This window comes from Xenia sp. Carnegie-2017, unplaced genomic scaffold (assembly GCF_021976095.1).
Source record: "Xenia sp. Carnegie-2017 unplaced genomic scaffold, XeniaSp_v1 HiC_scaffold_16, whole genome shotgun sequence".
Classification (NCBI taxonomy): Eukaryota; Metazoa; Cnidaria; class Anthozoa; order Malacalcyonacea; family Xeniidae; genus Xenia; species Xenia sp. Carnegie-2017.
Window position 1 is genome coordinate 11020485 of NW_025813469.1, and position 133524 is coordinate 11154008.

The window sequence follows — 133524 nt, forward strand, 5'->3', positions numbered from 1 at the left end:
CTGTTGCCTGAACGTCGTTAAGGATGCCAGAATGTGTCAACATAACGAACACATTTTTTGTCGTTATTGTATTGAAGAACATCTAAGAGTTAATGCACAAAGATGTCCTCAACGTCAAGAGAGATTGACTGTATCCAAACTTCTTCCTGCGCGTTTTTTAAACAACTTGATTTAAAAGTTTAAGATAAGCTGCGACCACGCTAATCGTGGTTGTCTTGAATTTATAAATGTCGCAGATCTTGAAAGACATGTTGAAAATGTGGCTTTGCTCCAGCGTTGTGTTCTAATGAACATTTGAGAAATGTTTCAACTAAGTTTTGTTCATGTTGACAAAGTGAAAATGCAGATGAATGAAATAAATGGGAAAATGGATCAAAAGTTTATTGATGTGTGTGGTGAAGGCATGGATAGCAAGTAGAAAATTATTCAACCGACAGCGTATGAAAAGCAAAGAACGTGTGCACATTGTACGTATGTTTTAAAATATTGTTTATGTCTTTTGTAGATCTGCTTCATTGCACTATTTTCTTTTATCTTTTGTGTTTACTTTGCTTTACATAAATATGTTAAAACATAAAACTAGGCGTTGTTATTCTTCGCTTTTAACTTCCGTGTTTATCAAACGTCGACTGCAAATTTTTAACGTATTTTCTATCTTCAACTTGTTGCGATAAACAAATAATTTCGTCTAATCTGGCATTAATTTTGATCGTGAATTATATGTAAAGATATATGAAATGGCTTGTCGTCCTAATAATTACGATTCATATGGATATGATGAATCAAGATTTGAAAGCCCTGTCAACGATAATTTTTATTGCCCAATATGTCTCAATGTCATAAAAGATGCCAGAATGTGCCACAATGAACACATCTTTTGTCGTAAATGTATAGAAGAACATCTACGAGTTAATGCACAAAGATGTCCTCAATGTCAAGAGAGATTGACTGTATCCAAACTTCTTCCAGCGCGTTTTGTAAACAACTTGATTTCAAAGTTTAAGATCAGCTGCGACCACGCTAATCGTGGTTGTCCTGAATTTGTAAACGTTGAAGATCTTGAAAGACATGTTGAAAATTGTGGTTTTGCTCCAGTGTTGTGTTCTAATGAACGTTGTGACAAGGAGATAAACAAACGAGACAAGATTAAACATGAAACTGAGTTATGTGAATACAGAAAGATTCTTTCTCACGACTTTGAAGAGATTAGAGAAATGTTTCAAAAAAGTTTTGATCAAGTGAAAATGCTGATGGTTAAAATAAATGAAAAAATGGATCAAGATAGAACTGAAATAAATAAAAAAATTAATGATGTATCTGGTCAGTCTACAAAAGAAATAATGGAATTAAAGAAAGAAATGATGGAATCAAAGAAAGAAATGATGGAATCAAGGAAAGAAATAAAAGATGTTCAACAAAATCTTTCTACAGTGACCAAAGAAATGAAAGAAATGAAAGCCATGATGTTTCAAATATTGGAAAAGATGAATATAAATGAACAACATGTTCAAACATTGGCAACATCAATTGAAATGTTGATGAACTCAGTAAAAGGTGATATTTTGGTTGCTGGAGGTGACTCATGTGTTTGGACCGCAAAAAGTGTTGAAGTATTTTCATGTAAGGAGAAGAAATGGTTTGAGATTGCATCAATGGAAAATGGACACAGTTGGGCTTCATCATTTATTTATAAGGATAAGTTATTTGTTGTTGGAGGATTTAACTGCAAGTCAATGGAGACATTGAATGTAAAAAAGTTACCTTTGACATGGAGGAATTTTCCTACAGAGCTTCCTTATATATATTGGAGTCATCAAACTGTTGTTTGTAATCAACAAATCTTTCACATTGGAGGACTTATTAAGAACAAAGGACCATCAGATTTGATCAGTGAAATAAAGATTACAGGTACAACATCTTATATTTTGAAAGAGTTGTGTCATATGCCTGAACCACGATTTGACCATGGGGCTGTTGTTGTTGATGATAAAGTTCTTATTTTTGGAGGACGGGGAAAAGATCATGAAGCTTTGTCCAGTGTTTTGAAGTTTGATCCAATGACTCTTACATTTAAGGAAATGCCTCCATTACCTCATCCATTGACTGACATGGCAACAGTTCAATGGAGAGATCAAGTTGTTCTTCTTGGAGGTTCTGATGAAGGAAGAAAAGCGTTGAACAGTGTTATCATGTATGACAGTAATACAGGAAAGATTACAGTCTTACCATCCATGTTGGAAAAGAGACAGTGGTGTTGTGCAGTTATAACTGGTGATACAATTGTTGTCATGGGAGGTAAGAGTGGTACTCCTAACTATCTTAAATCAGTGGAGTGTTTTAAAATGGGAATCAGTTCTTCATGGACATATCTTCCTTCAATGAATAAACCACGATTTGTAGTCATTGCTGAAATTTTACCATTTGGACAAAAGTATTTATAAGCACAGAATTATTCTCTAAATAATCAGAACATTATAACTCAGTAAAATTTGTTTATATTAAAGCTAAACACTACTAAAATATGAATATGTAAATTTACAATGTTCATATAACCTTTGATTATTATAATAAATTACTGGAGAAATAAATGTTTTTAGTATTTTACTAATGACAGAGACAAAAGAAAATTTATTGCTTTAGTATTTGTTCAGAATGTTCAAACTTACAACTGTGTATGAGTTTGACCAGTGGTGTTGTCGATCATAGAGATTATAAACAATACTAGAGGTGGCATCGTAATATAATCAGTGAATATAATCTATACTCCAAAATACGGCACACATTTTTGGAGGGCAAAATCGATTCCCTGATGTTACGATACAGTGGGCAACTATGATTTTTTGACTTTTTTGTTTTTATTATACGCAAATACAATAGTAAATATTGTCACAATCGATTCCTTGAACTATTTTTTTCTTTTCATCGTAATTTTGGAGGATACCTAATAAGGATACGAAATTGGAGCTCCGAGTCAAAGATCTCGCTATTTAAAACAAATTGCCGAATTCTTTTTTCACGAATTTGCAACGCGTTTGAAATATTAAAAATTTGTTTGTCTAAATTCCATAGCGCTAAAAAATAAAAAAAATTTACCTTGTGAAACAAAAAACATCTTTTTGCGTTGCTTCCGTCAAGTAATCCACTCCTCTTTTGGTTTACAGGTCTTCAACTCCTTTTTATTTTAACTTTTCATTTATTTTAAAACCAAGAAATGCAATGCAGCACTTAATTACTGCAAAATATGAGTCGATCTTTAGCAGTGCTCACTCTTTATCGCGCCCCAACTTCATTCTAAAGCCTGTTTTCCACTAGCCACGTATCGTAACGTATCGTAGCAAAACATAACAGGGCGCATGCGTGCTTATGAATTTGATGGTCAATAGGCGCAAGCACGCATGCGCCATGTTACGTTTTTCTGCCACCATACGTTGCGAATTTTCGTTTCCATCATGCTTACATTGCGTGCGAAGACTGGGCTCTACTGGCATAAAAATTTCCACAGACGTAGACTTTCAATTTTTTGGTTCACTGGCACAGTACAGGAAATATACATGAGGTCCAGTTCGCTGTGCAACTTTCTGTTTAATTTAATTAATGGCTGTCCTTAGTCATTTCATAATTCCTATTGTGTCATTATGGTAATCACATGCGTAATAATATATGCGGGACATGAAAAAATTCAATAGAATGGCTGTACTGTATATTTAGTATACTGTCTCAATGGTTTAACATAATAAAAGGCTTGAGATCTATTGGCCAAATTTCGATTTTTTTACCCTACTAAAAAAACACGTATCATCTTCGGTTCGCTACATATCACTTCATGTTTACTTTTTACATAAAGCTACTTTTTTATCATTTCCTGGGTTCTACCTGGTAGTTACTATATGATACCAAATTATAATGTATATAAGTTCGTTTGTATAATTGTACTTTGGTTATCTCTTTTTAAAATATGCAATTTACAAATAATACAATTTTATCTTAGTAATACCGTTGAACTAAAATACATGCAACGCTGCCAGCAGCAAGAAATATTTGTCGTTAACAGTCTGTGAAACACTGTTAACGATAAACATTTGTTCACTCAAGGAAGAACACTCAAAACCAAGAAAGAAAAACACGTAACGATTAAACATGCTCGCTAAAAAAACAAGCAAAATTGTAAGTAAAAGATTTTTTACGAAGACATTGAACATTTGTTTGGCTGACAGTATAACAAGAAAAACATATCAAACATATAAATGCTGTTGTAGTTTCGTATTTTAATAAAAACTATACCCCCGAAACACCTTCTGTTTTTTGATTTTTAAACTTTTTTGAACCAACACCGGTTGCTTTGTAATTTTCTCTGCAAAAAAGCAGCAGTTAAGGTGGTCACCCCCTCTATAGCAACTTTTTTTTATTTTTTTAATTTTTAAAGTGAAAATAACATTTTCTGAATGAGTAAGGTGATAGAAAATGATGTGCACAAAAAAAAATTCAGGAAGTTGCTAATTACACTAATTATCCATTATGGCGGCCATTAATTAGCCCGTAATTAATTAACAGCATTAACATGATATCTCAAGAACAAGACATCACAATGAAACAAATAATACATTTTTGAAAAGCCAATAATCTGAGCTAGAGAATGATTTTTCAATTTTCTTCAAATTTTTTTATAAAAATTTAACAGCCGATTTATTGAATTGTCAGATATTTTGGGTTTTAATCCACCATTTTTTCGGAAAAAAGTGCAGAAATAATTCATCTATGAGGAAAATTTTAAAATTTGAAAATGTCAGTTTCTAGATTATATTGTACTAAATAAATATACAAAATATCAAGCTTCTACAATAAATATTTACAAAATTACAGTGTCACAAGTATTGGTGACACACAAAAATAACGAAATGGAGAAAAGTCAAGTTAAAGTTATAGTAAAGTTTTCATATCATTATACAGGGTTTAAAAGCTACCTGACTCATATGTAACTCCTTCATTGTCCTCAGCCTTGTCTAAATACTTTTTTCTATAATATCTTAGGGATTTTCTTTGTCCCTTCACCTTCTCAGTGCTCTTTTTTGCTGAAAGCTTTATTCGAGCTTGGTCACAAATGTACCTTGGCAAGTGAAGAAACCTGGTGTTATGTCCAAATCTTCAAATATCTTTAGGAAGGAAATGTCTCCATCATTAAATTTCAAAACAGCTAAATAAGTGGCAAGAGCCACAGTTTCATGTTCAACATAGATTGTCTTCGGACATCTATCCCAAATAAGTCCATTCAAACATTCATTTGGATTTTGTGTCAAACCATGCGTACATTTGTTTAATAATGTAGTGTCAGCCAAATCCTCAAAAATAGGCTCTAACAAATCAACAATGGACTTTGGAAGGCCATTCTTGTGGTTATAACCATCCTTTTCACGTTGATATCCACACCAACTGTCCACTCCTTTTGGACAAAGGTGATGCTGTGGATTCTCCTTTGTTGATGCCACATGAAAAAGTGATGCCTTCACAGCCTTTGCCATTTCCTCAACACTGTGAAGGTTTTCTCTGATTGCCAGACCATAATAATTTTGGAGCACATCTATTTTGCCATCAGTTAGTCTACCTTTACCTGACATACCCTTCCCATCAGCGAGCTTTCTTCCTTTACTACTACTTTTGAGTCTTCGCAACCTACTTCCCACTCTTTTCTGCACATGCCCAATGCACTCCAATTTATTTGGTAGACAATCTTCTCCATATGGTTTGCTTGCTAGAATTGCATTATATGTAGATGAATCACCATCCCCAAGCATATGTTTATACTTCAGCCCTCTTGTAGCAATGGACCTTTCAAACATCCTCAGTGCACCTGCCGTTTCCATGCTGCCAGAACTCCCAGTATGATTTATTTTACAAACATGAGTTGCCTCCCATTCTTTAAATCTAGCATCACTTTGTTTCTTCCTCCACTTGATACACTGCTGACACTTGTCAGAAAGCACTTCTACGTCAAGGCACTTCTTGGTATCAAGGGAAATTACCGTGACAACACCATTGTGTGAAGAGTATCCTCGCTTCTGCCAGGTGCCATCAATGGAAATCCCACATTCTCCAGCATCATTTACAGTCAAGTCCTTAACATGCATAGCATTATTCATCATGCTGTCAATTGCACACTGTTTCACAACTGGCAAAAGTTTTTTGTTTTGAATTTTGCTAAAGTTGTCACGCCTTGGTGGAGGAGGCATGTTTAGAACTTTAGTAAATGTCGTCATAGCAGTGTGACCTTTACCAATTTCTCTAAAAGCTAGCACTGCTCGTACATTAATTTCATGGGATTGCCCTTCTTTTTTTGAAGAATTAAAACAATGCTTCCAATCGCATCCCACACATTGCAGTACAATGTAATGAGCAAAGCCATGCTTCTTCCTCATGTCAACATGACACCTCACATCATCAGCACAGTCGGGACATTTCAGAAGGTTTTCGAATACGCCAAACAAGATCATTAAATCAATGAATATGGTACCTTCTCTTATAGTGTCAAAATTCCCCGAGAAAGGAACATTTTTTGCACTCTCGGTGCCAATTTTTGCAGATGAAGGCCCAGCTGTTTGATCACTAGGTGCGCCATCTTTTAATCTCTTCGTCGTATTCTTAGGAGAAATTCTAGGCCGTTTTCTCTTTCTGTTTTTAAGATTTCCCATTTATTTTTGAAAATACAATAAAAAAAAAAACAAATAGAATTTATATAGAAACTAAAACAGCTCTTTCTTAACGCGAAATGTAAGAGAAAACTAAGATTTTCGTAGATGGCTTTGAGAAGCGTGTATATGCGAACTATACATGGCAGACAAAGTCATAGCGTTGTCAAGGCCAACCAAGGCTAGCAAAAGCAACCAATCACGGAGCAACATTCATCAAAAGACTTGAAATTACATACGCCAAAAGGACAAACCAAAAAATAATGGTTAAAAATGGATTTTGGTCGAAATTTTTCACGATTTTGGTACCTAAATGCGTTGCTAAGGCGTTGCTAAGGGTTAATTTCTTTGATAAGGTATGTTTGAGGGGATTTTTCTCACGGAGTATTATTTTTTAAAGAAAATCAACACTGCAGACTTAAACTACAATACTTAAAGTGCCAAAAATGACCAAAAAAAATTTTTGGAAAAATTTTTAAAAATTCATCTGACAAGAGGGGGTGACCACCTTAAAACAATTCACTCGCCCAGACAGAATCGTTAAACAGTAAAGACGCGCGTCTGGGATAAAATCTCGCGTGTTTGGATAAATATTAATTTCGTTTGGTTATTAGGAATTTGTACTACAGCTAGTGTTTCATGTATCATAGTTCAACGAGTAAAACGCAGGCATATTATCTAGAATATTAATAATATCGTCAACAGGTTTGGTTCAGTCCCATTAAGATTTAAACTTTCGTAAAGCAGATGTACATTCAGTACCGACCTCGAGTAACATGACTTGACTCGCGAGTCAATTGCGAGTCACTCGAGAGGGACGAGTTGCGATTGAGCGAGTCACTCGCGATGCAGTTGCGAGTCACTCTCGAGTATGAGAAGTTTGCGAGGGAATAAGTGACTCGCTGTTTCCGAGTGAATAAATAACTCGCAAGAATTTCTTTCTCCAGTATTTGAAATCGACAAACATAATCTTAAGTGTAGTGACAAGTAAAATTCGTTCAACATTTTGAAGCCAACGGTTTTATATCTTTTTATGAAACATGGGAGCAAAACGACTATTCATTTGAAGCAATAACTCGGGACCTAATGACGTTAAAATCTTTTGAATTTTTTTACAAAAGCATTTTAATAACTTTACATTTTTCATGGCACAAAGCCACAAACGTTATTCGTAAAGCGGTAGAGACCATAGAGAAATGTAAAGTAAACGGCACGCAATAAATGAGTAAATCTAAATAGCGCTCAATTATTTTCTTCTAACAGTCTTAGATTATGGACACATATAATCTTAGAAAAGAATGCATTAAAAAAACGAATATTCTTTAAAGCCAAATATTTAAGGAATGTAGCTATGCACGACAAGTGTAGGTATAATCTTTTGAATTCGATTCTGAAAGAACTTCGTTGACCTGGAGTTTTGGATGTAGTCGCTATTGATATGAAGGCCTTACTATACACGTTGTTTTACTATACACGTAGTTTTATATCGTTCTTGCTATTAAATGTTTATGGCCTTTGTCATCAGGTCCCGAGATATTGCTTCAAATGAATAGTCGTTTTGCTCTCATGTTTCATAAAAAGATATAAAACCGTTGCCTTCAAAATGTTGAACAAATTTTACTTGTCACTACACTTAAAGTGCTACTGAAGTGAAATTTTCATATTTCGTTTTTCGATACAAACGTTTTCTCTGTATTTTACTGATCATTTTGAGCTATCGCCCACTGAATTTAATCGATGGGAACGCATCGAACTTTGTGTTCAAACATGGCATATTTGCTTGTTTTGATGCGAATTTTACTTTGAGTGCATGACGTCATATAAAGGACGGAAGTTCAATTTTAAAGCTCTTAGTATATAAAAATTATATACGAACAAGCATATTTCCACCTGGAATTTTACATATTTTATAACTTCTTCGCAAAATTGCGTATATTTAGTGACAAATGAGCAACACGCATAGGTAAGCAACATTTACAATCGATTAGAGTTTTATAAACTTCTTGAATTAACTTATATTTCTCAATAAACTGGGTGCCGCATCCTTGACGAAGTCTGCGGTTTTAACACACACGCAATGTTATCAGAAACTAACTGTAACGCGCTTATTTCCAATCATCCAATGTATACTACTTTTATAAACTTCTGGATTAGACTTATCATTCTTATCAGATGGGTGTCGCATCCTTGACGTAGTCTGTGGTTTTAAAACCCATGCAATATTATCACAACGCACATAATATAAGGAGAATAATTTTTTATTAAGTTAGTCAAACGTAACGATACACCGCAAGTTAAAATATGGCGAGTAGGCAAAATTCTGCAAAAAATCGTCGAGGAGGACAATATTGTGTTGCTGGTTGGCCCAACGGAAAAAGTTGTACAAACAGTCAACACACAAGGGTGTCTCAGTACATCGTTTCCCCATGAATGACAAGGAGAGGCTGAATAAATGGACGAAATTTGTTAGGAGACATAGGCCAAAATTCGTTCCTCAGCAGTACTCTGTGCTATGTTCAATGCATTTCGCAGATTGGTACATATTGCAGGTAACTTGTAATCACTGTTCTCTATCTGCCAAGCCTTTTTTACTTGTTCCTAGTCAAGAAAAAAAATTACATAATAAATGGTTTGTTCTGTTTAGGCACGTACTGGCAGTACTTCATTTCAATGAAAACCTTCACAGACAGCCAAAAAAAAACAAAAAATGGAACACCATATTATTCTGTGACATACCCAAAATTTAAATCAGGGGATGAAGTAGTAAGAACTGTTTCTTCAGCACCATCATATTGTAAGTTTAGCATGTATGCATTGGTACTCTTGACTTACACATCTAACCACTTGTCATTTTTCCAGACAATGTTAATGAAATCAAAAATGTCATGGTTCTTAGTTGTGAGGAATCCATGGACAACATATTTAAGAAGTATAAGGAAAAAGTCCCAGAAGCCTTAAACAAAACTTTCTCAGATCGAATTTCCAAAACTGAGGCAATCCAACGGCATTTGGATAGGAAACAACTATCTTCAACACCATTGTTTCCCACATGTAAGTTGTTCATGCTACCATGTATAATAGGTATGGCCAGTGCATTCTAAAAGTAAACAAATTAAATTGTTATTTATAGATCAAGAGCAAGATGTACTGCAAACAAAAGGTTTAGACAAAGAAAAACAAGCTGCTTCAACAGGTCCTTCAGATCCAAAAAAAATGTGCTTATGCAAAAATTGTGGACAGCCAATGAAAGGACATCCAAAAGGTCATTGTCCACAAGAATTACTTGACAAATATTCTTAGCAGGCCAACTTTAAAGTTAGTTATAAAATAATATACTATGCTACAAAAAATGTTCTTATTTGATTAATTATTTTGACTTCACACAACAAAATTGTGAAGCATCACAGCACAATAATGAACCACATAAAGGTAAAAAGTAGAGATACATGGCAAGATATTAATTATCGTTACAAAACAAAATTAGAAATCAAAATGTACTAACTCATTTTCATATTCTTGGTCATACGCTTGTATGACCTTCCATCTTGGTCTCTTAGAAGTGAGCCAACATTCTTCCAACATTGTTCAAGACTGTAGCATGTGTCATAATCGTGTACTCTTCGTGAAGAGTAACACAGCTAATTTTTTTCAATGCTAACATCGAATACCAGTTTATGTAAAGTAGGCCCAACCTATTGACAACAACGGTATTCAATGGCATCTGTCAGCAGTTGAGTACGACCCAAGCTACATGCACACCTATAAAAAAAGTGGTTTGTTATCATATTTATGCACCACGACATAAGGACAAAATAACATGTTTAATTCATGGTTTAATTTCTTCTAGAGTTCTAGTAACATTTATCAACTTACCACTTATCTAACTGAAAGGTTCCTTCGAACCTCGCTTCCAATGTTCGAGGGTCTAAGCCATCTGCGTCTTCTTCGACCGACACAAAATTCTCTCCGACTGCGTTCGCAAGAGGTTCATTTTCGTAAGGATTTACCACTGAATTAGCCACAATTGTATCCTCATCGCCGGAATTTGAAAGTAAATTTTCATTTGCCATATCTGAGTTTTCAGTATCCGAACTGCGTTCGCTTTCACTGCTTGAAGAACTCATATTTTATTGTGTATATGTGTTAAAATCTAACAAAATACTAGTAAATCAATGCTCTACTTCGACTTCCGTCCTTTTATTACGTCACATCCGTATAATATTTCAGTGGTAAAATTCGCACGCGTAACCCAACTTTGAAAAATTTATTGATGATCCGTGCTTCAATATGCATAAAAATTATACCAAAGTGATCAGGAAAGGTAGAACTATTTGATTATAGAAAAAAATCGATACCCAAAATTTCACTTCAGTAGCACTTTAAGACTATGTTTGTCGAAATTTTTGCGAGTTATTTTATTCATATGAATGTTTTATGCAGTGGTGTTTGAATTAATGAGATATGATTCGGCATCATAATTTGTTGTCGTACCATTAGGGATCGAAATAGGTGATTTCAATATTCGGTATGGTGTAGTAAGCTTGACATATGAACATTGGTGAGAAATTAACATAGTTGTGAATGATAGTGGTAAGCTTTGATATGATTCGACTTTACGATTGGTTTAGTTAAAACAAATTAGACCTGAAAATCAGGTGACTCAACGGGATTCGAACCCATGACCCTGCGGAGCCGGTGCAGTGCCTTGACCACTGAGCCATGAAGTCACACAGTGAATCCCGTTGAGTCACCTGATTTTTTCTGAGTCCGAGACGATTGCTTAAATTGTCCAGCTAAGTGCGAAGATCATATCTCATTTAATTTCAAAACACCGCACTGCATAAAACATTCATATCACATTCATTTCACGAGAAAACATGAGCCCAACAATATTGACCTGCTCACCACTGTGTGACTTCATAGCTCAGTGGTCAAGAGCACTGCACCGGCACCGCAGAGGTCATGGGTTCGAATCCCGTTGAGTCACCTGATTTTTTCAGGTCCTGAGACGATTGCTTAAGTTGTCCAGCTAAGTGCGAAGATCATATCTCATTTAATTTATTTTATTCAGTCGCAAACAGCGAGTCAAGTCATGTTACTCAAGGTCGGTACTGTAGATTCTTAACGATTCTTTCGGCAAAACCATTGTACCAGTAACCTCTATAACCTACATCTATAGATTATGACATTTACTTTGTTTTACCTTGATTTGACAAATATCGAAACGTCGGTAATCAGCTGTTGGTATAACGAAAATCAATATAATCAGACGCTTTCCAACCAAATTTGTCGTTGATCTCATTCTTCAAAGAATCTTCATCATTTTTTCTCTCCTTTACTACAGTCACATACAAACGTGGTTCTGGGTTGAATGTTATCCCGCAATATCCATTTATCCAAGAAAATCTACAAAACAATAATTCCTTATTTAAACATACATCAAGTAGGAAAGACATTTATTTCGGTAAAACTGTGTGACTTTTACTAAAATATAGCGTTGTATAACAATTGAAATTTAATATTCGCATGTTTTTAAAAGCAAAAAACTTAATAAAAAAACGTTTTTCGGAACAATTAAACACGCGTCAGTCACTGCTTTAAATCATAAGTGCGAGAAATGGTTGAATTCATTCTATATTTTACAGAAAACGTTTGTCGTGCCTAATACGAGCTATACTTCACGACTTTTTAAATGTAAATACAACTTATAATTGAATGTATCTTATGCTTGACAGAAACCTTTGCAAGCATTTTAAAAGTTATTTACAAGTCTCAAGTGGATTTTTACTTACTGTTTTAATTTTTCAGTCACGTCTTTGCGAATACGGTAAAAGTCGTCAAGAAATCCTCTGGTGAAATTGTTATCAAAATCATCTTCATCAGAATCTTCATCATCAGAATATATTTTGGACATATCGTTCTCACTCATCATTTCAGGAACATCTGAAAGACAAAATTGTTATTAAAACACAATTTATACGCCTGTGATAACGTCTGTGATTGGTGCAGTAACCTGCGCCTGAAAAAACGAACTTACCTCAGAAAAAATTATACTTTGTACGTAAATATACTTATTTCTGTGATATTGGCCCAGTACCATATTTTTGCAATTATCATGCAAAAACGATGACTTTACATTTTTTAACCATTTTATTAAAGAACTTAAAAACTTAAACAAAGCAAGAAAATCACACTCTTTTTTTAACTTATTGTTACATTTAAAACCAATTTTTTACTAATTACATTACAAATTATCGTGAAGTAATTAAATGCACCTGTAACTCTGTGTACATATCTAACAGGATGGTTGTAGCTACATGTCATTCTAATTATGATTTGAAATAAAGCAAAATAAAACAATAGCAGTATTGTATCTTGTTCATTAAAACATATTTGTGCCAGATAATTACTAATAAAAATAAAATATAAGAAATACCTTCTTTCATCTTTATAACACCAGCTAAAGATGAATCACTTCGTTCAAATGATTAAACCATTTCAGTATTTGTAAGGCCTTATCCAAACATGGGGGAGTATAAATGTTTCAAAATTGAGCCCGGTGATTTTTACGCTTTTGTTATGATGAGCAACATTCCTAATTGGTCAATCAGGCCATCTAAACAAATGAAAACCATTTAGTTGTAGTTTTATAAAATAAAAAAAAAAACAAGAGGATAGTGTTGCAAGTATTATATAATTAACTGGAATTATGAAAGCTAAATTTACCCAAATAACATTGTAAAATTTTCCCAAACACATGAATGTGTGAAGTTTTGTCAACAACAGAGCCAAAATATTGGCAAAACTTCTTTCTCTAATACCCATATGTTGCATAATGTATCAAACAGTATATTCTGCTCATATATATTTTGTATTATTTCTAAAATGATGGCTTGTATCGTTGAATGATTACAGATTTACATTTTGTCTCTCATTGGGCCATATAGCAGAATAATGATACAGTGATGTTTGGCAGATTGTCACTTTAAAGGGGCAAACATTCTTTGCTATAAAAATTAATATTCATTCATGATGATACTTGTTCTGAATATATCCAAATGTAGTTTTCCTTTTATGTACATTAAAACCAGTGATAGCAAGTTGAAAAGCTAGCCATAATAAATAATGCAAGTCTCCAGCTGTCCATGATCTTTCATCAAAGAGAATACCTCTTCATGGTGATGTGAGAAGTTGTGGATCTTACAAACATTCTTGTTTTAAGACTGAACGTTTTAAAAATGTCTTTTTAACACTAAATATGAATTGAACCAGGGGCGGATCCAGCGATTTTTGTGACTAATGCACCACTGCGAGCGCCAAAGGCCCTAGCTCTGTAGGGGGTCTGGGAGGATGCCCCCCGGAAAATTTTGCGTTTTGACAACAGAATTTAAAAAACTTGGCTTTACTTAGTTTGTAAACTTTTCGCGAATTTCAATAAATTTCAAAGTATGAATTGAAGTAGGTAGATACCAGTTGAAATTGTTTTATTGGTAGTATGAATTAAGGAATAGCTATGTAATATTGTTTGTATAAAAATATGTACTTATAGTATTAGTTATATGGTTTTCATTAGTTAGAACCTTTGTAATTTAACCATATCTGTTACAAAAAGAGTTCACGGTTGCTGAAACTTCCAAAAGCAATAAAAAGGAAAGAATTCTTCATCCATTATAGCCAATACAGACTGTTTCATATGCAATTTCTCGCAAATTTCTGTGCGAATGTTTTGATCATTTATTTATGTTTTTTCATCCCTAATCGCAACAGAAATAAAATGTTTCACAACATAGATGAAAGAAATGCAATTATACAATTGATTTCAAAACGAATAACCTGAGCAAAATATGAAATGTTCCACATAAAATTGCTTAGCAATGACGAAGTCTAAGAAATTAGTAAATTGAAATTATATCGGTGACGTTACAGCCTGATAATAATTAAATTCATCATATTTGTCTCACCCCACCCCACAATCCCCTGCTGGAATTGCCCACTGTCTTTTGTCTTTATTTTGCTTAAAGGGGAACTCCACCCAAAAATAATGTTGGTCTTAAAACTTTGTCTGTCCCGTGAAAATAAATATGCGGCAATTTTTTTGTTTGTTTGATTCAATATTTTCACAAAAAATGAGTTGAAATGCTGCAGCTAGGGCATCCGGTGCGTGGGAGCAGAAATATGTCAGCGGCTTGTATTGACGTCATATCGTCAATTGCTCCTCAAAGCTTTATGTAAAGTCATTGCACAGTCATAATAAACTTGCGTCAAAATGCTTCTCCTAATCACAAAATGTTTCTTTTCGAAACGTCAGAATTTTTATTCGTAGGTATATACACAAGCAACTTTATAGCTTACATGCAAGTATTGAGCTGGTTGTTTGTATTCTGTTTTAATAGAACGGTTTCACATCCATAAAGGCCATTACGCACAGTTTCCGCACTACATATAGAACTTGAATGTCGATTAATATTATTTTTTAAAAATACGAAGGTTTCTTTGTGTGGAAACTGTGCGTAATGCCGTTTGCTTGTCCTCCGAATTCAACCTTAACAACAGTTTCCACTGATGTGAAACCAATCTATTGCCCTTAATAAACATTGAATAATAATAAACATGGTTGTGTAACTCATTACGGTTAGAAAATAATCCTACATAAAACCATTGTAAAAATAGCCTTTCGTGCATAGAATTAAGTTGTAGTTTCCTTGACGCAAAGTATGAACTTATAGTTTCCTAATTATTGTACATAATTGTATAATAATGTATTGCTAGAATACGGAGAGAAAATCTACCTCCTCTGCAATACTGTTACGTTTGCAGCGAGCACTTTGCTCCCGATTGTTTTGAATCGGACCTAAGACAGAAACTTACACCATGGCAACCTTTAAAAAGGCGACTGAAGCGGGATGCAGTACAATCGATCTTTTCATTTGGCCCTGAACCCAGTAAAAAGCGTCTGTCTAGCGAGCATCGTACAGAGAAACGTCAGGCTGACCAAGACAAGGAGGAAGTTAGTAAAAGCATTTCTTGTTAAATTTTAATCAAGAAAAAGTTATAGCCTAAAGTATATTCTAAATATTTCTATTTTTTCTATTTTCAGCTTTCAAATATTTTAGAACAATGTTCCTCCACAAGTACAAATGTTTTCTCAGTGGTTGAGCCAGAAGCAAATAACAGTTGTGATTTGGGTGCGTCTGACAGTCCTGAAGCATTGCCAACTAATTATTGCAAGCCACAAACAAAGATGCATCAACACAGTGTTCATTTGTTGTGAGGAGTTTACATGCCATGGAAGTCCAAACTACACTGTCGATGCTGAATACTGTGGATGCAGAGGTTGGAAAACAAACACCCTCATATTGATCACCAATATGATGTGTGGCATTTGTCTAAATCTGTCACAAAAAAACTAACAAAGAAGGCTAACATTAAGGGAAATGATGACTTGACCCATTGGATTAAGTCCATTTCTAATCATCTTTGGTGGTGCTCTGCAAGTTGTAACAAGAATGCAGAAGAATTGGTGGAAAAATGGAAGTCTGTCCTTAACCACATTTCCAACAAGCATTTCTGGAAGGGGAACACATATTTTCATCAATGTTGCCACCAACAATTAACAGAAAAAGAAACAAAGCAGAAGAAGTGGTTATCTCCTACTTCACAAGCATATATCGCTGCAGAGAAGGTGATATGTGACAAGAGGCTTCTAAAAGACCTGCCCAAAGCGAGAGCATTTTTCATTTCCTGGGATGGTAGCACGCACTCAGTTAGCAGCATTAGATCACAACAACAATATTAAACGTGATAAAGCAGTCATTAAGTCAGGGACAAACAAAGGGCAAGACCGTTACAAAATGTTTTTTTGCTAAAACACAGAAGCAATGGGTTGTAAAAGCAATGAAAGAAAAGAAAGAGTACCAGTACATTGATAAACTACTTGCGGAGGTTGTGAATGCATGCAAAACTGAGGAGATTGAACTTGTACATCATGGCGAGAATCTTCCAAAGAACATTTCTAAATCATGTCCACCCAGGAAAGAAGTACTTGTAAAGGAACATCAGTCTAGATTTGCATAAAATGTCAGTGGTGATGTTAGCTATGGCAATAGGTTTTGCCATACCCATATAATATGATGTTGAATCAGTGAAGACAACTTTTGTACTACTTAAAAAATGTTCATTCTTAAATATTAACATAGCAAAACCTTTTGCTATAGCTAGTTTCACCACTGCATTACACAAACTATTCATGTAATTAATTATAGTTATATTATAACCAGTGTAATAGCCAAGCCACATTTATAATCATTTCTTTGTAAATCTGTTTTTTTTTGTAATAAATTAATAATAATAAATGTGCATAGCATGACCTATAAATGAGCTGGCTATGCCACTTTAATATTGACATACAAAGTAATTGTAATGGTATATACCTATATCATAATAAAATACTTCATTCATCAACATAGTGAAAGCCTTCAAATTGAAATTCCTCTGCAAGGCCAGGTGGAGGAAATGTTTCTCTAATGCGAGTAACTGCACATGATGGCAAGATGACTCTCACTTCTCTACCCAAGACACCCCAGCACCATCTTGCCAACTGTCTATATGCAATATGGCGGTACAGTTTGTCCTCGGGCCCATCATATGCTACCTCATATTGCTGCTTGTACTGGTACCAAGCTGTTTGTAAAACCCACCTGTTAAGACAAACAGGCTCAAAACCAGGATGTTGTGTAATGCACAAAGGGACTTCGGTGGTCTCATTCGTTTCTACTGCCTCTAAATTTTGTCACAAATATTGGAAATCTCTTTGCAGCATAAACATTCCTCGTTATTATCCATTATTTGGCAGTTACCACATTGACACCTGAATATGTTAAAAGAAAGGATCTTGAAAAGTAAATGTCAAAACTTCAATAAAATTGTATCTTACAATAAAACTTTAAAATCTAAAGTATTATGTGTGTGTGGACGTGGTCAACTTCAAAAACTGAAAACGTACTTTTGAGATAGAAACAATGGTCTAGAATAATATAACATTTTACTACCCACCATTCAAGATTGTCGCGCCGAGATTCATCGTCAATATACAAAAATTCCTGTTCTTCGTTATCCTCAAACTGGTGAGCTTCTTCGTGTTCATCAGCCGGCCATTCGGGCTCAAACTGATATGGCCGAATATTGTTTGTTGGATTGTCTTCCATTTCACTATCGATTGGTGAATTAGGCCGAGGTTCTTCCAAAAAAGCCATTGTAAGCGATTGTTTTGTTTTTGTGCTAGGCTGTGCGTTATTATTTACTTTGTTGTAAACTCAACTCCAAATCGGTTTGACGATATGACGTCAAAATAATTTCCGTTGACGCTTTCTGTGCCCACGCTGCTAAGCCTCAAAACAGCTCAAATAGCGCACTTGAAGACGCGATTTTGTCAAAAATAAAATAGCTGATGTAAAAATTTCAAAAATATAGTAACCTTTGCATAAAAATGGAACTTTTAAGACCAACATTATTTTTGGGTGGAGTTCCCCTTTAACATAAATATGAATACGAAACTAGGGGTTGTTCATCTTTGCCTTTAACGTCCGTGTTTGTCAAATGTCGACTGCAAATTATTAAATATTCTCTATCTTCTACTTGTAGCGATAAACGAATAATTTCGTCAAATCTTGGATTAATTTTAACACTGAATTATATGTAAATATTTATGAAATGGCTTGTCGTCCTAAAGATTATGAAAGTGGATATGATGAATCGAGATTTAAGAATGCTGTTGATGAAAATTTTCGCTGTGCAATTTGTCTCAACGTTATAAAAGATGCCAGAATGTGCCACAAAGAACACATCTTTTGTCGTAAATGTATCGAAGAACATCTACGAGTTAATGCACAAAGATGTCCTCAATGTCAAGATAATTTGACTGTAGCTACACTTCTTCCAGCGCGTGTTATAAATAATATGATTTCAAAGTTAAAGATCAACTGCGACTACGCTAGTCGCGGTTGTCCTGAATTTATAAACGTTGAAGATCTTGAAAGACATGTTGAAAATTGTGGGTTTGCTCCAGTGTTGTGTTCTAATGAACGTTGTGACAAGGAGATAAACAAACGAGACAAGATTAAACATGAAACTGAATTATGTGAGTACAGAAAGATTGCTTCTCACGACTTTGAAGAGATTAGAGAAATGTTTCAAAAAAGTTTTGATCAAGTGAAAATGCGGATGGTTAAAATAAATGAAAAAATGGATCAAGATAGAATTGAAATAAATAAAAAAATTGATGTTGTATCTGGTCAGTCTACGAAAGAAATAATGGAATTAAAGAAAGAAATGATGGAATCAAAGAAAGAAATAAAAAATATTAAACAAAATCTTTCTACAGTGACCAATGAAATAATGGAATCAAGGAAAGAAATAAAAGATGTTCAACAAAATCTTTCTACAGTGACCAAAGAAATGAAAGAAATGAAATTCATGATGTTTCAAATGTTGGAAAAGATGAAGGTAAATGAACAACATGTTCAAACATCAACATCATCAGTTGAAATGTTGATGAACTCTGTAAGAAGTGATATTTTGGTTGCTGGAGGTGACCAACATTCCTTTAAGAATGTTGAAATATTTTCATTTGAAGGAGGAGAAATGGTTTAACATAGCATCAATGGAAAATGAACACAGCAGTGCTTCATCATTTACTTATAATGATAATTTATTTGTTGTTGGAGGTGATGAATGCGCGTCAATTGAGACATTGAATTTTAAACAGTTTCCTTTGACATGGAAGACATTTCCCGCAAAGTTTCCTTATGAATGTGATGATCATCAAACTGTTGTTTGTAAACAACAAATCCTTCACATTGGAGGATATGATTATGATAAACATACAAGAGTGGATCAAATTAGTGAAATACAGATTACAGGTACAACATCTTATGTTTTGAAAGAGTTGTGTCATATGCCTGAGCCACGGGATGGCCATGGAGCTGTTGTTGTTGATGATAAAGTTCTTATTTTTGGAGGATGGGGAAAAGATGGCAATAATTTGTCCAGTGTTTTGGAGTTTAATCCAAGGACTCTTACATTTAAGGAAATGCCTCCATTACCTCATCCAATGTGTAGAATGGCAACAGTTCAATGGAGAGATCAAGTTGTTCTTCTTGGAGGTCATGATAGAAGAGAAAGGCAGAACAGTATTGTCATGTATGACTGTAATACAGGAAAGATTACAGTCTTACCATCCATGTTGGAAAAGAGAAAGTGGTGTTGTGCAGTTATAACTGCTGATACAATTGTTGTCATTGGAGGTGAGAATGATAAACGTGAACACCTTAAAACAGCAGAGTGTTTTAAAATGGGAAGCAGTTCTTCATGGACATATCTTCCTTCAATGAATAAACCACGATGTGGAGCCGTTGCTATAATTTTACCATTTGGACATAAGTATTTATAAGCACAGAATTATTCTCTAAATAATCAGAACATTATAACTCAGTAAAATTTGTTTATATTAAAGCTAAACACTACTTAAAATTTAATATGTAAACTTACAATGTTCATATAACCTTCGATTATTATAATAAATTACTGGAGAAATAAATGGTTTTAGTATTTTACTAATGACAGAGACAAAAAGAAAACTTATTGCTTTAGTATTTGTTCAGAATCTTCAAACTTACAACTGTGTATGAGTTTGACCAGTGGTGTTGTCGATCATAGAGATTATAAACAATACTAGAGGTGGCATCGTAATATAATCAGTGAATATAATCTATACTCCAAAATACGGCACACATTTTTGAGGGCAAAATCGATTCCTGATGTTACGATACAGTGGGCAACTATGATTTTTGACTTTTTGTTTTATTATACGCAAATACAATAGTAAATATTGTCACAATCGATTTCTTGAACTATTTTTTCTTTTCATCGTAATTTTGGAGGATACCTAATAAGGATACGAAATTGAGCCTGAGTCAAAGATCTCGCTATTTAAAACAAATTGCCGAATTCTTTTTTCACGAATTTGCAACGCGTTTGAAATATTAAAAATTTGTTTGTCTAAATTCCATAGCGCTAAAAAATAAAAAAAATTTACCTTGTGAAACAAAAAACATCTTTTTGCGTTGCTTCCGTCAAGTAATCCACTCCTCTTTTGGTTTACAGGTCTTCAACTCCTTTTTATTTTAACTTTTCATTTATTTTAAAACCAAGAAATGCAATGCAGCACTTAATTACTGCAAAATATGAGTCGATCTTTAGCAGTGCTCACTCTTTTATCGCGCCCCCCAACTTCATTCTAAAGCCTGTTTTCCACTAGCCACGTATCGTAACGTATCGTAGCAAAACATAACAGGGCGCATGCGTGCTTATGAATTTGATGGTCAATAGGCGCAAGCACGCATGCGCCATGTTACGTTTTTCTGCCACCATACGTTGCGAATTTTCGTTTCCATCATGCTTACATTGCGTGCGAAGACTGGGCTCTACTGGCATAAAAATTTCCACAGACGTAGACTTTCAATTTTTTGGTTCACTGGCACAGTACAGGAAATATACATGAGGTCCAGTTCGCTGTGCAACTTTCTGTTTAATTTAATTAATGGCTGTCCTTAGTCATTTCATAATTCCTATTGTGTCATTATGGTAATCACATGCGTAATAATATATGCGTTGCTTCCGTCAAGTAATCCACTCCTCTTTTGTTTCACAAGTCTTCAACTCCTTTTTATTTTAACTTTTCATTTATTTTAAAACCAAGAAATGCAATGCAACACTGCAGCAGGTGCAACCCTCGAACTTCGGTCTTAGGCTTGCACAGAACTGCTCTCGAGTTCTCCCAAAGATCTCCTCGGTTTGTATAAGCCTGTGTAAACACAGTAAACATCTTTTAATTCCCTAAATGTCATGAGTGATCATTCAATTTTAGTATCTACTGTATGACGTTGTTTATGCCTCATATCTATTCAGACTCCAGACGTTTAAAATCATACAGAAACATACAGAAGTTCCGAAAGGTTCTACTTTATTGTGATTGTGCGCTCCCCCTCATTCCGTAAAAATTCCCCTGCAATTGTTAACAGACAGACACAAATCGAGATTTCACCATATAGGTCGCGTGGGGGAATGGGTCGAGTCATGTCAAACATTACTTTAGGGGGGAGCTTGACAATAATTTAGATGTATTTTTAGCTTTGGCCAGTCATGGGACAAAACTATACAAGTTATCGTTCCAGATGTATTTTAGTTCAATATCTCAATCACTGTGTCAAAGTGATGAGTATCTCCATGTTTTGCGTATCCCAGTACTTAAATCATTTGGGGTTTAAGCGTCCCCAGCAAATATGGCTCCCGTGTTTTAAGTATCCCTACCCGACCACCCAACGTTCACAAATCACTAGTGATAAAGGTTTCCCTATGTTTGTTACATTACTACGTTGGTTTCAGAGGTTTCCCTACAGTGGATTTCCCTTGATCTAGACGAAACAACATTAGAATTTTTTTACACGTCATACAACATTGAGTAAAACTGAGTAATATCCCCGTACTTAAATCACAAAACCTCTAGTGATTTAAGTACGGGGATACCCAAATCACGGGTTTACTAATATCACTGTCATAACTGTTACCTCAATATGAGCCGGCGATTTAGCGGTTTCATATGGCTGTATTCATCATTTTATCTGGTTTGCTGTTTCCACTCTTTTTGACGTTCCTAAAAAGAGAAAGAGAATAGGAACACTTACGGATGATTCGTGCATTTATTGAAAAAAGCACACATTATCCATTACTACTCACATTTTTTCGTTCGATTCTCAATTTCCTTGCAACTTCCTACCGCGACTTTCTTCAAAAAATGATTTCGAATTTGGATTCCGAAGAACCCTTTTAAAAAAGAAAGTTGATTAAGTGATTACATTTTAAAATATGCAATATGTATGGTTTAGTTCAGGGAGGACGATATAAGACAACAGCGCACTTCTTGCTGTATTAAGAGCACTATAACCAATACCAGTCTGGAACAATTCTGACAAAAAATTCACTCCATTTTCTATAGTTGCCGAAATTGTATGAGCTTGCTTTTCACCGGAGTATAGGTGCCATCGTTTGATATACGGGTCGTATTGCTTTTGTGTACTTTTTCTTCAAGACTGCAGGACCAATTGGGCATTTGAGGTAATTTTGGTGATCTAGGGAGATAGGTACCGAGTAATAGGCATCAACTGAAACCATATAATAATGTGGTTTCATTATGCTAATGGAAGATTGCAAAGTATCCATTTTGAAATGATGGTAAGTGAAACAACTTTAGGTTAAGAATCATACGATACGATCCATCTTTCTTAGAAGTAAGGAAGATGGGTGAAATAAACTCCCTAGACTCAGAAATGGAAGGGACAATAACACGTTTAGCAAGTAGAATGTTGACTTCAGAATTGATACGAATTCTATCATTGCAGCTAAATAGTTGCTCTCTAGGCGATTTTGTTTGCACAGGGAGCGAGGAGAATTCTATATGTGCTTCTGACACCATGTCTAAATTAAATTCATCTGAGGTTAGCAATTTCCATTTCTCCACATAAGAAGCCAGTCTACCGGCCTTAAATTCAGTAACTTTAAGTCGGAAAAATTTTAAAAGACCAGGTATAAAGGAGGCAAAATCCTTTACCTGTAATGTACTTAAGCTTTTGACCAAATCTTGTGTACTCAAGGTTTTGTCTTTTTCCATTGTTTCTTGAATTGGGCTCCAAGGCCTTACCTTCTCCATGGGGAACGGTCCGGCCTCCCACGTCTTTTCCCCCCAAAAAGAACTTTGTTCATTTTCGGATGGATGTTTCCAAGACTCTTTGCTTTTAATAGGCTGTCCTGAAGACCGTGGTGAGACCATTGCTTTTCCAATTTTATTGGATGCTTTGATGTTGTTAATTTGTGACTGGAGCTCTTCCCCAAATAGAAACTCAGTGACTGGTCCCTGCGGTGAGCAAATAGATGCTAATTCTTTATTTAAACAAGGTTTTACAGCTTGTCTTCGATGCATAGACAATTGATGGGTAGCATGACCAAGCAATGCCAGAGCATCAGTATTTATAGTTAGCAGTTTACCTGTATTCAAATCAGCTGTACCAGAATTGGGTTTGAACAACAACTCAGCTGAATGTGCGAGGGCTGTGCTTGCTTGTGGATAGCGCTCGCTCTCACGTGACTCATTAGCGAGCGATAACCAATTATGAAGAAGAATCTTGTGGGGACTCGATCATCACGCCTCTTGATACAACACTTTAAAATTTCAATACAATAATACAAATGTTTAGGTCATCAGGTCATATATAGATTGCTATGTTGCAGAGACACTTGAGAAAGCAGGCATTGACTCAAAATTTTTGTAATGTCAAATAGATAACAGACGATTTCTGAGCTCGTAAAATTGAAGTTGTAGTCGGAATCGCCAGCTGGTAGGGAGAGTCGACGAAGAAGAGCCAAAACTATCAACAAAAAATTTGTATACATGATAGATCTACAGTGTTTAACCTGTAGAAAATTGTGAAAAAACTTTCTAGAAAAGGTCAAAGAACTAAGGGATGATCGAATGGGAGAAAAAGTAAGAATGAATTTCTCGGGGACAGGGGGTGCATACATCTCCTAGTAAATGCTGAAAAACACGCAGGAGGGCGCCGATTTGCTTTAAGAAAGCAATCATGGATTCAAAGATAGATGCGGAATGAAAAAATGGTTCGGTTTCTAAGTTGCTGTGCTAGATAACACAGTGAATGACAGTTGTAAGTGGATACGTATGGAAACTTTGCCTCGAGAATAGTTCTCTTCATAAGTAACACCGCATTGACACAGTGTTCCGTTAGAAATAATAAGTAAAGACCATTATAGTAAAGGATTTTTGTTGCAAGAAAAGGCAGTGAAATTGTTCAACGTTAGAAACACAATCAAATAGACTTAATCTATCAACTTAATAAGTTTTTACTCCGAAAAATTTCCCTTCAAAGAAAATGAAGATGTCGTGATGAGCGAATCCGGTATGGTGTAAAGGCCTTCTTTAGTGCATAGTTATAAAATATCTTACATAATATCTTTTTTCCCATTACCTTTAGTATGTCTCCCTCTGGTCAAGTGAATGAACTATTCCAGTTCACAACATACGTCAATCTGTCAAAGTTGGTTTCTCTCCAAGTTTTTGTCAGTGCTCAAGCAGTAAATAATTTGAGGAAAATGAGGTAAAATTATTTTGCAAATCTTCAACTGAATTATGTGATAAATGATCAAGTATTGGCGTTGATGGATTGTTCAAACTGGTACAAAAAATCTTTACATTAAGCTTTTCGACAGTATTGAAAAAACATCATAACTCTTGCAGAGCCATTGTAATGCGAGGACTTCGAAAATGCGTTTGATTGTCAAATATGTAAGAAGTTCGATCTCATATTAATTTTTATAAATTTTGTGTTTAAGTTATGACAAGAAAATTAAGGTTTATGTTATTAAAACATCATTTTTAAGAATTTTCGTTTCCAACATGCTTACATTGTGTGCGAAGACTGGGCTCTAGTGGAATGAAAATGTCCACAAACGTAGACTTTCACATTTTTGGTTCACTGGCACAGTACAGGAAATATACAGTAGGTCCAGTTCGCTGTGCAACTTTCTGTTTATCTAATTAGATTACTGGCTGTCGTTAGTCATTTCATAATTCCTATGGTGTGATTATGGTAATCACATGCGTAATAATATATTCGCCACACAAAGAAATTCAATAGAAAGGCTGTACTTATATTTAGTATACTGTCTCAATGGTTTAACATAATAAAAGGCTTGAGATCCATTGGCCAAATTTCATTTTTTTTACCCTACTAAAAAAACACGTATCTTCTTCGGTTCGCTACATATCACTTCATGTTTCCTTTTTACATAAAGCTACTTTTTTATCATTTCCAGGGTTCTACCTGGTAGTTACTATATGATACCAAATTATAATTTATATAATTTCGTTTGTATAATTGTACTTTGGTTATCTCTTTTTAAAATATGCAATTTACAAATAATACAATTTTATCTTAGTAATACCGTTGAACTAAAATACATGCAACGCTGCCAACAGCAAGAAATATTTGTCGTTAACAATCTGTGAAACACTGTTAACGATAAAAATTTGTTCACTCAAGGAAGAACACTCAAAACCAAGAAAGAAAAACACGTAAACGATTAAACATGCTCGCTAAAAAAACAAGCAAAATTGTATGTAAAAGATTTTTTACGAAGACATTGAACATTTGTTTGGCTGACAGTATAACAAGAAATACACATCAAACATATAAATGCTTTTGTAGTTTCGTATTTTAATAAAAACTATACCCCCGAAACACCTTCTTTTTTTGTTTTTCATACTTTTTTTAATCAACACCGGTTGCTTTGTAATTTTCTCTACAAAAAAGCAGCCGTTAAAACAATTCACTCGCCGAGACAGAATCGTTAAACAGTAAAGACGCGCGTCTGGGATAAAATCTCGCGTGTTTGGATGTAAAATTTAACTTCGTTTGGTAATTAGGATTATCTACTACAGCTAGTGTTTCATGTATCATAGTTCAACGAGTAAAACGCAGGTATTTTATCTAGGATATTAATAATATCGTCAACAGGTTTGGTTCAGTCCCATTAAGATTTAAACTCTCGTAAAGCAGATGTACATTCAGTACCGACCTCGAGTAACATGACTTGACTCGCGAGTATCGAATGGCGAGTGGGCAAGTGACTCGCGAGTCAATTCCGAGTCCCTCGAGAGGAACGAGTTGCGATTGAGCGAGTCACTCGCGATGCAGTTGCGAGTCCCTCTCGAGTGTGAGAAGTTTGCGAGTGAATAAGTGACTCGCTGTTTGCGACTGAATAAAATAACTCGCAAAAATTTCTTTTTCCAGGTTCTTAAGTGTAGTGACAAGTAAAATTCGTTCAACATTTCGAAGGCAGCGGTTATATATTTTTTTATGAAACATGGGAGCAAAACTACTATTCATTTGAAGCAATAACTCACTCTCGAGTCACTCGCCCACTCGCCATTCGATACTCGCGAGTCAAGTCATGTTACTCGAGGTCGGTACTGTACATTCTTAACGATTCTTTCTGCAAACCATTGTCACTGTACCAAAGTAACCTTCATAACCTACATTCATAGGATTATGACATTTACTTTGTTTTACCTTGATTTGACAAATATCGAAACGTCGGTAATCAGCTGTTGGTATAACGAAAATCAATATAATCAGACGCTTTCCATCCAAATTTGTCGTTGATCTCATTCTTCAAAGAATCTTCATCATTTTTTCTCTCCTTTACTACAGTCACATACAAACGTGGTTATGGGTTGAATGTTATCACGCAATATCCATTTATCCAAGAAAATCTACAAAACAATAATTCCTTATTTAGAACATACATCAAGTAGGAAAAGACATTTATTTTCGGTAAACTGTGTGATTTTTACTAAAATATAGCGTAGTATAACAATTGAAATTTCATAATCACATGTTTTTAAAAGCAATAAATTGAATAAAAAAACGTTCTTCAGAACAATTAAACACGCGTCAGTCACTGCTTTGAATCATAAGTGCGGGAAATGGTTGAATTCATTCTATATTTTACAGAAAACGTTTGTCGTGCTTAATTACGTAGCTATACTTCACGACTTTTTAAATGTAAATACAACTTATAATTGAATGTATCTTATGCTTGGACAAGAAACCTTTGCAAGCATTTTTAAAAATTATTTACAAGTCTCAAGTGGATTTTTACTTACTGTTTTAATTTTTCAGTGACGTCTTTGCGAATACGGTAAAAGTCGTCAAATCCTCTTGTAAATTTGGTATCAAAATCATCTTCATCAGAATCTTCATCATCGGAATATATTTTGGACATATCATTCTCACTCGACATTTCAGGAACATCTGAAAGACAAAATTGTTATTAAAACACAATTTATACGCCTGTGATAACATCTGTGATTGGTGCAGTAACCTGCGCCTGAAAAAACGAACTTGCCTCAGAAAAAATTATACTTTGTACGTAAATATACTTATTTCTGTGATATTGGCCCAGTACCATATTTTTGCCATTATCATGCAAAAACGATGACTTAACAATTTTTAACCATTTTATTAAAAAACTTAAAAACCTAAACAAAGCAAGAAAATCACACTCTTTTTTTAACTTATTGTTACATTTGAAACTGATTTTTTACGAATTACATTACAAATTATCTTGAAGTAATTAAATGCACCTGTAACTCTGTGTACATATCTAACAGGATGGTTGTAGCTACATGTCATTCTAACTGATTATGATTTGAAATAAAGCAAAATAAGATGATAGCAGTATTGTATCTTGTATAAGAAATACCTTCTTTTGTCTTTATAACACCAGCTAAAGATGTGATGCATTCAGCATCAGGAGCTTCACATGACAGCATTTCTACAATTTATATTTTAAAAAGTGTCAGTAAGACAAGCTTCATAGAACAAGACGCCAGCTAAGGCGTACACTTTGCTCAAGTGATTAAACCATTTCAGTATTTGTATGGCCTTATCCAAACATGGGGGAGCATGAATGTTTCAAAATTGAGCCATGTGATTTTTACGCTTTTGTTATGATGAGCAACATTCCTAATTGGTCAATCAAGCCATCTAAACAAATGAAAACCATTTAGTAGTAGTTTTATAAGATAAAAAAAACAGAGGATAGTGTTGCAAGTATTATATAAATAAGGAGAAGTATGAAACCTAAATTCATATAAATAACATTCCTAAATTTTCCCAAATCCATGAATATGTAAAGTTTTGACAATAACAGAAGCAAAATATTCGCGAAACGTCTTCCTGTAATACCTATATGTTGCATAATGTATCAAGCATAATCTTTTGCGCATATGTATTTTGTATTATTTCTAAAATGATGGCTTGTATCATTGAATGAATACAGATTTACATTTTATCTCTCCTTACAGTGGCCATATAGCAGAATAATGATGCAGTGATATTTGGCAGCTCGTCACTAAAAAGGGGAAAACATTTTTTGCTTTAAAAATCAATATTCATTCATGATGATACTTGTTCTAAATATATACAAATGTAGTCTTCCTTTTATGCACATTAAAACCAGTGATAGCAAATTGAAAAGCTAGCCACAATAAATAATGCAAGTCTACATGCTGTCCATGATCTTTCATCAAAGAGAATACCTCTTCATGGTGATATGAGAAGTTGTGGATCTTACAAACATTCTTGTTTTAAGACTGAACGTTTTAAAAATGTCTTTTTAACAATAAATAATGTCTTTAAAATAAAGATAATAATAATAATAATAATAATAATGTCTTTTTAAGTATGAATTGAAGTAAGTAAGTAGATACCAGTTTAAATTGTTTTATTGGTAGTATAAATTAAGGAATAGCTATGTAATATTGTTTGTATAAAAATATATACTTATAGTATTAGTTATATGGTTTTTCATTAGTTAGAACCTTTGTAATTTAACAATATCTGTTACAAAAAAAGAGTTCACGTTTTATAAATACAAATATAAATTCAAATTCAAGTCCAATTATTGATGTCTATACCATCAAAGCTTTTGTTCACATGTTATTTAATGTTATTTTAAAGAACTTAGCGTTTTTACTTCGGTAAATATCCTTATTAATTAAAATTTAGAGGTATAAAATACTCATTTTATATGTTCAGCCAACCCTGAAAAGAAATAATCTACAATTGAAGCATACAATCGAACATTCGCTAAAATGCTCAATGTCGATAATAAATGCTTAGAATTCATCTGTAGGCATGACTACACTGATAAGAACTTCATTCTACATATTTCACTGTAAAAATCGTTGATGTTTACGTGCAAAAAGTTTCAAACACAATTAGTAAAGCATGGAAAACATTTCCTTCAACTTGTTCCAAACCGAAAGCACAATTTGATACATCAAACTTCTACGTTAAATAAAAACATAAAAACAGAACGATTTGCTGGAATTTCCAAGAGCAATAAAGGGAGAAGGATTCTTCATCCAATATAGCCAATATAGACTGTTTCATATGCAATTTCTTGCGAATTTCTGTGTGAATGTTTTGATCATTTATTTAGGTTTTTCATCCCTAATCGCAACAGAAATATAAAAGTAGGTTTTAGCATAACATAGATGAAAAGCAATGCAATGACATACCAGATTTCAAGCGAATAACATGAGCAAAATATGAAATAATCCACACAAAATTGCTTAGGAATGGCAAAGTCTAAGAATTTAGTAGATTGAAATTATAATCGGTGACGTTCAACATGATAATTATTAAATTCATCATGTTTGTCTCCCCCCCCCCTGTTAGAATATTTATAATTTTATCTTTTTTGTCTTTATTTTGCTTCACATATAAATGAATACAAAACTAAGGGTTGTTAATCTTTGCCTCTTCCGTGTTTATCAAATGTCGACTGCAAATTTAAACATATTCTCTGTCTTCAACTTGCAGTGATGAACGAATAATTTTGTCAAATCTTTGATTAATTTTGATCCTGAATTATATGTAAAGATATATGAAATGGCTTGTCGTCCTAAAGATTATGAAAGTGGATAGGAAGAGTCAAGATTTAAGAATACTGTTGTTGAAACTTTTTACTGTTCAATTTGCCTGAACGTCGTTAAGGATGCCATAATGTGTGAACATAACGAACACATTTTTTGTCGTTACTGTATCGAAGAACATCTACGAGTTAATGCACAAAGATGTCCTCAATATCAAGATAATTTGATTGTAGATAAATACACTTCTTCCAGCAAGTCTTATAAATAACTTGATTTTTAAGTTCAAGATCAGTTGAAACCACGCAAATCGTGGTTGTCTTGAATTTATCAACGTCGAAGATCTTGAAAGACATGTTGAAAATTGAGGCTTTGCTCCAGTGTTGTGCTCAAATGTACGTTGTGGTAAGGATATAAACAAACAAGACAAAATTAAACATGAAACTGGGTTATGTGAGTACAGAAAGATTGCTGCTCACGACTTTGAAGAGATTTGAGAAATGTTTCAACTAAGTTTTGTTCATGTTGACAAAGTGAAAATGCAGATGAATGAAATAAATGGAAAAATGGATCAAAAGTTTATTGACGTCAGGGGCGGATCCAGCAATTTTCGTGACTGATGCACCACTGGGAGCGCCAAAGGCGCTAGCTCTGTAGGGAGGTCTGGGAGGATGCCCCCCGGAAAATTTTATATTTTAGACCGTCGGAAATGCGATTTCCTGCGTTTTGACAACAGAATTTAAAAAAAACTTGGCTTTACTTAGTTTGTAAACTTTTCGCAAATTTCAATGATATAAAATCTAAAATTCCACTAACCTTTAAACATTTTCATTACTACTATCAGATTTATCAAGTTTCATACCTTCGCCAAAACTTACAATCAGGAAGGTATCATTCCAATCCACGAGTGATTTTGAAAAGGTAGAAGCTTGGCATATTTTTTGTCGTGAAACGCAAAGAAGCCTTTTATATCTCACAAATGAAGCACAAGTTTTTGACCATTAATCACACTTCATACCACTGGTCCAACAACAGCAGAAAAAGATACGTAGACATAGCAAAGAAATGTTCATGCAGTTACCGTCACCTCTAGTTCTACACAAGCAATAAAAATTAGAAAGTCTATTGAATAAAATCACTATTGACTCTATGTTGATAAAGAAAAGCCTTTTAGGGGAACATTCATCAAGCCTTAAAGTGTAACTTTTTGGGTTGCCTTTAACAATCCATAAATATTTTTTTAGATAATTGAATCTAAGCATGGTAATGTCAGTGCTATACTTTCCCAACCAAATTCATGACACCAGCTTTCAAGGGGAGTATAAGTACGTACCTAATAGCTAATACTATGTGCCCTCCTAGCTTTAATCAAATAGCAATGGTGAGGACTTCTATACATAAGGATCAGGATACACATATGCACATATGCAAAAATAAAATATGGTGATGTAATATACAATGAAATATGTTAAAGAATTACAATATAGAACTGTTGCTCTAGTATCTTTATGTATAGTGGGTAATTTTGAGATAATAATAATCATGTAAAGACAATACAGTAACATCAAATCTATGTAAATGAAATGCTTTGCTATGTACCCACCCTTTTGTGATCATAATGTTTTATGGTAAATTTAGAAATTTGTCACACTGTGCATGATTGTAAATGAGAGCATACACTCAAAAAAACATCATCTTGTAAACTCAAGATTCCAGTTATAACAGCAACAGAGAAGATTCAAAGCAATATTTCAACTTCATATGAAAGTCATTATCAAGCTAGGTGTGGAAGAAATAATAAGGAATTGTTGTGGCTGAAATAATATGTAATTACAGTTTGCTTTGCTAAATTTCAGGGAATTGACAATATTAGGCATGCAATTTGAAAATGAAAAACTCTAATGAATAACATGGTTGGTCCAGCATAGCTCTTACATTCAACACATTGCATAGCTCAGAAAGTTAGTATTTATATACAAGCAAAATGTATGAAAAATGTGCCCTCTCTGTCTGTCACATTGAGCACATATTACAACATATTACATGGAATATTTAAATATCTATGAAATATCCTGAAGTAATGTAATATTAAATTATTAGCTCTTAAATTTTTATGTATATTAAGTAACTTTGAAATCACAATATCCATGTGTTCAGAATTACAGTGGTGATTTCTCCAGGAAGTACGTAGAGACTTCTACCAGTGACTTTATTCCGAAGAATATAAATATGCAGGAATACCCAAATATAAATATGCAGGAATACCCAAATTCAAACATATAGTTGTGACTAAAATGTTTTGTGATCTTATGTTATATGACACTTTCTAAACTTGGCACAACAACATGCATAATTATGTGCACACTAGTTATGGCATAAATCCAAAGCATTGCATTATACTACTGGCTAAATTTCATTGAGCCAACAATATTGGACATGGAGTTTGAAAATTGACATTGTAAAATAGAATACAGTAAATTTCGATTTAATAGGTTAATGCAGGTCAGGATGCTTTGAAATTTAAATAAATTCAACAGGGAATAAACACCCCATGTGCCCCTTCCCATCATATTCCTAACATTAAAGAGAGTAAGCCATGAGCATTACATAAGTACAAGTATAGACCTATAGCTATGCATTACAATGTCAAGCATAGTAAGCAGTAAGCACTTCAAGCTACTTACTTTAAAGCCCGCCAATTATCTCCCATATGGTTAGGGATAATCAACTCTGCGTTAAGATCTCTCGCCAGCTTTCCTTTTCGAAACAGGTCTGTTTTAGTCGGAATGGCAGCAGAGACTTTTGCTTCATAATCCTTTCTTACAGAAGAAATCTCGCTGGTTTAACTGTCTTGAATCAATGAGCCAAAATCGTATATTGCCTACTTTCAGCCATGATGACTTCAAGATATAAATAAGCCAAATGCGATAGTCATGTAATTATAATTTTGAAGGTTTGAAGATTTATAACGCTGGCTCAAGTGCACCAGTCAGAATGAAATTTTGGTGTTCGTGGGCTTAAGTGCAACAGTCAGCAGCGATTTCCCACCGTGACGTAGGCTAAAAAACAATGAAATTCGTGACGTTTAGGTGGTTCACTCGGCCAAAGAGACTCGGGACTGTTGCACCAACTGGTGCACTTTTTCCCCACCGTGACGTAGTGATTCACTATCTAGCCACCGTGACGTAGTAATACAAATTCAGCTCAGTGTAGCTGGATGATGAAACAAATTTTTCGCTAAAAATTTCGACACATAAAAACGCCATATTTAGCGACGCATTTTTTAATAATGCGGCTGTAATCAAAATGATACTCACATGTAAACAATCGACGAAGGTTTTAACAATATTTCTCAATCATCAATGTACATTTGTTGTCAATATATTGTCAGTGTTAAGGTATTTAAAGCATTTAGAAACTATAAACGTTCCAATCTGATATATTTCTTGCATTTTGCTCGTATTGATTGTAAGTTATAATATGTTGTGAAAGATTAACTATTCAATTTTATGACTGATGCACTCGCATCAGTTGCACCAGCCTGGATCCGCCCCTGATTGAGGTGTGTGGTGAAGGCATGGATAGCAAGTAGAAAATTATTCAACCGACAGCGTATGAAAAGCAAAGCACGTGTGCGCAATGTACGTATGTTTTAAAATATTGTTTATGTCTTTTGTAGATCTGCTTCATTGCACTATTTTCTTTTATCTTTCGTTTTCCTTTGCTTTACATAAATATGTTAAAATTAAAACAAGGCGTTGTTATTCTTCGCTTTTAACTTCCGTGTTTATCAAACGTCGACGGAGAATTTCAACGTATTTTCTATCTTCAACTTGTTGCGATAAACAAATAATTTCGTCACTTCTTAAATTCATCTTAACACTGAATTATACGGGAAAACGAATGAAATGGCTTATCGTCCTAATGATTATGAATGTGGTTATGATGAATCGAGATTTAAGAATGCTGTTGATGAAAATTTTCGCTGTGCAATTTGTCTCAACGTCGTTAAAGACGCAAGAATGTGTCAGCATAACGAACACATCTTTTGTCGTGAATGTATTGAAGAACATCTACGAGTTAATGCACAAAGATGTCCTCAATGTCAAGATGATTTAACTGTAGCTACACTTCTTCCAGCGCGTGTTATAAATAACTTGATTTCTAAGTTAAACATCAACTGCCACTTCGTTAGTCGTGGTTGTCCGGAATTTATAAACGTCGAAGATCTTGAAAGACATGTTGAAAGTTGTGGCTTTGCTCCAGTGTTGTGTTCTAATGAACGTTGTGACAAGGAGATAAACAAACGAGACAAGATTAAACATGAAACTGAGTTATGTGAATACAGAAAGATTCCTTCTCACTATATTGAAGAGATTAGAGAAATGTTTCAAAAAAGTTTTGATCCAGTGAAAATGCAGATGGTTAAAATAAATGAAAAAATGGATCAAGATAGAATTGAAATAAATAAAAAAATTAATGATGTATCTGGTCGGTCTACGAAGGAAATAATGGAATTAAAGAAAGAAATGATGGAATCAAGACAAGAAATAAAAGATGTTGAACAAAATCCTTTTACCGTGACCCAGGAAATAAAAGATGTTCAACAAAACCTTTCTACAGTGACCAAAGAAATGAAAGAAATGAAAGCCATGATGTTTCAAATGTTTGAAAAGATGAATATAAATGAACAACATGTTCAAACATCGACATCATCAGTTGAAATGTTGATGAACTCAGTAAAATTTGATATTTTGGTTGCTGGAGGTTATCCATATGATTTCTCAAAAATGGTTGAAATATTTTCCTGCAATGAGAAGAAATGGTTTAACATTGCATCAATGGAAAATGAACACAGTTATGCTTCATCATTTATTTATAATGATAATTTATTTGTTGTTGGAGGATTTGATTGCAAGTCAATAGAGACAATGAATATAAAAAAGTTACCTTTGACATGGAAGACATTTCCCACAAAGTTTCCTTATAAATGTTGCCAGCACCAAACTGTTGTTTGTAAAAAACAAATCTTTCACATTGGAGGATATGATTATGATAAAAATACAACATTGGATGAAGTTAGTGAAATACATATTACAAGTACAACATCTTATGTTTTGAAAGAGTTGTGTCATATGCCTGAACCACGGGATGCCCATGGAGCTGTTGTTGTTGATGATAAAGTTCTTATTTTTGGAGGATATGGAAAAGATGGAAAAGTTTTGTCCAGTGTTTTGGAATTTAATCCAAGGACTCTTACATGTAAGGAAATGCCTCCATTACCTAATGCATTGTATGGAATGGCAACAGTTCATTGGAGAGATCAAGTTGTTCTTCTTGGAGGTCGTGATGGAAAAGAAAATTTGAACAGTGTTATCATGTATAACAGCAAAACAGGAAAGATTACAGTCTTACCATCCATGTTGGAAAAGAGATATAAGTGTTGTGCAGTTATAACTGGTGATACAATTGTTGTCATGGGAGGTGAGAATGATAAAGGTGAAGATCTTAAATCAGTGGAGTGTTTTAAAATGGGAAGCAGTTCTTCATGGACATATCTTCCTTCAATGAATGAACCACGACGTGGAGCCATTGCTGAAATTTTACCTTCTGGACCAAAGTATTTGTAAGCACTGAATTATTCTCTAAATAATCAGAACATTAAAACTCAGTAAAATTTGTTTATATTGAAGCTAAACACTACTTAAAATTGAATATGTAAACTTACAATGTTCATATAACCTTTGATTATTATAATAAATTACTGGAGAAATAAATGGTTTTAGTATTTTACTAATGACAGAGACAAAAAGAAAATTTATTGCTTTAGTATTTGTTCAGAATCTTCAAACTTACAACTGTGTATGAGTTTGACCAGTGGTGTTGTCGATCATAGAGATTATAAATAATACTAGAGGTGGCATCGTAATATAATCAGTGAATATAATCTATACTCCAAAATACGGCACACATTTTTGGAGGGCAAAATTGATTCCCTCATGTTACAATACAGTGGCCAACTATGATTTTTTGACTTTTTTGTTTTTGTTATACGCAAATACAATAGTAAATATTGTCACAATCGATTCCTTGAACTATTTTTTTCTTTTCATCGTAATTTTGGAGGATACCTAATTAGGATACGAAATTGGAGCTCCGAGTCAAAGATCTGGCTATTTAAAACAAATTGCCAAATTCTTTTTTCACGAATTTGCAACGTGTTTGTAATATTAAAAATTCGCTTGTCTAAATTCCATAGCGCTAAAAAGTAAAAAAAATTTACCTTGTGAAACGAACAACATCTTTTTGCGTTGCTTCCGTCAAGCAATCCACTTCTTTTTTGGTTTACATATCTTCAACTCCTTTTTATTTTAACTTTTCATTTATTTTAAAACGAAGAAATGCAATGCAGCATTGCAGTATTCTGGCTGTCTTAGAATTGATTATTTATATCTTAGCTATTGGTAACTAATTACTGCAAAATATGAGTCGATCTTTTGCAGTGCTCACTCTTTCATTGCGCCCCCCAACATCATTCTAGAGCCTGTTTTCCACTAGCCACGTATCGTAACCATTGAGTTCTATAAGACCTGGAGGGGAGAAGGGGCCTGGACCCCGCGGTCAAAAACATGGTGGTAATGGCGGATTTTGGTGGTCAAAACTTCCACTTTAAAATTTTTTTTCAATATTCACTCCCTCCTGATTTCTTATATGAACGATAACAAGTGAGAAAAAACAATTACGATACCGACAGCATATCATGTGAAAATAATGCTTCAGCATTGCGTGAAAAACACAGTATACACACACATCAAAATAAAGAAAATCGACGGTAGAGAAACGCATATTGGGGATCACCTGGAATCGTACCAAGTATGGATTTGTTGAGATGAGACAATATGTTTATTTTTTCATGCATAATAATGATATTATCATAAGCTACTGTAGAACAAAAATTTCAAGGTAGAAACAAATCTCAGCACATTGTTCAACACAGTACTTTTATCTTGGTTTTGAAGTAGTAACCTGTTTACTATAACAATAAATACTTCATTTACAGAAATGCTAAGTAGTACTTTAAAACTGTTTGCATAAATCCAACTTTCCAAACCCATTATAATTGTCTACACTATACAGTCAGTCAAATTGAGCAGGCAAGCAATTTAATAGTTATTTTTATTATACGTCATATACCATAGTTCTCATTCACTTTGCATGGCACTGCATTCGATCTCAACAATACTGTGTTGTAAATTTTCCCTTCATCTTTAAAAAAAATATGAACAAATTCTGCCCCATTTTTGGGAGGTAAACTCGATTCAAATCACGAGAGTTTAGCTTGATCATGATACAAGATGGATGCAAAACTCGATAAAAATTGGCTGCTTTGCCTCGTCTGGCGAGCGGTAGAGTGAAGGACAAACAAGACTGGACCAAAATAACTTTAAATTAAAACTTAGTAGTAGAAACACTCTTCAAATATCGTGTTAAAAACAAAATAGTAAAACTACTATTGTGCTACTTACCGGAGTCATGAAATGTTTCCTATTCTGTCGCTATTTCAGCATCCGCAAACTACGGAAGCTTGCAGATTGTTTAATAAATAAAATTTTAAAAAAGTGTTTACGTTAGGAAAATAGTTTTGATATTTTCTATACTCGCAATCGTGGTGGTCAAATCAGGGTGGGCGACAAAAATTTTATTTTATGAGCCCGCGTCTCTCCGCTGACTTTGACCACCAAAATCCGCCATGTTTTTGACCACGCGGCCGCGCGCTAATAATTTATAGCAATTTTGTTGACGTTTCCCCTCCAGTTATTATAGAACTCAATGGTTATAACTGGAGATACAATTGTTGTCATGGGAGGTTGGGATGACAAAGGTGGATATCTTAAATCAGTAGAGTGTTTTAAAATGAGAAGCAGTTCTTCATGGACATATCTTCCTTCAATGAATGAACGACGATTTGGAGCCATTGCTGAAATTTCACCCTTTGCACAAAACTATTTATAAGCACTGAATTACTCTCTAAATAATCAGAACTTTATAACTCAGTAAAATTTGTTTATATTAAAGCTAAACACTACTGAAAATTGAATATGTAAACTTACAATGTTCATATAACCTTTGATTATTATAATAAATTACTGGAGAAATAAATTGCTTTAGTATTTTACTAATGACAGAGACAAAAAGAAAGTTTATTGCTTTAGTATTTGTTCAGAATCTTCAAACTTACAACTGTGTATGAGTTTGACCAGTGTTGTTGTTGATCATAGAGATTATAAATAATACTAGAGGTGGCATCGTAATATAATCAGTGAATATAATCTATAGTCCAAAATACGGCACACATTTTTGGAGGGCAAAATCCATTCCCTGATGTTACGACACAGTGGCCAACTATGATTTTTTGACTTTTTTGTTTTTGTTATACGCAAATACAATAGTAAATATTGTTACAATCGATTTCTTGAACTATTTTTTTCTTTTCATCATAATTTTGGAGGATACCTAATAAGGATACGAAATTGGAGCTCCGAGTCAAAGATCTGGCTATTTAACAAATTGCAAAATTCTTTTTTCACGAATTTGCAACGTGTTTGCAATATTAAAAATTTGTCTAAACTCCATAGCGCTAAAAAATAAAAAAATTTTACCTTGTGAAACAAACATCTTTTTGCGTTGCTTCCGTCAAGCAATCCACTCCTCTTTTGGTTCACAAGTTTTCAACTCTTTTTTATTTTAACTTTTCATTTATTTTAAAACCAAGAAATGCAATGTACCACTGCAGTATTCTAGCTGTCTTAGAATTGATTATTTATATCTTAGCTATTGGTAAATAATTACTGCAAGATATGAGTCAATCTTTAGCAATACTCACACTTTCATTGAGCCCCCCAACTTCATTCTAAAGCCTGTTTTCCACTAGCCACGTATTGTAACGTATCGTGACAAAACGTAACAGGGGGCATGCGTGCTTATGAATTGATGGTCAATAGGCGCAAAAATGCATGCGCCATGTTACGTTTTGCTACGATACGTTACGATGCGTGGCTTGTGGAAAACAGGCTTTAGAATGTGAGATTGTGAGATGTAAATGACATTATGCATGCATGTTTACGTCATATTACATTTTGTTTCAGATAAGCGTCCATGACGTACACATGCAGTACATAGCTTCTATAAGTTCTATCTTGTAACGTTTTACGTTTGCTATTCAAACAATGGCAAAGAGACTGTATTCTGAAGTTGTTATCTCAAGTGTAGAAGGTTCGAGTAGGGATATGCAAAACAATCCGAGATTATCTGACATATCTAAGGCAAAATCAATTCTAAGTTCGATTCCAAATTGGATACAGAGTTCATTTACGATTTGAATTTCGATTCCGAGCTCGAATCTTTGGTTCGGTAAATAGAATACATCGTAATTTTAGATCGTAATTTAATTTTTTAGCCAATTGCAGTTGAGAGTCTTTTTTAAAATAATGGCGTATGCACCAATGTGAGGCATCAAGTATGGAGACAGAAAAATTTTACAAACAAGTTAAAAAGTTCACGCATATTTTTTGGGATTTTTATTGTCTTTTTTTAAAAGGTAAGTATGGATTCATGGAGAAAAATTATCCTATTTTTAGTGATGTAATTATTATTTGGAATTCTTGTTTGTTTTTTACGTATTATTACTTTATGTAAAGGCATGTTTTCGTAACTGCGATGACAGTTGCCTACATTTAGTATGACGTTGTTTATGCCTCATATCTATTCAGATTCCAGACGTTTAAAATCAAATAAAGGTTCTACTTTATTGTGATTGTGCGCTCCCCTCATTCCGTAAAAATCCCCACGGAATTGTTAACACACAGACACAAATCGAGATTTCAACAGTATATAGGTCGTTGGGGGAATGGGTCGAGTCATGTCAAGAATAGTGTTTTGCCACGCATCAGGCAGCAACAAGGAAAAATTGTGTGTCATGATTTCACATTCAGTTCCGTTTTGTAGAGTTGTATTAGTTTGTCGATCGATCGTCCTCAATTGTTGATGAATACGTTTCTCCTCAAAAATATTTTGCTGTGGCATGCTAGCTGCAATTTCAAAGCACAAATGTGTAAAAAACGACAATAAATCAATATTTTTCAACGTTTTTCCACAGCCAAGAAGCAAAGCAAACATCGGCCGCCGAAAAAAACACACATTACTTCAGGGGCTTGACAAAATTTAGATGTATTTTTTGCTTCAGCCAGTCATGGGACAAAACTATAGAAGTTATTGTTCCAGATGTATTTTAGTTAAATGTCTCAATCACTGTGTCAAAGTGATATGATGTATCCTCATGTTTTGCGTATCCCAGTACTTAAATCATTAGGGTTTTAAGCGTCCCAGCAAATATAGCTCCCGTGTTTTAAGTATCCTTACCCGACCACCCAAAGTTCACAAATCACAAGTGATAAAGGTTTCCCTATGCTTGTTCCGTTACTACGATTGTTCCAGAGGTTTCCCTACAGTGGATTGCCATTGACCTAGAGGGAACAACAATAGGCTTTTTTACACGTCATACAACATTGAGTAAAACTGAGTAATATCCCCATACTTAAATCACAAAACCCCTAGTGATTTAAGTACGGGGATACCCAAATCACGGATTTACTAATATCACTGTCATAACGGTTACCTCAGTATGAGCCCGCAAGTTAGCGGTTTCATATGGCGGTATTAACCGTTTCATCTGGTTTGCTGTTTCCGCTCTTTTTGACGTTCCTAAAAATAGAAAGAGAATAGGAACACTTACGGATTATTCGTAAATTTATTGAAAAAAGCACACATTATCCATTACTACTGATATTTTTTAGTTCAATTCTCAATTTCCTTGCAACTTCCAATCGCGACTTTCCTCAAAAAAAGGATTCCAAATTTGGTTCCGAAGAACCCTTTTAAAAAAGAAAGTTGATTAAGTGATTACATTTTAAAATATGTAATATGTATAGTTTAGTTCAGGGAGGACGATATAAGACAGCAGCGCACTTCTTACCGTAATAAGGACACTATAACAATACCAGTCTGCAACAATTCTGACAAAAAATTCATTCCATTTTCTACAGTTGCCGAAATTGTATCAACTTGCTTTTCACCAGAGTATAGGTGCCATCGTTTGATATACGGGTCGTATTGTTTTTGTGTACTTTCTCTCCAAGAGTGCAGGACCAATTTGGCAGCCCGGCCTGAAAGTACACGGTGATGGAGAATCCCCCGAGATTTGACATAGCAGTAGAACCAGCTTTGGATATAGTGGATGAACCAAGCTTGGTTGGCTGGGTTGAGTCGACAAACACTTTGCCACTGGCAGCTAAATTGGCTCCTGGAGTAACATTCTCATCAATTTGGGCCACCAAGACTGAGTCGGCCAGTTTGGAATCACTAGCAGTCCTGTTGCCTTGTCTTTTTGAATCTTTTTAAACTTTTAGAAAGATACTAAAAGGTGGAAATGCATAAAATGAATACTTGAATTTATAGTTGAACCTTGAGGCAAATAGATCAATATCATGTGTAAACTGAGCACACTGTATTGCCTGTGACAGGATAGCAGAGTCAAGGGCCCACTCACTGGAGCTACAGGCCCTTTATCAGCAAGGGTATTGTTATCCCAGGAATATGCGAAGCGGAAAGCCATACCTTATTATTTGAAAAGAAATAAAAGTAAAGCCAGATGTTGGCATATGAATACACAGTACTATTCTCCTGTAAAACATAAAGTTGATTATGAGTTAATGCGTCTGAATATAATGTAACCTAGGAACCTTTTAAATTAGCCCATTTTACGTTGGTAAAACTGCATTCGATTTGTCACAGTTCTACGTCACTACTCACTAGGAAGTAATATTAACTACATCACCATATATCCTTCGAGAAAATGTCTATAACCTCTCCGGAGACATGGGATCTTTGTTCAACTTCATTTAATGAAGAATTTTAGCAACTTTGGACTGGGACGAGTCATTAACTTCTTCACTGCGTGATATTTCTAGCTATAAACACAGACAAAAACAGCATGAGTAATCTGAGGTTCACTGAGGGTTATTAAGGTACAGTGGCGTAGCTAGGAAAAATAGTCACTCCCGCCAATCCATCTCGCGCCGGAGGCGCGACCCCACTGGGGGGGGGTCCGGGGGCATGCTCCCCCGGAAAATTTTGAAATCCAGAGCCTTGGAAACAGCATTTCTTGCGATTTCGAGGGCGAATTATTTGTTGTACAATAATTTATAAAACCCATTTTGTTAGCTGCATTCTTTATGTGGCAATCGTTGAAACTGCAACTAGTTAAAAGGTACTAAAGGTGGCTCAGAGAAACGTTACGCAGGAGACAATTGTCCCTAAAACATAATTTACTCATCACTGCCCCTGCATAAACAGAAGAAATTTGTATTAGCACAAAAATAATATAGTATACGACACTTCTAAAGTGCATAGAGAGAGATTTTTCTTAGCATTCTACTTGTTAGTTTAAACTTGTTTAGATTGGGGCAAGTAGACAGGGATGGCTTTATTCTTTAAAGTTATGCTTAATTTTCTCAATGAAGTACCATGTATTATACGAACAAATATCAAAACACATACTATACTCATCATTTATAAAGAAAGGCCAGCCTCCTGGGTTTTTCTACAAATTTTTCAACCACCTCGTCATGCAACACCTCTGATTCCTCTTTCTTTTCAATGATATCTTTGTGAATAGATATTCTACACAAAGAGCTAAGCCGACCTTGACCCATTCTATTTCTTAAATAGCTTTTTACCCTTTTTAAGCAAGAAAACGACCTCTCTACTGAAGCACTTGCCACTGCCAACACACCATTTTAACAAATTTACCACTTGACCTAAACTCGACTGGAGATTAAATTTGAAGATGTATGTAAGAACCTCATTACTGCACTCTTTGTGAAAGTCCTTGTCGTTGTAAATGAAGGAAAGTTGACTCTCCAAAGTTTGGATGTCAAAAAGAGGACTATACTTATCTTTGAGAAGATTGATCTTCTCCTGTGGAACTATGCCCTTCCATGTAGTAAATAGTTTAGGATTTACAAGGTCTAAAAACTCGAACTGATTAATATCTTGAAATCGTTCACTTAACATGCCTTTAATGGAATCAATAATCTCAAAATAAAGCTGTTTGTAATTGTATCTACTATCTGCTCTGGTTGCTGGTGGGCCTACTTTTTCTTGTGCAGTTTGGTAAAACTCGGTGAAAGCTTGATCCGTGCGAAGTGACACAATAAACTGCTTGAAATTGTCAATCTTGCTTATGCCATAGTTAAAATGTGTTTCCCTATTTTGAAGAATGGAATACAAAATTGTGGACTGTTCTAAAATCCTGTAAAAAACACACACTAGAAAACAAAAGAGAAAGCTATCAAGATAATGCAGTAAGCCACTTATTTTACTTAATGACTCATCATCCCACCCAGCTGGTTGTTCAAGTACCCCTCAAAAATATCTAAAAGTTTTTCATAGTTTTGTGCAATACATTGATTAATCTAGAGCGATAATACCATCTTGTTTCACCAGGGCAGGAAACTCAAGGTTGTTAGATGTGAGAAAAGCTTTTCTTTTGGGGCATTGCTTGTAAATGTGCTGAATGTAGCTATATTAATAAAAAGATTTTAACAGGAGAAATTGATGAGGCTGACTGGCATAGGACCAGGTTCAATCTATGAGCTGCACAATGAACAAAATGAGCAAAAGGATACTCTTGTCGAACCAATGCTTGAACACCATTGATATGGCCAGACATGACAGAAGCACCATCATATGTTTGTAAAACCAGTTTTTCTTTTATATTAGAATACTCACCAAGTTTATCTTTGACAACTTGTGATATTGCTGTGGCATTTCTGTTCATACTTACATCCACAAATCCTAATTGCCTCTCCATAATTTCACTTTCTTTGTCAAACCGAGCAATAACACTTAGCTGCTCTTTGGTGGAGACATCAGATGCTTCATCAACCTGAATACTCATAAATGTGCAATCATTTATTTCCTTTCTGATTTCATCTTCAATAATTGAATCAAGACAGCTGATAAGACCATTTTGAATTTCTGGGGAGACTCCAGTAAATCTTCTGTCACCAACTATATCAGATTCTGCTAGTCTACTGTGCAGTCGACGCTCAAATACAGAATCAAACTTAGCAAAACATTCGAGCAACTCTCTATAATTACCTTTGTTCAAGCTACCTTCGGACTCATTGTGACCTCTAAATGGCAACTCTTGCTTTGACAAATACAGCACGGCCTCAGTAACAGTTTTTAAATTTCTCGATTTTGTCTTACCTCCTCATTGTGACGCTGAATCTCATTTCTTCTAGCGAGGGACATAAGACAATCAATTCGTTCACTAGCTCCATACGTTTTCCATGTCTTAAATGCAGTCAAATGCGATTTAGATTTTTCATGCTTCTTAGCATCAGACATAATACTCCGCATATCGTTGTAGCCATTCTTAGTCCACGATGGCGATGTTTTGGGGAAAACATTAGACATGGCCAACAAAACACTTTCTGCAAGGTTGTACTGCCACACAGCCAGTCCTTCGCCTCATACCAATCTCTCTGAAATGGTCTTCCTTATTTTGGATAGTTAAATCAGGAGTAGGCCGTTCATGAACGATAATATTCTGTTCGACCGACGATCGAGCAGAGAACGGTTTAGCTAATAAGCTATTTACTAAATCAACATCAGTTGAGCAAATCGCAGTCACACTTGAAGCCATTGTGTCATACACAAATACAAAATAGCAATTTGAGAGTAAACACAATGGAAAATTAATACCGACAATGACACGTAATTTGATAATCACTAATCGCTGTACTCGTATTAAAAGGTCGAATAATTACAACCTCCGCCAATTTAAAATAGGGAGTTCGACTATAAAACAGCAGATTTGAGCATGCGTCAAGTCCCTTAGCCAACCAGAATTCAAAACTTCTTATATAGAATTATATTGTATGTTCCGCCCTCTGAAGATGGGCGGAATACGTGGAGAATCGCGCGAGTATGCAATGTGCGAGAAAAGGCGGTTGCTAGGTTACATAACAAATCTTGAGATTTTGCTGTATTACGATTACGAACCACCTAATAAAAGCGTAAATATGAACGAATAAAACATAATATTACAAATTGTTCGTGAAATAATGTATATCTTATGTCCAAATAGAATATTTATTATTTTTTTGGGAAATTTCTACTCCCGCCGGGCGGGAGTAGCGGGACCGCTAGCTACGCCACTGTTAAGGTACAAATAGTCAATCTCGCACATTTCAACCGTATTATGTTAAATGTTTAAGGTGTTACATTCAACAGTGTATTCGTGTGCCCTCGTCTTAGCGTGCTAAATGATCTATCACCAGAAGATAGAATATGTTCCTTCGGAGTTCTCTTTCAGACTTTGAAATAATCTCTTACTGTAATGCAATAAATGCTCGCTACAAAATACTAAACGATTCTTCACCTCAGTGTTATCAGTGTTTCATCATAGTTTATAGTTCATATCACTGTTCCCACCTAAAGCATTCTGTGGCAAATTTGGTGAGAACAGAGTCACTATATGGTACCATAATAGTTGCATCGGCAAAGGCAGACATAAAATTGTCTTAAGCTGATAAGCCTTTGTTCAAATAAATACAGTACCGCTCGCATATTGTTAACATACGGTACGCGTATGAAACGCGTATTATACGAAAAACATACAAGTATCATACAAGAACGATACGCGTATAATACGAGAACGATACGCCTATGATAGGAGAACGATACGCCTATGATACGAGAGCAATACGCGTATGATACGCACAGATCTAATAATACACTAGATAGTGCAACGGCTTACATTTCATAAGTAGTGGTTGAAGCCGGGCAAATTTACTCCGGAGCCCCAAAGTAGTGAGAATCAATATGGCGTTGTATTAGAAAATATCTGGTCAAAGCTGATATCTTGCAATTACTTGCAAGTCACGACGGTTACATAAACTGGTTTACTCTATTAATGAAAAAAATCAATGTGACCATAGTTTTTCAAGAAAAAGATAGCAGAATACGCCAATACATCGCCGTAAAATTGATTTCAAGTGTAGCTCGATTTGAAAGCATCAGCAGCGACGAAGGCTTAAGATACTGGAATTTCCACATCTAAATATCGTATCACAGCACAATCTGCCACAAAATGTTCAATCGAACGTCGTAGAATTATCCTCCGATATTTATTGTTAAGTAAAACGAGTTGGAGATAACGGTTTGAAAGATTTTTCACGATTTATTTAAAGTATATTGTTCACTGTACATAATTAAATATTGCACTGGATTATTGTACCAGAAATGCATTTTTCTGGTGTTTCTGGTCGGTAAACGAATATAGCTATGTCAAGATGTGAGTAATTAATACGTTCAGAAATTATTTACAGAAAGAATGTGAAGAGTCTACCTCGAAGAGTCTATGTGTTGCTTGTCGATGTATTGTCTATGTCTTGCTTGTCTATGTCTTGTCTATGTCTTGCTTGTCTTTGTAATAGAGTCTGTCTTGCTTCTTCGGAATTTGTTTTATATTATGAGTCTACCTCTGTTACACCAAATTTTTTGTGAAGTATAAAATAGCAGGTCACTTGTGAAACTGTTGATACCACAGGTTGATACAATACACTCTGTCCAACACGGGGAAAATATTTACTTGTTAAAGCAAGAAGAGTCACCAGACTTGTAGTATTGACTGTGTTTTACACATATATATAAACAATGGATTGTCATAGTCTAAACCAGTGGGTTATATGGCCACTGCCCACAGTGCTTAATGTACTGTTATGGTGATGTTATGCTACTGTTTTCAACATTTTTATTGTCTTTTTTACCATTCAGGCATGTATATGCATATAAAACTTTCTACACATTCTTGTTATTGAAAATTTCAAACCTAAATTATTTATTCTGAGCAAAATATTTAATTTGTGCTTGTAACATGTGTCAATTTCTGACTGATTTTTGTAATATGCCTGTTCTATTACAATACATCCATAGATCGAGTATGATATCGCTGTATTTGCCACACGAACTAAGCCACACTATCGCAGATTGTGCTGTGATACGATATTTAGATGTGCAAATTCCAGTACTTAAGCCTTCGTCGCTGCTGATGCTTTCAAATCGAGCTACACTTGAAATCAATTTTACGGCGATGTATTGGCGTATTCTGCAATTTTTTTCTTACAAACTATAGTCACAATGATTTATTTCATAAATAGTGCAAAAAAGTTGATGCAACCTCCGCGATTTGCTAATAATTGCGAGATATTAACTTGGACTACATATTTTCTAATACAACGCCATATTGATTCTCACTACTTTGGGGCTCCGGAAGTAAATTTGCCGGCTTCAACTTGTATGTCAGTTGCACTATCTAGTGCATTATTAGATCTGTGATGATACGAGAACGATACGCGCATGATACGAGAGCAATACGCGTATGATACGAGAACGATACGCGTATGAAACGAGAACGATACGCGTATTATACAAGAACGTTACGCGCATGATACGAGAGCAATACGCGCATGATACGAGAACGTTACGCGTATGATACGAGAACAATACGCGTATGATACGAGAACGATACGCGTATGATACGAGAAAGATACGCGTATGATACAAGAAAGATACGCGTATGATACGAGAACGATACGCGTATGATACAAGAAAGATACGCGTATGATACAAGAAAGATACGCGTATGATACGAGAACGATACGCGTATGATACGAGAACGTTACGCGTATGATACGAGAACAATACGCGTATGATACGAGAACGATACGCGTATGATACAAGAAAGATACGCGTATGATACGAGAACGATACGCGTATGATACAAGAAAGATACGCGTATGATACGAGAACGATACGCGTATGATACGAGAACGTTACGCGTATAATACGAGAGCGATACGCGTATGATACAAGAAAGATACGCGTATGATACAAGAAAGATACGCGTATGATACGAGAACGATACGCGTATGATACAAGAAAGATACGCGTATGATACGAGAACGATACGCGTATGATACGAGAACGTTACGCGTATAATACGAGAGCGATACGCGTATGATACAAGAAAGATACGCGTATGATACGAGAACGATACGCGTATGATACAAGAAAGATACGCGTATGATACGAGAACGATACGCGTATGATACGAGAACGATACACGTATGATAGGAGAATGATACAAGTATAATACGAGAGCGATACGCGTATGATACGAGAACGATACTTGTATGATAGGAGAATGATACAAGTATAATACGAGAGCGATACGCGTATGATACGAGAGCAATACGCGTATGATACGAGAACGATACGCGTATGATACGAGAGCGATACGCGTATGATACGAGAACGATACGCGTATGATACGAGAGCGATACGCGTATGATACGAGAGCGATACGCGTATGATACGAGAACGATACGCGTATGATACGAGAACGATACGCGTATGATACGAGAACGATACGCGTATGAGAGCGATACGCGCGTATGATACGAGAACGATACGCGTATGATACGAGAACGATACGCGTATGATACGAGAACGATACGCGTATGATACGAGAACGATACGCGTATGATACGAGAACGATACGCGTATGATAGGAGAGCGATACGCGTATGATACGAGAACGATACGCGTATGATACGAAAACGATACGCGTATCATACGCAAAATTTTTGTTAACAAATACGCGAGCGGTACTGTATATATGATTATCTACTGTCTTAATTTTGAATATGCTAATCAAAATTTATTTGCTTAGCTATTGGCATAACGAAAATCAATATAATCAGACGCTTTTCAACCAAATTTGTGGTTGATCTCATTCTTCAAAGAATCTTCATCATTTTTTCTCTCCTTTACTATAGTCACATACAAACGTGGTTCTGGCTTGAATGATATCCCGCAATATCCATTTATCCAAGAAAATCTACAAAACAATAATTCCTTATTTAGAACATACATCAAGTAGGAAAAGACATTTATTTTCGGTAAACTTTGTGATTTTTACTAAAATATAGCGTTGTATCACAACTGAAATTTCATGTTCGCATGTTTTTAAAAGCAAAAAACTTAATAAAAAAAGTTTTTCAGAACAATTAAACACTGCTTTGTAAGTCGCTGCTTTGAATCATAAGTGCGAGAAATGGTTGAATTCATTCTATATTTTACAGAAAACGTTTGTCGTGCCTAATTACGTAGCTATACTTCACGACTTTTTAAATGTAAATACAACTTATAATTGAATGTATCTTATGCTTGGACAAGAAACCTTTGCAAGCATTTTTAAAAATTATTTACAAGCCTCAAGTGGATTTTTACTTACTGTTTTAATTTTTCAGTGACGTCTTTGCGAATACGGTAAAAGCCGTCAAGAAATCCTCTGGTGAAATTGTGATCAAAATCATCTTCATCAGAATCTTCATCATCAGAATATATTTTGGACACATCGTTCTCACTCAACATTTCAGGAACATCTGAAAGACAAAAGTGTAATTAAAACACAATTCAAAGGCCTGTGATAACATCCGTGATTGGTGCAGTAACCTGCGCCTGAAAAAACGAACTTGCCTCACAAAAAATTATATTTTGTACGTAAATATACTTATTTCTGTGATATTGGCCCAGTACCATATTTTTGCAATTATCATGCAAAAACGATGACTTTACATTTTTTAACCATTTTATTAAAGAACTTAAAAACTTAAACAAAGCAAGAAAATCACACTCTTTTTTTAACTTATTGTTACATTTAAAACCAATTTTTTACTAATTACATTACAAATTATCTTGAAATAATTAAATGCACCTGTAACTCTGTGTACATATCTAACAGGATGGTTGTAGCTACATGTCATTCTAACTGATTATGATTTGAAATAAAGTGAAATAAAAAAATAGCATTATTGTATCTTGTTCATAAGAACATATTTGTGCCAGATAATTACAGATAAAATAAAATATAAGAAATACCTTCTTTTGTCTTTATAACACCAGCTAGAGATGTGATGCATTCAGCATCAGGAGCTTCACATGACAGCATTTCTACAATTTATATTTTAAAAAGTGTCAGTAAGACAAGCTTCATAGAACAAGACGCCAGCTAAGGCGTACACTTTGCTCAAGTGATTAAACCATTTCAGTATTTGTATGGCCTTATCCAAACATGGGGGAGCATGAATGTTTCAAAATTGAGCCATGTGATTTTTACGCTTTTGTTATGATGAGCAACATTCCTAATTGGTCAATCAGGCCATCTAAACAAATGAAACCATTTAGTAGTAGTTTTATAAGATAAAAAAAAACAGAGGATAGTGTTGCAAGTATTATATAAATAAGGGGAAGTATGAAACCTAAATTCACCCAAATAACATTGCTAAATTTTCCTAAATACATAAATATGAGCCAAAATATTGGCAAAACTTCTTACTCTAATACCTATATGTTGCATAATGTATCAAACATAATCTTTTGTGCATATATGTTTCAAATTGTTTCTAAAATGATGGCTTGTATCGTTTAATGATTACAGATTTACGTTTTGTCTCTTCTTGCAATGGCCATACAGCAGAATAATGATTCAGTGATGTTTGGCAGCTCGTCACTAAAAAGGGGCAAACATTTTTTGCTTTAAAAATCAATATTCATTCATGATGATACTTGTTCTAAATATATACAAATGTAGTCTTCCTTTTATGCACATTAAAACCAGTGATAGCAAATTGAAAAGCTAGCCATAATAAACAATGTCAGTCTACGTGCTGTCCATGATCTTTCATTAAAGAGAATACCTCTTCATGGTGATATGAGAAGTTGTGGATCTTACAAACATTCTTGCTTTAAGACTGAACGTTTTAAAAATGCCTTTTTAACACGAAGTATGAATTGAAGTAAGTAAGTAGATACCAGTTTAAATTGTTTTATTGGTAGTATGAATTAAGGAATAGCTATGTAATATTGTTTGTATAAAAATATGTACTTATAGTATTAGTTATATGGTTTTTTATTAGTTAGAACCTTTGTAATTTAACCATATTTGTTACAAAAAAAGAGTTCACGTTTAATAAATACAAATATAAATTCAAATTCAAGTCCAATTATTGATGTCTATACCATCAAAGCTTTTGTTCACATGTTATTTAATGTTATTTTAAAGAACTTAGCGTTTTTACTTCGGTAAATATCCTTATTAATTAAAATTTAGAGATATAAAATACTCATTTTACATGTTCAGCTAACCTAGAAGAGTTCTATATTATCTACAATTCAAGCATACAATTGAACACTCGCTTAAATGCTCAATGTCGATAACAAATGCTTAGAGTTCGTCTGTAGACATAACTACACTGATAAGAACTTCATTCTACATATTTCACTTTAAAAATCGTTGATTTTTACGTGCAAAAAGTTTCAAACACAATTAGTAAAGCATGGAAAGCATTTCCTTCAATTTGTTCCAAACCGAAAGCACAATTTGATACATCAAACTTCTACGTTGAATGAAAACATAAAAACTGAGCGATTTACTGGAATTTTCAAAAGCAATTAAAAGAGAAGGATTCATCAAATATAGCCAATACAGACTGTTTCTATGCAATTTCTCGCGAATTTCTGTGCGAATGTTTTGATCATTTATTTAGGTTTTTTATCCCTAATCGCAACAGAAATACAAAAGTAGGTTTTAGCATAACATAGATGAAAAAAAATGCAATTACATACCTGATTTCAAAACGAATAACCTGAGCAAAGTATGAAATATTCCACACAAAATTACTTAACAATGGCAAAGTCTAATAAACTTGCAGATTGAATTATAATCGGTGACGTTACAGTTCGTCTCCCCCCTGCTAGAATAATTACAACTTTATCTTTTTTGTCTTTATATTGCTTTACATATAAATGATACAAAACTAGGGGTTGTTAATCTTTGCCTTTGACTTCTGTGTTTATCAAATGTCGACTGAAAATTTTAATATATTCTCTATCTTCAACTTGTATCGATAAACGAATAATTTCGTAAAATCTTGGATTAATTTCAACACTGAATTATATGTAAAGATATATGAAATGGCTTGTCGTCCTAAAGATTATGAAAGTGGATAGGAAGAGTCAAGATTTAAGAATGCTGTTGTTGAAACTTTTTACTGTTCAATTTGCCTGAACGTCGTTAAGGATGCAAGAATGTGTCAACATAACGAACACATCTTTTTTCGTTATTGTATTGAAGAACATCTACGAGTTAATGCACAAAGATGTCCTCAATGTCAAGATAATTTGACTGTAGATATATACACTTCTTCCAGCAAGTCTTATAAATGACTTGACTTCTAAGTTAAAGATCAGTTGCAACCACGCAAATCGAGGTTGTCCTGAATTTATCAACGTTAAAGGTCTTGAAAGACATGTTGAAAATTGTGGCGTTGCTCCAGCGTTGTGTTCTAATGAACGTTGTGGTAAGGAGATAAACGAGACAAGATTAAACATGAAACTGAATTATGTGAATACAGAAATATTGATGCTCACGACTTTGGTGAGATTAGAGAATTGTTTCAACGAAGTTATGTTCATGTTGACAAAGTGAAAATGCAGATGAATGAAATTAATGGAAAAATGGATCAAAAGTTTATTGATGTGTGTGATGAAGGCATGGATAGCAGGTTGAAAATTATTCAACCGACAGCGTATGAAAAGCAAAGCACGTGTGCACATTGTACGTATGTTTTAAAATATTGTTTATGTCTTTTGTAGATCTGCTTCATTGCACTATTTTCTTTTATCTTTTGTTTTTCCTTTGCTTTACATAAATATGTTAAAATCTAAAACTAGGCGTTGTTATTCTTCGCTTTTAACTTCCGTGTTTATCAAACGTCGACGGAGAATTTTAACGTATTTTCTATCTTCAACTTGATGCGATAAACAAATAATTTCGTCTACTCTTGGATTAATTTTGATCCTGAATTATATGGGAAAACGTATGAAATGGCTTGTCGTCCTAATAATTACGATTCATATGGATATGATGAATCAAGATTTGAAAGCCCTGTCAACGATAATTTTTATTGCCCAATATGTCTCAATGTCATAAAAGATGCCAGAATGTGCCACAATGAACACATCTTTTGTCGTAAATGTATAGAAGAACATCTACGAGTTAATGCACAAAGATGTCCTCAATGTCAAGAGAGATTGACTGTATCCAAACTTCTTCCAGCGCGTTTTGTAAACAACTTGATTTCAAAGTTTAAGATCAGCTGCGACCACGCTAATCGTGGTTGTCCTGAATTTGTAAACGTTGAAGATCTTGAAAGACATGTTGAAAATTGTGGTTTTGCTCCAGTGTTATGTTCTAATGAACGTTGTGACAAGGAGATAAACAAACGAGACAAGATTAAACATGAAACTGAGTTATGTGAATACAGAAAGATTCTTTCTCACGACTTTGAAGAGATTAGAGAAATGTTTCAAAAAAGTTTTGATCAAGTGAAAACGCTGATGGTTAAAATAAATGAAAAAATGGATCAAGATAGAACTGAAATAAATAAAAAAATTAATGATGTATCTGGTCAGTCTACAAAAGAAATAATGGAATTAAAGAAAGAAATGATGGAATCAAAGAAAGAAATGATGGAATCAAGGAAAGAAATAAAAGATGTTCAACAAAATCTTTCTACAGTGACCAAAGAAATGAAAGAAATGAAAGCCATGATGTTTCAAATATTGGAAAAGATGAATATAAATGAACAACATGTTCAAACATTGGCAACATCAATTGAAATGTTGACATACTCAGTAAAAGGTGATATTTTGGTTGCTGGAGGTGACTCATGTGTTTGGACCGCAAAAAGTGTTGAAGTATTTTCATTTAAGGAGAGGAAATGGTTTGAGATTGCATCAATGGAAAATGGACACAGTTGGGCTTCATCATTTATTTATAAGGATAATTTATTTGTTGTTGGAGGATTTAACTGCAAGTCAATGGAGACATTGAATGTAAAAAAGTTACCTTTGACATGGAGGAAATTTCCTACAGAGCTTCCTTATGTATATTGGAGTCATCAAACTGTTGTTTGTAATCAACAAATCTTTCACATTGGAGGACTTATTAAGAACAAAGGACCATCAGATTTGATCAGTGAAATAAAGATTACAGGTACAACATCTTATATTTTGAAAGAGTTGTGTCGTATGCCTGAACCACGATTTGACCATGGAGCTGTTGTTGTTGATGATAAAGTTCTTATTTTTGGAGGACGGGGAAAAGATCATGAAGCTTTGTCCAGTGTTTTGAAGTTTGATCCAATGACTCTTACATTTAAGGAAATGCCTCCATTACCTCATCCATTGACTGACATGGCAACAGTTCAATGGAGAGATCAAGTTGTTCTTCTTGGAGGTTCTGATGAAGGAAGAAAAGCGTTGAACAGTGTTATCATGTATGACAGTAATACAGGAAAGATTACAGTCTTACCATCCATGTTGGAAAAGAGACAGTGGTGTTGTGCAGTTATAACTGGTGATACAATTGTTGTCATGGGAGGTAAGAGTGGTAATCTAACTATCTTAAATCAGTGGAGTGTTTTAAAATGGGAATCAGTTCTTCATGGACATATCTTCCTTCAATGAATAAACCACGATTTGTAGTCATTGCTGAAATTTTACCATTTGGACAAAAGTATTTATAAGCACAGAATTATTCTCTAAATAATCAGAACATTATAACTCAGTAAAATTTGTTTATATTAAAGCTAAACACTACTAAAATATGAATATGTAAATTTACAATGTTCATATAACCTTTGATTATTATAATAAATTACTGGAGAAATAAATGTTTTTAGTATTTTACTAATGACAGAGACAAAAAGAAAATTTATTGCTTTAGTATTTGTTCAGAATGTTCAAACTTACAACTGTGTATGAGTTTGACCAGTGGTGTTGTCGATCATAGAGATTATAAACAATACTAGAGGTGGCATCGTAATATAATCAGTGAATATAATCTATACTCCAAAATACGGCACACATTTTTGGAGGGCAAAATCGATTCCCTGATGTTACGATACAGTGGGCAACTATGATTTTTTGACTTTTTTGTTTTTATTATACGCAAATACAATAGTAAATATTGTCACAATCGATTTCTTGAACTATTTTTTTCTTTTCATCGTAATTTTGGAGGATACCTAATAAGGATACGAAATTGGAGCTTCGAGTCAAAGATCTCGCTATTTAAAACAAATTGCCGAATTCTTTTTCACGAATTTGCAACGTGTTTGAAATATTAAAATTTGTTTGTCTAAATTCCATAGCGCTAAAAATAAAAAATTTACCTTGTGAAACAAAACATCTTTTGCGTTGCTTCCGTCAAGTAATCCACTCCTCTTTTGGTTTACAGGTCTTCAACTCCTTTTTATTTTAACTTTTCATTTGTTTTAAAACCAAGAAATGCAATGCAGCACTTAATTACTGCAAAATATGAGTCGATCTTTAGCAGTGCTCACTCTTTTATCGCGCCCCCCAACTTCATTCTAAAGCCTGTTTTCCACTAGCCACGTATCGTAACGTATCGTAGCAAAACATAACAGGGCGCATGCGTGCTTATGAATTTGATGGTCAATAGGCGCAAGCACGCATGCGCCATGTTACGTTTTGCTGCCACCATACGTTCCGAATTTTCGTTTCCATCATGCTTACATTGCGTGCGAAGACTGGGCTCTACTGGCATAAAAATTTCCACAGACGTAGACTTTCAATTTTTTGGTTCACTGGCACAGTACAGGAAATATACAGTAGGTCCAGTTCGCTGTGCAACTGTCTGTTTATTTAATTAGATTAATGGCTGTCGTTAGTCATTTCATAATTCCTATTGTGTCATTATGGTAATCACATGCGTAATAATATATGCGGGACATGAAAAAATTCAATAGAATGGCTGTACTGTATATTTAGTATACTGTCTCAATGGTTTAACATAATAAAAGGCCTGAGATCTATTGGCCAAATTTCGATTTTTTTACCCTACTAAAAAACACGTATCATCTTCGGTTCGCTACATATCACTTCATGTTTCCTTTTTACATAAAGCTACTTTTTTATCATTTCCTGGGTTCTACCTGGTAGTTACTATATGATACCAAATTATAATGTATATAAGTTCGTTTGTATAATTGTACTTTGGTTATCTCTTTTTAAAATATGCAATTTACAAATAATACAATTTTATCTTAGCAATACCGTTGAACTAAAATACATGCAACGCTGCCAGCAGCAAGAAATATTTGTCGTTAACAGTCTGTGAAATACTGTTAACGATAAACATTTGTTCACTCAAGGAAGAACACTCAAAACCAAGAAAGAAAAACACGTAAACGATTATACATGCTCGCTAAAAAAACAAGCAAAATTGTACGTAAAAGATTTTTTGCGAAGACATTGAACATTTGCTTGGCTGACAGTATAACAAGAAAAACACATCAAACATATCAAATAAAGTAAATGGTTTGAACCCGGGAGTATCGTTACATGTTTGTAGATGTAGATCGTCCAGGTTAGTATAGTCCTGAGAAGGACTGTTTTTTTTGACTGACGTTTCGACAACCTTAGCGGTAGTCATCTTCAGGTTTTTAATTTGACTCTGAAGATGACTATCGCTAAGGTTGTCGAAACTTCATTAAACAACAAAAGCAGTCCCTTTCAGGACTATACTAACCTGGACGATCTACATCTACAAACATGGTACGTATCAAATGTTGTTATAGTTTCGTATTTTAATAAAAACTATACCCCCGAAACACCTTATGTTTTTGTTTTTCATTCTTTTCTTAATCAACACCGGTTGCTTTGTGATTTTCTCTACGAAAAAGCAGCAGTTAAAACAATTCACTCGCCGAGACAGAATCGCTAAACAGTAAAGACGCGCGTCTGTGATAAAATCTCGCGTGTTTGGATGTAAAATTTAACTTGGTTTAATTATTAGGATTATCTACTACAGCTAGTGTTTCATGTATCATAGTTCAACGAGTAAAATGCAGATATGTTCTCTAGCATATTAATAATATCGTCTCCAGGTTTGGTTCAGTCCCATTAACATTTAAACTCTCGTAAAGCAGATGTACATAGATTCTTAACGATTCTTTCTGCAAACCATTGTCACTGTACCAAAAAAACCTTCATAACCTACATTCATAGAATTATGACATTTATTTTCTTTTACCTTGATTTGACAAATATCGAATTCTCGGTAATGAGCTATTGGCATAACGAAAATCAATATAATCAGACGCTTTCCATCCAAATTTGTCGTTGATCTCATTCTTCAAAGAAGCTTCATAATTTTTTCCCTCCTTTACTACAGTCACATACAAACGTGGTTCTGGGTTGAATGTTATCCCGCAATATCCATTTATCCAAGAAAATCTACAAAACAATAATTCCTTATTTAGAACATACATCAAGTAGGAAAAGACATTTATTTTCGGTAAACTGTGTGACTTTTACTAAAATATAGCGTTGTATAACAATTGAAATTTCATATTCGCATGTTTTTAAAAGCAAAAAACTTAATAAAAAAACGTTTTTCGGAACAATTAAACACGCGTCAGTCACTGCTTTAAATCATAAGTGCGAGAAATGGTTGAATTCATTCTATATTTTACAGAAAACGTTTGTCGTGCCTAATTACGTAGCTATACTTCACGACTTTTTAAATGTAAATACAACTTATAATTGAATGTATCTTATGCTTGGACAAGAAACCTTTGCAAGCATTTTTAAAAGTTATTTACAAGTCTCAAGTGGATTTTTACTTACTGTTTTAATTTTTCAGTCACGTCTTTGCGAATACGGTAAAAGTCGTCAAGAAATCCTCTGGTGAAATTGTTATCAAAATCATCTTCATCAGAATCTTCATCATCAGAATATTTTTTGAACATATCATTCTCACTCAACATTTCAGGAACATCTGAAAGACAAAATTGTTATTAAAACACAATTTATACGCCTGTGATAACGTCTGTGATTGGTGCAGTAATCTGCGCCTAAAAACGAATTTGCCTCAAAAAATATATATATATATTCTACGTAAATATACTTATTTCTGTGATATTGACCCAGTACCATAGTTTTGCGATTATCATGCAAAAACGACGACTTTACATTTTTTAGCCAAATTGGTGCTGTATATTTAATTGGATTACTGGATACGGCTAGACATCTATTGGTCAAAAAAAGCAATTGACTGGCTGCGGTTATGCTAATCACATGCGTAATAAGATTTACGCTACACAAAAAAATTTTATAGAGTGGGACTACTGTTTGATTCTATACTGTGTCAAAGAATTACTAGATTGAAATTACAATCGGTGAAGTAGCAGCCTGATAATTATTAAAATTAATCATGTTTTTCCTTGCTGTCAGAATAATTGTTTTGAAAAATTAAGTAATGTATGATGTTGATATGTGAATACATTCTCCTTTTCTTCTTCTACTATCAAGTTGAATACGAACCTATGCATCTGCAGTATAATGATTCAATATCATTACAACCAAAGTTTTTAATGAATGGTACCTTAATAATGGTAACCTAGCAAATTTTAAATGTACAGAAAACATTGAAGAAATTAGGAAAAAACTAAAATTTCTCTTTACCTTTACTTATTTATGCAATCTGCGCATGTATTTCGCCGTATAAAACGAGCCAGAAGGTCCAGTTTTTTTGACACTGTTTTAAAAGGGGTATAAAATATCTTTAGAAATTGAACAAGTTGTTTGCTTAGAGATTATGAATAATACTAGACTTGGCATCGTGATACAGTCTATTGTCCAAAAAGTAATGGAACACGTTTCTTTGAGGGGCAGAATCGAGTTCCAGATGTTCAGTTAGAGTGGCAGGCTGTGATTGTCTGTAAATATCAGGAATAAATATTATAATTAATATTGTCACAATCAGTTCGCTGAAATACGTTTTTCTTTTTATCGTAATTTTTAGTGTTTTAAACCATTCATTTTTTGAGAAACATGTTTGTGCTGCTTTTAGACTATTACAATTTAATGTACCACAAAACTGGTCGTTTTCCCATTTTCCAAACAACTAAAATGGCACGAAGTCATTTTTAAGTCTAAATCATTGGTCTAATATCCCATGAAATATCCTTAATCAGAAATGAGAACAGGTGATTGTAGTGGTTGCGAACGGAACAAGTAAAAACCCCTTATCAGCCCCCCTGTGAAAACAGTAATCTTCATATTTTATTACAAGTACGACTACCTCAACGAGATTTAACTAAGAGACCTCTGGGTTCCATAAACAAGTTGTCGTACGTTTTGTTTTTAGCTTTCAACCTTGACTTTTCTAAAATTGTAAGAAAAATTATTCCAAACTTGATTCTGACCAACCTTTTAAAAAAAGTTGATGAAGTGATTCCGATATAAAATATTTCATTACGTATGGTTTAACTATGTCTTTGAGTTCACATACAGTCTGATAACTAAAAAACGTTTAGAGGGTCTAGGGGCATTCTCAGCCGGCAATTTAAGAAATGAAAAATACGTAAAGTGGCGCCGCAACTGCAGGTATTGAAATATTTTAACAGACTTAGTTCTGAAGATCTTCTTTTCATATACACCATCAGTGACGTAGACAGACAGTGAATTCAGTCGTAAGGCCAAATGTATCATTATTTATCTATTGGATAAAACATCTAATGGATAAGTAATATCCAATGGAAAAGTCTTCAATACAGTGGATAGCTATCCACAGGATAAAACTGCGTTGTATAAAGTAAAGATAGCAAAGTAATTAATTATTCAATCGATAACCGTCACTATGGTGAGCATGTTTACGCGATTGCACCTGTTACATAAAATATTGTTTTAACTGTTCATGTCTTTTGTAAATCTACTTCAATGCATTATTTTGTTTTGTCTTCAACACTTGGATAAATTTTAACATCAAATTATATGAGAAAACGTATGAAATGGCTTATCGTCCAGATGATTATAAAAGTGGATATGAAGAGTCAAGATTTAAGACTGCTGTTGATGAAACTTTTTACTGTTCTATTTGTCTTAACGTCGTTAGAGATGCAAGAATGTGTCAACATAACGAACATATTTTTTGTCGTTATTGTATCAAAGAACATCTACGAGTTAATGCACAAAGATGTCCTCAATGTCAAGAGAGATTGACTGTAGCTACACTTCTTCCAGCGCGTTTCGTAAATAACTTGATTTCAAAGTTCAAGATAAGCTGCGACTACGCTAATCGTGGTTGTTCAGAATTTGTCGACGTTGAAGATCTTGAAAGACATGTTGAAAATTGTGGTTTTGCTCCAGTGTTGTGTTCTAATGAACGTTGTGACAAGGAGATAAACAAACGAGACAAGATTAAACATGAAACTGAGTTATGTGAATACAGAAAGATTCCTTCTCACGACTTTGAAGAGATTAGAGAAATGTTTGAAAAAAGTTTTGATCATGAGGAACAAGAGAAAGTGCAACTGACTGAAATGAGTAGAAAAATTAATCAACAGTTTGATGTTGTATGTGGTCAGTCTATGAAAGAAATAATAGAATTAAAGAAAGAAATGATGGAATCAAGGAAAGAAATAAAAGATGTTCAACAAAATCTTTCTACAGTGACCAAAGAAATGATGGAATCAAGGAAAGAAATACAAAATGTTCAACAAAATATTTCTACAGTGACCAAAGAAATGATGGAATCAAGGAAAGAAATAAAAGATGTTCAACAAAATCTTTCTACAGTGACCAAAGAAATGATAGAATCAAGGAAAGAAATAAAACATGTTCAACAAAATCTTTTTACAGTGACCCAGGAAATAAAAGATGTTCAAAAAAACCTTTCTACAGTGACCAAAGAAATGAAAGAAATGAAAGCCATGATGTTTCAAATGTTCGAAAAGATGAATATAAATGAACAACATGTTCAAACATCAACATCACCAGTTGAAATGTTGATGAACTCAGTAAAATGTGATATTTTGGTTGCTGGAGGTTACCCATATGATTCCTTAAAAAGTGTTGAAATATTCTCATGGGAGGAGGAGAAATGGTTTCAAACTGCATCAATGATAAATGAACACATGTGGGATTCATCATTTATTTATGATGATAATTTATTTGTTTTTGGAGGTGGGAAGTCAACGGAGACATTGAATATAAAACAGTTACCGTTGACATGGAAGACATTTCACAAAAAGCTTCCTTATCATTGTTGGGGTCATCAAACTGTTGTTTGTAGACAACAAATCTTTTTCATTGGAGGAGATGATTATGGCCAAGGAAAAACAGATTTCATCAGTAAAATAAAGATTTATGGCACAAAATCTCATGTTTTGAAAGAGTTGTGTGATATGCCTGAACCACGGTATAAGCATGGAGCTGTTGTTGTTGATGATAAAGTTCTTATTTTTGGAGGAACGGAAAAAGATTGCAAAGTTTTGTCCAGTGTTTTGGAGTTTGATCCAAGGACTCTTACATTTAAGGAAATGCCTCCATTACCTCATCCATTAACTGAATTGGCAACAGTTCAATGGAGAGATCAAGTTGTTCTTCTTGGAGGTTCTGATGATAGAGAAAAAAGTTTGAACAGTGTTATTATGTATGACTGTAATACAGGAAAGATTACAGTCTTACCATCAATGTTGGAAAACAGATCCGGGTGTTGTGCAGTTATAACTGGTGGTACAATTGTTGTCATGGGAGGTGTGGATGATAAAGGTGAACATCTTAAATCAGTAGAGTGTTTTAAAATGGGAAGCAGTTCTTCATGGACATATCTTCCTTCAATGAATAAACGACGATTTGTAGCCATTGCTGAAATTTTACCTTTGGACAAAAGTATATATAAGAACAGAATTATTCTCAAAATAATCAGAACATTACAACTCAGTAAAAGTTGTTTATATTAAAGCTAAACACTACTTAAAATTAAATATGTAAACTTACAATGTCCATATAACCTTTGATTATTATAATAAATTACTGGAGAAATAAATGGTTTTAGTATTTTACTAATGACAGAGACAAAAAGAAAATTTATTGCTTTAGTATTTGTTCAGAATCTTCAAACTTACAACTGTGTATGAGATTGACCAGTGGTATTGTCAATCATAGAGATTATAAACAATACTAGAGGTGACATCGTAATATAATCAGTGAATATAATCTATACTCCAAAATACGGCACACATTTTTGGGGGCAAAATCGATTCCTTGATGTTACGATACAGTGGCCAACTATGATTTTTTGACTTTTTTGTTTTTATTATACGCAAATACAATAGTAAATATTGTCACAATCGATTTCTTGAACTATTTTTTCTTTTCTTCGTAAGTTTAGAGGATACCTAATGAGGATACGAAATTGGAGCTCCAAGTCAAAGATCTGGCTATTTAAAACAAATCGCAAAATTCTTTTTCACGAATTTGCAACGTGTTTGCAATATTAAAATTTGTTTGTCTAAAATCCATAGCGCTAAAAATAAAAAATTTTACCTTGTGAAACAAACAACATCTTTTTGCGTTCCTTCCGTCAAGCAATCCACTCCTCTTTTGGTTTACAGGTCTTTAACTCCTTTTTATTTTAACTTTTCATCTATTTTAAAACCGAGAAATGCAATGCAGCACTGCAGTATTCTGGCTGTCTTAGAATTGATTATTTATATCTTAGCTATTGGTAATTAATTAATGCAAAATATGAGTCGATCTTTAGCAGTGCTCACTCTTTCATTGCGCCCCCTAACTTCATTCTAAAGCCTGATTTCCACTAGCCACTTATCATAACGTTTCGTAGCAAAACGTAACAGGGCGCATGCGTGCTTATGAATTTGATGAACAAAAGGTGCAAGCACGCATGCGCAATGTTGAGCTTTGCCACGATACGTTACGACACGTGGCTAGTGGAAAGCAGGCTTAATGTGAGATTGTGAGATGTCAATGCACATTATGCATGCATGATTTACGTCATACTACATTTTTTTTTCAGATAAGCGTCCATGACGTACACATGCAGCACATAGCTTTTATAAGTTTTATCTTGTAACGTTTTACCTTTGTTATTCAAACAATGACAAAGAGACTGTATTCTGAAGTTGTTATCTCAAGCGGAGAAGGGTCGAGTAGGGATATGCAGAACACTCCGAGATTATCTGACATATCTAAGGAAAAATCAATTTTCAGTTCGATGCCAAATTAGATATTGAGTTCATTTACGATTTGAATTTCGATTTACGATTTGAATTTCGATTCCGAGCTCGAATCTTTGGCTCGGTAAATAGAATATATCGTAATTTTAGATCGTGATTTAATTTTTTAGCCAATTGCAGTTGACAGTCTTTTTTAAAATAATAGCGTATGCACCAATATGAGGCATCCAGCATGGAGACAGAAAAATTTTACAAACAAGTTAAAACGTTCACGCATATTTTTCGGGATTTTTGTCGTCTTTTTTCAAAGCTAGGTATGGATTCATGAAGAAAAATTTTCCTATTTTTAGTGATATAATTATTATTTGGATTTCTTGTCTGTTTTTTACGTATGATTACTTTATGTAAAGGCATGTTTTCGTAACTGCCATGATAGTTGCCTACATTTGGTAAATATATAATATAGATACAATCAATTATACAAAGTTTGCGTTCCACGGTCTGTTACGATGGAATGGGGAGAGTTTTCGCTTTTTTAAACTATTTAAAAGTGATTTTTGGGCCACCTATATTGAGAGTTGCAAAACTTGTCAAAATATAAAACCTTTAGGACCATATATACGTGGAAGTCACGCAAGACAGTGCGCGTGACAAACATTGTGCATGAATCAAGGTATATATTTAGTACTATTTACATAAATCGATTGCATGAAAAAATGAAAAAAACGCAAGCAGATTTCTTTCTGGGGCGCCTATGCCGAAACTCGAAAGCAGTTAGCAAAAATATATTTGTTTACATTCATCCGGGACCTAAATATTTCCCCGAGCTCCGCGTCCCCACGACCGTCGGTCGCGGGCTTGCACAGATCTTCTCTCGAGTTCTCCCAAAGGTCTCCTCGCTTTGCATAAACCTGTGCAAACACAGTAAACATCTTTTATTTCTTAAATGTCATGAATGATCACTCAATTTTAGTATCTTACTGTATTGCGTTGTTTATGCCTCATATCTATTCAGGTTTCAGACGTTTAAAATCAAATAGAAACTTACAGAAGTTCCGAAACTGGTTCCAGAGGTTTCCCTACAGTGGATTTCCCTTGATGAACACAGTAAACATCTTTTATTTCTTAAATGTCATGAATGATCACTCAATTTTAGTATCTTACTGTATTGCGTTGTTTATACCTCATATCTATTCAAATTCCAGACATTTAAAGTCAAACACAAAATTACAGAAGTTCCGAAAGGTTCTACTTTATTGTGATTGTGCGCTCCCCCTCATTCCGTAAAAATCCCCCCGGAATTGTTAACAGACAGACACAAATCGAGATTTCACAAGTATATAGGTCGCGTGGGGGGATGGATCGAGTCATGTCAAGAATACTGTTTTGCCACGCATCAGGCAGCAACTACGAAAAATTGTGTGTCATGATTTAACATTCAGTTTCGTCTTGCAGAGTTGTATTAGTTTGTCGATAAATCATCCTCCATTGTTGCTGAATATGTTTCTCCTCAAAATATCTTGCTGTGGCATGCTAGCTGCAATTTCAAAGCAGAAATGTGTAAAAAACGACAATAAATCAATTTTTTCATTGTTTTCCACTGCCAAGAAGTAAAGCAAACATCGGCCGCCGAAAAAACACACATTACTTCAGGGGGAGCTTGACAAAATTTAGATGTATTTTTGGCTTTAGCCAGTCATGGGACAAAACTATAGAAGTTATCGTTCAAGATGTATTTTAGTTTTGCGTGGTGTTTGCATTTACGTCACGTGATGTGTTTGTTCTTCCATTTTGATTGTCGGATGTGGACGGTGTGTTTGATTTGTATCTTCTGGTTCCAGATGTTGACGGTCTGCTGCGTTTACCAATTTCCATTTCAGTTGTAGACGCTGTGTTTGAATAATTTATGCTGGTTTCGGCGGTGGACCCCAAGCTGTCTCTTGCGATATTTGTCTCTAAGATGTTGAAGGCTAAAAAAATAATGACTATTATTATTTGGCTTTTCAATGACAATCACACGTTTAGTCAATATACACTTTAGATTTCTTTTTAAATAGCATCTGTTCTTAAATAAATTTTCAACTTTGAAACTAACATATCATGGCTAAAGAATAACCAGTCTATTCCATTTGTAATCCTTTCGCACTTGCTTCCATCTGTATAAAATTAGTAGTTAAAAATGCTAGCCTTCCGAAAAAACAATCGAATTCTCACTTCCAAATGCAGATTGTTGTATAATTAAGCAGTTTCTGGAAGCAGTTTCTACTCCATCTGAGCCTCTGCTGATCTTTTCACCATTTGCATTTGGTATGAAATACTGGCTTCGCCCATTGACCACCCCAATGTCGAGAGACTTAATTTCTTGTCTCACTCTTTCTTCATTCGGAAACAGAACTCCGTGATCTTTTAACAAGGCAAAAAACCATTTCAGTGCCACTGCTACTCCATTTAGTCTTACTCCACTTGAGCTTGACGTAAATGTCACTTTTGGATTCACGCAAGTGAGTAACTAGATATGAGAAATGTCACAATTACTTTATGAATTTGGTCTATGGGCTATGAATTTATTACATACGTTTTTGCAAGATATTTTGTGCTCTATTGACTTCATTATTAAGTCCACGATAATTGGCTGTTCTGTTTGAAGCATTGCATGAGACACTTGCGCTTGGTTGGTCTGGAATCGCTTCATCCACACTGGCAGGATTGTTTGTTTGAAAAAAGCGATGGCATTGCTTGGATAGAGATCATCAATACTTGCCAGCCGTATTACCTATGTTATAATTGTGCAAGTGGTCATTGGCTATTGCTCAATTTTTTCATGTTATGTGGTTAATAAGGCAGTTACCTTCTCAGCAAATGCTTCCAAAAGTGCATGATTTCTTAAACAGCAGTCGTCGATGTTCGGTGCTTCAATGGTAAATTGTTGACAGAGCTCATTAGTTCTCGTTATGCAGAGGTATTCGACAGATCTGCTAATTGCCACCATGGTCCCAAAAGCCCTAGACCCTCTTTCCATTATTGCATTGTTTTCGAATTCTGCGTTCTGTTGATTCTCCATTCCGAAAGGACTTCTTGCTTCTTCTTGAAAGGGAATTAGGACAAACCTTCCAAGTACTCTACAGCACGTGAAAAAATTACATTAGTGCAATAAAAAGCAAACTTCTTCCATGAATACGGAAAAATCTACCTGGGGTCATTGTTTAATCCCTCTAAAGTGTCCCAATTGACTGTGAACATCGGAATCGTTCGAGGAGCTGTTTCGAAAACACATGTCCCGTCTTTGCCACTGTTGTAGAAAGAGACCGCAACATTTTCAATAACTGTGGGGCTTTTAACGTCGTCGAGCACGGGAGGCAAAGTTGATCTGCTGCATAGCCTGGGGATGAATCTTTCCCTTACTGCTGAAAAGAAGTTTTATCCATTTCCTACAAGACTTAGTGCGGCTTTTGAACATTTTGTCTTTCCAAGTCTGTTTGTTCCACATACAAAGGGCAGGGGACAAAATCCCAGAATATCCACAATCATTTCATAATGAAAGCCTAATAACATTGCAGCTATTTTGAAAAAAAAAACTAATTAAATCAGTGATCAAGTTTCGCCTGCTCTTCATATTGTTTCATTCAAGTGAATATTGTAGCTACATATAAAATTCACTATTTAACTACCTCAAAACTTAAATAAGCAACAGGTCTACAAATTACTATTATTCTTTTCATGCTAAAATGGGTTGAATATAAATGTGAAAAATGTATTTTTACATGAAAAAACTTCAGCAATTTTGTAATAAACGGGCGTCACTTGCCAAAATATTGAACATATTGTAATGAGCTTACCAATTGTGAATACAGCAGCGATACGACATGCAACATGGATATCAGAGAGTTCACCATTTCACCTAATGTTAAGGAACATAAAGGCAGGTTTACTTTAGGCCAATGAGTTGCTGTTCTTTCCGATTCCAAGATTGCCTTGACCCATATAATGCTGGTCTCTTCTGCAGTAACGACGACACCATCACCGCTCAATTGCAGGTTTTCGCCAAAACTCAAATGTCTGAATTTGGTTGTCTACCAATGCAGCAAACAACTTCGTACGTGTCTCTCACTTCATTGATTCGGCATTTCCTGGAAGCGTTATTTTGATAAAAGTTCAGGATTTAAATTGTTCATTGATGTCAATTTTATAAATGAAGTAGCTAGAAGTTACTTCACCACAAAAAATGGATAGGCTTATTTCATCTCAACATGAAAAAGTTATCACGCTTGTGTATCAAATGACAGGGATAGTTTATCTGATCGAATAACCTGAATTAGTTCATAATTACATTTTGTGAAATGAGGGCGCCAAGACAACGTCTCCAATACAGTGAAAAATTTGAAAAACGAAATACATCTTGAATTACGAAAATAATAATTTTGATAATTTGATTTACCTAAAATAGTTCTTTATCTGCCACTTGATGAAGCATTTGAATTCATGAGGATCGAAGTCACTTGTCAACACACCTGAACTATATGATTTATTTAAACTATGGGACTGGAAGGTACTATTTAGTAATTCATAGTTTGTTCCAGTTTAGGTCATAGTTTAGTAAATCATGAGACATTGATATTCTGTTAGATTCAGATCTTCTGGCTTTGAGCTTCATTAAATCAATTGTTATTGAAGCTTCCAAGTTCCAAGTACCATGTTAATTGTATAAATGACGATGAACAGCGCTGTTTCTCTGAAATGTCTCCATCAAAATGACGGCTTTTTAAAATGAGAACCAAAAAGACAAAAAAGATAATAGATATACATGAAATGTTAGATCTCGAATCACAGATCACAAGAGGAAGGCTATTGGACACTGTGTTAAAAGTTCAGGTGCAAGTTCGATCTTTGACATTAGAAGAAAAAACTTTTCTTGGCAGATGTTTGATTGCGTGACAACATTATTAAAGTCAATAATTATATTATTTAAAATAATAAAACAGAGACTTTGTCGTGGTAACAAAATTTGAATGTCACCAATACCACTATTAATATTCACTATGTGAACTATGTTGGGTTTGATGGTCAGTTACCTGCAAAAAATTCTCGATATCTGTAGGTATGACGCTTTATCTACAAATAATAGTCAGTTTCTACTTTTGTTGACAACAGTAAAAGCCGAATTTGAGAAAGTCAAACAGTAGGGATGTTTGCCATAGTTTCTAAAAGCGATATGTAAAACCTTTTGAACAAAAATGATTGTGAAACATTAAAAAAGCAGCGAAGCTGGCTTTGAACATATTTAATTACTGAATATTTAAAGCAGATTTACTTTAATTAACCATCTAACAAGGACAAAAAGCAAAGGTTTTAAAACTGTTTTACATTGGCATGTTCCATCATTATTTCAATTATTTGAAAAGAATAATAAAACAATTATTGAACTTGGCTTTCAAATGATAAAAAGAATTATTCAGACATCGGTCATGTTATTCGCTTCATGTTCACTTCGGTAGATAACATTGACCTAGGTCTGAATAATTCTTAATATCATGCTCAACATCATTCAACAATAGAATTTTATTTTAAATCCCAACAACATTAATGTGCAGTATATATTTAGAAACTTGTGAAAAAACCTTAATATATATAAACCTATTTAAATTGTATTTAAATGGTTTCCTGATTTATACAGGTATACGTACCTTCCTTGTTTGAACAAGATGGAAAAGGAACTTTTGTCTGACGCTCTTACTTTACTGGCTGTCAAAGAAAATTGCTCTCTTGCAGGTAGAGTTAACATATATTTATACTGTTTAATACTTTTCAGTAAGCATACTTCAAAACAACATATTTTCAACACTTATCATGCTAATGATTTTCAAATTATGGAAAAAGAAAGTATTTATGCCATTAATTGAGTTAATCGTCCTTTTCTTACAAGGTCGCTATATTTTTCTAATTTTTATTTCTACATTAAATAAATATATATTACTATCTATCTTTTCTGTCTCAAATGTTTTTGATGAGTTTGTTCAGTACTTGATAGCTATTTTTAGTTGATATGACCAAACAATTTAAACATCTCAACATAACAAGAAATTCTTACGACAACATTGCTCAGTTTTGTCTGTTGCGATAGTAATTTATTTATATTTTACTTCACGAGGAGAGCAGAAGCAATAATATGTACAAATTACAAATCTCTCATACCTCGTACTTAATCTTAAATATGCAAAGGAAAATTTATTTTGTATTATTCTGAGTTGAAATTTGTTTGGCATTCTGCGACGGTAAGTAGGAAGCCAGATGTCACGTAGAAAGCAAGCAGGCTTTGCAGATCATGTGAAAAAGATTGTAGCAACAAAACTGGAAAGGAAGAGTCATGGATATGCTACCTGTGAAAAGACTGGCGTCTTCCTCAAGTTTTTCTCCCTATCTTGCGACTTCAGTGGTTATTTATAATGCAAGTTGTAACTTTGCGTCCTATGTTGTGAAACATCGGTTGCGACTTATCCTTTGTACTTAAATAGTTAAATTTTTGACTTATTGAGTGTAGTAATTAATACCAGCAGCCTCGCCACAGCGCAAGCCTGCATGATGTGACTAATGAGTAATGAGTCTTTGCCACTATAGACAGCCATTCGAAAAAGTAAGCTCAATGAAAGATATGCTTTTAACGTGATATGGCAGACTTCATTATTCAATCTCTTCCTTGGCAACAAAAGATGCAATTGTGTTCATAGTAAATATTGAGTGGGGATGCTTGTCATTTGATCATACGTCATTTTGAATTCTCCATAGAAACATGAGTTACATGAAGCATTAATTTATTGAAACAGCAACATCTCCTGTATTCTCAATATTGTGTGCACAACTAAGTTCCCTTTCACCCGAAAGATTACGTATTTTGCAAATTGCATCGACCAAGGTTGCATCACTTCAAGTATCATTGTGTGTTTATAATAAATGGTTTGAACCCGGGAGTATCGTTACATGTTTGTAGATGTAGGTCGTCTAGGTTAGCATAGTCCTGAGAAAGACTGTTTTTGTTGTTGTCAACTGACGTTTCGACAACCTTAGCGGTAGTCATCTTCAGAGTCAAATGAAGAGTAAACGTCAGGTTAGCCGTATTTGTCAGGTTAGCCGTAAGAACCAGATAACAAATACGGGTAAACTGACGTTTACTCCTCATTTGACTCTGAAGATGACTACCGCTAAGGTTGTCGAAACGTCAGTCAACAACAACAAAAACAGTCCTTCTCAGGACTAAACCAACCTGGACGATCTACATTTATAAACATAAAACGTATGCAGTCGTTAGCAAGTTGTTCGCTCTGTCGTCCAAATGATCGTAACAAAGTAAATGGTTTGAACCCGGGAGTATCGTTACATGTTTGTAGAAGAAGATCGTGTGTTTAATTCACAGTTTCAAATAACTGGACTGTTGATTGATGAAGAACAACAGGAGGAGAGGGGATTAGGGATATATAGCATGGGGCTTTAAAAGTACAGTTAAAAAAATGTGTTTGGAAAATTTATTCAAAAAGTTGTTTGCAAGAACTGAAATATTACATTGAATTATTTGAATATGTTAATAACACCATGAAACAACGTCCAGGTGATGGTGCTGACATGTTTAAGCTAGCGCGTTAAAAAGTACTCAAACACAAAATGTGTATGCGATGTAAAATCAACTATGAACATAAAACATTCTACGAGAAAGTTTCCAAGGCATAAGACTACTTTGTTCTTTCTAAGTGCAAAGCTTTCTCAGGGATTACCACAGGGTAATCTCGTTGAAAAACGGTTTATGCAACGAAGTTAATCAGGGAGTTTGAATAATAAGAAATTAAATCGTATGAATGTTTTATGCAGTGCGGTGTTTGAAATTAAATGAAGATATGATCTTCGCACTTTGCTGGACAATTTAAGCAATCGTCTCAGGACCTGAAAAAATCAGGTGACTCAACGGAATTCGAACCCGCTGACCTCTGCGGTGCCTGCAGTGCTCTGACCAACTGAGCTATAAAGTCACACAGTGGTGAGCAGGTCAATATTGTTGGGCTCATGTTTTCTCGTGAAAGGAATGTCATATGAATGTTTTATGCAGTGCGGTGTTTGAAATATTGACCTGCTCACCACTGTGTGACTTCATAGCTCAGTTGGTCAGAGCACTGCACCGGCACCGCAGAGGTCATGGGTTCGAATCCCGTTGAATCACCTGATTTTTTCAGGTCCTGAGACGATTGCTTAAATTGTACAGCAAAGTGCGAAGATCATATCTCATTTAATTTCAAACACCGCACTGCATAAAACATTCATACGACATTCGTTTCACGAGAAAACATGAGCCCAACAATATTGACCTGCTCACCACTGTGTGACTTCATAGCTCAGTTGGTCAGAGCACTGCAACGGCACCGCAGAGGTCATGGGTTCGAATCCCGTTGAATCACCTGATTTTTTCAGGTCCTGAGACGATTGCTTAAATTGTCCGGCAAAGTGCGAAGATCATATCTTCATTTAAGAAATTAAATCATTGAAATTATAATCGGTGATGCATACAGTGTGAAAACTACTCAAGTTTGTCCCCTCCTCTGTAGGAATAGCTAATTTGAAAAGAAATATAAGTGATGCAAGATTTTGATATATGAATACACAGTACTATTCTCCTGTAAAACATGAAGTTGATTATGAGTTAATGCGTCTGAATATAATGTAACCTAGGAACCTTTTAAATTAGCCCATTTTTACGTTGGTAAAACTGCATTCGATTTGTCACAGTTCTACGTCACTACTCACTAGGAAGTAATATCTACATCACCATATATCCTTCGAGAAAATGTCTATAACCTCTCCTGACAACATGGGATCTTTGTTCAACTTCATTTAATCAAGAATTTTAGCAACTTTAGACTGGGACGAGTCATTAACTTCTTCACTACGTGATTTTACTAGCTATAAACACAGACAAAAACAGCATGAGTAATCTGAGGTTCACTGAGGGTTATTAAGGTACAAATAGTCAATCGCGCACATTTCTACCGAAGGTCACTTTAAGTAGTATGTATTATGTTAAATGTTTAAGGTGTTACATTCAACAGTGTATTCGTGTGCCCTCATCTTAGCGTGCTAAATGATCTATCACCTGAAGATACAATATGTTCCCTCGCCTAAGTGTTCTAAATGTCTCTCATATTGTATTTAATGATCCTTTCACTACAATCGGAGTTCTCTTTCAGACTTTGAAATGTTCTCTTACTGTAATGCATTAAATGCTCACTACAATATACTAAACGATTCTTCATCTCAGTGTTATCATTGTTTCATCATAGTTTATAGTTCATATCACTGTTCCCACCTAAAGCATTCTGTAGCAATTTGGTGAGAACAGAGTCACTATATGCTACTATAATAGTTACATCGGCAAAGGCAGACATAACATTGTCTTAAGCTGATAAGCCTTTGTTCATATAAATAGATATGATTATCTACTGTCTTAACCTTAAATTTTAACACGCAAAATTTATTTTGTGTATTACCTTGATTTGATAAATATCTGATAAACATTTGTTCAAATAAATACAGTACCACTCGCGTATTGATAACATACGGTACGCCTATGAAACGCGTATGATACAAGAACGATACGCGTATGATACGAGAACGATACGCATATAATACGAGAATGATACATGTATGATACAAAAAGGATACGCGTATCATACGAGAGCGATAAGCATATAATACGAGAATCATACGAGTATAATATGAGAATGATACATGTATGATACGAGAACGATACGCGTATGATACGAGAACGATACGCGTATGATACGAAAACGATACGCGTATGATACGAGAACGATACGCGTATGATACGAGAACGATACGCGTATGATACGAGAACGATACGTGTATGATACAAGAACGATATGCGTATGATACGAGAACGATACGCGTATGATACGAGAACGATACGCGTATGATACGAGAATGATACACGTATGATACGAGAGCGATACGCGTATGATACGAGAGCGATAGGCGTATGATACGAGAACGATATGCGTATGATACGAGAACGATACGCGTATGACAATGAACGATACGCGTATGATACGAGAACGATGCATGACGAGAACGATGCATGATACGAGAATGATACGCGTATGATACGAGAGCGATAATGATACGAGAGCGATAGGATACGAGAACGATATGCGTATGATATGAGAACGATACGCGTATGATACGAGAACGATACGCGTATGATACGAACGATACGCATGATACGAGAGCGATAATAATGGAATGATACGAGTAGAACGATATGCGTATGATACGAGAACGATACGCGTATGATACGAATAACGACACGTATGATGACGATTGATATGATCGATATGAGAAACGATACGCGTATGATGAGAACTGACGCGTATGATGCAAGAACGATGCGTATGATACGAGAACGATACGCGTATGATACGAGAACGATACGCGTATGATACGAGAACGATACGCGCGGATACGAGAGAACGATACGCGTATGATACGAGAACGATACGCGTATGATACGAGAACGATACGCGTATGATACGAGAAATGATACGCGTATGATATGAGAACGATACACGATGGCGATGCGAGCGAAAGTACGTATGATACGAGAATGATACACGTATGATACGAGAACGATACGCGTATGATACGAGAACGATACGCGTATGATACGAGAATGATACGCGTATGATACGAGAACGATATGCGCATGACAATTGAGAACGATACGCGTAATGACAATGAGAACGACAATACGCATGATACGAGAACGACATACGTATGATACGAGACGATACGCATGATAAGAACGATACGCGCATGATACGAGAAACGATACGCGCGATGATGAGAATGATACGCGTATGATACGAGAACGATACGCGTATGATAATGAGAGCGATACGCGTATGATAAGAAGAATGATACGCGTATGATACGAGAACGATACGCGTATGATACGAGAACGATACGCGATGATGCAGAGAAATGATACGCATGATACGAGAACGATACGCGTATGATACGAGAGCGATACGCATGATAATGAGAACGATACGCGTATGATACGAGAACGATAACGCATGATACGAGAACGATACGCGTATGATGCAAGAACGATACGCGATGATGAGACGATACGCGTATGATATGAGAACGATACGTATGATAAGAGGAACGATACGCGTATGATACAAGAACGATACGCGTATGATACGAGCGATACGCGTATGATACGAGAACGATACGCGTATGATACGAGAACGATACCGTAAGGAGAATGATACGCGTATGATACGAGAACGATACGCGTATGATGAGAACGATATGCGTATGATAAGAGAATGATACGCGTATGATACGAGAACGATACGCGTATGATAAGAGAATGATACGCGTATGATACGAGAACGATACGCGTGATACGAGAACGATACGCGTATGATACGAGAACGATACGCGTATGATACGAGAACGATACGCGTATGATACGAACGATAATACGTATGATGATGAGAACGATACGCGTATGATACGAGAGCGATACGCGTATGATGAGAATGATACGCGTATGATACGAGACGATACGCGCGATATCGAAGCGATACGCGTGCGATACGGAGCGATACGCGCGATATGAGAACGATACGCGTATGATACGACAACGATACGCGTATGATGAAGAAACATAACGTATGATACGAGAACGACGTATGATATGAGAGCGATACGCGTATGATACGAGAACGATACGCGTATGATACGAGAACGATACGCGTATGATACGAGAATGATACGCGTATGATAATGAGAACGATACACGTATGATAATGAGAATGATACACGTATGATACGAGAACGATACGTATGATACGAGAGCGATACGCGTATGATACGAGAACGATACGCGTATGATACGAGAACGATACGCGTATGATACGAGAAACGATACGCGTATGATGTGCAAGAACGATACGCGTATGATGAGAGCATACGTGCGATACGAGAACGATAATGGAAGAGAATGATACGCGTATGATACAGAACACATGCGTATGATACGAGAGCGATAGGCGTATGATACGAGAAATGATACGCGTATGATACGAGAGCGATACGTATGATACATACGAGAATGATACGCGTATGATACGAGAAGCGATACGCGTATGATATGAGAACGATAGAAGTTTGTTTGACTAGTACACGTATCGGTATCGATGCAGCAAAACGTAACATGGCGCATGCGCCAGAATCCTTACGTCACAAGCACAATGCGTTATTTTACTGCTTGGCTACGATACGTTACGATACGTGGCTAGTGGAAAACAGGCTTATGATAAGAGAATGATACGCGTATGATACGAGAACGATACGCGTATGATAAGAGAATGATACGCGTATGATACGAGAATGATACGCGTATGATACGAGAATGATACGCGTATGATACAAGAACGATACGCGTATCTTACGCAAAACTATGTTAACAAATACGCGAGCGGTGCTGTAGATATGATTATCTACTGTCTTAATCTTAAATACGCTAAGTAAAATTTACTTTGTTTTACCTTGAGTTGACAAATATCGAAACGTCGCTAATGAGCTGTTGGCATAACGAAAATCAATATAATCAGACGCTTTCCATCCAAATTTGTCGTTGATCTCATTCTTTAAAGAATCTTCATCATTTTTTCTCTGCTTTACTACAGTCACATATAAACGTGGTTCTGGGTTGACTGTTATCCCGCAATATCCATTTATCCAAGAAAATCTACAAAACAATAATTCCTTATTTAGAACATACATCAAGTAGGAAAAAGACATTTATTTTCGGTAAACTGTGTGATTTTTACTAAAATATAGCGTTGTATAACAATTGAAATTTCATATCGCATGTTTTAAAAGCAAAAACTTGATAAAAAAGTTCTTCAGAACAATTAAACACGCGTCAGTCATTGCTTTGAATCATAAAGTGCGGGAAATGGTTGAATTCATTCTATATTTTACAGAAAACGTTTGTCGTGCCCAATTACGTAGCTATACTTCACGACTTTTTAAATGTAAATACAACTTATAATTGAATGTATCTTATGCTTGGACAAGAAACCTTTGTAAACATTTTTAAAAATCATTTTCAAGTCTCGAGCGGATTTTTACTTACTGTTTTAATTTTTCAGTGACGTCTTTGCGAATACGGTAATAGTCGTCAAGAAATCCTGGTAAATTTGGGATCAAAATCATCTTTATCAGAATCTTCATCATCAGAATATATTTTGGACACATTGTTCTCACTTGACATTTCAGGAACATCTGAAAGACAAAATTGTTATTAAAACACAATTTATACACCTGTGATAACGTCTGTGATTGCTGCAGTAATCTGCGCCTGTAAAAACAAACTTACCTCAGAAAAAATTATATTTTGTACGTAAATATACTTATTTCTGTGATATTGGCCCAGTACCATATTTTTGCCATTATCATGCAAAAATCATGACTTAACATTTTTTAACCATTTTATTAAAAAACTTATAAACTTAAGCAAAGCAAGAAAATCACATTCTTCTTATAACTTATTGTTAATCGACTTAAAACCGATTTAAAACCGTTTTTTTACTAATTACATTACAAATTATCTTGAAGTAATTAAATGCACATATAACTCTGTGTACATATCTAACAGGCTGGTTGTAGCTACATGTCATTCTAACTGATTATGATTTGAAATAAAGCAAAATAAAACAATAGCAGTATTGTATCTTGTTCATTAGAACATATTTGTGCCAGATAATTACCGATAAAATAAAATATAAGAAAATACCTTCTTTCTCTTTATAACACCAGCTAAAGATGTGATGCATTCAGTGTTGGGAGCTAATGCGGACAGCATTTCTACAACTTATATTTTAAAAAGTGTCAGTAGGACAAGCTTCATAGAACAAGACGGCTTGGGCATGCACTTTGCAAAGTGATTAAACCATTTCAGTATTTGTATGGCCTTATCCAAACATGGGGGCATGAATGTTTCAAAATTGAGCCAGGTGATTTTACGCTTTGTTATGATGAGCAATTTCCTAATTGGTCAATCAGACCATCTAAACAAATGAAAACCATAAAATAAAAGAAAAACAAGAGGATAGTGTTGCAAATATTGTATAAATAAGGGGAAGTATGAAAGCTAATTTCACCCAAATAACATTGCTAAATTTTCCCAAACCCATAAATATGTAAAGTTTTGTCAACAACAAAGCCAAAATATTGACTTGCACATTGATTAGATGAATGAGCCTCCTTGCAGTGGCCATAGCAGAATAATGATACAGTGATGTTTGGCAGCTCGTCACTTAAAAGGGGAAACATTTTTTTCTTTGAAAATCAATATTCATTCATGATGACACTTGTTCTAAATATATACAAATGTAGTCTTCCTTTTATGGACATTAAAACCAGAGAAAAGAAATTGAAAAGCTAACCACAATAATAAAATGCAAGTCGACATGCTGTCCATGATCTTTCATCAAAGAGAATACCTCTTCATGGTGATCTGAGAAGTTGTGGATCTTACAAACATTTTTGCTTTAAGACTCAACATTTTAAAATGTCTTTTAACACTAAGTATGAATTGAAGTAAGTAAGTAGATACCAGTTTAAATTGTTTTATTGGTAGTATGAATTAAGGAATAGCTATGTAATATTGTTTGTATAAAAATATGTACTTATAGTATTAGTTATATGGTTTTTTATTAGTTAGAACCTTTGTAATTTAACCATAACTGTTACAAAAAAGAGTTCATATTTAATAAATACAAATACAAATTCAAATTCAAGTCCAATTATTGATGTCTATACCATCAAAGCTTTTGTTCACATGTTATTTAATGGTATGTTAAACAACTTAGCGTTTTTACCTTGGTAAATGTCCTTATTAATTAAAATTTGAGGTATAAAATACAAATTTTACATGTTCAGCTAACCTAGAAGAGAAATAATCTACATTCAAACATACAATTGAACATTCTGCTAAAATGCTCAATGTCGATAACAAATGCTTAGATTCGTCTGTAGACATGACTACACTGATAAGAACTTCATTCTACATAAAATCGTTGATGTTTACTGCAAAAAAGTTTCAAACACAATTAGTAAAATATGGAAAGCATTTCCTAATTTGTTCAAACCGAAAGCACAATTTGATACATCAAACTTCTACGTTAAATGAAAACATAGAAACTGAGCGACTTGCTGGAATTTCCAAAAGCAATAAAGGGAGAAGGATTTTTCATCCATTATAGCCAATACAGACTGTTTCATATGCAATTTCTCGCGAATTTCTGTGCGAATGTTTTGATCATTTATTTCAGTTTTTATCCTAATCGCAAACAGAAATACAAAAAGTAGGTTTTAGCATAACATAGATGAAAAGAAATGCAATTACATACCTGATTTCAAACGAATAACCTCAACAAAATGTGAAATATTCCAACACAAAATCGCTTAGCAATGGCAACAGTGTAAGGAATTAATAGATTGAAATTATAATCGGTGACGTTACAGCCTGTTAATTATTAAATTCAACATTTTGTCCCCTGTTAGAATAATTTTAATGTTGTCTTTTTGTCTTTATTTTGCTTAACATAAATATGAATACAAAACTTGGGATTGTTAATCTTCGCCTTCAACTGCCGTGTTTATCAAATGTCGACTAAGAATTTTAATATATTCTCTATCTTCAACTTGGAGCAATAAACGAATAATTTCGTCAAATTTTGGATTAATTTTGATATTGAACTATATGTAAAGATATATGAAATGGCTCGTCATCCTAAAGATTATGAAAGTGGATATGAAGAGTCAAGATTTAAGAATGCTGTTGTTGAAACTTTTTACTGTTCAGTTTGCCTCAACGTCGTTAAGAATGCTAGAATGTGTCAACATAACGAACACATCTTTTGTCGTTATTGAATTAAACAACATCTACGAGTTAATGCACAAAGATGTCCTCAATGTCAAGATGATTTGACGGTTGCTACACTTCTTCCAGCAAGTCTTATAAATAACTTGATTTCTAAGTTAAAGATCAGTTGCAACTACGCAAATCGTGGTTGTCCTGAATTTATCAACGTTGAAGATCTTGAAAATTATGGCTTTGCTCCAGTGTTGTGTTCTAATGAACGTTGTGGTCTGGAGATAAACAAACGAGACAAGATTAAACATGAAACTGAGTTATGTGAACACAGAAAGACTGCTGCTCATGACTTTGGTGAAATTTGAGAAATGTTTCAACTAAGTTTTGTTCATGTTGACAAAGTGAAAATGCAGATGAATGAAATAAATGGGAAAATGGATCAAAAGTTTATTGATGTGTGTAATGAAGGCATAGATAGCAGTTTGAAAATTATTCAATCGACAGCGTATGAAAAGCAAAGCACGTGTGCACATTGTACGTATGTTTTAAAATATTGTTTATGTCTTTTGTAGATCTGCTTCATTGCACTATTTTCTTTTATCTTTTGTTTTTACTTTGCTTTACATAAATATGTTAAAATATAAAACTAGGCGTTGTTATTTTTCGCTTTTAACTTCCGTGTTTGTCAAACGTCGACGGAGAATTTCAACGTATCTTCTATCTTTAACTTTGCGATAAACAAATAATTTCGTCTACACTTGGATTAATTTTGATCCTGAATTATATGGGAAAACGTATGAAATGGCTTGTCGTCCTAATAATTACGATTCATATGGATATGATGAATCAAGATTTGAAAGCCCTGTCAACGATAATTTTATTGTCCAATATGTCTCAATGTCATAAAGATGCCAGAATGTGCCACAATGAACACATCTTTTGTCGTAAATGTATCGAAGAACATCTACGAGTTAATGCACAAAGATGTCCTCAATGTCAAGATGATTTGACTGTAGCTACACTTCTTCCAGCGCGTGTTATAAATAATATCATTTCAAAGTTAAAGATCAACTGCGACTTCGCTAGTCGTGGTTGTCCGGAATTTATAAACGTTGAAGATCTTGAAAGACATGTTGAAAATTGTGGCTTTGCTCCAGTGTTGTGTTCTAATGAACGTTGTGACAAGGAGATAAACAAACGAGACAAGATTAAACATGAAACTGAGTTATGTGAATACAGAAAGATTCCTTCTCACGACTTTGAAGAGATTAGAGAAATGTTTCAACGAAATTTTGATCATGTTGAAAAAGTGAAAATGCAGATGGTTAAAATAAATGAAAAAATGGATCAAGATAGAACTGAAATAAATAAAAAAATTAATGATGTATCTTGTCAGGCTACAAAAGAAATAATGGAATTAAAGAAAGAAATGATGGAATCAAGGAAAGAAATAAAAGACGTTCAACAAAGCCTTTCTACAATGACCAAAGAAATGAAAGCCATGATGTTTCAAATGTTTGAAAATATGAATATAAGTGAACAACATGTTAAAACATTGACATCATCAATTGAAATGGTGATGAACTCAGTAAAAGGTGATATTTTGATTGCTGGAGGTTACCAAAACAGGAGTGTTGAAATATTTTCATGGAAGGAGGAGAAATGGTTTGACATTGCATCAATGGAAAGTATACACAGCTATGCTTCATCATTTATATATAATGATAATTTATTTGTTGTTGGAGGTAATGAATGCACATCAATTGAGACATTGAATTTTAAACAGTTTCCTTTGACATGGAGGAAACTTCCCACAATGCTTCCTTATCAATGTTGCCAGCACCAAACTGTTGTTTATAAACAACAAATCTTTCAAATTGGAGGATATAATTATACTAATTTTACAACATTGGATCAAATTAGTGTAATGCAGATTACTGGTAAAACATCTTATGTTTTCAAAGAGTTGTGTCATATGCCTGAACAACGATTTAACCATGGAGCTGTTGCTGTTGATGATAAAGTTCTTATTTTTGGAGGAAAGGGAAAAGATTGGAAAGTTTTGTCGAGTGTTTTGGAATTTAATCCAAGGACTCTTACATGTAAGGAAATGCCTCCATTACCTCATCCATTGACTGAAATGGCAACAGTTCAATGGAGAGATCAAGTTGTTCTTCTTGGAGGTTCCGATGGAAGAAAATATTTGAACAGTGTTATCATGTATGACTGTCATACAAGAAAGGTTACAGTCTTACCATCCATGTTGGAAAAGAGATCCAGGTGTTGTGCAGTTCTAACTGGTGATACAATTGTTGTCATGGGAGGTGAGAATAATAAACGTGAACATCTTAAATCTGTGGAGTGTTTTAAAATGGGAAGTAGTTCTTCATGGACATATCTTCCTTCAACGAATGAACCACGATATGGAGCCATTGCTGAAATTTTACCCTTTGGACAAAAGTATTTATAAGCACAGAATTATTCTCTAAATAATCAGAACATTATAACTCAGTAAAATTTGTTTATATTAAAGCTAAACACTACTTAAAATTGAATATGTAAACTTACAATGTTCATATAACCTTTGATTATTATAATAAATTACTGGAGAAATAAATGGTTTTAGTATTTTACTAATGACAGAGACAAAAGAAAATTTATTGCTTTAGTATTTGTTCAGAATCTTCAAACTTACAACTGTGTATGAGTTTGACCAGTGGTGTTGTCGATCATAGAGATTATAAATAATACTAAAGGTGGCATCGTAATATAATCAGTGAATATAATCTATAGTCCAAAATACGGCACACATTTTGGGGCAAAATCGATTCCCTGATGTTACGATACAGTGGCAACTATGATTTTTGACTTTTGTTTTATTATACGCAAATACAATAGTTAATATTGTCACAATTGATTTCTTGAACTATTTTTTTTCATCGTAATTTTAGAGGATACCTAATAAGCTACGAAATTGGAGCTTCGAGTCAAAGATCTGGCTATTTAAAACAAATCGCCAAATTCTTTTTCACGAATTTGCAACGTGTTTGAATATTAAAAATTTGTTTGTCTAAATTCCATAGCGCTAAAAATAAAATGTACCTTGTGAAACAAACATCATCTTTTGCGTTGCTTCCGTCAAGCAATCCACTCCTCTTTGGTTCACAGGTCTTCAACTCTTTTTATTTTAACTTTTCATTTATTTTAAAACCAAGAAATGCAATGCAGCACTGCAGTATTCTGCTGTCTTAGAATTGATTATTTATATCTTAGCTATTGGTAAATAATTACTGCAAAATATGAGTCGATCTTTATCAGTGCTCACTCTTTCTATGTCGTTGCACATTATGCATGAATGATTTACGTCATATTACATTTAATTACAGATAAGCGTCCATGACGTACACATGCAGCACATAGCTTTTAAAAGTTCTATCTTGTAACGTTTTACGTTTGTTATTCAAACAATGGCAAAGAGGCTGTATTCTGAAGTTGTTATCTCAAGGGTCTTCCCCCGAAAAAGAACTTTGGTCATTTTGGATGGATGTTTCCAACACTCTTTGCTTTTAATAGGCTGTCCTCAAGACCGTGATAAGGCCATTGCTTTTCCAATCTTATTGGATGCTTTGATGTTGTTAATTTGAGCATGGAACTCTTCCCAAATAGAAACTCAGTGACTGGTCCCTGTGATGAGCAAATACATCCTAATTCCTTATTTAAACAAGGTTTTATAGCTTGTCTCCGATGCATAGACAATTGATGGGTAGCATGACCAAGCAATGCAAGAGCATCAGTATTTATAGTTAGCAGTTTACCTGTATTCAAATTAGCTGTACCCTAATTGGGTTGGAGCAACAACTCAGCTGAATGTGCGAGGGCTGTGTTTTCTTGCGGATAGCGCGCGTTCTCACGTGACTTCTTAGCGAGCAATAACCAATGATGAAGTAGAATCCTGTGGGGACTCGATCATCACGCCTCTTGATACAACACTTTAAAATTTCAATACAATAATACAAATGTTTAGGTCATCAGGTCATACATAGATTGCTATGTTGCATAGATACTTGGAAAAGCAGCCATTGATTCAAGATTTGTAATGTCAAATAGATAACAGACAATTTCTGAGCTCGTAAAATTGAAGTTGTAGTCGGCATCTCCATCTGGTAGGGAGAGTCGACGAAGAAGAGCCAAGACTATCAACAAAAAAATTGTATACACGAAAGATCTACAATGTTTAACCAGTAGAAAATTATGAAAAAACTTTATAGAAAAGGACAAGGAACTAAGGGATGATCGAATAGGAGATAAAGTAAGAATGAATTGCTCGGGGGGGTGTGGGACAGGGGGTGCATACCTCTCCTAGCAAATGCTGAAAGAGACGCAGGAGGGTGCTGATTTGCTTTAAGTAAGCAATCATGGATTCAAAGATAGATGCGGAATGAAAAAATGGTTCGGTTTCTAAGTTGCTGTGCTAGATAACACATTGAATGACAGTTGTAAGTGGATACGTATGGAAACTTTGCTTCGGGAATAGTTCTCTTGATAAGTAACACCACACTGACACAGTGTTCCGTTAGAAATAATAAGTAAAGACCATTATAGTAAAGGATTTTTGTTGCAAGAAAAGGCAGTGAAATTGTTCAACGTTAGAAACACAATCAAATAGACTTAATCTATCAACTTAATAAGTTTTTACTCCGAAAAGTTTCCCCTTCAAAGCAAATGAAGATGTCGTGATGAGCGAATCCGTTATATTGTAAAGGCCTTCTTTAGTGCATAGTTATAAAATATCTTACATAATATCTTTTTTTTCCATTACCTTTAGTATATCTCCCTCTGGTGAAGTGAATGAACTATTCCAGTTCACAACATACGTCAATCTGTCAAAGTTGGTTTCTCTCCAAGTTTTTGTCAGTGCTCAAGCAGTAAATAATTTGAGGAAAATGAGGTAAAATTATTTTGCAAATCTTCAACTGAATTATGTGATAAATGATCAAGTATTGGCGTTGATGGATTGTTCAAACTGGTACAAAAAATCTTTACATTAAGCTTTTCGATAGTATTGAAAAAACATCATAACTCCTACAGAGCCATTGTAATGTATGGACTTCGAATATGCGTTTGATTGTCAAATATGTAAGAAGTTCAATCTCATATTAATTTTTATAAATTTTGTGTTTTAGTTATGACAAGAAAATTAAAGTTTATGTTATTCAAACATCATTTTTAAGAATTTTCGTTTCCATCATGCTTGCATTGCGTGTGAAGACTGGGCTCTAGTGGCATGAAAATTTCCACAGACGTAAACTTTCAATTTTTTGGTTCACTGGCACAGTACAGGAAATATACAGTAGGTCCAGTTCGCTGTGCAACTGTCTGTTTATTTAATTAGATTAATGGCTGTCGTTAGTCATTTCATAATTCCTATTGTGTCATTATAGTAATCACATGCGTAATAATATATGCGCGACACGAAAAAATTCAATAGAAAGGTTGTACTGTATATTTAGTATACTGTCTCAATGGTTTAACATAATAAAAGGCCTGAGATCCATTGGCCAAATTTGATTTTTTGACCCTACTAAAAAAAACACGTATCTTCTTCGGTTCGCTACATATCACTTCATGTCTCTTTTTACATAAAGCTACTTTTTTTATCATTTCCTGGGTTCTACCTGGTAGTTACTATATGATGCCAAATTAAAATTAATATAAGTTCGTTTGTATAATTGTACTTTGGTTATCTCTTTTTAAAATATGCAATTTACAAATAATACAATTTTATCTTAGTAATACCGTTGAACTAAAATACATGCAACGCTGCCAACAGCAAGAAATATTTGTCGTTAACAATGTGTGAAATACTGCTAACGATAAAAATTTGTTCACTCAAGGAAGAACGCTCACAACTAATAAAGAAAAACACGTAAACGATTAAACATGCTCGCTAAAAAAAACAAGCAAAATTGTATGTAAAAGATTTTTTACGAAGACATTGAACATTTGTTTGGCTGACAGTATAACAAGAAAAACACATCAAACATATAAATGCTGTTGTAGTTTTGCATTTTAATAAAAACTATACCCCCGAAACACGGGGGTATAGTTTTTGTTTTTCATACTTTTTTGAATCAACACCTGTTGCTTTGTAATTTTCTCTACAAAAAAGCAGCAGTTAAAACAATTCACTCGCCGAGACAGAATTGTTAAACAGTAAAGACGCTCGTCTGGGATAAAATCTCGCGTGTTTGGATGTAAAATTTAACTTCGTTTGGTTATTAGGATTATCTACTACAGCTAGTGTTTCATGTATCATAGTTCAACGAGTAAAACGCAGGTATGTTATCTAGAATATAAATAATATCGTGAACAGGCTTGGTTCAGTCCCATTAAGATTTAAACTCTCGTAAAGCATATGTACATTCAGTACCGACCTCGAGTAACATGACTTGACTCGCGAGTATTGGCGAGTGGGACCTAATGACGTTAAAATCTTTTGAATTTTTTTACAAAAGTATTTTAATAACTTTACATTTTTCATGGCACAAAGCCAGAAACGTTATTCGTAAAGCGGTAGAGACCATAGAGAAATGTAAAGTAAACGGCACGCAATCAATGAGTAAATCTAAATAGCGCTCAATTATTTTCTTCTAAAAGTCTTAGATTATGGACATATATAATCTTAGGAAAGAATGCATTAAAAAACGAATATTCTTTAAAGCCAAATTTTTAAGAAATGTAGCTATGATGCGACAAGTGTACGTATAATCTTTTGAATTCGATTCTGAAAGAACTTCGTTCACCTGGAGTTTTGGATGTAGTCGCTATTGATATAAAGGCCTTCCTATACACATGGTTTTCCTATACACGTGGTTTTATATCATTCTTGCTATTAAATGTTTATGGCCTTTGTCATTAGGTCCCGAGATATTGCTTCAAATGAATAGTCGTTTTGCTCCCATGTTTCATAAAAAGATATAAAACCGTTGCCTTCAAAATGTTGAACGAATTTTACTTGTCACTACACTTAAGAACCTGGAGAAAGAAATTTTTCCGAGTTATTTTATTCAATCGCAAACAGCGAGTCACTTATTCACTTGCAAACTCTCACACTCGCTCAATCACAACTCGTCACTCTCGAGTGACTCGCAATTGACTCGCCCACTCGCCATTCGATACTCGCGAGTCAAGTCATGTTACTCGAGGTCGGTACTGTAGATTCTTAACGATTCTTTCTGCAAACCATTGTCACTGTACCAAAGTAATTTTCATAACCTACATTCATAGGATTATGACATTTACTTTGTTTTACCTTGATTTGACAAATATCGAAACGTCGGTAATGAGCTATCGGCATAACGAAAATCAATATAATCAGACGCTTTCCAACCAAATTTGTCGTTGATCTCATTCTTCAAAGAATCTTCATCATTTTTTCTTTCCTTTATTACAGTCACATACAAACGTGGTTCTGGGTTGAATGTTATCCCGCAATATCCATTTATCCAAGAAAATCTACAAAACAATAATTCCTTATTTACAACATACATCAAGAAAGAAAAGACATTTATTTTTGGTAAACTGTGTGATTTTCACTAAAATATAGCGTTGTATCACAATTGAAATTTCATATTCGCATGTTTTTAAAAGCAAAAAACTTAACAAAAAAACGTTTTTCAGAACAATTAAACACGCGTCAGTCATTGCTTTGAATCATAAGTGCGAGAAATGGTTGAATTCATTCCATATTTTACAGAAAACGTTTGTCGTGCCTAATTACGTAGCTATACTTCACGACTTTTTAAATGTAAATACAACTTATAATTGAATGTATCTTATGCATGGAGAAGAAACCTTTGCAAGCATTTTTAAAAATTATTTACAAGTCTCAAGTGGATTTTTACTTACTGTTTTAATTTTTCAGTGACGTCTTTGCGAATACGGTAAAAGTCGTCAAGAAATCCTCTGGTAAATTTGGGATCAAAATCATCTTCATCAGAAAGTTCATCATCAGAATATATTTTGGACATATCATTCTCACTCGACATTTCAGGAACATCTGAAAGACAAATTTGTCATCAAAACACAATTTATACACCTGTGATGATTTCCTTTTTAAAACAAAGCAAAACAAAGCTCTTTGTTCATGCATTTAGCACAACATGATTACACAATTTTTTATTTTATTCACAAAAAAACCTACTTTCTGAAACCTGTAGGCCAGGCAATGTATCCGCACTCTTCTTTTCAACTCGTTGTTTCAATTAAAACAGCGCTAATTTTCTCGTAATTTGCAAATAATCAATCAAAAATTAACACTTACAGCTCCGTTTGTACATATCTTAATCGAACAGCCTGATTTTACCTGTCATTCTGTCTGATTATGATTTGTAATAAAGCGAAATGGGGCAATCTCCATTGCAATTTCTTTATTCAACTTAAATTTCGGACGTATTTCGGATTTTATCCTATCTTTTTGCTATATACATGTAGACGTATAAAATATAACATAAGAAATACCTTCTTTTGTCTCTCTAACACAAGCTAAAGATGTGATGCATTCAGCATCAGGAGCTTCACATGACAGCATTTCTACAATTTATATTTTAAAAAGTGCCAGTAAGACAAGATTCATAGAACAAGATGCGAACTAAGGCGTACACTTTGCACAAGTGGTTAAACCATTTCAGTATTTGTATGGCCTTATCCAAACATGGGGGAGTATGAATGTTTCAAAATTGAACCAGGTGATTTTTATGCTTTTGTTATGATGAGCAACATTCCTAATTGGTCAATCAGGCCATCTAAATAAATGAAAACCATTTAGTTGTAGTTTTATAAAATAAAAAAACAGAAGGATATTGTTGCAAGTAATATATAATTAACTGGAAGTATGAAAGCTAAATTCACCCAAATAACATTGCTAAATTTTCCCAAACTCATGAATATGTAATATTTTGTCAACCACAAAACCAAAATACTGGCAAAACTTCTTACTCTAATACCTTTATGTTGCATAATGTATCAATCATAATCTTCTTTGCATATATATTTCAAATTGTTTCTAAAGTGATGGCTTGTATCGTTTAATGATTACAGATTTAAATTTTGTCTCTCATTGCAGGGGCCATATAGCAGAATAATGATTCAGTGATGTTTGGCAGCTCGTCACTTAAAAGAGGCAAACAGTTTTTGCTTTAAAAATCAATATTTATTCATGATGATACTTGTTCTAAATATATACAAATGTAGTCTTCGTTTTACGCACATTAAAACCAGAGATAGCAAATTGAAAAGCTAGCCATAATAAATAAGGCAAGTCTACATGCTGTCCATGATCTTTCTTTCATCAAAGAGAATACCTCTTCATGGTGATCTGAGAAGTTGTGGATCTTACAAACATTCTTGCTTTAAGACTGAACATTTTAAAAATGCCTTTTTAACACTAAGTATGAATTGAAGTAAGTAAGTAGATACCAGTTTAAATTATTTTATTGGTAGTATGAATTAAGCAATAGCTATGTATTATTGTTTATATAAAAATATGTCCTTATAGTATTAGTTATATGGTTTTTTATTAGTTAGAACCTTTGTAATTTAACCATATCTGTTACAAAAAAGTTCACGTTTAATGAATACAAATATAAATTCAAATACTACCGTGAAATTGGCAAGACATTGGGCACCACAATCAACACAACAATCATCACAACAATCATCAACACATTCAACTAAATTTATCATTCAAAATGATAAATCGAAAAATTGTCTTTAAAACACGTTTTCCATCAAATACAACAGTAAAAAACAATTCTTAACTGTTTATTACTATTTTACTGTTCATAACCATCACAAAAAAATATATGAAAGTCAAGAAATTGAAGAAAACACTAAGATTTATATTACAGTGTACTTTCCATTTCTCTTAATTAGCCTATAATTTAAAAACTACACGGTAGAATTTTTTTAAACTTGGCCAGAATATAGATAATTATATTGTCTAAAATATATCGAAAATCTGGAGAGTGCACAAAAAATAAGGTGTAGAAAATCATCGACATAGTTAGATGACACGAATGCGCGTAATATGATCTTATATAATTAAGTTGAGAATTTCAAGTCATTGCTAAACAAAGGTCTGTAAATAAAAAACTACACCGTAGAATTTTTTAAACTTGGCCAGAATATAGATAATTATATTGTCTAAAATATATCGAAAATCTGGAGAGTGCACAAAAATATAAGTTGTAGAAAATCATCGACATAGTTAGATGACACGAATGCGCGTAATATGATCTTATATAATTAAGTTGAGAATTTCAAGTCATTGCTAAACAAAGGCCTGTAAATAAAAAACTATTGTGTTCCCAATATGGTGCCAATTTCACGGTTGTAATTCAAATTCAAGTCCAATTGTTGATGTCTATACCATCAAAGCTTTTGTTTATTGGTATTTTAAAGAACTTAGCGTTTTCACCTCGGTAAATGTCCTTATTAATTAAAATTTAGAGATATAAAACACTCATTTTACATGTTCAGCTAACCTAAAAGAGAAATAATCTATACTTCAAGCATACAAATCGACATCCGCTAACATATTCAATGTCTTATGAAATAATGATCATATCTTCATTTAATATTGAATGTCGATAATAAATGCTTAGAAATCATTTGTAGACACGACTACACAGATAAATACTACATTCTACATATTTCGCTGTGAAAATCGTTTATGTTTACGCGCAAAAGGTTTCAAACACAATGACGTAGCATTGCATGGAAAGCATTTCCTTCACTTTTTTGTCGCATATTACTAGTTTAACCAAACCGAAAGCACAATTTGATACTTCAAACTTCCTCGTTAAATTCGTTACATATAAATACAAAAATGTCAAAACTGAGGGATTCAAGAAAGGGTAGAAAGATTTATCTTCCAACATAGCCAACACAGACTGTTTCCAAGGCAATTTCTCGGGAATTTCTCTGCTAATGTTATGATCATTTGTTCAGGCTTAATTTTTATCGCCAATCGCAAAAGAGATACATAAGTAGGTTTTAGGATGACATAGAATAGAAATATAATTACATACCTGAGTCCGATATCAATAACCTGAAAAAATTATGAAATATTTCACGAAAACAATATCGATAAGCAATTTATAATACGATAAGCATGTGACAATTGACAAAATATGTCCCACAAATGCTGTTTCGTTCCAGTTTGGCGAGTTATGATTAAACCAATCAGAAATCTATTTGTGTTTGTTTATAATTTTCGTTTTTGACCAATCATGGTTTCGTAAAATTTGACGAGCACACGTGTGACCCCATGATCCTTTAGCAAAATATTCTCCCTAATTATTGCTTTGGCAGTTCTGGCAGTTAGGATATTTTACATAAAAAGTTTCAAATATCGCAAATACAAAAGACAAGCATTTTCTAAAAAATCTCGGCTCGCACGAGCATCCCATCGCAAGACTGCTTCAAAATCGGTTTGCAAATTTCGCATGTTAAGTATGTAATAACGAAGCTCTGGTGAAGTGTAGCACTCAACCAGTGTTGCCAGATCGTGAACAAAGTTCACAGATTTGTGAACTTTGTGCTCTCTTCATGAACATTTCATGAACATTAAAAGTTTGTGAACTTTTTGTGAACTTTCCTAAATATTATGCATTTTTGTATTTTCATCATTTTCATAAAGAATGTATAGATAAATCATAGTTCAATGAAAAGAAAATCTTCCTAGCTCGATAGGTCTTACAAAACAACGACGATTTTAAGATAATCCGATGTTTTCCGAATACTTCCGACAGTTTTCGAAAATATCCGAGGTTTTCCGAAAATTTCCCAGTTAATCCGTTAACTTCCGATCTTAAAAATTAGATGTAATATAAACTTTTTGCCATTTTTGTGAACTTTTGACGCAAGAATATTTTAAAATTTCATCTGGCAACACTGCACTGAACAAAATTGTTACAAGCCGTCATTGACGTTAAAATTGTCAACTAATGAACTTATAACTTTTTTAACAAAGAGGTTTTAGCATAGAAAATATATAGTGCATGTACATAATGAGATTGGTGGTCGCAATAACTTTGTTTGGACTTTCCTCGTGCCAATTTATAGTATTTTTTTAGACATGCAAGTATTCATCTTGTCATCTCTGTTGTAAAGGCCACCATACCACGATAACAAATTAACCTGCCACGATAACAAATTAATTCGCCCAGATGGGACTTTGGAGATATGGCCATTTTCTCAAAGAAATTAGTTGATATTTTGGTGTTCATAGAGGGCTCAGACCTCTGTCAGCGTCATCCGTCACAGCTTCGCTATGGCAAGGCAAATAACATTGATCTCAGTCTGAAAACTTTTTGATATCATGCTTAATCTCATCCAGTAGCGGATCTCAGGGTAGTCAGTCACAGCGAGCCGCAGTGAGCAAAACAAATTAGAGCTGCTTAATTTTAAATTCAAAGTACTTTGAGAAAAGCACTATTGGTTTTGAATTTCTAAAGAATAAAATTTCACCAATAGACTTGTCTCTGAGGGGTTTAGAAATGTAAATATATTCCAAAATATGCAGCAGTAATTTATTTTGACTAATCCTATATCCGCCACTGACCGCAAGCATTAATTATTAATTATATAACAATTGCTCTTATTCATATATATGTTTCGCAATTGACTGATCATTATAAATTTTTATCACCCCGAAGAAAAATGTCAATTACTTTCATATCATATGATTTACCTCAGTTAGTTACTTTGTACTTTGCCTCCCTTCATCCTGCTCTCCTGGCCCCCAACTTTGCCTCCCCCAGGCCTAGTGATGCGACTAACGTCAAATTGAGCAGTTTTTCAACAATAGAAATTAGCACTTGAGCTACAGATCAAGCACTTAAATATATTTATGCAGCAATACAATATTATTTCCGATATAAAACGCGTTTATGGCTAGCAAGTAGCATGCACTTGTTAAAGGCCTATGGTATCGGTTAACAAATACCAAACTTTAGCAAAGTGTCCATTGTCTTTGAACTAGAAATGGAATGTGTTTTTTTTTTTGAAAAGGTAGTAAAAAGAAAATACTTCGAGGAGTCTATATTTACACCAAAAACCAAGTCTAGCCGAGAATTTAAAAAAATATAGTAAAAAACAAATTCCGAAGAACCAACCTTAAGATTACAAAATATGAACAGGATTAAGAATTCAACTGCAGGTGAAAATCAATGTGACCTTTATAGAATGGTTCTGTCACAAGACTTTCTTTTCCCAACACAAAGCCTGTCATGAGGAAAATTTGACATTTAAGAAATAAAAGATGTTCACTTCCCCGCTTTCGAGAGCGCTCACAAACTTCTCCGAGCTTTGCATAAGCATGTGCGAAGACGAAAAACATCTTTTATTTCTTTTATCAATTTATAATAAGGGAAAACAAACAATTCAATTTCTCATCTAAAATGTTTTGATGATTGATTTGCAAAATTCATTTTGTCAGATTTTATTGACTTTGCTCAGTGATAAGTTTGCACAGGCTGATGCACGCATATCTATAGACCAATCAGCTCACGCATTTTATTATTTTATTTTAAATATAGCTATATTACCAATAAATCTTGTCACAAGCAATTTATTTTCGCCGAATCATCATATTTGAATCTATATTGAACAAGTAAATTGAGCGAGGTAAGTATCTGTTTAATATGTATTGATATTAGTTCAAAGTTAATACAATGCTAATATGCTGTAATTTTTTCTTATAAAAATTTTTCTCGCGCGTGTAAAGTTCATGTTTTGTTATTCACTTATTTTATTATTTTTTGGATCGTCATGCGAATGTAAAAATTGAGCAATAACAGCTAGACATCATATTTCCATCTTTTGTGCGTCTTTTTGTGGTTGAATTTGTTTGTAGTAACAAATTAAATAAAAAATTGTCAATATTTATCCACAGGCATAAAAAATTTTGGACTCTTAAGAATTAGTATTTGTGATTCCTTTCCATGTTGCATACATAGTTCAAATCGTGCAAAGAATTACCGGCATAATTACATCTGTCTCGTTACAGCACAATAAATAGAGATTCATGATTAATGGACTTATATCAGGAAAAAAATTTTCCATTAACGCGTAATCTGCAAATTAATTAGCTATAGTAGCAAAGTTGATTTTATCCAAGTGAAAAATTTCTTATTGTGGTCTTCGGTAAAAAAGATTAAAATATTATATGATGGACTGCAGTTTATTGCATGAAACAGCAGGGTTAACTATGACCTGATAGCTGTGAGCTTGATAAAATTAAATAATTTAAAACGAGGAGCGTTATAAGAAAGGTGCTTGATGTTAAAACAAAAGTGAAGTTATGTTACTTGATCAGTGTTCAGATTTCCTATGTATCATTAGTCGTGTACCACCCACTTTAACAACTTAAAATGCTAGATTATGATCTTAAATCTCTATTATTCATCTCTCTTTTTTTAGCAACAACAAAATGATATGCTTAAGATACGTCGTGCTTCTGCTGGCTTTTTTACATTGCTCGCACACCTTCCCTCACGTAATAATACAAGATTTCGAAAAACCAGGTAGATAATTAACTTTTTTGCTTTACATGGAGAGCAATTAAGAGTGTAATCAAATTGTAGGATATAGAGCCGGTTATTTCTGCCTGTTCTTCAGGCAAAATCTTGAAAACTTGTCGATACCCTCAACCGAAAAAAAATCGAATAAATGCACTTTTTATGCTGTCGTATATGATGAGATTGGCTAATTTTTGCTGAGATTTTTGCTCATAACTTTTTCACGTAATTTATTCCAATATTGTAAGTTTAATTTATCTTGAAATTGTAAGAGAGTTGTAACCCTGAAGCTCAGTTTTTTTGGCTTTGTAACGACTGAAAAATAAGATTGCAAGTTGTAATGAAATTTGAAAGTTGAAGGTGACGAGGATAATTTCATCCATGCGTGGCATTTTTAGAAGATGAATACTTAAATTGCAAATTTACAACAAAGTAAGAGCAAAGGTATTCATATCTTTAACATATTCATCGATATTGAAGTTGTTCACATAGGAACTGGTTGAAAACTTTGCTTCGCATAATGACAACAGAGGTACTTTAATTCGCATATTTTGATGATGTACATCTCGTAGAGTTTAATGATACCGTTTTCAACTTACTATTGTTCATCAAATTGTCTTTCTGATTATTTTTCTATGTCGATTTGATTTGTTTCTTCACTGATATAATAAAGACGTAATTTGAAATTATTATGATATTTGCGATGTGAATAACGAAGTGTTGTTAAATAAGTAAATTTGTCGCAATCTTCCATAAACGTCATTGCAGATGGAACTTTGGTAGCAGTTGTGGGATTCTGTAATATTTTTACATTTCTTAAGAATTAGCAGCATCATATAATCTCCAGTTGGTTTCAAAACAATGCAAGTCGACCTTGTACCATCTCAGTTTTCTGCAATTATAAAGCCAAGAAGACAAAATTTTTAGGACTAAATATCTTTGCCGGTTGTTCTGTCCCTTTCACAAAAATTTTGCTCGAATCAAAAGTTTGTAGGACGAATAAAAACGCAAAACTGTGATTTTGTAAAACAAAAGTATAGTATAGTGGGACCGATGCCAGCTCCCCCCCTTCGTAGCTCAGAATCAGATGAGCCAGTTTCCGGATTCAAATATCTTACAATATTTTATACATGGATTCATTATCCAGTGTAATATACATATCAGCGCATGACATGCAAACTCTGTATAAATTGTTGACTATGTTGCACTTGTCATGCAAAATCAAATGCACTACACACTGGTGAAACTTGCATGAAAATTACTTTCAAAGTAATAGCTCTATTGTGTTTGTCTGGTTTAAAACACTGTAAAAAAGCTCACGTACAGTGAGCGGTTTGCAGAGTATTATGATTTGTTGATTTAACAAATGATGGCGATTGCTCTGTGTGTACCTTCAACAATTGAATTATACGGTCACTAAAAAACACTTCCGTTTACTGATTCTTAATGAGTTTAATTTTTAAAAATGCCTATGTAGTTATACTTTTATAATTATTGACTCATTAAAGGCTATCTATATGTAAAAATGACATATGAACTTGACTGCAAATTTTGACAAACTGACATTTAGTCAATTTTTACGATTTTTCCAATGCATTTAAAACATCCTCTCTCAATTTTTAATAAGAATGTAGTCCATCCCCCCTGTCACAATCATATAAGATTTAAAAAGACGTATATAGATTGTTCTCTTTATTTGAATATATACTAATAGAAAGAGTTAAAATCTGAATGATTTCAGTAATATCTTTCTTTTTTAGGCAAAGCATTAAAGGCTTGCCACTGTCCAAATGGTAGTAAAGGAGTTGAACGCTTTTATCACTGCCATCCTCGTGAGAAGCTTTGTGGTTATGTGTACGAACTACATTATGGTGTTTGCTGCATCTGAGAACGATTGTGTGATCAAAAATTAGCATATTAAAACTAAAAAAATAGATATGTTATTTGATCAAGTTATTTGATGGGTTATTCATATAATATTAAATTATTTGAAATGTAAAATTTTTTCGACTTTGTTTTAGCGTATATCACGCGTGGGCCTTACAAAATACATTAAGAGCAGTAAAAGAGCCTAAAAAGAATGTTGCTAGGATATAATTTGTTGATTTAAAAAGAGCAAGTTTTGGTAAAAGCACTTGTGTACTTTTGCATGGAAGTATGAAATCACTTGACATTGGATTTGTATCGACTCTTTTGAATTAAGCTTGTGTCAACGATTTTAAAACAAGCAAGTTAACATTTGTTTTGCATGAAGTTGATTTCAAAAGTTGTCGATAAAGAATTTGTCAGTTATGTTTGTTTTTTTTTCTTGATTCTGGTGAGAAAAATGACTTCAAGATTCTCCAATGCATTGGGAATTACATCGAAAACATTTGTGAGAACGCTCAAGAAGGGGTAAGGTGTGCTTCCGGAAGTAACCGCAGCTTTTTGCTGTATAAATTAGTTTCCATTCTCAATTTAATTACAACCTCGAAAATGTTACAGGGTTGATTTCTCCAAATGTAAATTTAATTTGAAAGTTGATAAAGGTCTCCAAAGATCAGTTTTGAAAATAATAAGCTTGAATGTTAAAATACGGCACAACTTAAATATCCTTAAACGAGATTGGATCGACTTTTTCAAGGCTCATACGAACACGTGGACACCTAACACATGGTAAATTAAACAGGATTTCTCCTTGATCGTTGTATTTTGTCGAATGAGTGATTGCGCTGTGATATTTTACGGAGAAAGCTATGAACGTTCTTAACAATTTCTTCATGGTCGTTCATAAAATTCATTTAGAATTTTCACCATTCCTCTCAGAGATACAAAGGAAAATGTGCTACGTCACATGTCTGGCACATATCTTTTATTTCTTTTATAAATTTATAATTGCGGAAAACAAACAATTCAATTTCTCATCTAAAATGTATTAATGATTGATTTGCAAATTTCCCTTTGTCAGATTTTATTGACTTTGCTCAGTGATAAGTTTGCACAGGTTGTTGCACGCACAGTTATAGACCAATCAGAGATCAGCTCACGCATTTCATTGTTTTCATTTTATAAATACTATATTACTGATAAATCTGGTCACAAGCAATTTATTTTCGCCGAGTCATCATCAGTGGCGTAGCTAAGAAAAATAGTCACTCCCGCCAATCCATCTCGCGCCGGAGGCGCGACCCCACTAGGGGGGTCCGGGGGCATGCTCCCCCCCGAAAATTTTGAAATCCAGAGCCTTGGAAACAGCATTTCCTGCGATTTCTAGGGCGAATTATTTGTTGTACAATAATTTATAAAAACCCATTTTTGTTAGCTGCATTCTTAATGTGGCAATCGTTGAAACTGCAACTAGTTAAAAAGGTACTAAAGGTGGCTCAGAGAAACGTTACGCAGGAGACAATTGTCCCCTAAAACATAATTTACTCATCACTGCCCTGCATAAACAGAAGAAATTTGTATTAGCACAAAAATAATATAGTATACGACACTTCTAAAGTGCATAGAGAGAGATTTTCTTAGCATTCTACTTGTTAGTTTAAACTTGTTTAGATTGGGGCAAGTAGACAGGGATGGCTTTATTCTTTAAAGTTATGCTTAATTTTCTCAATGAAGTACCATGTATTATACGAACAAATATCAAAACACATACTATACTCATCATTTATAAAGAAAGGCCAGCCTCCTGGTTTTTCTACAAATTTTCAACCACCTCGTTATGCAACACCTCTGATTCCTCTTTCTTTTCAATGATATCTTTGTGAATAGATATTCTACACAAAGAGCTAAGCCGACCTTGACCCATTCTATTTCTTAAATAGCTTTTACCCTTTTAAGCAAGAAAACGACCTCTCTACTGAAGCACTTGCCACTGCCAACACACCATTCAATTTTAACAAATTTACCACTTGACCTAAACTCGACTGGAGATTAAATTTGAAGATGTATTTAAGAACCTCATTACTGCACTCTTTGTGAAAGTCCTTGTCGTTGTAAATGAAGGAAAGTTGACTCTCCAAAGTTTGGATGTCAAAAGAGGACTATACTTATCTTTGAGAAGATTGATCTTCTCCTGTGGAACTATGCCCTTCCATGTAGTAAATAGTTTAGGATTTACAAGGTCTAAAAACTCGAACTGATTAATATCTTGAAATCGTTCACTTAACATGCCTTTAATGGAATCAATAATCTCAAAATAAAGCTGTTTGTAATTGTATCTACTATCTGCTCTGGTTGCTGGTGGGCCTACTTTTCTAGTGCAGTTTGGTAAAACTCGGTGAAAGCTTGATCTGTGCGAAGTGACACAATAAACTGCTTGAAATTGTCAATCTTGCTTATGCCATAGTTAAAATGGGTTTCCTATTTTGAAGAATGGAATACAAAATTGTGGACTGTTCTAAAATCCTGTAAAAAACACACACTAGAAAACAAAAGAGAAAGCTATCAAGATAATGCAGTAAGCCACTTATTTTACTTAATGACTCATCATCCCACCCAGCTGGTTGTTCAAGTACCCCTCAAAAATATCTAAAAGTTTTCATAGTTTTGTGCAATACATTGATTAATCTAGAGCGATAATACCATCTTGTTTCACCAGGGCAGGAAACTCAAGGTTGTTAGATGTGAGAAAAGCTTTTCTTTTGGGGCATTGCTTGTAAATGTGCTGAATGTAGCTATATTAATAAAAAGATTTTAACAGGAGAAATTGATGAGGCTGACTGGCATAGGACCAGGTTCAATCTATGAGCTGCACAATGAACAAAATGAGCAAAAGGATACTCTTGTCGAACCAATGCTTGAACACCATTGATATGGCCAGACATGACAGAAGCACCATCATATGTTTGTAAAACCAGTTTTCTTTTATATTAGAATACTCACCAAGTTTATCTTTGACAACTTGTGATATTGCTGTGGCATTTCTGTTCATACTTACATCCACAAATCCTAATTGCCTCTCCATAATTTCACTTGCTTTGTCAAACCGAGCAATAACACTTAGCTGCTCTTTGGTGGAGACATCAGATGCTTCATCAACCTGAATACTCATAAATGTGCAATCATTTATTTCCTTTCTGATTTCATCTTCAATAATTGAATCAAGACAGCTGATAAGACCATTTTGAATTTCTGGGGAGACTCCAGTAAATCTTCTGTCACCAACTATATCAGATTCTGCTAGTCTACTGTGCAGTCGACGCTCAAATACAGAATCAAACTTAGCAAAACATTCGAGCAACTCTCTATAATTACCTTTGTTCAAGCTACCTTCGGACTCATTGTGACCTCTAAATGGCAACTCTTGCTTTGACAAATACAGCACGGCCTCAGTAAGTTTTTAAAATTTCTCGATTTTGTCTTACCTCCTCATTGTGACGCTGAATCTCATTTCTTCTAGCGAGGGACATAAGACAATCAATTCGTTCACTAGCTCCATACGTTTTCCATGTCTTAAATGCAGTCAAATGCGATTTAGATTTTTCATGCTTCTTAGCATCAGACATAATACTCCGCATATCGTTGTAGCCAACAAAACACTTTCTGCAAGGTTGTACTGCCACACAGCCAGTCCTTCGCCTCATACCAATCTCTCTGAAATGCTCTTCCCTTATTTTGGATAGTTAAATCAGGAGTAGGCCGTTCATGAACGATAACATTCTGTTCGACCGACGATCGAGCAGAGAACGGTTTAGCTAATAAGCTATTTACTAAATCAACATCAGTTGAGCAAATCGCAGTCGCACTTGAAGCCATTGTGTCATACACAAATACAAAATAGCAATTTGAGAGTAAACACAATGGAAAATTAATACCGACAATGACACGTAATTTGATAATCACTAATCGCTGTACTCGTATTAAAAGGTCGAATAATTACAACCTCCGCCAATTTAAAATAGCGGGAGTTCGACTATAAAAACAGCAGATTTGAGCATGCGTCAAGTCCCTTAGCCAACCAGAATTCAAAACTTCTTATATGGAATTATATTGTATATTCCGCCCTCTGAAGATGGGCGGAATACGCGGAGAATCGCGCGAGTATGCAATGTGCGAGAAAAGGCGGTTGCTAGGTTACATAACAAATCTTGAGATTTTGCTGTATTACGATTACGAACCACCTAATAAAAGCGTAAATATGAACGAATAAAACATAATATTACAAATTGTTCGTGAAATAATGTATATCTTATGTCCAAATATTTATTATTTTTTTGGGAAATTTCTACTCCCGCCGGGCGGGAGTAGCGGGACCGCTAGCTACGCCACTGGTCATCATATGTGCATCTATATTGAACAAGTCAATTGATCGAGGTAAGTATCTGTTTAATATGTATTGATATTAGCTCAAAGTTAATACATCGTTAATATGCTGCAATTTTTTCTCATAAAAATTTTTCTCGCGCGTGTAAAGTTCATGTTTTTGTCATTAGCTTATTTTATTATTTTTGGGATCGTCACGAGAATGTAAAAATTGAGTAATAACAGCTAGACATCATATTTCCATCTTTTGCACGTCTTTTTGTGGTTGAATTTGTTTGTAGCAACAAATAAAATCAAAATTTGTTAATTTTTATTCACAGCCATAAAAAAATGTTAGTATTTGTAATTTCTTTCTATGTTATATAAATAGTGTGACTTGAGGATAGAATTACAAATGACCGCCAAAATTACATCTGCCTCGTTATAGCTGGAAAAAGTATCCATTAACGCGTAATCTGCAAATTTTTTCATTATGATAGCTAAGTTAATTTAATCCAAGTGAAAAATTTCTTATTGTGGTCTTCGGTAAAAAAATTCAATTATTACTTATTCCTTTTTTTAACGCTAGACTTGTATGTACAATAATTTTATATGATGGACTGTAGTTTATTGCATGAAAGAGCTGTGAGCATGAACATAGTAAATAATTAAAAATTAGGAGAGTTATTTCAAAGGTATATGCTTGATGTTCAAACAAAGTGAAGTTATGTTATTTGTTCAGTGTTCAGATTTCCTATGTATCATTAGTCTTGTACCACCCACTTTAACAACTTAAAATGCTAGATTATGATCTTAAATCTCTATTATTCATCTCTCTTTTTTTAGCAACAGCAAAATGATATGCTTAAGATACGTCGTGCTTCTGCTGGCTTTTTTACATTGCTCGCACACCTTCCCTCACGTAATAATACAAGATTTCGAAAAACCAGGTAAATAATTAACTTTTTTGCATTACACGGAGAGCAATTAAGATTGTAATTTCTGCCTGTTCTTCAGGCAAAGTTTTGAAAGCTGGTTGATGCCCTCGACCGAAAAAGAATCCAATAATTGAACGTTTTATGCTGTCATATATAAATGAGAAGATTTGCTAATTTTTACAGGGATTTTTGCTCATAACATTTTCACGTAAGTCATGCCAATATTGTAATTTTATTTTATCTTGAAATTGTAACATGAACTTCTAACTAACTTTGTAATCATGAATCCGCAAGACTTAGATATAGAGTGTTTTCATCTTTGAAATAAGTACAACTTTTGAACGCTGCCTTTCCCGGTAATTTTGAAGCCGCTTCTTCTCAGTCCTTCTACGCAGTAAAAACACAAATTTATTTCATGTAACGTTTATAAAGATACTGAAAAACTTCTTTTTAGATAAATACATCCATATTTAAAATTAGCCACTTAGTCTAATGATTCTTTATTATGTAATGACTCATACTTTAGAAATCATGACAGAAAGGCCTGCTTCTTTGAAAAAAAAACACACAGCCTTTGCGTGCTTTAATTATAACTTTGATTTCTTCAATCTTCCCAACAGTTCCTCAAGTGAATCACGAATGAAGCCAAAATTTGGGATATAATGTAAATGATTTATGTTAATTTCATGCTCTGTTAAGCATTGGATTAACTCAACGTCAAATGACGGCACCACCAAGCATGGCCGTTTTGACGTCACATGTAAACTCTGTATAAATAGACCTTTTCAAGGTTATCGCAGCCATATTGCAGGGGGTGCAAAAACATTGGGCCGAGCGCGCTGTCACGCATGGCGTCCATATAAATTACTAATAAATGCGCAAAAATTACCCATATACATATTGGCTATTTCTTTCAAAAATATTTCTCAAACTCGTCCATTTTAATAGTTGAATTATTATTTGCGACTTTTTATACACGTGAGTCCAATTTTGTGGTAATCAAAAAGCGGAAAGTTAAAGAAAAAAATTGTTTTCCTTGAACAACTTGACCGTCGTTTGAGCGATGTTCTTGAGTTCGCAACACACGCACATGTCTACAGCAAAGTCAGCAAGTATCACAAGGAACTATTCTACGGCAAACTCTTATTAGTATTTCCAATTATTTGTAAAGTGACATTGCTATTTTTATTATTATGTATGGCGACTTAACAGCCAGAAGAAGAAACAGCCAAGTATTCAAATAAACACTTAAAACTGTTAGTCGATGGCAGGCGGGTGTGAAGCCTTACATCATACTTTCTCGTCAACTGTTCAAATTCCAAAGAGGCAGGGAGTAAAGATGCCTCAGATTCTGCTGGATTTCCATCAAAACTTGAATCAGAATCCTCGGTGTCTTAGGATTGATAAGGACGCTTTGATGTCGTCCATGTTTCTCTTCCTTTACGTTTAAGTCCTCGATTGCTCGTATTCTGATAGCGTAATAAAACCGAAGGATAATCCGTTCCGCGATTATTTGGGGTTCTTCTTCTGAAGGGAAAATAATTTGAACAAACTAAAGTACCTTGTGCACCAGGCTTTGGGTTAAAGTCATCGGCTCTGCTGTTCGCAATTTGTTTTCGCCAAATTTCAGCAAGTGCTTGATCTTTGGGCCACTTGTGAAAAACTAAATTTTCCACGTGAGACCTCTTAACTTGATAATAGGGATAGCGTTTATCATTATCGCAATATACAACTGCACAACGCGCATTTTTTACCATTTCGGAATAAAATTCGCAAATAATAATTCAACTACAAAAATGGACGAGTTTGAGAAATATTTTTGAAAGAAATGGTAAATATGTATAAGGGTAATTTTGCGCATTTATTAGTAATTTATATGGACGCCGTGCGTGACGCGCTCGGCCCAATGTTTTGTACCCCCTGCAATATGGCTACGATAACCTTGAAAAGGTCTATTGTTGACTATATTGCAGTTGTCATGCAAAATCACATGGACTATACACTGGTGAAACTTGCATGGAATTTACTTCAAAGTATTAGCTCTATTACGTTTGTTACTGCGAAAAGCTCACGTACAGTTAGTGGTTTGCAGAGTATTATGATGACGATTGCTCTGTGCGTACCTGCCACAATTGAATTATAAGGTCACTAACAAAACATTTCTGTTTACTGATTCTTCATAAAAAGCATAATACAACTAATTTTAATGATTTTTAAAATGCCAAACTGACTTTTAGTGAGTTTTACGATTTTTCCAATCATATAAAACATCACCTCCAATTTTTGGGTGGAATAGAGGTCATCTACCCTGTCACAATCATATCAAATTTCAAAAAGACTTAGATAGTTTTCTTTATATATACGAAAAGCAATGGAGTGGTCTAAATCTGAATGATTTCAGTAATATCTTTCTTTTTTAGGCAAAGCATTAACGGCTTGCTACTGTCCAAATGGTAGTAAAGGAGTTGAACGCTTTTATCACTGCTTTCCTCATGAGATGTTTTGTGGTTATGTGTACAAACTACATGATGGTGTTTGCTGCATCTGAGAACGACTGTGTGATCAAAAATTAGCATATTAAAACTAAAAAAATAGTTATGTTATTTGCTCTTGTTATTTGATGGTTTATTCATATAATATTAAATTATTTGAAATGTAAATTTTTTTTGACTTTGCTGATATCTCACGCGTGGGACTTACAAAATACCTTAAGAGCAGTAAGACAGCCAAAAAAGAATGTTGCTAGGATATAATTTGTTGATTTGACAAGAGCAAATTTTGGTAAATGCTCTTGTGTGTATTTTTCCATGGTGTGAGAGGAAGTGTGAAATCACTTGACATTGGTCTTTGTATCGACACTTCTGAATTAGTTTTTTGCATGAAGTTGATTTGAAAAGTTGTTGATGGATATTGTGTCAGTTAGATATTGGGTAGTTTTTCCTTGATTCTGGTGGGAAAATGACTGTAAGATTCTCCAATGCGACAGGAATTACGTCGAAAACATTGGCGAGAACGCTCAAGAGGGGGCAAGGTATGCTTCCAGAAGTTACCGGAGCTCTTACTCGAATAACTTAGTTTCCATTCTCAATTTATTTACAACCTCGATAATGTTACAGGGTTGATTTCTCCAAATGTAAATTTAATTTGAAAGTGGATAAAGGTCTCCAAAGATCAGTTTTGAAAATAATAAGTTTGAATGGTAAAATACGGCACAAGGAAAAATCCTTAAACGAGATTGGATCGACTTTTTCAAGGCTCATACGAACACGTGGACACCTAACACATGGTAAATTAAACAGGATTTCTCTATGATCGTTGTATTTTGTCGAATGAGTGATTGCGCTGGGATATTTTACGGAGAAAACTACGAACGTTCTTAACAGTTTCTTCGTAGTCTTTCGTAAATGCATTTAAATTTTTCAGCATCATTCTAAGAGACAAAGGAAAATGTGCTACGTTATGTGTCTGGCACACAAAAATTAACATTTTCTTTGTTTTTTTTTAACAAGTGCCACACTCAGTAAACGTTGATATGGCAAAGTATTAAAAGAAACATGAAATACTACAATGAATAATCGTTATCATTATGCAAATAACCTTATGGACTTCGTGATACTGAGGACTGGGAGAATGGGACAACTTGTACTTAATGTTCACATTTCATTGTAATAATTTGAGAGCGTAAAAATCGTTGATGCAAATGGCGGATTTTTCAAGAAAAGCGCGAACAATTTTTATTCTTATTTCTTCTATTCATATCCAACCATAGAATAAGGTTTCCCAGCTCCTGTCTGTCTATAAGAAAACAGGGAACAATTGAGCCCTGCAAAAAAGAAAGGAATGAATTATCCGGAAACTGGAAAGAATCGGTGAAAAATTCCTATCTTGAAAATTTTATCCATCTTAAAAGGGTAGAAAATAAAAAATCAAATATGAGGGAACCATCCGTAAAAACACAACAAAAACGGTATTCATTCCAAAAATATGCTTCAAAAGTTTAGCTTTAATCGTCACACATAATCCTCTTATGACTGGGATCTAAGCTTGTTTGTAATCTGGGACGCTGTAATCTGTGTAATCTATAACGCTGAGTTTATTATCAAAATGCAGAGCGTAAGTAAGACGCCGTAAGTAATGGCATCGCCACTGCAGGTATTGAAATTTTTGAATAAACCTATTTCTGAAGATCTTCTCTTTTATGTACACCATCAGTGACGTAGCCAAATAGCAAATTTAGTCCTGGGACCAGTTGTATCAAAGTCGGACAAGTTATCCAATGGATAAGTCATATCCAGTGAAAAAGTCTTCTATACTGTAGATAGCTATCCACAGGATAAAATTACGTTGTATAATGCAAAGATAGCAGGTTGAATCATTATCCAATCGATAACTACCACCATGCCAAGCTTGTGTACGCGATGTACCTATTTCTTTAAATATTGTTTATGTTTTGTAGATCTGCTTTATTGCATTATTCTCTTTTATCGTCGACATTTGGATTAATTTTCACGCTGAATTATAAGTAAAGACGTATAAAAATGGCCTATCGTTCTAATAATAATGAAAGTGGATATGATGAATCGAGATTTCAAATTGCTGTTGATGAAAATTTTCGCTGTGCAATTTGTCTCAACGTCGTTAAAGATCCCAGAATGTGTCAGCATAACGAACACATCTTTTGTCGTTCTTGTATTGAAGAACATCTACGAGTTAATGCACAAAGATGTCCTCAATGTCAAGATAATTTGACTGTACCTACACTTCTTCCAGCGCGTTTTGTAAACAACTTGATTTCAAAGTTTAAGATAAGCTGCGACTACGCTGATCGTGGTTGTCCAGAATTTATCAACGTTGAAGATCTTGAAAGACATGTTGAAAATTGTGGCTTTGCTCCAGTGTTGTGTTCTAATGAACGTTGTGACAAGGAGATAAACAAACGAGACAAGAATAAACATGAAACTGAGTTATGTGAATACAGAAAGATTCCTTCTCACGATTTTGCGGAGATAAAAGAAATGTTTCAACAAAGTTTTGAGGATCAAGTAAAAATGCCAATTGATAAAATAAATGGAAAAATGGAGTCACTGACAAACCAAAACACCAAATTACAGAAAGAAATGATGGAATCGAAAGGAGAAATAAGAAATGTTCAACAAAATCTTTCTACAGTGACCAAAGAAATGAAAGAAATGAAAGCCATGATGCTTCAAATGTTGGAAAAGATGAATATATATGAACATCATGTGAAAACATTGACATCATCAATTGAGGGAATGATGAACTCAGGAAAAGAAGATATTTTGATTGCTGGAGGTTACCCACATGGTTCCTTCAAGAGTGCTGAAATATTTTCATGGAAGGAGAAGAAATGGTTTAATATTGCATCAATGGAAAATGAACACAGCGGTGCTTCATCATTTATTTATAATGATAATTTATTTGTTGTTGGAGGATGGGGCAGCAAGTCAATGGAGACATTGAATATAAAACAGTCACCTTTGACATGGAGAAAATTTCCCACAGAGTTTCTTTATGAGTGTTGGCGTCATCAAACTGTTGTTTATAAACAACAAATCCTTTTCATTGGAGGATGCATTAATGGTAAAGTATCAGATTTGATCAGTGAAATAAAGATTACTGGTACAACAACTCATGTTTTAAAAGAGTTGTGTCATATGCCTGAACCACGTTGTAGCCATGGAGCTGTTGTTGTTGATCATAAAGTTCTTATTTTTGGAGGATGGGTAAAAGATGGCAAAGTTTCGTCCAGTGTTTTGGAGTTTGATCCAAGGACTCTTACATTTAAAGAAAAGCCTCCATTACCTCATCCATGGGCTGAAGTGGCAACAGTTCAATGGAGAGATCAAGTTGTTCTTCTTGGAGGTTATGATAGAAGAGAATATTTGAACAGTGTTATCATGTATGACAGCAAAACAGGTAAGATTACAGTCTTACCAACCATGTTGGAAAAGAGAAGGTCGTGTTGTGCAGTTATAACAGGGGATACAATTGTTGTCATGGGAGGTGAGAATGATGAAGGTGAAGATCTTAAATCTGTGGAGTGTTTTGAAATGGGAAGCAGTTCTTCATGGACATATCTTCCTTCAATGAATGAACCACGAGGTAGAGCCATTGCTGAAATTTTACCTTTTGGACAAAACTATTTATAAGCACAGAATTATTCTCTAAAGAATCAGAACATTATTACTCTCAGTAAAACCTGTTTATATTAAGTAGAACAGTTAAATATGTAAACCTCCAATGTCCATATAACCTTTGATTACTACCACGAATTCCTGGTGAAATAAATGACTTTAATATTTTACTAATGATTGAGGGAAAAGAAAATTTATAGCTATATTTCCCTTTCAAAAACTTCAAATTGCAGTGTGTGGATTTGTCTTGTAGTTTTGTAAAGGCTTTGTTCATGAAAATCAAAATCACTGCCAAGTTTACATAGCATATTTATAAAACAATTTTTATTTTCCTAACATGAGGTGTGACAAATAAATGATTTGATGAAAACTAAAAAATATTAATGAAAATATCTATTATCTTCAAAATGCAAAAATCTTTAAATCCCAAAGTTGCCAACAAATTCGATCAATACATGACAACGACATTTGGCTGATCTCTTTACTATATTATATTAACATCAAAAGTAGTTATGACGCATGCGCACGAGAAATGCCACTCACAAAACATGTTCATATTACATCATAAGAACTTGAGTTATCAGATATATTTGCTGATATGTTACTTTAACTGTTACCTTAAGTTCTGCTTAAGAATTTCATCCAGTGGCGTCACTGGGTGTGTTCGAGAATGAAAAAATCTGTGCGAAAAATGTGTCACAAGGTTTTTTCAATGGAAAATAACTTATGTATGTAGCAAAATATTTGTTTATCCATTCAGTAGTAAATCCTGCACTTTATTAGTAAATACAGCACTTGCTCATTATAGATTTCCAACATACTGAAGGTTACTTTACTTCTTCATTGTAGATTTCCAACATACTGAAGGTTACTTCACTTGTTCATTGTAGATTTCCAACATACTGAAGGTTACTTCACTTGTTCATTATAGATTTCCAACATACTGAAGGTTACTTCACTTCTTCATTATAGATTTCCAACATACTGAAGGTTACTTTACTTCTTCATTGTAGATTTCCAACATACTGAAGGTTACTTTACTTGTTCATTATAGTTTTCCAACATACTGAAGCTTACTTCACTTGTTCATTGTAGATTTCCAACATACTGAAGGTTACTTTACTTGTTCATTATAGTTTTCCAACATACTGAAAATTGCTTTATAACGCTGTAAAAAAAACAATAACATAAAGACATGGATATTTTAAATGTTTCTTTTTTAGTTATTGAACGAAACTTTTACAATGACACCTACTAAATCGTACAACATGTACCGTGGTCAGAAAAACGCCAAACGTTTGGTTTTGAGTCACGTTTCGATCACGCTCAATTAATGCTTCAGTCGATTTAGTCACGTTTTTAACAAACTTTAGTCATGTTTTCAGCACGCTTTACTGAAATTTTTTGTCGAGAGTTCTAATCGGGAAACGACTTGGGTATGATGGAATGGAAATTTTATTTCTTCATACATATTGTGTTTTTTCTTTCTCTCGATTTTTTGTAATACTTTTGAGTTTTGAACAATTCATCACAAGTGATTGGTTTAATATCTCTTAAATATTAATATTAAACGATTCACTAAAATGAATCTAACATGGGAAAGAATTTATTACTTATACCTACGGTTGGTATCGAAGAGAAACAAACTGAAAAAAGTAAAAATAGGTACGTACGCGTACACGCGGGTAGAATGTCGAGTATAAAATGAAGTAGTTGGGTCACGAATGAAGATTGTCCAAATAATATTAAATATTTAATATTATTTACATTAAACTTATGCGAGATTTAAAGTAAGTGATTTGTACTTCGTGTTCAATCAATGACCCATTAACTGTCCAACACTTTCTAATTTGCTTGAAACATTGCTTTGATTTTATATCACGACCGTTTTGCAATATCTTCGACTACTTTTCTCTTGAAACTGTTTTCCGACATGTATGAAATGTCGTTCTCTCAATCAATAAATAAATGCGCTTAGCAAGATCTTGGTGGGATCAAGGTGAGATCTAGGAAAGATCATAATTTTTGTGATATTTGGCAAGTTCTTGCATGGCATTAAAAAGATCGTGGGAAGATCGTGAAAACATTTTGTACGATCATCCATTATCTGGCAATTTTTGCTTGGTCTTAGATAGACTGATCTTGGAAAGCTAGATCATGAAAATATCTTTTAAGATGATGGCAAGGTCATGAAAATATCTTGTAAGGTCATGGAAAGGTCATGAAAATATCTTGTAAGGTTATGGCAACGTCATGCAAAAAATTTTACAAATTATGCAAGATCTATCAAGTTCTTGCTTTATCTTAGAAGGATCTTGGTAGGATCTTGGTAGGTTCTTGGAAAGATAATGAAAAATTCTTGTAACAATAAACAATAACAAACAATATGTCAGCTAAGTCAAAACCACTGAACGATAATCAATGGTGAAAAGAGACGAGTAAAAAAATATTCACAAAATCGTGTGTAATCTTAAAACAACGACATTTGTTTTCCATGACGCTACGCAACACTAGATGTTGGTGACCTCAAAGGCATTTGTGTAACGATCATAGAGCACTTTCGTAACCAAAGCACGCATTTCTGTACCGTCAGCGGACATTTGTGTAACGATCATAGAGCACTTTCGTAACCAAAGCACGCATTTCTTTACCGTCAGCGGACATTTGTGTAACGATCATAGAGCACTTTCGTAACCAAAGCACGCATTTCTGTACCGTCAGCGGACATTTGTGTAACGATCATAGAGCACTTTCGTAACCAAAGCACGCATTTCTGTACCGTCAGCGGACATTTGTGTAACGATCATAGAGCACTTTCGTAACCAAAGCACGCATTTCTTTACCGTCAGCGGACATTTGTGTAACGATCATAGAGCACTTTCGTAACCAAAGCACGCATTTCTGTACCGTCAGCGGACATTTGTGTAACGATCATAGAGCACTTTCGTAACCAAAGCACGCATTTCTGTACCGTCAGCGGACATTTGTGTAACGATCATAGAGCACTTTCGTAACCAAAGCACGCATTTCTTTACCGTCAGCGGACATTTGTGTAACGATCATAGAGCACTTTCGTAACCAAAGCACGCATTTCTTTACCGTCAGCGGACATTTGTGTAACGATCATAGAGCACTTTCGTAACCAAGCACGCATTTCTGTACCGTCAGCGGACATTTGTGTAACGATCATAGAGCACTTTCGTAACCAAAGCACGCATTTCTTTACCGTCAGCGGACATTTGTGTAACGATCATAGAGCACTTTCGTAACCAAAGCACGCATTTCTGTACCGTCAGCGGACATTTGTGTAACGATCATAGAGCACTTTCGTAACCAAAGCACGCATTTCTGTACCGTCAGCGGACATTTGTGTAACGATCATAGAGCACTTTCGTAACCAAAGCACGCATTTCTTTACCGTCAGCGGACATTTGTGTAACGTCATTGTGCATTTCGTAACGTAAGGATCACGTAAATTTTCGGGCATTTTGGTACCTGACATCTGTTGAATTGAGAGGTTACAAAATTGTTTACATCCATCATTGCTTACCATCGTTATTTTGGAACATTTGGTGCAATTAATATTAAATAGTGAGGACACATAACATGAGCAGAAAAGGAAAATTTTATAGATGAGGTAAGGGAATTTTTCTACGAATCTTGTCTACCTGATAATTTTAAGCAATTAAACGATTTCATTTTGTAATATATGACAAGTCGCTCACTGGTCAATTGCGGTGAGTTAGATAGATAGATATAAACGTAGACATAAGATGGACGTAAAGGTAAACATAAAGGTACACCCCACCCTGATATCATTTCGTGTATTCACCTCCTCTCCCGGAAGATGACATTGATACGAACTAAAGCGAGTAAACAGAGACAGGTTTGCAAGTTTATGTTGAAAAGACAGGTATATCCCATCCTTTATTTTGCGCATGCTAATTAACCTCCCCTCCTGGAACATGGGTCCGATACGAACAATTCCAGGGGGTTCGATCATCACGCCTCTTATGATACATGACACAACACTTTACAATGTCAGTACAATAGTAGAAATGTTATGGTCTTCGATGGTTATGTTGCAGAGACACTTGGAAAAGCAGGCATCGCCTCAAGATTTGGAATGTCAAATAGATCACAGAAGCCTTCGGAGCTTGTCTGATTGAAGGTAATGTCAGCATCTCCGGCTGGTGGGGAGAGTCGAAGAAGAGGAGCCAAAACTATCAATAAAAAAGTTGTACACATGGAAAATGTTAGTGTATATAATGTTCTAGACTAAATAAAAACCTGTATGAAGGCAAATAGAAACCTGTATGAGGGCAAAGGGAAACCTGTATGAAGGTAAATGGAAACCTGTATTTTGGCAAAGGGAAACCTGTATGAGGGTAAATGGAAACTTGTATGAGGGCAAAGGGAAGCCTGTATGAGGGTAAATGGAAACCTGTATGAGGGTAAATGGAAACCTGTTTGAGGGAAAATGGAGACCTGTATGAGGGCAAATGGAAACCGTATGAGGCAACTGGAAACGAGTAAATGGAAACCCATGAGAACAAAGGAAACCTGTATGAGGTTAAATGGAAACTTATGAGGGGAAAGGAAACCTATGAGGGTAATGGAAACCATGAGGCAAATGGAAACCTGTATGAGGACAAATGGAGACCTGTATGAGGGCAACTAGAAACCTGTACGAGAGTTAATGGAAACCTGCATGAGGGCAAAGGGAAACCTCTATAAGGGTAAATGGAAACTTCTATGAGGGAAAAGGGAAACCTGTATGAGGGTAAATGGAAACCTGTATGAGGGCAAATTGAAACCTGTATGAGGGCAAATGGAGACCTGTATGAGGGCAAATGGAGACCTGTATGAGGGCAAATGGAAACTTGTATCCCTGTGGATGTATCCCTTACTAAGTGGCTCAGTGAGATGGAAAGTCTAAAAGTCAGGAATATTGTGGCCAAAATGGGTTATGTGACCCCTTACTTTTTCAGGATAAAACATGATATAATAATAAGATAACATAAATTTTTCACTGTACCTTCAGCTGAAACTAAGTCATCGATCATCGACACATCTATTGGTTCTGTTCAATGAAACAAATACAAAACATTGAAACAAATGTCCTCGAGAGTGAAATTTTCCTTATGTTTGTTTATACCCACCTGGTTTGAACTCATTTGAAAATATGATCTCATTTGCCACTTGTTTTAATTCACACTCTAAACATAAAATATCTGGACCATTGATTGATTGAATAACAAAAATGTTCAACTTTATGCTAGTGGAGTTGTGACCTTCAACTTTATGCCGGGGGGCTGTGACCATCAACTTCATGCAGGGGTTGTGACCATCAATTTCAGATTACAAAATTACTTTGTTGTAAGAAAAATATAAACATCTTTTAACAAGTTTGAAAATTTTGCTATCCAATGGATAATGCTATCCAAGTTTCGTGCAACCGGGCCCCAGAGTGTTTACATTTACCTCCATGCAAGGGTTAATGATGCACAAATATATAAAAAGTGTGTAAAAAATTTATTCAGATATGTGTTTGTGAGAACTGAACAGTTATTTGATTGAATAACAGCAGCATACAACAATGGACGGGGGAGTTGGCAACTTTAAGAAAGGGGCTTAAAAAGCAAATAAAGAACAGATGTTTGTGTTGTATGGCATCAACTTTAATGTTACTGCCGTTATGCACCTCATAAAGGCAGTCATTTTAAGAATTACTCAGAACTGCCTTTGCTCCAAATCCAACGTCTTACGTTAAGGAGGATCTGGTAATTTTGCAGAGAAAACGCCAGAACGATTTATAAAATATGAAAGTCAGGTCTATAAAATGGCATTTTAGTTTTTGAGAGCACAATTAGAAAAAAAGTTACTATGTTTGCAAAAAATGAATGCGAACAACAAGATGAATTCAATTTAATAATTTGTGGCTTTTAATTTATTTCTGAAGAACCAAACAACTATAAACTTTAATTATTATTATTTTACTTCAAAACTAAGACGCTCAAACTTTTAGTTTGTTTTACAAATAAACAAGACAATATAATTTGAATGTTTTGTCATTTTAACGTTTGGTTAGTCTAACATATTTTCTCGATAATTTAATTGAACTGTCTATTTTAGAGTTTAAAACTACCCGTTTTCCAAATAAAACTGCGCATTTTATAAAATATAAGGCCTTGCCATGATCCTTGCCTTATATAAAAGAAACAAGATGCATTCTACGACCTCGAACGCACACCTACATCAATTTTCGGTAGACTTAATAAATATAACTCAAGAATCAGTATAGGGTTTTTATAGTTAGTCCCCATGCTTTTCAAAATAACCGATAAAGAACAAGTATCATGGGGCCAAAGTATTTTTAAATGACCTTTAAATAAGTATTTATAAATAAGTCATATCCAGTGGGAAAATCTTCTATACAGTAGATAGCTATCCACAGGATAAAATTACGTTGTATAAAGAAAAGATAGCAGGTTGAAATCATTATCCCATCGATAACTACCACTATGCCAAGCTTGTGAACGCGATTGTACCTATTTCTTTAAATACTGTTTATGTGCTTTGTAAATCTACTTATTGCATTATGCATGAGTCAATTCCAAGAGTTACCATCCCCCCGGGAATTTGATTTTTTTCGTTTTAATAGTTCAATTCTCCCCCTGCCGGGGAAAGGCAAGAAGGCAAATACTCAGCCCCCAGGCAAGATGCCAATGGCAAATGCCCCGCTCCGGGACCAATTAACTTTAAATCACGAAAATTAGGAACACTTTTTAATAATTTATTAAACAAGATATATGAGGTCTTATAAAAAATAAGTGTAGTAAAAGAAATTCGTTCCTGAGTTCCTTTCCCTTGCTCCGCTTTTTTCTTGTTGCTTTTGCTTTTCAGCACCTCTTTTCCCTGTTCACAGAAATTTGCGTCAAGTGCTGAAGCCACAATTTAACATCTTTGGTTGACAGCAACTATTTCTTGGCAAGCATGCTTATGTCAGTATCCTCTACACATCCACCACTGTGATTCTTGTGAAAGTCTGCCAGTATTTCAGACGGCGGCGGGCTCCTTATAGCTTTGCCAACTGCATATAAATTTAGCAGCTCTGACACATCGGTGACATAATGCCCATAGCAAACTCCCGTGCATGTTTCGCAATCCTTCACTCCCTAAGGTCTCTTTACATCATCAGCAACTGGGTAAGGAAAAAAACTGCACGATGGTCCGTCTGGATACCAGGAGATGGGAATCGGTACTTAATGTCGCGATTAATAGAAATCAATAGTCGCGACTCGCGTACACAAATGGTATCAAATCCCCGGGGTATTATTGCTGGAGTAAAATACCCGGCTCCCCAGCATCTCTTTTACGAGCAAACTCCCGACCCCCGAGAAAGGTCTCCAGGGCAAATGCCTAGGGGGATCCCGGGGGGGGGATGGTTACTCTTGGAATTGACCATGCATTATTCTGTTTTATCGTCTACATTTGGATTAATTTTCACGCTGAATTATAAGTGAAGACGTATGAAATGGCCTATCGTTCTCATAATAACGAAAGTGGATATGATGAATCGAGATTTAAGAATGCTGTTGATGAAAATTTTCACTGTTCAATTTGCCTTAACGTCGCTAAAGATGCCAGAATGTGTCAACATAACGAACACATCTTTTGCCGTTCTTGTATCGAAGAACATCTACGAGTTAATGCACAAAGATGTCCTCAATGTCAAGATAATTTGACTGTACCTACACTTCTTTCAGCGCGTTTTGTAAACAACTTGATTTCAAAGTTTAAGATAAGCTGCGACTTCGCTGATCGTGGTTGTCCAGAATTTATAAACGTCGAAGATCTTGAAAGACATGTTGAAAATTGTGGTTTTGCTCCAGTGTTGTGTTCTAATGAACGTTGTGACAAGGAGATAAACAAACGAGACAAGATTAAACATGAAACTGAGTTATGTGAATACAGAAAGATTTTTTCTCACGATTTTGCGGAGATAAAAGAAATGTTTCAACAAAGTTTTGAGGATCAAGTGAAAATGCAAATTAATAAAATAAATGGAAAAATTGAACAAGTTAAAGCTGAAACAGATAAAAAACTTGTTGATGTATGTAGTCTGTCTACGAAAATACAGAAAGAAATGATGGAATCAAGGAAAGAAATAGAAAATGTTCTACAAAATCTTTCTACAGTGACCAAAGAAATGATGAAATCAAGGAAAGAAATAAAAGACATTCAACAAAATCTTTCTACAGTGACCAAAGAAATGAAAGAATCAAGGAAAGAAATAAAACATGTTCAACAAAATCTTTCGACAGTGACCAAAGAAATGACGGAATCAAGGAAAGATATCAAAGATGTTCAACAAAATCTTTCTACAGTGACCAAAGAAATGATGGAATCAAGGAAAGAAATAAAAGATGTTCAACAAAATCTTTCTACAGTGACCAAAGAAATGACGGAATCAAGGAAAGAAATGAAAGATGTTCAACAAAATCTTTCTACAGTGACCAAAGAAATGGGAGAAATGAAAGCCACAATGTTTCAAATGCTGGAAAAAATGAACATAAATGAACAACATGTTCAAACATTGACATCATCAATTGAACTGGTGATGGACTCAGTAAAATGTGATATTTTGATTGCTGGAGGTTACCAAAACAGGAGTGTTGAAATATTTTCATGGAAGGAGGAGAAATGGTTTAACATTGCATCAATGGAAAATGAACACAAGTATGCTTCATCATTTATTTATAATGATAATTTATTTGTTGTTGGAGGTAATGAATGCAAGTCAATTGAGACATTGAATCTTAACAAGTTTCCTTTGGCATGGAAGACATTTCCCGCAAAGCTTCCTTATGGATGTTGGCATCATCAAACTGTTGTTTATAAACAACAAATCTTTCACATTGGAGGATATGATTATGATAAACATACAACATTGTATCAAATTAGTGAAATAAAGATTAGAGGTAAAAGATCTTATGTTTTGAAAAAGTTGTGTCATATGCCTGAACCCTGGAGCTGTGACTATGGAGCTGAAGTTGTTGATGATAAAGTTCTTATTTATGGAGGATATGGAAAAGATTGGGAAGTTTTCTCTTCAGTTTTGCAGTTTGATCCAAGGACTTTTACATTTAAGGAAATGCCTCCATTACCTCATCCATTGTGTGGAATGGCAACTGTTCGATGGAGAGATCAAGTTATTCTTCTTGGAGGCTATGATCATAGCAAAATATCAAACTGTGTTATCATGTATGACACTAAGACAGGTAAGATTACAGTCTTACCATCCATGTTAGAAAAGAGATTTAAGTGTTGTGCAGTTATAACAGATGATACAATTGTTGTCATGGGAGGTCTGAATGATAATTGTGAATATCTTAAAACGGTGGAGTGTTTTAGAATGGGTAGCAGTTATTCATGGATATATCTTCCTTCAATGAAGGAACCACGATGTGGAGCCATTGCTGAAATTTTACCTTCTGGAGAGAAGTATTTATAAGCAAGAAAATGTTCTTTAAATAATCAGAACATTATAACTCAGTAAATCTTGTTTATATTAAGTAAAACAAAAAAAGCTTAAAGTTAAATACGGAAACCTCCAATGTCCATATAACTTTTGATTACTACCACAAACTTCTGATGAAAGAAATGACTTTAATATTTTACTTTTGACTGAGGAGAAAGAAAATTTATAGCTATAGTTTCTGTACAAAAACTTCAAATTGCAGTGTGTGGATTTGTCTTGTGGTTTTGTAAAGGCTTTGTTCATCAAAATCAAAATCACTGCCAAGTTTACATAGCATATTTTTTAAAACAATTTTCATTTCCCTAACATGAGGTGTGACAAATAAATGATTTGATGAAAACTTAAAAAAGGTAATAAAAATGTCTATGGTCTTCAAAGCGCAAAAATCTTTATATCCTAAAGTTGCCAACAAATTAGATCCATACATGACAACATTTGGCTGATCTCTTTACTATATTATATTAACATCAAAAGAAGTTATGACGCATGCGCACAAGAAATGCCAATCACACAACCTGTTCACATTACATAAGAACTTGAGTTATCAGATATATTTACTGATATGTTACTTTAACTGTTACTTTAAGTTCTGCTTAAGAATTTCATCCAGTGACGTCACTGGGTGTGTTTGAGAATGAAAAAATCTGTGCGAAAATCTGTCACAAGGTTTTTTCAATGGAAATATAATTTATGTATGCAGCAAAATATTTGTTTCATAAATATTTTAAGACCTACTTGCAAACCACCTTTGGGATTATCGATTCAGTAGTAAATCCAGCACTTTATTAGTAAATACAGCACTTGCTCATTATAGATTATTTCCAACATACTGAAGATTACTCTACTTGTTCATTATAGATTTCCTACATACTGAAGGTTACTTTACTTGTTTATTATAGATTTCCAACATACTGAAGGTTACTCTACTTGTTCATTATAGATTTCCAACATACTGAAGGTTACTCTACTTGTTTATTATAGATTTCCAACATACTGAAGGTTACTCTACTTGTTCATTATAGATTTCCAACATACTGAAGGTTACTCTACTTGTTCATTATAGATTTCCAACATACTGAAGGTTACTTTACTTGTTCATTATAGATTTCCAACATACTGAAGGTTACTTTACTTGTTCATTATAGATTTCCTACATACTGAAGGTTACTTTACTTGTTCATTATAGATTTCCTACATACTGAAGGTTACTTTACTTGTTCATTCTAGATTTCCAACATACTGAAGGTTACTTTACTTGTTTATTATAGATTTCCAACATACTGAAGGTTACTTTATTTGTTCATTATAGATTTCCTACATACTGAAGGTTACTTTACTTGTTCATTATAGATTTCCAACATACTGAAGGTTACTTTACTTGTTCATTCTAGATTTCCAACATACTGAAGGTTACTTTACTTGTTTATTATAGATTTCCAACATACTGAAGGTTACTTTATTTGTTCATTATAGATTTCCTACATACTGAAGGTTACTTTACTTGTTCATTATAGATTTCCAACATACTGAAGGTTACTTTACTTGTTCATTATAGATTTCCTACATACTGAAGGTTACTTTCCTTGTTCATTATGGATTTCCTACATACTGAAGGTTACTTCACTTGATCATTATAGATTTCCAACATACTGAAGGTTACTTTACTTGTTCATTATAGATTTCCAACATACTGAAGGTTACTTTACTTGTTCATTATAGTTTACCAACATACTGAAGATTGCTTTATAACGCTGTAAAAAAAACACTAACATAAAGACATGGATATTTTAAATGTTTCTTTTTTAGTTATTGAACGAAACTTAAAAATGACACCTACTAAATCGTACAACTCCGTGGTCAGAAAAAACGCCAAACATTTTGTTTTGAGTTTGTTCGATCACGCTCTATAATGCTTCAGTGATTTAGTCACGTTTTAACAAACTTTAGTCATGTTTTCTTTTGCTTATGAAATTTTTGTCGAGGTTCTAATCAGAAACGACTTGGGTATGATGGAATGAAAATTTTATTTCTTCATACATATGTGTTCTTTCTTTCTCCCGATTTTTGTAATACTTTTTGAGTTTTGAACAATTCATCACAAGTGATTGGTTTAATATCTCTTAAATATTAATATTAAACGATTCACTAAAATGAATCTAACATGGGAAAAATTTATTACTTATACCTACGGTTTGGTATCGAAGAGAAAACTGAAAAAAGTAAAAATAGGTACGTTACGCGTACACGAGGTAGAATGTCGAGTATAAAATGAAGTAGTTGGGTCATGAATGAAGATTGTCCAAATAATATTAAATATTTAATATTGTTTACATTAAACTTATGCGAGATTTAAAGTAAGTGATTTGTACTTCGTGTTCAATCAATGACCCATTAACTGTCCAACACTTTCTAATTTGCTTGAAACATTGCTTTGATTTTATGTCACGACCGTTTTGCAATATCTTCGACTACGTTTCTGTCGAAACTGTATTCCGACATGTATGAAATGTCGTTCTCTCAATCAATAAATAAATGCGCTTAGCAAGATCTTGGTGGGATCAAGGTGAGATCTAGGAAAGATCATAATTTTTGTGATATTTGGCAAGTTCTTGCATGGCATTAAAAAGATCGTGGGAAGATCGTGAAAACATTTTGTACGATCATCCATTATCTGGCAATTTTTGCATGGTCTTAGATAGACTGATCTTGGAAGCTAGATCATGAAAAAATCTTTAAGATGGCAAGGTCATGAAAATATCTTGTAAAAGGTCATGGAAGGTCATTGAAAATATCTTGTAAGGTTATGGCAACGTCATGCAAAAATTTTACAAATTATGCAAATCTATCAGTTCTTACTTGATCTTAGAAAAGGATCTTGGTAAGGATCTTGGTAGGTTCTTGGAAAGATAATGAAAAATTCTTGTAACAATAAACAATAACAAACAATATGTCAGCTAAGTCAAACCACTGAACGATAATCAATGGTGAAAAGAGACGAGAGTAAAAATATTCACAAAATCGTGTGTAATCTTAAAACAACGACATTTGTTTTCCATGAAACTACGCAACTAGTGTTGGTGACCTCAAAGGCATTTGTGTAACGATCATAGAGCACTTTCGTAACGCACGCATTTCTGTACCGATCAGCGGACATTTGTGTGATTACAGAGCACTTTCGTAACCAAAGCACGCATTTCTTTACCGTCAGCGGGCATTTGTGTAATGATCATGAGCACTTTCGTAACAAAGCACGCATTTCTTCAATCGGCGGGCATTTGTGTAACGATCATAGAGCACTTTGTAACCAAGCACGCATTTCTGTACCGTCAGCAGGCATTTGTGTAACCATTATAGAGCACTTTTGTAACAACAGCACGCATTTCTTTACCGTCAGCGGGCATTTGTGTAACGATCATAGAGCACTTTCGTAATCACAGCAGCACATTACCGTCAGCGGAAATTGTAACCATCATACAGCACTTTTACCACAGCGCATTTCTTTAGCGTCAGCGGGCATTTGTTTAACGATCATGACACTTTCGTAATCACAGCGCATTTCTTTACCGTCAGCGGAAATTTGTGTAACCATCATACAGCACTTTGTAACTACAGCGCATTTCTTTTGCAGTCGCGCATTTGTGTAACGATCATACAGCACTTTTAGCAAAACCACAACGCATTTCTTTACCGTCAGCGGAGATTGTGTAACGATCATACAACACTTTTGTAACTACACGCATTTCTTTACCGTCAGCGGAAATTTGTGTAGCGATCATACAACGCACTGTAACCACAGCGCATTTCTTTACCGTCAGCGGAAATTTGTGTAACGATCATACAGCACTTTTGTAACTACAGCACGCATTTCTTTACCGTCTGCGGACATTTGTGTAACGATCATACAGCACTTTGTAACTACAGCGCATTTCTTTACCGTCAGCGGGCATTTGTAACCATCATACAGCTTTTGTAACTACAGCACGCATTTCTTTACCGTCAGCGGAGTTGTGTAACCATCATACAGCACTTTGTAACCTACAGCACGCATTTCTTTACCGTCAGCGGATTTGTGTAACGATCATACAGCACTTTGTAACCACAGCACGCATTTCTTTACCGTCAGCGGGCATTTGTGTAACCATCATACAGCACTTTTGTAACTACAGCACGCATTTCTTTATCGTCAGCGGGCATTTGTGTAACGATCATACAGCACTTTTGTAACTACAGCACGCATTTCTGTACCGTCAGTGGGCATTTGTGTAACCATCATACAGCACTTTTGTAACCACAGCGCATTTCTTTTCGTCAGCGGGCATTTGTGTAACCATCATACAGCACTTTTGTAACTACAGCGCGTTTCTTTACCGTCAGCGGAGATTTGTGTAACCATCATACAACACTTTTTGTAACTACAGGCGCATTTCTTTACCGTCAGCGAATTTGTAACCATACAGCACTTTGTAACTACAGCACGCGATTTCTTTACCGTCAGCGGAGATTTGTGTAACCATCATAGAGCACTTTGTAACTACAGCACGCGTTTCTTTACCGTTGGCGGACATTTGGTGTAACCATCATACAGCACTTTGTACTGGCTGCATTTCTTTACCGTCAGCGGAAATTTGTGTAACCATCACCTGGCACTTTTGTAACTACAGCACGCATTTCTTTACCGTCAGCGGAAATTTGTGTAACCATCATACAACACTTTGTAACCAAACGCGCATTTCTTCACCGTCGGCGGGCATTTGTGTAACGATCATAGAGCACTTTTGTAACCAAAGCACGCATTTCTGTACCGTCAGCAGGCATTTGTGTAACCATTATAGAGCACTTTTGTAACAACAGCACGCATTTCTTTACCGTCAGCGGGCATTTGTGTTGGATCATAAGAGCATACGTAATCACAGCACGCATTTCATTACCGTCAGCGGAAGTTGTGTAAACAAATCATACAGCACTTTTGTACCACAGCACGCATTTCTTTAGCGTCAGCGGGCATTTGTTTAACGATCATAGAGCACTTTCGTAATCACAGCACGCATTTCTTTACCGTCAGCGGAAATTTGTGTAACCATCATACAGCACTTTTGTAACTACAGCACGCATTTCTTTACCGTCAGCGGAATTTGTGTAACGATCATTACAGCACTTTGTAACTACAGCGCATTTCTTTACCGTCAGCGGAAATTTGTGTAGCGATCATACAGCACTTTTGTAACTACAGCACGCATTTCTTTACCGTCAGCGGAAATTTGTGTAACGATCATACAGCACTTTTGGTAACCACAGCACGCATTTCTTTACCGTCAGCGGGCATTTGTGCCATCGAATGGCACAACGCGTAACCACAGCACGCATTTCTTTACCGTCAGCGGAAATTTGTGTAACGATCATACAGCACTTTTGTAACTACAGCACGCATTTCTTTACCGTCTGCGGACATTTGTGTAACGATCATACAGCACTTTTGTAACTACAGCGCACGTTTCTTTGCCGTCGGAATTTGGTAACAAATCATGCCAGCACTTTGTAACTGGCTTGCATTTCTTTACCGTCAGCGGAGATTTGTTAACGATCATGCAGCACTTTCGTAATCACAGCTACGCATTTCTTTACCGTCAGCGAATTTGTTGTAACCATCATACAGCACTTTTGTTAAACTTCTGGCACGCATTTCTTTACCGTCAGCGGGCATTTTGTGTAACAGATCAGCCTGGCACTTTTGTAACCACAGCACGCATTTCTTTACCGTCAGCGGAGATTTGTGTAACGATCATGCAGCACTTTGTAACTACAGCGCATTTCTTTACCGTCAGCGGAGATTTGTGTAGCGATCATGCAGCACTTTTGTAACTACAGCACGCATTTCTTTACCCTCAGCGGAAATTTGTGTAACGATCATACAACACTTTGTAACCACAGCGCATTTCTTTACCGTCAGCGGGCATTTGTGTAACGATCATACAGCACTTTTGTAACCACAGCACGCATTTCTTTACCGTCAGCGGAATTTGTGTAACGATCATACAAGCACTTTTTGTAACTTTACAGCACGCATTTCTTTACCGTCTGCGGACATTTGTGTAACGATCATACAGCACTTTTGTAACTACAGCACGCATTTCTTTACCGTCAGCGGATTTATTGTAACCATCATACAGCACTTTGTAGCATCAGCACGCATTTTCTTTACCGTCAGGAATTGTGTAACCATCTTGCAACACTTTTGTAACTACAGCACGCATTTCTTTACCGTCAGCGGAAATTTGTGTAACGATCATACAGCACTTTTGTAACTACAGCACGCATTTCTTTACCGTCAGCGGGCATTTGTGTAACCATCATACAGCACTTTGTAACCACAGCACGCATTTCTTTCCGTCAGCGGGCATTTGTGTAACCATCATACAGCACTTTTGTAACTACAGCGCATTTCTTTACCGTCAAGCGGGCATTTGTGTAACGATCATACAACACTTTGTAACTACTGGCACGCATTTCTTTACCGTCAGCGGAATTTGTTAACCATCATACAGCACTTTTTGTAACTGTACGCATTTCTTTACCGTCAGCGGAAACATTGTAACCATCATAGAGCACTTTTGTAACTACAGCACGCATTTCTTTACCGTCAGCGGACATTTGTGTAACCATCATACAGCACTTTTGTAACTACAGCACGCATTTCTTTACCGTCAGCGGAAATTTGTGTAACCATCATACAGCACTTTTGTAACTACAGCACGCATTTCTTTACCGTCAGCGGAAATTTGTGTAACCATCATACAACACTTTTGTAACCAAAGCACGCATTTCTTCACCGTCGGCGGGCATTTGTGTAACGATCATAGAGCACTTTGTTACCAAAGCACGCATTTCTGTACCGTCAGCAGGCATTTGTGTAACCATTATAGAGCACTTTTGTAACAACAGCACGCATTTCTTTACCGTCAGCGGGCATTTGTGTAACGATCATAGAGCACTTACGTAATCACAGCACGCATTTCATTACCGTCAGCGGAAATTTGTGTAACCATCATACAGCACTTTTGTACCACAGCACGCATTTCTTTAGCGTCAGCGGGCATTTGTTTAACGATCATAGAGCACTTTCGTAATCTGGCACACGCATTTCTTTACCGTCAGCGGAAATTTGTGTAACAAATCATACAGCACTTTGTAACTACAGCACGCATTTCTTTACCGTCAGCGGAAATTTGTGTAACCATCATAGAGCACTTTTGTAACTACAGCACGCATTTCTTTACCGTCAGCGGGCATTTGTGTAACGATCATACAGCACTTTTGTAACTACAGAGCGCATTTCTTTACCGTCAGCGGGCATTTGTGTAACGATCATACAGCACTTTTGTAACTACAGCACGCATTTCTGTACCGTCAGCGGAAATTTGTGTAACCATCATACAGCACTTTTGTAACAACAGCACGCATTTCTTTACCGTCAGCGGGCATTTGTGTAACGATCATACAGCACTTTTGTAACTACAGCACGCATTTCTTTACCGTCAGCGGAAATTTGTTGTATCATACAGCTTTTAACTACAGCGCATTTCTTTACCGTCAGTGGGCATTTGATAACGATCATACTGGCACTTTGTAACCACAGCACGCATTTCTGTACAGTCTGCGGACGTTTGTGTAACGATCATAGAGCACTTTTGTAACTACAACGCATTTCTTTACCGTCAGCGGAAATTTGTCATCGCATACAGCACTTTTGTAACTACAGCACGCATTTCTGTACCGTCTGCGGACATTTGTGTAACGATCATAGAGCACTTTTGTAACTACAGCACGCATTTCTTTACCGTCAGCGGAAATTTGTGTAACCATCATAGAGCACTTTTGTAACTACAGCACGCATTTCTTTACCGTCAGTGGGCATTTGTGTAACGATCATACAGCACTTTTGTAACTACAGCACGCATTTCTTTACCGTCTGCGGAAATTTGTGTAACCATCATACAGCACTTTTGTAACTACAGCACGCATTTCTTTACCGTCAGCGGAAATTTGTGTAACCTCATCTCAGCGACTTTTGTAACTACAGCACGCATTTCTGTACCGTCTGCGGACATTTGTGTAACGATCATAGAGCACTTTTGTAACTACAGCACGCATTTCTTTACCGTCAGCGGAAATTTGTGTAACCATCATAGAGCACTTTTGTAACAACAGCACGCATTTCTTTAGCGTCAGCGGAAATTTGTGTAACCATCATAGAGCACTTTTGTAACAACAGCACGCATTTCTTTACCGTCAGCGGGCATTTGTGGCTGATCATACAACACTTTGTAACAACAGCACGCATTTCTTTAGCGTCAGCGGAAATTTGTGTAACCATCATGAGCACTTTTGTAGTAACAACAGCGCATTTCTTTGGCGTCAGCAGAAATTTGTGTAAACCATCATGAACACTTTTGTAACTACAGCACGCATTTCTTTACCGTCAGCGGGCATTTGTGTAACGATCATACAGCACTTTGTAACAGCACGCATTTCTTTAGCGTCAGCGGAAATTTGTAACCATCATAGAGCACTTTTGTAACAACAGCACGCATTTCTTTACCGTCAGCAGAAATTTGTGTAACCATCATAGAGCACTTTTGTAACTACAGCACGCATTTCTTTACCGTCAGCGGGCATTTGTGTAACCATCATGCACGCTTGTAACTACAGCACGCATTTCTTTACCGTCAGCGGAAATTTGTGTAACCATCATACAACACTTTGTAACCACAGCGCATTTCTTTACCGTCAGCGGAAATTTGTGTAACCATCATACAGCACTTTTGTAACCACAGCACGCATTTCTGTACCGTCAGCGGGCATTTGTGTAACGATCATACAGCACTTTCGTAACCAAAGCACGCATTTCTGTACCGTCAGCGGACATTTGTGTAACGATCATACAGCACTTTCGTAACCAAAGCACGCATTTCTTCACCGTCAGCGGACATTTGTGTAACGATCATAGAGCACTTTCGTAACCAAAGCACGCATTTCTGTACTATCTGCGGACATTTGTGTAACGTAATTTTGCATTTCGTAACGTAAAGATTACGTAAATTTTCGGGCATTTTGGTACCTGACATCTGTTGAATTGAGAGGTTACAAAATTGTTTACATCCATCATTGTTTACCATCGTTATTTTGGAATATTTGGTGCAATTAATATTAAATAGTGAGGACACATAACATGAGCAGAAAAGGAAAATTTTATAGATGAGGTAAGGGAATTTTTCTACGAATCTTGTCTACCTGATAATTTTAAGCAATTAAACGATTTCATTTTGCAATATATGACATGTGCACTTAAGTCGCTCACTGGTCAATTGCGGTGAGTTAGATAGATAGACATAAAGATAGACATAAAGATAGACGTAAAGGTAGACATAAAGGTAAACATAAAGCAGGTACACACCACCCTGATATCATTTCGTGTATTCACCTCCCCTCCCGGAAGATGGCATTGATACGAACTAAAGCGAGTAAACAAAGACAGATTTGCAAGTTTATGTTGAAAAGACAGGTATATCCCACCCTACTTTATTTTGCGTATAACAATTAACCACCCCTCCTGGAGCATGGGTTCGATACGAACAAATCCAGGGGGTTCGATCATCACGCCTCTTATGATACATGATATAACACTTTAAAATGTCAGTACAATAGTAGAAATAATATGGTCTTCGATGGTTATGTTGCAGAGACACTTGGAAAAGCAGGCATCGCCTCAAGATTTGGAATGTCAAATAGATCACAGACGCCTTCGGAGCTTGTCAGATTGAAGGTATAGTCAGCATCTCCAGCTGGTGGGGAGAGTCGAAGAAGAGGAGCCAAAACTATCAATAAAAAAGTTGTATACATGGAAAATGTTAGTGTATATAATGTTCTAGACTAAATAAAAACCTGTATGAGAGCAAATGGAGACCTGTATGAGGGCAAATGGAAACCTGTATGAGGGCAAAGGGAAACCTGAATGAGGGTAAATAGAAACTTGTATCCCTGTGGATGTATCCCTTACTAAGTGGCTCAGTGAGATGGAAAGTGTAAAAGTCAGGAATATTGTGGCCAAAATGGGGTTATGTGACCCCTTACTTTCTCAGGATAAAACATGATAAAATAATAAGATAAGATAAATTTTTGACTGTACCTTCAGCTGAAACTAAGTCATCGATCATCGACACATCTATTGGTTCTGTTCAATGAAACAAATACAAAACATTAAAACAAATGTCCTCGAGAGTGAAATTAACCTTACGTTTGTTTATACCCACCTGGTTTGGCCTCATTTGAAAATATGATCTCATTTGCCACTTGTTTTAATTCACACTCTAAACATAAAATACCTGGACCATTGATTGATTGAATAACAAAAATGTTCAACTTTATGCTAGTGGGGTTGTGACCTTCAAATTTATGCAGGGGGGTTGTGACCATCAACTTCATGCAGGGGTTGTGACAATTAACTTCATGCAGGGGGGTTGTGACCATTAACTTCATGCAGGGGGGTTGTGACCATCAACTTCATGCAGGGGATGTTGCCTTCAACATCAGGGGTTGGTTGCACGAAGCCTGGATAGCAAATTTTTCTGAACGTTCATAAAACCTCTTATGGGAGATAAGTATACAATTTGAACTGTGCAATCACTGAAATAAAATATTGTTTCAAAGATTACAAAATTACTTTGTTGTAAGAAAAATATAAACACCTTTTTAACAAGTTTGAAAATTTTTGCTATCCAATGGATAATGCTATCCAAGTTTCGTGCAACCAGGCCCCAGGGTCTTTAATTTTACCTCCATGCAAGAGGTTAACTATGCACAAATATATAAAAAAAATGTGTAAAAAATTTATTCAGATATATGTTTGTGAGAACTGAACAGTTAATTGATTGAATAACAGCAGCATACAACAATGGATGGGGGGGAGTTTGCAACTTTAAGCAAGGGGGCTAAAAGAACAAATAAAGAACCCATGCTTGTGTTGTATGGCATCAACTTTAATTGAAATAAATTAAACACTTCACCTGAAAGAGATGTTTCCATAGCAATAGACTGTTTCGTTTTTCCAAAATCTAAAGGTTTTTCGGCAACTGTTGTGATCTTCTCATTAACAATAGGTAACAGGTTGTCATCATTTGCAAACGTAGATGATTGAGGTAAGGATAAGGGTGGGGGTACAGGTGTGACCACTGGACGGTTGTTCAGGGGATCTTTATTGACCAGTAAGACATTGATTTCACCCAACTGACTTTTTAAATGAATTTGATAACGTCTGTCAATGCCTAATCTCTGTAAGGGACAAAAATGTTCATAAAAAAAGACAATACAAAACAAATGCAAGCAATTCACCTTTACACCTTCACTCTGCTAAGCTACCTTTTCTGGGATTGGGACCTCCAACTCGGTTCCGGCAGGAGCTTGGATTGCAAGAAGTATCTGCGGAAACACTGACATAGGTCATCATATGTTACATATGCCAGCTTCGTTATCAAAATCTTGAGGCGATTTTCTAAATCAAGATTTGTGTTCATTCTCATCCAAAGCTGCAAGTTCTAAAATCGAATTCTGATATCAGATCTTGCTCTGTTGAAAAGTTTAGGCAATGAATAAAAAGGCTGGTGATTATGCATAGCTTTCAAGTTGAAATCTTGCTGCAAATATTCTTCATTTGTTGTATCGTAGGAAATAACCTACAAAAATTCAAATTCTTTCAATTTATTTGGAAATACCTACTTCCATTGAATGCTGTTTTTCGATTTCTTCTCGATGAGGCCAATTCCCTCTAGCACATTTGTAATGTCGTAAATTCTTCTCTTCTGTCGTACAGCGTAAGTCCAGCTGAACAAATATACGTTTTAAATAAACGTTACAACATTCCATGATTTCGACAACGAACAGCCAGGGGATACATGATGAAATTCAACATAGAATCTTTCCAATCCAACGAACGCTAAATCAATACTAACCATTTTTAAATCAAGAACGCCATCCTTGGCTTCTTGTAAAGGTTACGAATTTCGTTGTTAATAAACCAGTGATTTCTCGTGCCGTCCGCTTGGCGTTCCTGGTGAACTAGTGAAATCGGCCATTTTGTTTGGAAAACGAACAAAATCTTCAGTGATTTTATTGGTCCTTTTTTCACTTTCAAATATACCGCTCGTTTTTATTGGTTTTTAATGATGACACAAATACTTTTGAGGGGGGAGTACCAAAGTCTTCGTTTTGACAATCATCTTTCATGCCGTTATCATTGTATGTGTCGACTATGTAGGGTATCTACTATGTTGGGTGGCAACTATGTACAGTGTCTTCTGAATAGGATATTGACGGGGTTAACTAAATAGGGCGTCTACTAAGTACAGTGATTACTAAAAAGGATATTTAATAAGTAATTGTCTTACAATTTTTGTACACAATTACACATGTAATGATTACACAATTACACATGTAATGATACAGGAGCATAGACAAGCATAGACAGTGTTCATGAAGTAATTCCGAATACACAATGACTTAAGCTGATGAGCTTTGACAGCTTTTGAGCATTGTCAAACTATAAAACCATTGTTCAAAAGCAACACAGATCAGCCAAGGAAAGAAAATTACCTGCGTTTATTTCAAAACTTCCAGACCAATCAATTCAGACCAATCGATTCAGACCAATCAATTCAGACAAATCAATTCAGACAAATCAATTCAGACAAATCAATTCAGACAAATCAATTCAGACAAATCAATTCAGATTAATCAATCATTGAAATATTCAAAATCTAACTACGACTATGAGCTGGACGTTCAATAAATATTAAAAAATTGCATTTTAAACTTTACAAGCACGACACGATATAAAATACGTTATTTTTCCCCATTGACGTTACATTGACTTCGTCTTCATTTGTTTCTCCCCACGATTCCTGAAAATGGAAGCACAGAGGAATTTTAAGAACTGGGAATTCATCGCAAAATTGAGGAATAAAAGAATTTACGAAATTTTAATATTAGTAAGGAAAAAATAATAGAAAAAGCTACCTATTATATTTTATTCTATATATATATATTACATATTATTCAGTCTCTTGATATAAAAATTAGCCGAGTCTCCGTTTCCAAACCCCATTAACAACAGTCGAATTGAAAACTGACTAAAGAAATATTTAAAAGAGTAAAACATACTTCGCTGTCCTTTTTGCAAGCAGTGTCCTGAGTTGTATTTGTTTTTCACGGAATTCATTGTCCAACATTTTCATAGTTGATAGCTCCAAGGACTCTTCGGAATTATTAATGTGCGAGGCTTCTTGGCCTATTCTCGTCGTGATCTGTTGCATTTGGCTTCGTAGATCATGAATGTTAGTATAAACTTCTTCGTCTTCATCCTGGTGATGGAGATCAATGGAGTAATCAGCTTTTTCAAAAGCAAAAAAATGTGTCTACCTTTATGTCTACCTTTATGTCTACCTTTATGTCTACCTTTATGTCTACCTTTATGTCTATCTTTATGTCTATCTTTATGTTTATCTTTATGTCTACCTTTATGTCTACCTTTATGTCTATCTTTATGTCTATCTTTATGTTTATCTTTACCACCTTTATGTCTACACTATGTCTATCTTTATGTCTATCTTTATGTTTATCTTTATGTCTACCTTTATGTCTACCTTTATGTCTACCTTTATGTCTATCTTTATGTCTATCTTTATGTTTATCTTTGTGTCTATCCTTGTGTCTACCTTTATGTGTACTTTTATGTCTACCGTTATGTCTACCTTTGTGTCTACCTTTGTGTCTATCTTTGTGTCACACCTTTATGTCTAACTATGTCTATCTTTGTGTCTATCTTTGTGTTTACCTTTATGTCTACTTTTATGTCTACCTTCATGCCTACCTTTACAACTACCTAAGGGTTTGCCTTCATGTCTACCTTGATGTCTTCCTTTTTGTCTATGTTGTCTATCTTTATGTCTATTTTGAGGGTACATTGATGTCTAACTTTGTGTCTGCTTTGTGTACACATTTCTGTCTAACTTTGTATCTAACTTTTCTGTACGTTTGTCTTCAAATTTAAGTCTACCTTTGTCTACTTTTTGAAAGTGGTTCTAGTGTCACCAACCACAGAAAGAGACAGTATGATTTATTGCCATCAACAAAAAGAAGTTATATGGTGTATTATCATAAATCATACATATTGTCATCAACCACAGGAAAGTAGAATCCTACCATGAACATATCCAAATGGATCAATAACGCGCTCATCTCCAAGTCTTCATTATAAGCATTTTTCAATGGTACTGATCTGTAACCTTAACAAATATAAAAACACAGAAACAGATAATCAAAATAGCTGTTTTCCGTCATACAGTGTCAAAACTTTGTCTATTTAAAAACTCACCCAATCGTAGGCTCCCAAGTGGAAACACGGCTTGGGCAACAAAGTTGGGATCACCGAACATGTCTTCGTCATAAACGGCGAATCGAATGTAAGCCAGGGGGGGACAAAGCACGTCGAATTCAGTGTGCATGTTGAAGACTGGGTTCAAACCGTTGACATCTAAAAATTTGGATGAAAACGGAGACAATGATTAACTTGCTATTACCTGACTACGTCACAACAACGTGATGTTGTTATCTATGATATTAAGCTATGAAAGAAACTAGAACTCTGTTTTAGTGCATTAAAATAGAAAAGATAGAAATCACGACATTGTGAATTTGAATAGGAGCGAAGATTTGATCAATACTCTTTGTTGGAGAAACATTAATATATATATATATAGGGTGTATCAAAAAAACTGAGCAACTGGGAAATCATCGCTAAAGTCGTCAGCGCGCTAGATCTGCAAAAACCTTTTGTGGAAATAGGTGGTTATTCTCATATGACATTAAAAGTTGCGCAAAATAATGCGCAATTCGGATGCTTAGCGTTCGTGCACGGTTTGAGTAAATTTCGTGGGAGTTGATAAGCTTGAAAAACATGTGCCATATTTTAACTCTGTTTGTTCCAATTGCTTATTAGCTTTGTTATTTACGTACGCAAGCTATTTCAAAATTGCTTCTCGGTAACACAATTCTCACTCTTAAAATGGGTAAATATCTGCAAAAATTTTACTGTCAGATGATCCACTGGAAGTCCAACAACATTCTTCCACCAAATTTTCTTGCTCTGCAATAATTTTACTGTCAGATGATCCAGTGGAAGTCCAACAACATTCTTCCACCGAATTTTCTTGCTCTGCAATAATTTTACGGTCAGATGATCTAGTGGAAGTCCAACAACATTCTTCCACCAAATGTTTTTGCAGATCTTGTGTGCTGATAACATTTACGGCGTTTTCCTATCTGTTCAGTTTTTTTTATACACCCTGTATGATAAAAACTTTTCCACATTACCTTGTGTTTTAGTTCTACATTTCTGTGTGTCATATTGAGCTCCAACGATTTCCACTTCGACGAACGGTGACGTGACACCTCGAGCTATCTTCGGTAAATGTCGACCAGAGATTATCTGAATAAAAAACGCGCCCACGTTTAAAACGAAGTCGGTCAGCAAATTTCAATCGAGGATTTTTGGGCGGGAAAATGAGCACCTACCGTTAAACTAATGGTGACAGGTTTGACGCTTTTTAGTAAGCTTGTATTGTATGGATCGAAATTTTCTAAACTCATGCAGTCTGGCTTTAATACATAACCACATCTGTATGAAAAAAATATGATCAGCAAAGATCCCTCAATGTTGCCATTATGATATATACTATGCAAAACCGTACCCTCCGTTATCCATGAACCTTCCGTGATTTAGTTGCATAGGTCGATCTGAAAATCAAAATAACACAAACTTAAAGGTAGTAAGATGACAACAGTCTCCCGAGAGAGTCGAAAAAATTTTCAAAATAAAATTCTTATTTGCTCGTGGAAAAAATTTCCATAAACAAATGATCATTTGCAGCTTAATTAATGAACAATGTCTGCCGCTGTTCGAAAAAAAATATTGCGGGCACAAAAATGAGAAAAATGGCGGCAATTCTACTTAACAAAAAAATGATGTTTAGGATTAGAATTATGGAAAGGATTAAAATTTACGAAAACACGGCTAACCCTAATCATAACCCTAATGCTGGTAGTCAGTGGCGTATACCCCAGCCTGGAAATTTGGTCCTGCTATGTTAATTTTTCTGTGTTCACTCACTGTACAAAGATGAGATTTCTAAAGAAATAATGCTAATGTCCAAAATTTACATAGCACGACCAAAACTTGCGGGCTGGCTACGGTACTGCTGGTCGTATTGTAGTAGTTATTGTATTGTAGTAGTAGTAGTAGTAGTAGTAGTAGTAGTAGTAGTAGTAGTTATTCTCATGCGTGCCCACAGTACTTTAAGTCAACGCAAAAACTACAGCGAAGCAAGATAATAGTACCATTGCAAAGTTAACGGAGGAGATGGTGAATTGCTGTAATCATTCATTAAATAAAATAAAACCTCGTTTACCAGAAGTTTGATAATTTAAGGCACACATTTGTACTCCACAATTCCACATCGTTGTTGGATCGTAATTCGTCGACTCGACGCGTGTTCCCTTCGGGTAAGATACGA

General features: G+C 34.8%; 11 protein-coding genes and 4 long non-coding RNA genes across 19 annotated transcripts; 6 read left to right on the forward strand and 9 right to left on the reverse strand.

The window, feature by feature from the left end:
• Nucleotides 1-5078: 5078 nt before the first annotated feature.
• Nucleotides 5079-19139, reverse strand: LOC124436060. Its single transcript, XM_046985987.1, has 2 exons — nt 19127-19139; nt 5079-7202 (listed from the first exon to the last, which is right to left on the reverse strand). Exon 2 carries the CDS (start codon nt 6681-6683, stop codon nt 5079-5081), a length of 1605 nt encoding a protein of 534 aa, XP_046841943.1. The 5' UTR covers nt 6684-7202; nt 19127-19139.
• On the forward strand, nt 8612-10116 carry LOC124437455. Of its 2 annotated transcripts, XM_046987432.1 has the most exons (4): nt 8612-9229; nt 9325-9474; nt 9540-9731; nt 9811-10116. In XM_046987432.1, the coding sequence occupies exons 1-4, from the start codon at nt 9193-9195 to the stop codon at nt 9978-9980; spliced, it is 549 nt and encodes a 182-aa protein (XP_046843388.1). In that variant the 5' UTR covers nt 8612-9192; the 3' UTR covers nt 9981-10116. The 2 variants fall into 2 exon arrangements, with proteins under 2 accessions (XP_046843388.1, XP_046843389.1); XM_046987433.1 differs by lacking the exon at nt 9325-9474.
• Nucleotides 10192-10823, reverse strand: LOC124437462. Its single transcript, XM_046987444.1, has 2 exons — nt 10554-10823; nt 10192-10439 (listed from the first exon to the last, which is right to left on the reverse strand). The coding sequence occupies exons 1-2, from the start codon at nt 10802-10804 to the stop codon at nt 10373-10375; spliced, it is 318 nt and encodes a 105-aa protein (XP_046843400.1). The 5' UTR covers nt 10805-10823; the 3' UTR covers nt 10192-10372.
• Nucleotides 14856-15951, forward strand: LOC124436061 (THAP domain-containing protein 5-like). The gene is made up of 3 exons (XM_046985988.1): nt 14856-14908; nt 15450-15687; nt 15778-15951. Exons 1-3 carry the CDS (start codon nt 14856-14858, stop codon nt 15949-15951), a joined length of 465 nt encoding a protein of 154 aa, XP_046841944.1.
• An 11845-nt stretch (nt 19140-30984) lies between the features above and the next one.
• LOC124437469 lies at nt 30985-33546 on the reverse strand. The gene is made up of 2 exons (XR_006945707.1): nt 32931-33546; nt 30985-31341 (listed from the first exon to the last, which is right to left on the reverse strand). It is a non-coding gene; the product is annotated as an uncharacterized LOC124437469 (long non-coding RNA).
• Nucleotides 33547-40463: 6917 nt separating this feature from the next.
• LOC124437476 lies at nt 40464-41749 on the reverse strand. Its single transcript, XR_006945716.1, has 3 exons — nt 41279-41749; nt 40922-41007; nt 40464-40769 (listed from the first exon to the last, which is right to left on the reverse strand). It is a non-coding gene; the product is annotated as an uncharacterized LOC124437476 (long non-coding RNA).
• A 7325-nt stretch (nt 41750-49074) lies between these two features.
• LOC124437459 lies at nt 49075-52159 on the reverse strand. 2 transcript variants are annotated; one of them, XM_046987441.1, is made up of 5 exons: nt 52066-52159; nt 50885-50950; nt 50320-50391; nt 49673-49823; nt 49075-49276 (listed from the first exon to the last, which is right to left on the reverse strand). In XM_046987441.1, exons 3-5 carry the CDS (start codon nt 50387-50389, stop codon nt 49147-49149), a joined length of 351 nt encoding a protein of 116 aa, XP_046843397.1. In that variant the 5' UTR covers nt 50390-50391; nt 50885-50950; nt 52066-52159; the 3' UTR covers nt 49075-49146. The 2 variants fall into 2 exon arrangements, with proteins under 2 accessions (XP_046843397.1, XP_046843396.1); XM_046987440.1 differs by having other exon boundaries at nt 50785-50950.
• Nucleotides 52160-52397: 238 nt separating this feature from the next.
• On the forward strand, nt 52398-54076 carry LOC124436063 (E3 ubiquitin-protein ligase NRDP1-like). The gene is made up of 2 exons (XM_046985989.1): nt 52398-53969; nt 54073-54076. The coding sequence occupies exons 1-2, from the start codon at nt 53326-53328 to the stop codon at nt 54074-54076; spliced, it is 648 nt and encodes a 215-aa protein (XP_046841945.1). The 5' UTR covers nt 52398-53325.
• LOC124436064 (kelch-like protein 35) lies at nt 54073-54969 on the forward strand. Its single transcript, XM_046985990.1, has one exon. It carries the CDS (start codon nt 54073-54075, stop codon nt 54967-54969), a length of 897 nt encoding a protein of 298 aa, XP_046841946.1.
• Nucleotides 54970-57545: 2576 nt separating this feature from the next.
• LOC124436065 lies at nt 57546-90663 on the reverse strand. The gene is made up of 7 exons (XM_046985991.1): nt 90552-90663; nt 88467-88632; nt 87982-88053; nt 87370-87520; nt 86774-86976; nt 58156-58306; nt 57546-57762 (listed from the first exon to the last, which is right to left on the reverse strand). Exons 2-7 carry the CDS (start codon nt 88477-88479, stop codon nt 57546-57548), a joined length of 807 nt encoding a protein of 268 aa, XP_046841947.1. The 5' UTR covers nt 88480-88632; nt 90552-90663.
• Nucleotides 65158-67524, reverse strand: LOC124437449. 3 transcript variants are annotated; one of them, XR_006945690.1, is made up of 6 exons: nt 67346-67524; nt 66700-66798; nt 66358-66628; nt 66085-66282; nt 65605-66018; nt 65158-65479 (listed from the first exon to the last, which is right to left on the reverse strand). XR_006945690.1 is itself a non-coding variant. In XM_046987424.1 (6 exons), the coding sequence occupies exons 1-6, from the start codon at nt 67372-67374 to the stop codon at nt 65247-65249; spliced, it is 1125 nt and encodes a 374-aa protein (XP_046843380.1). In that variant the 5' UTR covers nt 67375-67524; the 3' UTR covers nt 65158-65246. The 3 variants fall into 3 exon arrangements, 2 of the variants coding, with proteins under 2 accessions (XP_046843380.1, XP_046843381.1); XM_046987424.1 differs by having other exon boundaries at nt 65724-66018; XM_046987425.1 differs by having other exon boundaries at nt 65724-66018; nt 66700-67066.
• Nucleotides 90664-93088: 2425 nt separating the features above from the next.
• Nucleotides 93089-96044, forward strand: LOC124437465. The gene is made up of 3 exons (XR_006945697.1): nt 93089-93150; nt 93946-94049; nt 95804-96044. It is a non-coding gene; the product is annotated as an uncharacterized LOC124437465 (long non-coding RNA).
• A 4250-nt stretch (nt 96045-100294) lies between these two features.
• Nucleotides 100295-103866, forward strand: LOC124437475. Its single transcript, XR_006945715.1, has 3 exons — nt 100295-100340; nt 101115-101218; nt 103627-103866. It is a non-coding gene; the product is annotated as an uncharacterized LOC124437475 (long non-coding RNA).
• A 22580-nt stretch (nt 103867-126446) lies between these two features.
• LOC124436066 (transcription factor E2F4-like) lies at nt 126447-129030 on the reverse strand. The gene is given in 8 exon segments (XM_046985993.1): nt 126447-126777; nt 127089-127133; nt 127213-127269; nt 127966-128230; nt 128318-128382; nt 128385-128493; nt 128675-128779; nt 128974-129030. Coding segments are annotated over 8 exon segments (849 nt in total). The 3' UTR covers nt 126447-126631.
• Nucleotides 129031-129664: 634 nt separating this feature from the next.
• On the reverse strand, nt 129665-133510 carry LOC124437450 (1-phosphatidylinositol 4,5-bisphosphate phosphodiesterase gamma-1-like). The gene is made up of 8 exons (XM_046987426.1): nt 133420-133510; nt 132703-132748; nt 132527-132629; nt 132326-132440; nt 131328-131486; nt 131156-131238; nt 130115-130314; nt 129665-129855 (listed from the first exon to the last, which is right to left on the reverse strand). The coding sequence occupies exons 1-8, from the start codon at nt 133466-133468 to the stop codon at nt 129816-129818; spliced, it is 795 nt and encodes a 264-aa protein (XP_046843382.1). The 5' UTR covers nt 133469-133510; the 3' UTR covers nt 129665-129815.
• Between the last annotated feature and the right edge of the window lie 14 nt (nt 133511-133524).

Bases quoted from the DNA above. Each gene is read 5' to 3' on its own strand.
- LOC124437455 (XM_046987432.1), top strand. From the start codon at position 9,193: ATGTTCAATGCATTTCGCAGATTGGTACATATTGCAG. The intron at 9,230-9,324 runs GTAACTTGTAAT...TGTTCTGTTTAG, and splicing joins CAGATTGGTACATATTGCAG to GCACGTACTGGCAGTACTTC. The intron at 9,732-9,810 runs GTAAGTTGTTCA...TGTTATTTATAG, and splicing joins AACACCATTGTTTCCCACAT to ATCAAGAGCAAGATGTACTG.
- LOC124436065 (XM_046985991.1), bottom strand. The intron at 87,521-87,981 runs GTATTTCTTATG...TTTGTCTTTCAG, and splicing joins TGTTAGAGAGACAAAAGAAG to ATGTTCCTGAAATGTCGAGT. The intron at 57,763-58,155 runs GTAAGTAAAAAT...ATTGTTTTGTAG, and splicing joins GTGACTGAAAAATTAAAACA to ATTTTCTTGGATAAATGGAT.
- LOC124437449 (XM_046987424.1), bottom strand. From the start codon at position 67,374: ATGTCGTATCGCTGCTGTATTCACAATTG. The intron at 66,019-66,084 runs GTATGTAATAAA...TCTCATATCTAG, and splicing joins ACAAAATATCTTGCAAAAAC to TTACTCACTTGCGTGAATCC. The intron at 65,480-65,723 runs GTGAGAATTCGA...TTATTTTTTTAG, and splicing joins ACAACAATCTGCATTTGGAA to CCTTCAACATCTTAGAGACA.
- LOC124437462 (XM_046987444.1), bottom strand. From the start codon at position 10,804: ATGAGTTCTTCAAGCAGTGAAAGCGAACGCAGTTCGGATACTGAAAAC. The intron at 10,440-10,553 runs GTAAGTTGATAA...CTTTTTTTATAG, and splicing joins ACCTTTCAGTTAGATAAGTG to GTGTGCATGTAGCTTGGGTC.
- LOC124436064 (XM_046985990.1), top strand. From the start codon at position 54,073: ATGAATATAAATGAACAACATGTTCAAACATTGGCAACATCAATTGAA.
- LOC124436060 (XM_046985987.1), bottom strand. From the start codon at position 6,683: ATGGGAAATCTTAAAAACAGAAAGAGAAAACGGCCTAGAATTTCTCCT.
- LOC124436063 (XM_046985989.1), top strand. From the start codon at position 53,326: ATGGCTTGTCGTCCTAATAATTACGATTCATATGGATATGATGAATCA.
- LOC124436061 (XM_046985988.1), top strand. From the start codon at position 14,856: ATGTCAGCGGCTTGTATTGACGTCATATCGTCAATTGCTCCTCAAAGC. The intron at 14,909-15,449 runs GTAAAGTCATTG...ATGTATTGCTAG, and splicing joins ATTGCTCCTCAAAGCTTTAT to AATACGGAGAGAAAATCTAC. The intron at 15,688-15,777 runs GTTAGTAAAAGC...TTCTATTTTCAG, and splicing joins CTGACCAAGACAAGGAGGAA to CTTTCAAATATTTTAGAACA.
- LOC124437459 (XM_046987440.1), bottom strand. The intron at 49,824-50,319 runs GTATTTCTTATA...TTTGTCTTTCAG, and splicing joins TGTTATAAAGACAAAAGAAG to ATGTTCCTGAAATGTTGAGT. The intron at 49,277-49,672 runs GTAAGTAAAAAT...ATTGTTTTGTAG, and splicing joins GTCACTGAAAAATTAAAACA to ATTTTCTTGGATAAATGGAT.
- LOC124437450 (XM_046987426.1), bottom strand. From the start codon at position 133,468: ATGTGGAATTGTGGAGTACAAATGTGTGCCTTAAATTATCAAACTTCT. The intron at 131,487-132,325 runs GTAATGTGGAAA...CCAAATTTTTAG, and splicing joins ATGTAGAACTAAAACACAAG to ATGTCAACGGTTTGAACCCA. The intron at 129,856-130,114 runs GTATGTTTTACT...TTCCATTTTCAG, and splicing joins CTTGCAAAAAGGACAGCGAA to GAATCGTGGGGAGAAACAAA.